Source organism: Scophthalmus maximus, chromosome 17, assembly GCF_022379125.1.
Source record: "Scophthalmus maximus strain ysfricsl-2021 chromosome 17, ASM2237912v1, whole genome shotgun sequence".
Taxonomy (NCBI): domain Eukaryota; kingdom Metazoa; phylum Chordata; class Actinopteri; order Pleuronectiformes; family Scophthalmidae; genus Scophthalmus; species Scophthalmus maximus.
This window is the reverse complement of record NC_061531.1, coordinates 14,916,902-15,058,468: the sequence shown is the minus strand read 5'-3', so window position 1 is coordinate 15,058,468 and position 141,567 is coordinate 14,916,902. Positions and strand designations below refer to the sequence as shown.

At 42.7% G+C, this 141,567-nt stretch overlaps 9 protein-coding genes and 1 non-coding gene across 25 annotated transcripts in view; 5 read left to right on the top strand and 5 right to left on the bottom strand.

Annotated features, from left to right (window-relative positions):
- Positions 1-3,155, top strand: part of zfand2a (zinc finger, AN1-type domain 2A) — a 4,878-nt gene extending 1,723 nt beyond the window's left edge. For 2 of the 3 annotated variants that reach the window (XM_035615724.2, XM_035615725.2), the window contains exons 4-10: positions 1-118; positions 204-355; positions 464-592; positions 710-785; positions 885-961; positions 2,043-2,127; positions 2,817-3,155. The exon at positions 1-118 is cut by the window's left edge and continues 14 nt beyond it. In XM_035615724.2, the coding sequence (XP_035471617.1) occupies positions 1-118; positions 204-355; positions 464-592; positions 710-785; positions 885-961; positions 2,043-2,127; positions 2,817-2,855 (676 nt within the window). In that variant the 3' untranslated portion in view covers positions 2,856-3,155. Of the gene's footprint in view, positions 119-203; positions 356-463; positions 593-709; positions 786-884; positions 962-2,042; positions 2,175-2,816 lie in introns of all 3 variants that reach the window. The other variant, XM_035615726.2, reaches the window with a different exon arrangement.
- A 7,316-nt stretch (positions 3,156-10,471) lies between these two features.
- Positions 10,472-22,856, top strand: galr2b (galanin receptor 2b). 2 transcript variants are annotated; one of them, XM_047328389.1, is made up of 3 exons: positions 10,472-10,690; positions 15,479-15,862; positions 19,606-22,856. In XM_047328389.1, the coding sequence occupies exons 2-3, from the start codon at positions 15,489-15,491 to the stop codon at positions 20,366-20,368; spliced, it is 1,137 nt and encodes a 378-aa protein (XP_047184345.1). In that variant the 5' UTR covers positions 10,472-10,690; positions 15,479-15,488; the 3' UTR covers positions 20,369-22,856. The 2 variants fall into 2 exon arrangements, with proteins under 2 accessions (XP_047184345.1, XP_035471604.1); XM_035615711.2 differs by lacking the exon at positions 10,472-10,690 and adding an exon at positions 12,064-12,203.
- Positions 22,857-25,465: 2,609 nt separating this feature from the next.
- axin1 (axin 1) lies at positions 25,466-56,708 on the bottom strand. 6 transcript variants are annotated; one of them, XM_035616014.2, is made up of 16 exons: positions 56,508-56,706; positions 54,966-55,108; positions 53,346-53,482; positions 52,774-52,955; positions 51,827-52,143; positions 49,758-49,943; positions 43,906-44,877; positions 37,892-38,032; positions 36,743-36,839; positions 35,635-35,772; positions 32,263-32,801; positions 32,011-32,175; positions 31,649-31,897; positions 31,367-31,474; positions 29,100-29,249; positions 25,466-28,602 (listed from the first exon to the last, which is right to left on the bottom strand). In XM_035616014.2, exons 7-16 carry the CDS (start codon positions 44,832-44,834, stop codon positions 28,476-28,478), a joined length of 2,643 nt encoding a protein of 880 aa, XP_035471907.1. In that variant the 5' UTR covers positions 44,835-44,877; positions 49,758-49,943; positions 51,827-52,143; positions 52,774-52,955; positions 53,346-53,482; positions 54,966-55,108; positions 56,508-56,706; the 3' UTR covers positions 25,466-28,475. The 6 variants fall into 6 exon arrangements, with proteins under 6 accessions (XP_035471907.1, XP_035471914.1, XP_035471909.1 ...); XM_035616021.2 differs by having other exon boundaries at positions 32,011-32,172; positions 52,774-53,482; positions 56,508-56,708; XM_035616016.2 differs by lacking the exon at positions 51,827-52,143 and having other exon boundaries at positions 52,774-53,482.
- A 95-nt stretch (positions 56,709-56,803) lies between these two features.
- On the top strand, positions 56,804-56,875 carry trnat-cgu. Its single transcript has one exon. It is a non-coding gene; the product is annotated as a tRNA-Thr (tRNA).
- Positions 56,876-61,171: 4,296 nt separating this feature from the next.
- On the bottom strand, positions 61,172-63,662 carry pla2g10 (phospholipase A2 group X). The gene is made up of 4 exons (XM_035614375.2): positions 63,465-63,662; positions 62,590-62,758; positions 61,852-61,958; positions 61,172-61,344 (listed from the first exon to the last, which is right to left on the bottom strand). Exons 1-4 carry the CDS (start codon positions 63,613-63,615, stop codon positions 61,196-61,198), a joined length of 576 nt encoding a protein of 191 aa, XP_035470268.1. The 5' UTR covers positions 63,616-63,662; the 3' UTR covers positions 61,172-61,195.
- Positions 63,663-65,912: 2,250 nt separating this feature from the next.
- On the top strand, positions 65,913-79,220 carry zc3h7a (zinc finger CCCH-type containing 7A). Of its 6 annotated transcripts, XM_035614367.2 has the most exons (25): positions 66,002-66,043; positions 66,159-66,214; positions 66,972-67,012; positions 68,152-68,255; positions 70,881-70,920; positions 71,114-71,317; positions 72,974-73,132; positions 73,409-73,489; positions 73,675-73,728; positions 73,823-73,862; positions 73,959-74,302; positions 74,418-74,670; positions 74,790-74,818; positions 74,908-75,052; positions 75,155-75,313; positions 75,559-75,764; positions 76,357-76,457; positions 76,646-76,827; positions 76,952-77,025; positions 77,359-77,492; positions 77,578-77,683; positions 77,789-77,897; positions 78,011-78,144; positions 78,280-78,443; positions 78,537-79,220. In XM_035614367.2, the coding sequence occupies exons 4-25, from the start codon at positions 68,188-68,190 to the stop codon at positions 78,724-78,726; spliced, it is 2,976 nt and encodes a 991-aa protein (XP_035470260.1). In that variant the 5' UTR covers positions 66,002-66,043; positions 66,159-66,214; positions 66,972-67,012; positions 68,152-68,187; the 3' UTR covers positions 78,727-79,220. The 6 variants fall into 6 exon arrangements, with proteins under 6 accessions (XP_035470261.1, XP_035470259.1, XP_035470260.1 ...); XM_035614366.2 differs by lacking the exon at positions 66,159-66,214 and having other exon boundaries at positions 65,932-66,043; XM_035614368.2 differs by lacking the exons at positions 66,159-66,214; positions 66,972-67,012 and having other exon boundaries at positions 65,913-66,043.
- A 512-nt stretch (positions 79,221-79,732) lies between these two features.
- Positions 79,733-81,121, bottom strand: rmi2 (RecQ mediated genome instability 2). Its single transcript, XM_035614376.2, has 2 exons — positions 80,716-81,121; positions 79,733-80,264 (listed from the first exon to the last, which is right to left on the bottom strand). Exons 1-2 carry the CDS (start codon positions 81,011-81,013, stop codon positions 80,110-80,112), a joined length of 453 nt encoding a protein of 150 aa, XP_035470269.2. The 5' UTR covers positions 81,014-81,121; the 3' UTR covers positions 79,733-80,109.
- A 789-nt stretch (positions 81,122-81,910) lies between these two features.
- Positions 81,911-87,484, bottom strand: ubfd1 (ubiquitin family domain containing 1). 2 transcript variants are annotated; one of them, XM_035614373.2, is made up of 7 exons: positions 87,018-87,484; positions 84,892-85,176; positions 84,613-84,821; positions 84,468-84,533; positions 84,221-84,326; positions 84,034-84,116; positions 81,911-82,342 (listed from the first exon to the last, which is right to left on the bottom strand). In XM_035614373.2, the coding sequence occupies exons 1-7, from the start codon at positions 87,031-87,033 to the stop codon at positions 82,232-82,234; spliced, it is 876 nt and encodes a 291-aa protein (XP_035470266.2). In that variant the 5' UTR covers positions 87,034-87,484; the 3' UTR covers positions 81,911-82,231. The 2 variants fall into 2 exon arrangements, with proteins under 2 accessions (XP_035470266.2, XP_047184045.1); XM_047328089.1 differs by having other exon boundaries at positions 87,225-87,484.
- Positions 87,485-88,766: 1,282 nt separating this feature from the next.
- LOC118288358 (UNC93-like protein MFSD11) lies at positions 88,767-100,294 on the top strand. The gene is made up of 13 exons (XM_035614370.2): positions 88,767-89,447; positions 90,098-90,153; positions 90,269-90,376; positions 90,460-90,539; positions 91,940-92,036; positions 94,391-94,449; positions 94,611-94,755; positions 95,751-95,800; positions 97,227-97,292; positions 97,374-97,499; positions 97,585-97,759; positions 97,865-98,000; positions 99,537-100,294. The coding sequence occupies exons 1-13, from the start codon at positions 89,358-89,360 to the stop codon at positions 99,687-99,689; spliced, it is 1,341 nt and encodes a 446-aa protein (XP_035470263.1). The 5' UTR covers positions 88,767-89,357; the 3' UTR covers positions 99,690-100,294.
- A 1,874-nt stretch (positions 100,295-102,168) lies between these two features.
- Positions 102,169-108,504, bottom strand: kdm8 (lysine (K)-specific demethylase 8). 2 transcript variants are annotated; one of them, XM_035614372.2, is made up of 8 exons: positions 108,277-108,504; positions 106,244-106,728; positions 104,721-104,893; positions 103,737-103,869; positions 103,592-103,642; positions 102,670-102,819; positions 102,459-102,551; positions 102,169-102,372 (listed from the first exon to the last, which is right to left on the bottom strand). In XM_035614372.2, the coding sequence occupies exons 2-8, from the start codon at positions 106,721-106,723 to the stop codon at positions 102,208-102,210; spliced, it is 1,245 nt and encodes a 414-aa protein (XP_035470265.2). In that variant the 5' UTR covers positions 106,724-106,728; positions 108,277-108,504; the 3' UTR covers positions 102,169-102,207. The 2 variants fall into 2 exon arrangements, with proteins under 2 accessions (XP_035470265.2, XP_035470264.2); XM_035614371.2 differs by having other exon boundaries at positions 108,304-108,504.
- Positions 108,505-141,567: the final 33,063 nt, after the last annotated feature.

Here is a 141,567-nt window from a genome sequence, read left to right as displayed (position 1 = left end):
AGTTTGTCCTTTGTGCAACATCCCCATTCCCATCAAGAGAGGGGAGATGCCTGACATTAAAGTTGGCGAACACATTGATCGCGACTGCAAATCGGACCCTGCTCAAAGAAAGAGAAAAGTACGTATCTGATACATAGAAATTAAATTACAAATTGTAAATTCGAACGTGAAATAAATGACTTTCCATCTCCCTTTTGTTTTAGATTTTCACAAACAAATGTTCTAAAGGAGGCTGTAAGCAGAAGGAAATGATGCGCGTGACCTGTGACCAGTGCCGTTTAAATTACTGTCTTAAACACCGGCACCCGTTAGACCATGATTGTACGACCGATGGGAAACCTCTGTCCAAAACCGGGTGGGTACAGTGACACTTACACCATCAGATAATTCTGTATTTTCACTTGGAAATATCCTAGTAAGTAATGGTTGACTTATTACCGTTGTCTTTATATGTTTATCTTAGACATGCTGCTATGCTGAGGGCCCAAAGTTCTTCCTCCACCTCGGCCCCCAGCTCTAGTTCGTCCTCTTCAGGGAACTCCAGGCCTGTTTCCAACGGTGTGAGAGCAAACAACAGAGGCCACAGCAGTGGGTAAGCACGTCTATTCAGTCGATTCAAAATGTGAGATAGAAATAATTATTCTATTGACTTTTTTAAATAGATACCTAAAATGGTAATCATTCTGTCCTACTGGCCTCGATCTTTTAGGACTGCCCCGCGTATCCCTACCTCTGTGTCAGCTCAGAGTGTAATACCAGCTGCAGCTTCACTTCAGGCCGGCTTGGTACGCACGTGATTTACATGACGTCACCTGATTTAAAAAATGCCCCCAGTGTGAGTGAAAGGTAAACATGAGTGTGCTGTTCTGCTGCTGTGATTGCAGACGGAGGAGCAAGCTTTACAAAGGGCTCTGGAGATGTCTCTGGCTGAGTCGAGGCCGGCGGTTCAGCCGACCCTCAGGTGAGTTAACCTGCAACGCCAGAAATGCAGAAGAAAAAGTTCTGAAAAGATTGGATTTTAAACTAATGAAGCAACAATTAGTTAACCCACCAATTAATCAGCCATATTTGTTTCTTGTTTGCTGTACAACATGTCAGAGATATTATGAAATATTAATAATATTTATTGAATCCCAATGTGACATCAAATATTGTTTTGTCCAACCAAAATCCGACACCCAAAGAGGTTCAGTTTACTATCACACAATCAAAATCTAACGAATGAAAAGTAGTAATATAGATCAGCCATTGTAGCTTAAAAAAAGACTTCAATGGTTAAATTATGAGCAAAATCGCTGATGAACATTCTGTCAATCGACTTAACGATCAATTTGTTGTCAGATGTGTTGAATAGTCTCAACATGTGAGCAGACGTTTGTAACACAACCAGGAGTTTGGACTGTAATGTCACTTTAACCAAATCTTTCATGGGTCTGAACTCTGAAAGTTCCTTGAAGCTGTTTCAGTCCAGCCATAGATGGCTTCATTCGCAGCGAATTGTTTTAATATCTATGTGCATAATGGTTAATATCATTTGTCTTGGAAAAAATGCATTAGATGGCAGATTGCCTCCAGCAGGCGTCATTTCAGAATGGGCCGATCTGATTGTACGATCTAACAAAGGGAGGAAATGGCTCCACTGTTTGATTCTGGTTGGCAGCACCTTAAATAACTAGAAATTTTAATGGAAAGGCAAATTTTCATTATATTCACATGAGAGTTGCATAAGTCGCATGAAAATGCAATAAGGACATTTTTGAGTGCTCCTTCTACTTGTTTTAAGTGTTACTCATGAACAGGTTTTTGTGAATAAGTAGTGAGAAATAATAAAATGATGATATATATGTTATATCTATCAATGAGTTTTCAATCCCAAGTAATTCAAAGGCAGTTAAATATTTATAGTTTGACCACTATTCTAATCCAGATGTACTGACAGAATCCTCAGATTAAATTTGCAGTTTAAATTATCAGGTTTTAACTTTTATTTTAGTCAGTATCTTGAGTCTTGAGGTTTCTTCTTTTCCCTTTTCGTCCTCCAGCCCCCAGGAGCAGGAGGACCTCGCTCTGGCTCAGGCTCTCGCTGCCAGCGAGGAAGAGTTCCGACGGCAGCAGCAGAGACAACAGGTACCCGGAGCGCTTAGCAGTCAGTAGCATGCTAACAGGAAATCCATGTAGGTACACTGTTGTCATAGCAACCCTACTGTGGAGGACCGAAACTGCCAAATGTAAAAGTGGATTAATAAATGAATAATCAACTCAATATGTGATATTACATGAATTAAAAAAATTAGTAGGCAGTAATTAACTCAACACAATGTATTTATTTATTGATTTCCTTATATATTTGTCTTTGCATTAATTACCATTTATCAGCTACTATGTTATCTTAATATTTTACTAATTTTAGAATATATTTATGTTTATAAATAAATATGATTGAAAAATAATGAATGTAAAAAAAATGTTAATTTAATCATTAATACATTTAAAAGGAAATCTACATTTGAAAATTTGTAAAAAACAATTGAAAACTAAATAAATAGGGGAATTAGCATACAAGTAGATACATTCAGAAGCAAATTTAAACAGAAATATCAACATAAGTTGCATTTTATAAAGCAATGCCAACATTTTTCATATTTGTTTTTTCTTTTTTCATTTTGGTAGTTTTGGTCTTCCATACATATTCTCTCTTTAAAGATTCTTATTTGGCAGAAGACAAACAGCTCGTTTGCCTTTTAATACATTTTGTTTTCTGAAGTATGTGGAGTGAAATGAGTCTTTGGTTCTAACTTTTTTTTCCTTTTTTCTAGGGCAGAGAGTCGAAACAGTCCAACTGCAGCCTTTCTTAGTCATGGGCCTTTTAAACCACCATTTCAACTTCCAGCCGTGCTAATAACCTTCTAGAAACTGCACATCTGGGATATGAATATTCAGGATCAATGATTGTTACATGAAGAAATACTTTTGGAAGCTGCTCAGATGTTTACCGCCGCCTTCTTCTTCTTCTTCTACAACACAAGCACATATACCTTCCCAGCAGGATCGGTTCTTTTTACCAATGATTTGCTCTGTACGTATTTTATACGCTGATCATGATGAAATCCCATTATATTACCATATATAAATATTGAATAAATTATTTCAAATGATTTTCGCCTGAGTTTTTAATTCCTCCATTGATTCAGATTTGATGACACTATCAGGCCAACGGAGTTGAGAGGTGGAATAATCAAATGGTGGATTCAGACTTTCGGAAGGAGGGCTGGGTTTAGAAACTGCTTCTACTGTTAAGAAACTGCTCAGGTTTCAGACTTTTTTTGGGGGGGGGAGACTTTGGATATCTTTATTAAGCAAACTAAAGTTTATGTGGCTGACTCCTGTACAACAGAGTGAGAATGTTTAACAACGTCCTGTTATTCCCACTGTCGAGGATTTACTCTGTTTATTTACAGTTTCACTTCTTAATCAGGCAAATTTCATCACAGTGAAGGTCAGAGGACTGAGAAGTCATAAACAAAACAAGTAAATGATCAACAGTGTGCAGGTTTTTTTTTATTTTATTTCTAATGGTCTTTGATCTCACACACTTAATTATGTGGAAGAAATATTCACATAATTTAAACTGAGGAGTTATTCCGGAATGACTCTGGGTTAAGATGTCCCAGCCTTGAGTGGATTATTGTATATTTCACATAAGATAAAACTGTTAGAGGGAGCAAAATGTAGTTTCTAAATGTAATATTTATGTATTATTTACAAATGATGCAGACAAAGGCGTCAGGGCGAAAAAAAATTGAGGGATGTCACTCGATTATACTAGCGGTTTGAAAATGTCGCCGTAAAGAAAATAATTATTAATATTTGAAAGTTAAAAGTTGAAAGCTCAAGTTTGTACAGCAGAGGGCAGTGTGGCTTCGTAGATCATATGTAATCCATCATTGCAGGATGCATGTTTACTCCACAGCTGTTTGTTAGGAAAGACCTTTGCTCTTTTGGTTACAGAGATAATTTTTCTTTCCAACATTCAATAATTCATTTCTTTATTTTGCTTTTGCTCCCATCGACATGCTGGGAGCAGACACCAGGCTGTTCTTAACGTGATGCAGCAGTGGAAAGGCCGTGTTGGAAAAGAGCGACTCTTGTGACATTAGCCGACCAAAGACATTTACATAACAATATTTAATGAGCAGAGCTGAAGGGGGCAGAGCAGCTGCTGGACAAGACCTCTTCAACCCGTCACAAAAAAACAACTAGTTGCGTTCATCAGACGACCTTAATGTGGCCGCCTTTGTCCTTTCACACACTATCAGAATATATCACTGCAGGTGTTGTCTTGAAATTCATATCCCACCTTGGATCTTGAAGCTTAATGCTACAGATATTTTAACCTGTACATGCCTAACAATCTGGCAAATGTAACAGATTGTTATTATAATTGACCAAAAGCCATTTACAGTATGTCACGCGGAACTTTTACATTATACCCAAAACTAATAGCATGTTTTTTAAAGCAGCCCACTTCTCGCCTCGGTTGGTGCAAAAGCTCATCTGTGTGGGCGAGGATGAGCTGCGGCCTCTGACCCGTTGGAGACGGGCGCTCCTCGCCTCCGAAGGGTTCCAGCCCTGGTCGTGACGATGCTTGTCGGGGCATAAGCTTGTCGCACCTGATCCCTGCTGTGACACATCGGCGTCCGCTCCGCTCAGTGTCTCGTCCGTCTCGGTGAAGGATGGGGGCACAGCAGCTCCTTCTGCGTCGCTTGAATTTGTGCCAGGGCGCTTGAGGGCTTTCTGACTAACTGCTGCTTTGTGAGCTGAGGAGAAATGAATGTTTTCTGCATAAACCGCATTGTGTGGAGAGAACATGAGCTCCGAGGCGTGGCCGTGAATCATTGAAAGCCTTCACACGTGCCAACACAACGTGACCCTGAACACCGACCGCGTTCGGTCGGCAGAGCTGCGACTCCTTCCCAGCATCTGTCAGTCCGTCTTCTCAGCTCAGCGTTTGTAATTTCAGTGAAGTGAGCTGGATTTTACTGGCCACATTAAAAACACACCGAGCGCTGCATCGACACAGCTATGTAGAGTGTGAAATATGACATCGTTCTCCACGTTTCTGTAGGAACTGCAAGGCCTATTGATCAACAGGTGTGACTGTTAAAGGGGGGGGGGGGGGGGGGGCGTAGTAGCAGAGGAGTTACGACTCCGGGGCCTGAGGAGGGGGAAAAACACAGCTCGAGCACGGCATCCATTTCCCTCTGTGTGACAAGTGTCACTTCGCCGCACAGCTGGGGAGCGGAGCACAATGTGCTCTCAGCGTGCCGGCGCTAATGGAAACGTTGTGAGAAGCAGACTTCACGGTGGCAGAATCCCTCCTGCTCAACATGTCTCACTGAGAGTTCTCACATCCACAGCTGTGTTTGGGAAACAGGTTCACCAATGCGTAGGGGCTAATTTGATCCCGCTGGATCATGGAGATTCTACTGGAGCTGACTCGGCACTTGGCACAGTTCACCATTCGTTGTCTTCCCCCTGGACACCGGCTGCAGAACGGGAGAGAGATCTCATTTGGTATCATTTTGCAAACAGGAAAGACAACGAAAGCTTAGCTGTGTTATCTGCAGCAAGAAGGAAAAAAGTAGGCATTTATATTGTAACGATAATAAACAATTACTTTATTTATACAGGCCTTATAAAGTGCTTTACATATACTACAAATAAAGCGACAAAAGGAAAGGGTGAACACATGACCCCCTCGGCAGAGGTATCAATCATCATATTATACTTTCTACTGTAGTGTTTTCTCCAACCTACACGTCTTTCAAATACGATACTGAACTTCTTATTTCTATCACCCGCACAGTTTTACTGCTCTCGAAGGGGAAAGTCATTGTTCCTGACCACGTGATTCTCGTAGCACGCGTCTTTCCGCTGATAGAAACACAAAAACATTATTTCTACACAACAATGCGGAGCCGCGTTGCTCATGTGGCGCTTTTGATAAATGATGAATTGAGATTTTGCTTTTTCAAACGAACAGCTCAGGCTGTGATGTGGTAGACTGGAACATTTCCGAATGTGTTAACATCCAGCATTACAAATCAAGTGTTAGTTGCTCTGTTCCTCGTTCTCTCTTTGTTTGAAGTGGTGATTCCGCGGGTGGAGGACGGCCTTCCTCTTTTCCTGAAGATCAATTGTCAGTCAGCCGTTTGCTGAAGGATTCTGTGTGGAGCTGAGTGGTTCTTCTTTTAATATCAGTTCTGCAGACTGGGGTCGACACACACTCATTCTTACTTGTATTGACGGAAGGCTTCAACATGATCTCTTTTTTTAATAAAGGCCTTTTGAAAAGGGACTTCCAAATCCATACAGTCGTGGCTTTAGGTGCAATGTCATCAGACCAGGTCCGGATCGGCAACAAGTGGACTTGAATGTGAGGCCGGATGCTCGAACAAAGAGCGCGAAGAAAAATGGCAATAACCTATAATCCCGGTGGCCCCGCGTTGGCCCCGAGAGCTGGTCGATAGTGTTTTCGTTTCTCCTGCTTTCACAGCTCAGTCCGACCCCCCGCGGAGCGAGCACAATGTGGCCTGATTCTATCTGACACCTTTGGACTCACTTCTCACGATGGGGAACCGGTGAAATTCTGACAAGTATCAAATCAACGTCAGCTGCACAGAAGGCTCTTTGAAGGAGGCTCTACTCAGCCCCTGCGCGCTGACAAACGACCCCACAGGATTGCGCAGCCCACGTGCAACAGACTCACTACCACCGTCTGCACCGGTTTCTATGACGACCATATGTGGCCGGGACCCGGACTGACCCACGGCGGCGATTTGCAATTTAATTCCGTGTCATTTTTCAATATGCAATCAAAGCTCATTTCACTGCCGCCGCGAGTCTGATGAGACAAAATCACTGTTTTGCTGCAGGTGTCATTTCTGATTGGACGGTCCACTCGCGGTGCCGGAGCCTTTCGCAAAGCTGAAGCTGTGATTTTTGCACTTGAGACATGAAATAATCCTGTTTGGTTGAACGTCTCTCAGCGATTAGAGACGCCATGTTGACGTAAACATGTACTGAAAACCTTCCTTTCTCAGATAAAAGGGCTCATTTAATTAAAGTTGTATAATGGCAGTTCTGTGTTGCTTTGAGCTAACAATGCTAACAAGGCTAACAGCCCGTCGGAACGTGGCGATGCATCTGCTAATGACGTTATTCGTCGAATTAAGATTTCTGAACTGATGGCGAGGAGAAAGTTTGAAAAGAGAAGATCCGCTCACCCGTTAGAAGGATTTTTTTATTTGACTTCCAGTGACATTAATCGTTCATTTCGTCTTTTCTGTTCGCCTTCATTTTTAAAAATCATTCTTAAGCACTTTGAGTTTTTTGCAAAATTTGGAAAAATGTGGAAAAAAATGATATTTGCTCTCAATCCCAAATTTAGCTTTAGTCACCGTGCCAATCTTGTGACTTGTTTCCTGATCCTAATTGTGAGTCATGTTAACAAATGCTCCCAGTCACAGCACCTGCACGTTCACATCCGGTTGTAGCTTCTCTCTGGAGCTTGTGCATTAGACGAAAAGATTTGTTATGAATATTAATGCTGTGTTATGACCCACTGATACCCGTGTAGTTCTAGTCAGTCTCTGATTTCTTTCGTTCTCACGTGCATTTGACCCTCTTTCTGCGAGCTCTCATATTTCCTCTCGTCTGCATTCACATATAAGGGCTTCATACTCAGCTTCTTATACCAGCATACTTGACTTTCTATACTCACCATCCACCACATGTCAGGATCCTGAAATGTGCTGCGCCAATTAGCACCTCTTTTTCATTTGAGCGTCACCTCCGTCCTTTAGAACAAGTCATGATGCAATTTAAAGCCTTGAAAGCTCCCACCCACACAGTCGTGACTTTTAATCTTTTTGTTTCCGCGCGGGAAACTCACCGGGTGGGTTGCATCTTCAGAATTAATGACGTCACGAATCGAGCGGCGGGACTTTGTGCTGGGATTTCATTGTGCTCCGCAGAAAGAGACGCGCGGGGGAGATTCAGATCCAACGTTCGATTCTGATTCAATTACCGATTCGGAGTGGAGGTGGTGGTGGTGAACATTAGGCCAACTACTCGGGGTCTGCGCTGGCATTGTTGTGGATTAATTTGCTGTCGATATGCCTCTTCCCGGAGGTAAAGACCCGGAGCAGATGTGGCTGACACACTCCCCCGTATACTGAGCGAGCACACTAATTGCTTGGCCCGCTGCATGGGCATTACAATAACTGTCTCTCTGTCTGAGCTGCAGGGCGACTGATTCACCGGAAGATGCACAGTGTTGTCGCCGTGCAGCGCAGCGTTGCCGCGTGTAGCCGAGCCGGTAGCAACTATACGAGGATATTCACTCAACCCCCTGGAGACCAAAAGTACGCCGGCGTGATCTAATGTCAAGGTCGAAATTGAATTGTCTGGTACATAAAGGCGATGTTGTGCTGAAAAAAAGAAAAAAAAAAGATACCAAACATTGGCAAGGTTTTTTTTTTCAATGTGTTACATAAAGGCAAACATCGAAAGCATCCAAAAAATGGCCCCTGGAATCCCAGGACTTGTGAGAGTCAAGTACAATTTGGAAGTCCTTGTTTTGACCTTATCTATTCTACTCTATTGCATGTTGTACTTCATCCTTCATTTGATAGCTAACGTTTCAAGTTGCATTTAAGAATTATGACAAAGCCTATAAAATAACCTGCACAGGGATGTGGATGTGCAGTGGACAAGCTGTCAGTCAGGCCCCCGCTCATCCAAATATGGTGACTTCTGGTTTCAAAAAGTTGAGTTGCATTCTGGGTAATGTAGGCGCCCGGTTTTGACAAGAAAGAAAAATGAATGTACTGGGATAAAGACATGCAGGTAGGTTTCGTATACAGGTTTTGTAAAGAAGCTATATAAAAAAAAAGTATTTGTACTTTTTAATGAAAGATCTGTGTTCCTCTTGCAGCCTGAGCCAAATCGATGCATCAGCTGAGTGGCACTTTCCATCGAGACTGTGCAGAATAGGTAGCAGCTAATGTAAATGTTCTGGGGATCGGGAGCCGAGGTGAGCGTTGAGTTTAACATTCCACACTTGAGTTCGTTCTAAGGGCCTTTCACTGACGGGGGCCCAAAAGAAATTACGTGAACATTAGGTAAATTGTTTGTTTTCAATATCCAGGTTTCCATCTGGCCTTTTCAGTTCCATTTCCATTCTTTCCCTGACAGCTCCTTATTTTGTAGTTTGTGTAATCAACTGCTGATTTTATTATTTTGTTTGTTACGGCTTAAAAATAATTTATTCTAATCGAGGTTAAACTCTGAAGCATGACCTTTAGCACATTTCTGATATCAGTCTGGCGTCACAATAATGAATTCCTCTGTGTGCAGAATGCTGCATGCATGCAGGCACAGTGTTATGTTCCCAGGGTTGAAGTTACCTGTGGTCTCGGGGCACAACGTCTAATTAATGTATGTTCCGATGTATTTGAGTTGAGAACAAACCATCTTTTTTTTCTTTCTTTCCCAGAGACGCTGCATCTTGAACTTAATGAGTGCATCAGTATTTTTCTCACTCTTTTATTACGGGGGCAATTTGACTGCAGCTGTTATTTGCACCTCAATCTGTTTTCATCAGCTGAGAGACATTGTCGCCGCAAAATATTCTGCCATTTCTGATACAGTGTCTCCGCAGGCGGTAAATCCATAACAGTCGCGTTGAATAAAACATATGTGAAACAGAAGAATCTCAAATCCACTTAATCTCAAAGAGGATGTTAAGTGGAGAAGAACAACTGCTTTATTTCAATAAGAGAGTTCAATTGGTCAGTTTTGTTTTAACTATTCTTTCTGGCAAACAGGTTTAAATTAGCAGAATACATATTTTTTCACTACAATCCGCCTCAAGCTGCTTTTTAATAATTCACTGATTCACCGCATTTCTACGCAGACGGCTGTGTGAAATAAGAGGAAATCCTATGTTCAGGCTGGAAATCAATTCTGTGATTTTGCCACCGCCTCAAAGTGATCCATCCGTGGTTGCCGTGGCAACGACCACACGAAACAACACCCAGAGGTATTCCTGAATGTTAATTTGCCGGCGTGCGCGGCGGCTACAATCCATCAATGACCAAAATGGGCCGCTTTTTCCGGCCTTTGTTTTCCTCACTCTCCTTTTCTTAAATAAGGTCGGAGCTGTTGCATGAGGAACCGGTGACGAGATGGATTTTGTTTTTCTATCTCAGCTGGAAGGAACCCAGTCACTTGTTGGTTTGTTTGAGCAATAACATTTTATTCCAGATGTCCCACAAACAACTATATGTGAGACAAAATATATATTTGGAAGGGTGATGATGAACGACAAGTCACGGAGATGTAAAGAAATGGAAGAAAAAAAACATGTTTTTCTTTTCCACAGGTGGTGGTGACACGATGTTCCGTCCTGCGGTTCCCTCCGTGTCATGTCGGTTCCGTTGATGGATGAAAGCTGACAGCCAACATGTCAGAGCTTGTGTTTGGAGACTGTGCGAGACTGAAGGTGGCGGCGGAGACTGTATCTGCCTGTTATCGCATTCTGGATTCTGGGTCCTGAGCCAGAGTCATCTTCTCACAGCGGCGCGTGCGGAGAAAAGACTCATCTCAGTTTAAAGAATGAAAACCGGTGGGTAAATAAATGAGATGAAACTCTGTCCTTCAGCCAACTGCTGGTGGTTAGCACCAAGTTATTAGGGTCCACGCCAGCATGTGGCTGCTGTCCCCCGCTAATAAGGGATCCGTGTGCACAGGAGAGGCACATAGATCCTTCATTAGAGCCACCACCATGTGATTGTTGTGTACACACTTGGCAGTTTGATGGATGGGCAGGGGCGACTGGAGCATCACCGACTGGGCTCAAACGAGCAGGAGAAGACACGAGGATCAGATCTCACTGCAAAACGTGTCAGCGGTCAGATAAAAACAATACAAAAACACACACTGAATACAGCCAGTGTTTCAGTCACGTGTATAACAGATCTACGCAATTTGCCATTCAAGGACATTTTTATTCCTCAGATGGTTCGGAGAATCAAAGCTTTGAAAGAGTGACAATGGCACGGCCTGCGTATTCTCTGAGGCATTCTTGCCCCGTGCTTTACTCTTGACCACTTGACCCCTCACTGATTCTCTCTGACCTTTCAATTTACCGCCGACGTGACGGCATTCAGATTCTATGGTTTTAACAATCTTACAAAATTATAACACATGAACACGAGCTCTGCGAGTAAATCGATGTTAGTCGGCGCTTTTTTAATATCAAACACACCTTGGAAAATTCAATTTGATGAATCAGTTTGATTGAATATGAACGGGCACTTGTCTTTTAGAATAGTTACATGCATCAACACAAAAAAATAAAAGAAGTGATGAGCAACAGTTAATTGCTCTATAAATCTGCCTCAAATATCAAGCTGGCAAAGTGAACGTGTTTGGAAATATAAATGAATCGTGTGAATCATAAACTGAGATACGTTGTTTGACTCTAAGCAAGTGTGTGATTGGGTTGGCACCCAGAGGAAGTTTATTAACAGATATCCATCATTTCTTTAATTTTGAAAACCTGACGCTGACCTAACATCGCCTAGCAACCGAAGCTCTATCAGTATGTACACAGACAATATTACAATATTGTTTTCCCTGAATCGGTTGGATTCGTCCTTACAGACGTTGTAGTCTCGCTGGCTTTACTGAACAGGCCAAATTAAAGATGAATGCAAAACGCACAGGTCGTCACCTCGTCTGATTCGGGTGCACGTGCAGACTCTTCCTGAGGGACGATCAACGATGCATAAAGGTTATTTGTCAAGTGGACCCCCCTGATTATCAGGGATTGTGAATGGCCGCCATACCTTCACTCACGGCAACGCTTCTCTGCGGTGTGAAAATCAAAGTGAATGTGGAGGAGGAGTAGGAGGAGGAGGAGGAGGAGGAGGAGTCCTCAATGGGGGGAAAGAGAGGGGTGGGGAGGCAGGGAGAGATACCAGCAACACGGGCAGATAGCGAATGCTCTGGAAAGAACAGAGGCTCCAGTGTAAAGAGTATGTGCGTCTTAACGGAGCAGGTTTCGCTCGGAGTGTCGTTCCCGGTCCGAGCAGAGCGCTGAGGCTTTTGGATGCTGTCCAGCCATCACCACTCCGGTAGGTTTATCACAGTGCAATCTGCCTGAGCCGCATGCTGACTGATCCTCCATCCCCTGCAGACTAGAGAATAGCTGAAAGGATGTGTTGAACTTGAATTTTTTGCAATTCAAATGTAACATTGCACAGTCACCATTTTATTTTTGTTTGTGTGTGTGTGTGTGTGTGTGTGTCTTTTTTTAGTGATTTACATGCAGGAATGTTGTTGCTGCTCGGGCCGATGTCTGAAGTTTTGGCCGTTCGTCTCCTCCCTTACACGAGCCAGACAAAGAGCTGGAAATAAAAATACCGCGCGTCTCGTTATAGCTGCAGAGACAGATGAAAAGAAAAGATGGTGATGATGTGCAGTGTTTTGTTTGTCAGTTTTAATGCTGGAGCCGCTCCTGTCAGAATGAAGATGTTTTCCCCACCGACTCTGGCTACATCCCCATCAGCCTCCTGCTCCTCCTCCTCCTCTCTCCTCTTTCATCATTAAATCATTTTTGTTTCCACAAAAAGAAAACCATCTTAATTATAACCTCACATCTGTCACACAGTTCAGCCAAAGTGTGATAATGACACAGCCTGTCAGGTTCCCACACACACTCTATCACCAGCACCGGCTGGAGTCTCAGCCTTGATGTCTCGCTGCACGCAGAGATGTCATATCATTCCAGCTTTTCTTCTTTGGTTTGGCTTAAAAAGGGGGGGAGAATGCAGCGACACGGCGAGAGATGCTGCTGAAGTCAGGCACGGGGAACAAAGCAGTGAGGGAAAAATTCCTCTGCAGCAGCAGCCGGCTGATGCTGATGCTGATGCTGATGCTGATGCTGATGCTGATGCTGATGCTGATGCTGTAACTGTGCCTCTTTATGAGACTAGTGAGAATAAAGTCCGTCTCCTATGATCTCTGCACTTGTGGAGTGTCTTTCATTCGCCATCGACTGTGATAAGCACATCCTCTTCATATTTTGCCCTCAGTCACGATTCTGATAATGAAGATAGACTGGCAGCGGAGTTGAGGATGTTGAAAGTTTAATAACGCTTAATAATTCATTCTGAGCTGGATTATTTGAAGGGGTTTGAGGAACGGAGTCCTGGGGATGACCTTAGGTGATATGCGTCGTCTATGTTCACAGCGTTTTCGTACCCCTGCGATTTTGCTTTTCCTCGTCTTCAAACATCTCTGTGATTGATTGATTTACTGTTTTCTGGGCAGACACATGCCAGAGTGAAATCTAATCTCCCCACATCTACAAGTGGCTTCGTTGCAGCCCGGAGCCTCGCACTGCTGCAGAAATCATCTCAGCTCCATGAATTATCCAAGCGATCACGTTTGTACTGTCACAGATATGAGGCTATGAGATATGAGATTAATTGCTTTTATGTAAGTGAGGTCCCTTAATTTAGGGGAGCATCATTAACAGCCTTGATTCACGCTTCGTCTCAGACGCTGCTCTCTTGCCTTTGGGTGATATCATGAAAAACAAAAACAAAAAAAACAAATATATATATATATATATATATATATATATATATATATATATCTTCTTTTTTTAAGTCTCAGAATACCTTGGGCTTGACCTGGCGTGGCAATATCTGATATGTGGATTGTGTCCTTGAAAGTAGCAACGACAACACGAAAGCAGCGTTGGAGATAGAGACAGTTGGACCCTGTATTGGGTGGTAACTTTTCTCCTCAGTCCGGGTTTTGTTTCTACGACAAAGTGCCGTGGCCGAATGCAGTCTGCTGTTTGAATTTGATATAACATGGATCTGTTTTTATTTCCTCTTCTTTGATTCAAGAGATTTTTCATTAGCGAGACATCGGTTGTGAGGGAATGAAAGTGATTCTTCGAGGCCCACAGGGCAGACAATTGAGGATTTCTTCATGTTTCATGTGCGTTCAGAAATCAGCGCGAGGAGCTGATTAAAACGCACTTGAGCCAAATACGCTGCATCCTCTTCCTGCTGCTCCTCATTGTCTCTGGTACTCCAGGGCCACTGGAGTGGCAGCTTACCTGTGAGCTGACCTCTCGCGACAACCTCGGGAAATGGCTTGTTCGAGCTCCAGAACAGCATTTCGAAGGACGGAGCAATCGGCAAACCAACCGACGCACGGAAATCTCGGCAAGGAAAAACATCCAGACGCACGATGTGAACGTCGTCCGACACATTGATCCGTGATAGAACTTTAATGGAACAGATGGGGACATCACATGTGTGCGTCTCTTCACTGTGACCCATCAGCGTCGCCATTGAGAGCCGACATGGGCAACTGGTCAGACATCCCTCGGCCGGAATAGACGACGACTTATGGTTTGTTTCTCGGCTGAACGCAGGGGTCCTTCAGCACAGCATGGACCTCTGCTCTTCTTCTTCCTCTGTGAATTTCAACGAGATGACGGCTCTCGGGCGGCTCTTGGTGTGAGACGTGTAATCTCTTTGATTCGAGAGGAGAGAGGCTGGATTCAGCTGCTGTAAAGTGGCTCGAGGGGCCACCCTGCATGAAAACGTTCAGGTTTATATTCAAAGGCAAACAAGTTGCAGTATTGCAATAAAAGCTTCACTTCAAATGTGACACTCTTCTAGATCATGTAGAGCGCATTTCCTCCACCAAGGCCCAACAACTGGCCCCTTGCATTGAATCAAATGCACCAAATCTAACACACACCCATTGATACCAGTCTCCTTAATATATGCCAAATTTTTTATCCCACATCGAGATCCATGAATTAGACTCCGGGAAATAGGTGGAAATGTTTAATTTAAGGGGTTCTTTCTTGGCCCATGTTCGATCCATTCTACCAAGATTGGTGGAAATCCACTCAGTAGTTTTCTTTTGCGTAATCCTGCCGACGATCAAACCAACAGATGAAACGAAAACAAACGCACAGGGGTTGAAAACATAACCTCCTTGATAGAGGTGATGAAGCATTATCATAGCGCGTATTACCGTGACATTTCCATTTAAAGTGATATTTGAGCCTATTTCGATCGACTGCATTGCAACTTCACCCTTTAATTAAAACTGAGGTGAAAAGGTCACCAGCCAATTAAAAAACGCATGTGTGGTGTGACTCGACTGGGGATTAGTTGGACAGAGAAATCTCTGTCAACTTCTCTAGCATCATTTGTAAAATGGCACTGATCAACTTTGGTTGAGCGCCTTTTGTCATCATGTCGATACTGACCACCAAGCAGTGTCTTCGAGGGACGCGGACAACACTGGACTGGGAAATAGTGATTTTAAGATTTCACTTGACACACTTGTCTCCTCTCCTCGCTCATTTCAGACTTGCAAAAATGTCTGATTTGGAGGACTTCAGCAGACCAGGGGGGCAGGCGAACGTGTCCGACAGCTACCAGCTCAACCCGGCCAGCGTGATCGTGTCGGTGGTCTTCTCCCTCATCTTCCTGCTGGGCACCGTGGGCAACAGCCTGGTGCTCGCCGTGCTGCTGCGGAGCGGCCAGGTGGGCTACAACACGACCAACCTCTTCATACTCAACCTGAGCGTGGCCGACTTCTTCTTCATCATCTTCTGCGTTCCCTTCCAAGCCACCATCTACTCCCTGGAGGGATGGGTGTTCGGCTCCTTCATGTGCAAGGTGGTGCACTTCTTCATCAACCTCACCATGTACGCCAGCAGCTTCACACTCGCCGCCGTCTCTGTGGACAGGTTTGTGACACCACACGGCTCGCCAGATACCAACAATAGACATTCTGTGGTAATTAAATCGCTTCCACCCTGCAGGAATTATAAACAATCGTACACCACATATACAGTTTCAACATTACCCTGAAATAGTTATCGTAAATGAATGAGAGAACAGTGGAGATAAAGGCCAGTGTTGTTAGAGCTGCTTTTCATAATTAGGATCACATTTCCCATAAAGCCCCTGGGAGCTGCCTGTTGCACATTATTATTAATACTAGGGCTGCAAGTAATTATCATTTCCATTAGTTCAGATTTTAATGTGACGTCTTCATATGTTTTATTCAACATTTTTTCAACAGTCTTAACATCACATATATAATGTATATAGCAAATATTCACATTTTAAGGAGGTGGAACCAGAGTATGTTTGGGATTTTTGCTCATTGAGTGACTTTAATGATGATGATGATTATTATTCTGATTAATTATAATGGGGGGTGTCGCAGTGGTTAGTTCAATCGGCTCACAGCAAGAAGGTTCGAGGTTGAAATCTGACGGCAGGTCTTTCTGTGTAGAGTTTGTTTGTTCTCCTTGCTCCTCTGGTTCCTCTGGTTTCCATCTTCCTCCCACATGCAGGTTATAGGTTAATTGGACGGATATCCTAGAAACCATAGACCAGAGCGTAGATCCTAATCCCCGTGGGATATTTTAGATCAAGAAAAGGATGGATTACATATATGGCATATACATATATCTTGATAGAACCATTGGTTCATGAGATATATAAGATGATATATTTTGGGGGGGTATTTGGAACTGGTCATTGAACTTGACCTTTGACTTTGGTGACCCCAAATATATGTATGTGCAGACAATATCCACATTAATTTGTATATCAAATTTCAAACAGATCCGTCTGCCCCTTCACTAGTTGAAGTCTAATATTGTAGATATCGACTCGCATATCCTTAGTATACATTTTGTAAAGTGAGTATCCTCAGTATCCTCGTACTTTATCACAGATTCATGGTTTGGTGCATTTACAATTATTTTTCTAATCTGAAGATTTAAAAAACACCAGCAGAACAGCCAGACCCCAGAGGTGCACGTTAATAGAATTAGTCAAAATGCCTGTAAGACCTCGCCGGAGATGCTGCATCTTTAATTGAATATCTTATGAGAGAATCGTGTCTTATTCCTGGCTGAAAATTAGCTCCATCGCAGAGGGAGCACCGAAGCCGTCATCATATTTGTTGGGCAACACGATCAGCTCGGTCAATATGGACAGAGTCGGTGCATCCGCCCTCCGCAGGTGACCCCGTCTACCCACACTGGCTGTGTTCACACTTAATAGGATTCAATACATTTTTTTTTTTTACTTGCCAACCAGACGTTTCCTCCTCAGGCAGGAAAAGAGCAAGGAAATATGAGTCAAGGGTTTATTACATACAGCAAAAAAACAACTAACTACCACAAAAAAAGAGGCTCTTATACTTTGGAGTTCAGCTTAAAAGAACGGTGTCACACACACACACACACACACACACACACACACACACACACACACACCTTGGGGACATTACATTTATCTTCCACTAACTGTAACTGCTACTTGCCTATCCATACCCCACACCAGCCCTGATCTTAACCTACCCCTAACACACACACACACACACACACACACACACACACACACACACATACAAACATTGTTATAGGTCACCCTCGGGACTTAAATGTTCCTACCTCTTAGTGATTTTATCAGTGCGAGATCTACATCTCAACAAACATCTTCCCAGCCTGCTTTTGTGCAGTCTGATTTATTTAGAACCCCAACAAAAAACTTAAAACAAGATGTAAAGCATCTCGTCAGACACTAACAGATTGTCCATTAGCTCATATTTTCAGTCCAGCCAACATTCAGAGTTGTGTCTGTTCACTTGTAGTTCCCCAAAGCCGCTGAGCCTTCATGTGCGACAAAGAAGGTTCAAAGCATCTCTTACTTTTTCTTTTTTTCTTTCCTTTTCCTTTCATATTGAACATAAGTGTCTTTGGCCCCTCTTCAGTGAGGTTTCATAGACCAGAGAGTCTGTTTTCTCTTTTTTTACCCCGGTAGAGCTGGATGGAAGTGGAGAATGCAGGACAGGTGGAGGACATGGATTTGCAGATTTGTAACACCTCAAATACTCCCCGTCTGAGAGTATTAGCCCCGTGAAGCAGCATGTGCAAAAAGGGAAACACAGCTGTACATTTGTGAAAGCTGAACAAACCAGGTGTTTACAAGTGAAGCAGACAGATTGGTGCCATGAAAAAAACCCATCACTGATGACAGTGCGTGGCGTACGCTGGGATTTGCACCTTTATTGCCTCCCTGCTCAGCAACATCAAGAGCAATGCATACGACACAGAAAAGCTCTGTGCTACTGTCGTGGTTTTGCCTAGCAAAGCATGAAAGACCTAGCCCCCTCTGTGTATATTGCAGTCAGTTTGACATATTTCCCCAGGGTGGTTTTTATTCAATAAAAGACACAAACCGCTCCACTGTGAATGATTATGATTCAACACAGAACCCGCGGCGCGGAGTGGTGGCGCTTGTGAGTGCGGAGGTGGCAGTGTCCTTGTGTACTGTATTCCCTTTCATACAATCACACCATTGATGACATTACCAAAAAATCTATTTCTTCTCACTCATGCAGTGCTCACTATACGCCATATCCAATGTGCAAGGTGAAGATTCGAGTCCGGAAAATAATAACGTTTTTTTAATCTGTAAATCACAAACGAAATGTGTGTTGATTTGTGATGGGGAATTATACTGGATTTTTCACTTTGAACATTTTTTTAGTGAAGGCGATAACGATTAACAGGCAGGATATCGGTTTACATGTAGGAGGAAAAACCTGTTGGGTTAGGAAATGTATAGTGAGTTTAGTTATATGGTACTTTCACAGTTACAAAGTGCTTCACAATGAGCAAGATAACAAAACAATGAAATGAAGAGTTTATATTTGAAATAATTCAGATAAAATAAACACATAAGTCAGATAAAACCAGAAAAAGGCCTTCAAGCTAGATAACAAATCAATAAAATGAACAGTAAAATAATTTAAAAAGTTCAAATGAAATAAACAAACAACTCAGATCAAATCAGGTAAGGGTTTTGAGTTTTAAGATAAGATAAGATAAGCTATACCTTTATTCGTCCCACAATGAGGAAATTTGGGCATTACAGCAGGAGGGTGGACAGAAGAATATGTAAAGAAATTTACAAAAAAGGGTTATTATGTACAAAATATAACAAAAAATAACATTACATAAAAAACAATGGCATATAAATACTATATACAGAGCAGTAGCAATAGTTGCACATGGAGACGAAATATAAATACTTCACAGTTAGTTATTGCAGGGAATTGAAAGACAACACTGAAAAGTAACAGTTCACTCAAAACCCAAGATGAACTAAACTGAAATAATCAACAAAGATGTGCTCCCTTAAAAAACGATTCTGAAGCTTAAATCGGCACCTGCCCAGATTGAACAACATACCAGGCTAGGATATAATAAACTGTTTTACATTATAGGCTCTGTCATTATATTTACAATAAAATTCTAACGTAGATTTTAGATTAAACATTTTTTGCTTTAATGTTGGAATTAGTCGAATACTTACTCCCTTTTACCCTAATGTAGTTGCTGCACCACACTGGCTCCGCATGTCTGATAATTACCACAACTCATGTGTGGGTTTTTTTCATTTATAGGTATTTGGCCATTCGCTACCCACTCCGCTCCCGGGAGCTACGAACCCCTTGCAATGCAGTGGTTGCCATGGTGATCATCTGGGGTCTCTCCCTGGTCTTCGCGGGCCCGTACCTCAGCTACTACGACTTGATCGACTACGCCAACAGCACCGTGTGCATCCCCGGCTGGGAGGAGCAGAACCGCAAGGTGCTGGACACGTGCACCTTCCTGGTCGGCTACGTCATCCCCGTGCTCATCGTGAGCCTCTCGTACACGCGCACCATCAAGTACCTGTGGACGGCCGTCGACCCGCTGGACGGCATGTCGGAGTCCAAGAGGGCCAAGCGCAAGGTCACCAAGATGATCATCATCGTCACCGTGCTCTTCTGCATCTGCTGGCTGCCGTACCACGTGGTGATCCTGTGCTACCTGTACGGAGACTTCCCGTTCAACCAGACCACGTACGCCTTCCGGCTGCTCTCCCACTGCATGGCCTACGCCAACTCCTGCGTCAACCCCATCGTTTACGCGCTGGTGTCCAAGCACTTTCGCAAGGGCTTCAAGAAGGTGTTCAGCTGCATCCTCAGCAAAAACGGGAGGAACAAGGTGCACGTGGTCCACGTGGCCAACACGGTGCCGGGGTTCGAGGCCGGCTCCACGGAGGTGTCGCAGATACACGATGAGAACGCGCGGCAGAACGAATGTGAGATGTTGAACAGGCCGATCGCGGAGCCGAGAGAGGCCACGGTGACGCTGAATTTGCCCTTTCAGCGGCAGACTTGACGAGTGATCCGGCATCGCTCGCAGATCAACCTTTTGTAAAAAGACATTGCAGCCAATATTTTAACAGAAAATGTGTGAACATGTGATCACAATAATCATGTGTTCAGTGGCAAACAGGGGAATAGATAATTGAATGAGAAATGCATATTTTTCTTTAGTTTAATAGAAAGGGACAGATCAGAAGGAAAGTAAAAAAAAATTCTTAGTATTTCCCGTTTCAACCATTTGCCTTAACCACAGCATGCACTTCTTCAGCATCTGAGAATCGACATTTCTCCAGCACTTTTTCAGAGCAGCACAAAATGGCGTTATGGAGCATTCACACGACGAGATTACATACATACAAGTATAAGTCACGATTCGACGCGAATAACACTTGTTTCCAGTTTATACTGTTTATTTGAACTCGGATTATTTATTCAAGTGACACCATGCAGCGGAAACCAACCAGCGTTGAGATCCTCCAGACGTCACTGACGTCTCTGATTTTAGTGATTTGCGAGCTGCAACTCACCTCATCACTGAAGTTGTCGGTAATCAGTTATATGGACAAAAAACAACAAACGTAAAACATTTCGATACGTTTCAGTACATTATTTGTGTACTTCTGAGGGACGAGAAGAGTCACGTGTTTCCGGGTTAGAGACATGGAGATGTGTTTCCGGTCTCACTGTGGAGCTCCAGAGCTCTGCAGCCAGATCCGCATGAAAAAATTGCTTCCCTTTTCATGTGAACGCAACATGACACTGTTTGTATTTGTCCCAAATATGTTCAGAGGTTTGCACCTGTGCAGGGAAAATCCATACCATCCAATCCATCATCCATACAAGTAGCACCAGTAGCTGTTTGTGTGACATCAGACAGGGTTTCGATGCAGGTTGTACAGCTCATGTGCGTTAAGTTCGGAGGAATGACGGTAATATTTTTGGGCATACTTGGAACCTGCTCGTTGATATGGTTGTTTTTCTTTCCTTTCCAAGTGGAACAGGATGTTCTTCTTAGGTCTGTTTATCTTGCATCTTGCATGCAGGTGCTGCTCTGCCTTGTTACACGTTCGTTTGAATTATGAATGTTTTAACTCAAATCAGTTATATTTCAAATTTATTCCAGCATTTTACAATGTCAAAAGTTAGGGTTAATACATTCCGGTGTGGTAAGTTTGAGAATCAGGTGTCAAGTTATGAATGTAGTTAAATAAAAGAGAAAAGTTTATTTATTTGATAAATGATAAGTTATTGATAGAAGAAGGCATTTTCTTGCTTGACTTGTATTTTGCAACAACTATATTCATGGCATGTTTCTCTTTCTGGTGTAAAATATTATATATTTAAATGAATATGTTTATCAATGAGTGCACTCCTGCATTTAAGATTTGTGTATTTTTAAAAAGTGTGTATTTTGAGTATTTACATTTTTTTAAAAGCTGTCCTATGATTGTGATCATGATCCTTGACACTGTCTGGGGTTTCTCTCTCTCCCCAGATGAAGGCAAATTATCAGTATCTCTCCGATTCGCTGTACGCTTGTGTTCTACCTCAGAGATATGACAAGAAAAAATGTTTTCCTCTCAGTTCTGTCCTGTTCTGATTGTATAAGACGCAATTTTCAGAGCAGAACATTCTCCATCCGACGCGTTTATTGCGCCCTTTGCATCTACGGTATATACAGTACTTAAAGTGTCTATGTTAGTTCTGTTTCATCATGTACATTTTCCACCTGTAACAGCCTGTAGATTTGCACATATATATATACATATTTAAATATATATTCATAAAATAATTATTTAAAACACAATGTAACACACATTTTCTGCTGTGAGGTTCTAGTGGTGATTTATTCAATTCATAAATTCATGAATAAAAACTCACTGAGGTCCACTGGAGAGCCATTCACTTCTATTGAAACTAATATATACGTTTTATTTATGCTATCTATCTATCTATCTATCTATCTATTTATCTATCTATCTATCTACTGTTGTATAGTATATACTGTACATATATGTGTATTTTGGGTTTCACTGTATATTTATGTATATTGCAGCCTTATGTTATTGCTGTTTTCTGCTGCAAGCGTATGAGATGATACATAAGGAGCATGTGCAGCACAACAGAGCAGATTGCCAAGAGTTTCCTTCACAGTTGTACATCGAGTAATGTCAGGCAGAAAAATTACAAGCTTGATTTTATCATACAACCACAAAATAACGATTTCAAACTTCTGGGGAACATTAGTTTAAAAAAAGTAGACAATACAGTTAAAACCAGGCATGAAGCATGCTAATATGGACTATATATTTAACGTCCCAAAAGGTGGTAAAAAAAATTATATCAAAGCTTTTTCATTTTTTCATTTTTTGTGTGTTTTTAATACACAAAAAGATATGTATTTTCACTGAATCGCCAAAATTGCTTGATACTTTTTGTAAAACTAAACAAAGTTTAATTCCGGATCAACATTGTGTAAACGTTGTACAAGATTATATTTGATAATAGAATAAAAATTGTGACCTGTTTGGCCTTCCATAGACAAAAGTGTGGCTTACATTCAAACAAGCGCTGATCCTTCTTCACCAACATCATCTCTATTATCATAGTTCAGATAAATGTGCTGCTGCTGCTGAGCGACCAAAGCTTTTACTGAAACACACATATAATTATCTAAATGTGCGTCTACATCCGGTTTGAGTGTGTGTTTTTCCTTTTAATGTGATGAAGCTCTGGAAATTGGGCCCCTCGGTAATTGTGGAAATCTGAACTTACGTCACTGGCGACCTTGACGGGGTACGTGTCGGTGCGTTGCTATGGCAACCACACTGCGGTTAATCTGAGAGATAGTTTGAGGGCGTGAGAACAAAACAGTGTTTGAAACTGGATTATAAAATCAATTTAACTTCTACTTATTCTTTATGTTCTGCAATGACATAGACACTGTACAGACACAAACGTGACGTGAAGAGGACAGGAGACCAATGGGGGGAGTTGGAAGACTTGACTCGTGACTCATCGAGCCCATTGGGGCTGGTTTTGGAAAACAAATTTAGCAGGAGGAGGGGAAATGGGAATTTTGAGTTTTGTTATATTAGGCTGATTTTTAAAAGAAAACATTACGAGACGGCAATCCTTTGTCAATGAAAATGGATTGTATTTTGCAGTGGTGACGATTTGATGAAAGACTGAGGCAATCTAAGGAGAGGACAATGGGAGAGACCTTGGAGGAAGCAATTGAAAGACCTCGATGCTGTTACAGCTGTTGATTGAAGCCACCAGTTTCTAAAGTAGCAGCCAGTAGTGGAGATGGAATTGATAGAGGCTTCACATTTCTTTACCTTTAAGCTTTTGATAGAAGAAATCTTCCGTTCGATCCCAGCTTCCACCAGTACACATGCTGTTGTGTCCTCGGGCAAGACACTTAACCCTAACTTGCCTCTGACGGCTCTTCCGACAATGTATGAATGGGTGAATGTGACTTTCCTGTAAAGCACTTTGAGTGGTCTATATGACTAGAAAAGCCCTATATAAATACAGTCCATTCACACGATGCTGCTACAGTAAGCAGTTTATTAAGCAGCATATCATGAAAGATATTGAAATCTAGGATCAAATTATCATGGGCAAAATTGTTTTTTTCTGTGTTTGACTCACCAAGTGTGGTTAAGGTGGTAAATGAGAGTTACCGCCTTTACCACACTCGGTGAGAATTATTATATCTGACATTTTCTGTGTTTGCCTCACCTTCTTTTCATCACACAACGCAGACTTAGTTAGCGCATAAATAATTCAACATGGTCCCTTATTTTGGATTGGCACGTTTACATGTTTGTGTGTTAGATTTACCTCAAATGCCCATCGTCCTCATCATCGTCGCCATCTTATCTTTTATTCTGGTGTAATGGTTTGTCCGGACACTAACCGTATGGGATGACACTTGACTACATTTCCGTGGAGAACACTGGATCGACCTCTCGCTCGCTCTTTGCTATTGAACCATTATTTCCATCGAAGACTCACACGTTTCCCCTTTTATCCAAGCTGTTGCCTCATGGGTCGAGGTTACAACACCCTGTGGCCCCCCATGGCTCAAAGGAAGCAGTGAGATCTCATCAACAGCAACACAAAGACAACAACAGGCAGCAGGACGGAGTCTCACCTTGTCTGAGAGAGGTATAGAGCTGCTGCACAAGACACTGTCTAATTAATGATTATTCATTTGATTTATCGTCGTTGGAATGAACACTGTGTTCATTTCACACAAAGGGGGCGTTCTGATTTTATAATTGGAGTTGAGTGATCAGTCTTTAGTCTGATACGATATGAGAGTTCGACTGGTGCCAGAGGGAGCACAACTATAGGACAACAACATGACAATAAGCCTTGTTTGCTCCTATTCTAAGTGTTGATTAGCTTGTATGAGTCAAGTTTAAATCAGTCTCTGCAGGAAACTGTCTGCTCATTATTTATTCCAAATCAATATGTAAACAGCCAGAGGAAGGCAGAGCAGCGGGAGGATTTGTTTTTCTTTGTATCCAGATGATTCAGATCTGCATTCACGTTGGGTAAAGACACGGATCATCATGTCCAGGTAACCAGCGCATTTTAAAATTGAAATATATAGTGTAGTGGTTATTTATTTGGCCATCTAATAACCACTATGGTGACTGAGCCAAATGTGACTCAACACTTCAAAAGTAATCCAAGGTCCACTGAGAGACGTCCCAAAAAATAAGTGCAATCTACTATAAATCATAAATAAAAACAACGCTCATAGGGCCAAAAAAAAGTCAGATCGAATGTGATGATTCTAGCGATAAACTAAGGATTCACAAAAAAATAAAGCAGGAACAGAGTCTGCAGGCTTGAGGATGTGAGGTTCAAAGACTGGGACTTCCTGAAGAGGCCACATCCCCAATCGGCCTCCCAGGCTCTTATCTCCATCCTGCCCAGCTAGGAGCCAATAGACGGGATGATTTTGGCTCCAAAAATCTGATTTTATCAGACAAAACGATGTCCTTGGGCGAGCTGGCGATGCACAACACCACCGCCACAGGTCACTTAACCCGCGTTTGCCTGCACTAAATGAAGACACGGAACCCGAGCGCTGGTTTATTGCATGTATTTATTGTCCAGGTACCTTTAATCGGTGACCACGCCAGTTTAGTGACCAGAAAAAAGGTCCCAGGTCGATGGATGTGCTGACTGGGCTGCTGGATGATTACATACACACATATTTACATAAGAAACAAAAAAAAAGTGTGGATAGTGACAATCATCAAACAACTTTGCAAAAAAATACACACAAAGAAAGAAAAGTCTAAACAAAAAATAATATAACGCTAGTCCCTGGCATTTATATCCCCACATCTGTCAAATTGTAGACATCATTAGCTTATTGATAAAGGCACTCTGATGTTTATATACATGTCATTGATCTTAAATAAGGGAGGTTCGCTTTCGGGGGCTTTCACAGTAAGAATCACTAACAGATTTGACACTTTATGTTTTCGAAGAAATTAACTATTAAGATAAGAAAAAGTATTCCACTTCGTCAAATGCACTAATATATATATATATATATTAATCTGATTTAAGTTAGGAAATTCAGATGCAGCATCTCAAACAAACAAACAAACAAACAAACAAACTTTAAGAATAAAGATTTTCCCCCACACTGGGTTTCTATGCAACAACAAGTAGAATGCAGCAGTCTGGATTGAAGGCTCTCTCTCATCTTTCATTCCACTCTCATTCCTCTCTGTGGATTCCAGCACAATGATGAGGTGCAGAGGGGAAAAAAAGAAAAGAAAAACGACAGCCTTGAATCTCAATGTCACGTAGCTTCCCCCAGCAACTCGGTGCCTTTGCCTTCAGTTTCGTTTCTATTCCAGTGTTTTCATTTTCTTTTTTTTCAGGAATGTAATAATAACTACAAGATCCAAGTGTCCTGCGAGTACGTTTCATCCGAACGTTGGTATCAAGATGCATCAAAAATGTGAGATCATATAAAATGTTTAATAATAATTAATTGTAACAAGGATAGCAAATCATAAGTGCTTCACACAAAATGAAGTTTTGTGTGAAGGGGTAATTCAAAACTGGTCCTACCATCTTGCTTTTTCTCTCTCTCTCTCTCTTTGGTGTAACGTGATCTACCAGAAGGTCATTTGCACTAAACAATTCGTCCTGGTCAGGCACAAGATGGAGCCGTGATGAACTGGAGAACGCTACAGATTAGATTAAATCAGTTCTCGGCGCAGCCCTTTTGTAAACTGACCTGTCGACTAGGCCGTAAAGGTTTGTCGTGGTCTAAGTCTTGGGGATAGGAGGAGAAGAAATCGGTGTGTATGGATGTCGAAGCTGGGAAAAAAATAAAACTAGATATGACTCAAAATGGAAAGTTTTAAATGGTGAAGAATACTTCACAAATTTCCTGGATCCAGATCTGGTCCCTTCCCGAAATGAAATCACGTGTTACCATGGCCAACCTATCACTTTCAAGCAAATCCATCCATAAATAATTGGCAAACAAAACAAACCAATCACAAAAACCTCCCTGGCGGACACAACCGAGGCTGCTCGATGACGACCTCTGTTGGTGAGAGTGAGGGAAAGCGCCGTGTCGCCAAAATGTTTCACCACCGGCCAACACATGAATCTTGACGCAAAAATTAATGAATGGATGGATAAGAATTATTAATAAATAATAAAGAAAAAAAATCTGTTCCATTGCGTATTCCAAGAAACATTAAAGATAACATCATCATTGTGGATTTGGACAATGTTCCTGTTTGTAAATGAATACAACTCATGCACATGATTAAAGAGAATCTAGGTGGGTTTACAGATTTACTGTAGCTCCTAACTTTTTTTGTCCAAAACACATCTCGGAGCTTTGGTGTCACGGGTAACATCACTAAGAGACTTTCTATTCTCAATTTAGGAATTTTCCCACCTTTGCTCATGCACATCACTTCAAGTTCTTCGTCTTTCACACGCACACAAGGCATGTTTCAAATCACCCGCACATTTTCAAAGACTAGTAGAAGTCGGAGGCTGGCCAAACAATTACCACAAAAAAAAAGTAAGAGCGCATTAACAATTAGAAAACTAATTTTAAAAATTCTTTTGTATTGGAAGGATTGTATTAACTTTTCACTTACAATCAGCATAATATGTGATTTGCCTGAACTTTTGCATTCAACTTTCAAATGTTTATCAATGAACAATAAGAATCTCAAATGTAGATTTTTCGATTAGGGCAACAAAATTACAAACTTGCATAGATATTATAGATATACCTTGCGCTTTCCAATCATATAATTTTTAAAAAGTATAATTGCATCTGCGCGTATTATTTGAAGGCAATTTTCTTTCAAACTTCAGCTTCAGCTGGGTCGAGTTAAAAACTTCCTTTAAGTGCAGTGTACATTAAGTACCAGAAAAATAAAAACAACTTGTACGATATTTTAATTTTTCTGGTCACTCAGTGTTTAGTGCTTCAGAAAATCACGTTGCAGCCAAAACGGAGACATAAGTCAGTGGTTTATAAATACAATGAAAGTGCAGCCTGACTGAATGCCACAAATAATAACTATATAAAGCACTATGAAGTCCAGAGGACCTTTCCGATGAATGAGAAACAAGCAAACAAGCAAACAAGCAAACAAACAAACCAGCCCTATACAGGATTTTGATAGTCTTCGACACACTCCTGCATCAATAGGCTTGAAAATGAGCTCTTTTTTTTTAAATACTTAAATAGATATAAAATTTTGTTATCATTTAACACAAACTGTACACATCTGGTACCAGTACATGTAAAAAAATTACGTGTGATTACTTAAGAAAGGACGCCGTATCTCCCTCCGATACATAATATCAAAAATATGTTGAGCTTCAGTAGCACTTTTGTTCTTCATTCATCTATTTTACTTTACAAAGTCTGCATCAGCACCCAAAGAAGTGAATGGGTTTTTCTCTAGTCCGACGTCACCGCCCCTTCATCTCTTCTACTGTACCAATTTCTTTCCTGCTCCTCCGGAAAACACTTCCTCTTCACCATCCAGTCGCTCCTCGGCCGTATCGCGCACGCCGGCCCCCGTTCCACTTCCTCAATCGATTTTTTCGACTTTCCCGATTATCTTCTCCTCGAAGACGGGCAAGACGGCGTCATCTTCACGAACCTCTTCGAACACCACGCCGCAGTCAAACTCGTCGCTCACCTTCTTGAAGTAATACCTGCAAAAGGGCGAAGAGAGTAAAGTTCTTCAAGTTTTAAGCCGTGAGTTAAATGTAACAACATCAGAAACAGGTCCGTGACGTTATCAAGTTTAAAGAATGGACATTCACTTGTAGCCCCCTTACAATGCAATTAGGTATATTTAGTCAGTAGATCATGCAATAATTCATAATGTCTCTTTAACTTATTAATAAAAAAAATGTCCACCTCATAGTTTTATGCCTCCACTAACAAGTCAAGTTGCACTTTAAAGCACAGACTGTAAATACAGATGGATGAAACCAAAATATCTCAGATAGAGTTGTCGCCATCTTGTGGCGCTGACACAACCAACGCTTGGTCCTCACAAGTCAATCGCCTGTTTACCCTATTTTATAATAACAAATTAAAACCAATCTTATTAGATAATCCATAAAATCAAGATCATTTCTCGGTGTGAGAACAGCTGAAACTGAAATATATATACATGTCCGTAGAAATCAAATGGAAATCTCACCTGTAAGTTCCTTTCTTTGTCAGCAGTTCTTTGAACTGGCCCAGAGTGACGACCCTCCCCTTGACAGACGTCCTGTACGGGATCTGCTCCTCGCAGAAGTAATACGCCACAACTGTGTTTTCACACGGCTGCTTTTTAGTGGCTTTATGTCTGCAGATGAAGAAAAAAAACAAAAAACGAAACGCAAAACAATTAAGAAAACCTGAAACGTTCCCATTAGGACAGTTTCCTGTTAATACTAATATTCATTAGTTTGCTAAGACTGAAGGTAAATTACAATTACATGACCATATTCCTAAGTAACTGTGTTAACTGGGGGAAAATGACAGTGATGTAAGGTTTTAAAATCACACTGATGATGATTTGCCAAAAAAAAAGAAAAAAGGATGAAATAAATAAATACATCAAGTACAATAATGGAAAGAACAGAAAGGTAGAGTGAGGCTTAACAGGGCCAGTCAGAGTTTGTGGACTTGTAAATCGGTATTGATTCTGTTTCTAGTGAGAGCAATTAATTTTTTTTCCTGACAGATGTTTTCATAACCTCTTTCAATCTTCAAAAATCGATTGATCAGAGGTTTTCAAACTGACTCACGGGGGCAAATTACAGCCCTTTAAAAGCTTCTCTCAGTGCCTACCTGCTGCAATTTGTGTGATAACTCACTCACACACACGACGAGGCACACGTTCTTTTGATTCAGGGTGACTTGCGCTCCCCGAGGACGTCATTATCTCCGTCCGTCACGGGTAAACATCCACAAATCTGCTTTTTAAAACCCCTCATGACTGCGGGACCTTGCTTGTGAATCATCGTGTTTCGCGCAGTATCAAAAATGAATCAAGTGATAGCTGCTTGTGCGTCAACGGGTAGATTGCAAACAGGAATTGCTAAAAGCTAATTAGGAGGTTTTTTTTAAATGTTTTTTTAATGTTTTTTCTCCCCCGAAGGGCTGTTTGGACTCGATAAAGTGCGTCTATCTACCCATCTGTTGTATTTCTTATCATTTTCCTTATTGTTACTGAAAATAAAATCAAGAGTGTTGCTTTGCCCTTTTTCTATCGTACACTCTTTTGTTGTCTTTTTAGTGACGGAACAAACATGTTCTCTCACAACCGACATCCTTCGTCTTTTCCAGATGCCGACCACTCAGCTGTCCCTCAGGGATCTCACACTGTGGACACTGGAGGCGTTGAAAGCTTCAGTCGGTCCTCGTGATCCACGAGTAACATCGGCCGCCGAACCACTGAACCTCGGTCTTCACGTGTCTGACCGGAGGCTTTAACCCACTGGCGCTGCCTCGTAACCTGCCTCTCATCTGCCTCTCACTCGGTTTCCCCCCCGCCGCCCTCCCATCTCCCAAGTTTCCTTCTGAGACGGCAGCCGAGCATCAAAGGCCAAAAAACACGTTTCTGACTAAACATCCCCAAAAATATACCCCGGCTAGTCTGCCTCTGCCTGAACACAGGAAACATACACTTCTACTTCCTCTGTGATCCTCGGTCTGCCCTTCATGGGGGAAAAACAAGAAAAAGATCTGATATTCTTTTTTGAAATCATCAGGTCTGAGTGTAGTTATTTATTCTGTGACGCTCCGGTCAACAGTTTAACGACTGTTAAAGCTCACTCAGGTTTTATTAAACATCAACTGTCAATTCTTCATTTTGTAAAATCAATATTTTTCTATGCGCAATCCGGTTTACTTTGGGTATTATTTTTATTTTTATATTTCCTTATGCTGATATCGCTTGTTTTCTTATTTATTACTTTTTCCTGTCAGAGTCATTGTCATCTTTTAAGTCCCTTCCTCAAAACTCTTATTCTCCCGGGAAGCCTTTCCTGTTTTTATTTAAGCTGTGGGTTTAATTATTTAAAATTTTCAACTGTTCTTTTTATTGTGTACTGCGTTTTTAAAAGTGCTATATACATTAAGTTTCTTCTTCTTCTCATTCATCGCATATTATTCTTTCTCTGGCCATCTCATTGTACATTATCGCTTGCTCAATACTCTGCACTTGATTTAACGTGATAACATGACAAGATACCAAACTGAGGGACAGGACACAGCACATTATTTAGGGACAGGAAATTGCCCATCATTGCCCACTTATTTCTAAATGTCTCTTTAACTGATTCTACAAGTACAGACAGTCCTGGGTAAACTCAACTACCAGCGATAAGAATGGAAAGTTAGGTGGGTTTGCCGTGACCTATGGGGAATTTGGAGATGGTGGGAAAAGTTCCTGGCAGTAAGACGCGGTGGACATACTCGGGCTCGGAGAGCTCGCTGTCAGAAACGGCCGGCACCACGCTGAGCGGAGGGAACAGTGCGGTCCGGACTGCGGTGCGACCCCTCTGGATCACCTCCATCACATACCTGAGGGACCGAACAACCCCAGCAGTTAGACACAGACTGGCCCGGAGGAGCACACAAGATGACTAATCAGCTTCTACCCTCGTGGTTCAAGTTAAACAGATTCCACTGAAAAACACTGCATCGACTAACTGGACACGTAACTGCGGTGATGAGACATCATGTCCGCCTTCTTACCGTTGCTTGGGCTGTAAAGTTCCAGACTTAATCTTCTCCTCTTCAAGCCGCCGGCAAACCTCCTCCAGCTGGATGAGGGGGCTGGGAGCCGGGTTGGGGGGCATGGTGGGATCCTGGACGAAAGGGTGCGAGGGCTGCACGCTGTTCCTCAGCTGGGAGCTGACGCACGGGTACACCGGGCCCGATCTGTCCACCGAGCTGAGACGGGAGCCCTCGTGGCCCGTGGTCCTCTTGGACCCAGTGGTGCTACTAAAACGTAGAGTTGGTGTATTTGAGATGGAAAGAAAACAACAAAACGTCTACAAGGGAAAACAACGCAGCTGGGAATTCTTGCACTCATAAGGTTAATCGTCATCACTGACCCGTACGGGCTTCTCTTATGTTGAACCATTTCCTTCTGTCCCTCCATCAGCCACAAAAGGATCTTCTGGTTTTTCTCCAGCTCTTCTCCAGGCCCCAGCATGTCATGAGGCCGCACGTCCTCACCTTTCTTGTACACTCTTTTACACTGTGTGCCAGCTTTGCTACTGTGCAAAAGAAAGAAAATAACTGGTAAGGAGCAAAGACAAAAAAATGTTTTTTTTAGAAAATGAATGCCATAACAGTAAACTAACCCTGTATGCTCCATGGGGTTGGATCCCATGCCGTCTGCGTAGGTGCGAGACCTCGACCCGTAATGACTCGTCTCCGCGCCCCAGGGGAGGCCGCCATGCGCACGCACGGCTGCCTCGGCCTCCACCTGCTCTTTGGGCTTCCCGGTGCCTGCGTGGTGGACGTGATGTGCGTGTTTGTGGTGGTACAGGTGGCTGGGGTCTCCCTTCAGGCCATGCCTGGATGGGTGTTTGCCTTGCGCCGATGACAGAGGCATCCCGAGTCCCGTCCCTTTTCCCCCTGGGAAACCGTCGGGCGAGCGCGCCTTGGGCGAGTGGCGCCCCGCCCCGGGCGACTGGCAGCCGGGAGTCTTCATGACCCGCTGCACGTGGTCGTCCAGGATGCTCTCGGGGTTCTCCTCGTGGGCGTCTCTCAGGAAAGCACCGCTGTAGGAGGCGTCAGCGTAGCGGGAGTTGTAGTGCTGCGGATGAGCACCAGGGGGGAACCTGTGAGCAGCTAATGATGTGGCTGTGGACGTGATGACATCATCGCCATCCTCTTCCTTTTGTAGAGGAACAATAAAGATAAAAAGAAAAAAGAAAAACAATCATTTAGAGGACAAATGTTAAATCTGAAATAAAAACCTGGAAGAACAAAAAACAAATTGATGGGAAATAGGTGATTAATATCTCAGACATATGCGCAAACAACATGTAAATAAAACGAAACCATAAAAAATGTACCGTTTGTCCATGCATTTTATAATCTATTTCCTAACACATTGGACAAGACAGATATATTTCTTTTTCATAAGGCTGCACCTTGTACATGTTTCAACCTGCAGATGGCAGATTTCCACCACCAGTTAATACGAGTCCTCTCATTTGTACTGCAGAGGTTTAAAGACACATTGAAAATACGTCAGCTCCGGTTCGATTCGAGGTCTTATGCATGAAAAAACGGCACATCTGTGTTGTTGTGATGACGACAACCGACTCAGCCTCAGCTCTGACAGAATGTGCTCAGGGGAAATCATGGGGCGCGGTGCAGCAGGCACAAAGACAAGGTTTGGATAAGCCGGCACTGTAGCTGGTGGAGGAAAAATAATGAAATGAAAATAATGATGAAATAAAACAGCAAGCGGATGGAGGAGATCGGTCGTTCAAATCTGGTCGAGGTTTTCTCACCTCACACCACAGTTACTGTCACAAAACGGAATTTGACGCGTGACCAAAAAGAGCCGCATTCTCTATGACGACGTGAACCATTACAAAGGTTTTGAATGCAGCTGGAGCAGCGGGCGCCATACGGCCGAACTTCTATCCGTGTAAAGTTAGAAACACTTTGGCAGAGGGACGAGGACGGAGCGAGGGAGGAGGGGGAACAAAGAGATATAGTGGAAAGACAACAGTGAGTAGGGGCTTCACTTTTATTCCTTAGCCAGCCCATTCCCACACTTTTCATGTCAGTCATGTTAATAATGAAATAAAGCCTCGTTTGAGAAGGGGCCAGAACAACCCGGTCTGTTACTGCCCTGTGCTCACCATCTATTTGCTGTAACCGTATCAAAGAGAGCACAAAGGGATTCCTCAGACTGCTCCCATAAAAATCTCAACTTCCCTCTGCCCGCAGCTTTTCTTAAACTCAACAATATTTTTTTTTTAAAAACGCCTCTGCAGCCAAATAAATGTTGGCATGTTTTTAATAACTGATGTGTCTCTGCTGCCGACTGAGATATCGGTGTTCGCTGAGCCCACCAGAAGTTACTCAGGGACCCACGACCTCTTCATCTGAGCACTGGCTTCCTTCTCTTCCCATCTGAAGATGAAAATCTTTGACAAGCAGCAGCAGATACTGTATTTGACGCTCTGCACGAGATCATTTATACAATAACACGCCTCTCATTGTGTGGAGTATTAGTGCTAAATGTTCACGGGGCTGTTATCTTGTTAAAACCAAATTTAAAACCAAATAATTCAGACGGGCGATGAACATCCTGCTCACATGGTCTTTCGGTCACTGATTTACTTGTGTGCCTGGCATGCTGCTGCTCTTGTATGTGAATCATCCAGTGCGTAGCTGGACGACAGGGCCCATTGTTCCAAAAAAATTACATTAGCCGAGGCCATAATTTCGTTCTTCTTCCAGCAGACACAGCTGGGACTTAATTAAATCCTCGTGATCTTATTTTTCCGCAGCAATAAAATGATCGCCTCAAATGTCCAACCAGATTGTCGAAATCTGATTTTATGCAGCAGATATTCTTCATGCCATCATTTTTAATACCTCAGATATTATGGTGATTGAGAAGCGGAGCCCCGTCCACGTTCTCTTCCAGACGCACAGTGTCTCTCCAGACAAAGTCGCTCTCATTTCATGCTGGCCTCCAGGTTTAATAAAGCACAGAACCTCGGAACGGTGTGACGGCACCGTCTCTCCTTTCGGGGCCAAAACCACCATAAATCGTCCGCCTTGAGACTTAATACTTGGCTTTGTGCACTGAGGGAGGTTTCATTTGTGCTCGCAGCGAACCATTTCATCGCCATTCAAGTGACATCAAACGGGCGGCACACTGTTCCAAGCTTACAAGTGGGCGAGTGTGCAGGTGTGCCATCTGACAGATCGACAAAGCCAGATCGCTGACAGGCCAAGGACAGAATGATTCATATTGCGTTTTTATTCCCCGTTCAAATGAATGGCCTCATTAATTTCATTAAGGCCAGACGGATTTAAGTCTCCTTTGTTACGGAAAACTTAAAGCTCAGCGGCCGCGCGCACATCCCGCATTCTGGCTTAGAAATTGGGCTTTGATGGAACCTGCTGATACTCCTCCAACAACCAGGCTGCTTTTCGACCATCTATGGCCATAATTCCCCCATTAAAAGAAAAATGACTTATTATTAATGTTAAAAAAGAGTCCTCTGATATTAACATGTGAGATCTTTGTAACAGCCCCAGTCAGGTCTGAGAAAGCAAAACATCCTTCCTAGTTCAATATTTTCTGAATTGCATTGACAACGTATTCAATAATATATAATATTTGTATCTAAAATAAAAAATGCAAAACTACTTTATACTTAAATGTCCTTTTCCATACTTCAACCGACTAATAAAATATCCAGCTGGTGTCTCCAACGTTAACATGATGGCATGGAGAATATTCAAATCTCACTTGACTTGGCAAAAACACGCATGTTCCTTCTCGTTCCCTGAACTTCAGATTAACTTAGAGCCGTTTTCAGACATGAACTCTGGAAAAATGGCGACAAAATTGGGTCGGTACATTTTCAGGACTTTGCCGTTCACATTATACGAACGCGGCACAATGAGATGTCCAGTAGCCCCGGTTGTGCTTTAGACATGAGACACTGGTGTAGGAAACCAAATAAACTTACCAATCGAACTCTCTTCAGTCGCTCCTCTAGTTTCTCCTGAGCCTCTCTCTCCCTTAGCACGCCCTCCAGTCTGCTGATGAGGTCCGCGGCAAACCTTTCCGGCTCCACGTGGATGTCCTTTGGAATCCGGTTTGTGAGCTGGGGCAAGAAATATCATAATGTAAGTGGAAGTGTTTGTCCACCCCCTGCATTCATGTCAACACCACTTTCACATCCTGTCATTCCTGGACATTCTGAGTGACGTCCTGTTAAAAACAAATGGCATTGCCATAACATAACTAGATCCATTTGTTTGAAGGGCCTGCAGCAAATATAATTCAAGCTAGATTTGCCGCCCAGCCTTTCTGTGTCATTTTACATTTTAATTTTGGAACAAACTGGGAAGGACAACAAATGACGCATGATTTGAAACGACACACACAATCTCGCTACTGAGGACATGAGTGACATTTATTATTTCCTCTCCTGCTACAATGACTTTCTGTACTGCAACTGTGACGACTCAGAACTGATGAGAACAGATGAGAACGCCTCATCTGGAACCAGTTTATTATTTAAATAAGGGGGGGGGGGGCTGAAAAACAAACTGGCATAAAAGGAAGGACCTGAAAGCCCCGCCTATCAATCCTCGTATTGCCAGTGAAGTCGAGTCATGATTAATTTGTTGGGGCAGGGAAACTTGAAAGTTATGCTTTGGGGATTTGCGCGCTCTACTATACAGCCAATCCATGCATCCTAATAGGACGCTACGTGTGGAGTTTTAATTTGGACTCTTTACTCCGCGGCCTAATTAGGGCAGGGGGTTTTCCTACCAGGAGACAGCCTCAGTTGCACAAGGGAGGCATCGGGGCTGTCACAGGGGGAGGATTCATGTCTGCTAGGCTTCAGCACATGCAGCTTAGAGGAGCATCAAGCTGCACTTAGACAGCCCTCTCTTTCACCATCAGCTATTCTTACACTCCATCACGGGCCCCGCGACACAGCACAGAGCTTAAATATGCACATCTGCACTGGTGGAAGCGGAGAGAACGGGGGCAGAGACAGTTAAAGAGAGAGAGAGAGAGAGAGAGGGGTGAGGAGGAAGGGTAACAGCCCATGAATAACTCACTGGAATAAGAGGTAGTGGCACTCGCCCGTTTGCTTTGGCACTTTCGTGCATCTCCCGGCGATGCTGTTTGCGGTGTCTGTAGGGCGGAACCCCATCTCTAGAATGAACCACAAAAAGACATTATCACAAAAACCTCCTCGTGAAATAAAACAACACAGGCCGCTTTTGAAGCTGAACGCTTTTCCGCTGCATTTTAAAAACGAACACCTGGGTAAGTCTGGATCAATGAGTGCAGCGGGACAGGTATTCTCACGGGCTTGTTGTGGTCTTGCAGATTACAGTGACACGTGAACACGTCCACCAGACCATAATTCCCTGCGGTATTGGCCACGCTGGGTTTTTACACTCCTCCTGCGCTGGAAGCTCTGGACAAATTAGCTGATAACAGCCTCTGATCCGTTTCAGCTTCAAACACAATTTTTTTTTTGTCCAGTGGTGCGAGCTTTGAAGTTTCTTGCGCTCCGTTCCCCAGTGCCATCTCTGCACCTAGAAAACAATTTTTTTCTCTCTTTTTCAAAATCTTCTTTCACCAGCTCATGCCTGGTTTCACGCCCAGCAACTGAAAAACAAGTCCTGCTTCAAGTGAGACCAAACGGTTAAAAAAAAGAAAGAAAAAAAAAGGGTTGTCTTTGGCAACAACATTGTCCGTGACAAAAATCAACAACAACAACACAAGCACAACATTTGCTTTGTTCACTGCAAATTAACAAATGCAAGTATGAAGAATCACTTTTGAAAAATCTGTCATTGTCCCATGTTTGCACAAGAGGTCAGTAGGTCAGGATCTCCACTTAAATGCAGTCCGTCAGACGTGGTACAATGTCTGCTCAGAGAGAGCTCCAAGGATTCCTATTTAGCATTGGAGATCAATTTTAACAGGCTTCTATGGCTAATGAGCAGATGGGACTTTTTTATAGTTGCTGCTCCTGTTGTAAAGTTCGAGCACTGGAGAAAGAAGTTCAATACTGAAGCCAATTCAACATTTTGATTCCTTTCTCCTAGCACTGCAAACGCACAGGACATGCCTTCCGTTGAAATCGCAACAGCCTCTGCCTTCTACTGAGATGATGAAACTGCTCCAGCCTGTATCACAACTTTAAAAAACAAAACAAACGTGATTGCGTGCAGAGATATGAGAAGACTACGTACACACTGCTGTCGGTGAGGGAAACGGTGTCGGCGTCGCTGGACATGCTCTGCTGCTCACTGTCGTTGGCGCTGGTGGCAGGAGCCAGAGCGTAGCCGGCGTTGACGTAGTACGGGTTGACGGGCTCCCGACACGGTGCGGGCCTGGACAAGATGAAGAACAACAGGCAATGGTGAGGGGCAACACCGATTTACAGAAATAGACCACGACGTGATTAGACACGCAGTGTCTCTGTGTTTCATGATTCAATAAAAGAGCAATGACTGATGTTCCACATTGGGTCAGACCGCATGAAATACACAAAACAGAGCTACTAACAATTACTTTCAGTATCAATTCATTTCTGATCAATCTTACTGTTAAACATGAGAAAAAATGCCCTTAATAATTTACCACATCCCAACGTGACGAATATATTCTATTGCCTCTTTAACTATGACAGAGAAAAACATAGAATCTTCACGTTTAAGAGCTGGAGCTTGCACGTTTGCCATTCGAGCACAAGAAATCAATGTTGTTAGATGATCAAAATGGTTGCCGAATGATTTAATCTCTACTTTAAAGTCATGAAACTACACTGCTGCACTCCTGCGCAATGTGCCAACGTCTATTGTGTCGAGATTTCATATTATACTCTTGGTTTATTTCTTTGCGTGCGTTTCGTCTTTCGCACGGCGCTTTGAATTTGCCTGACGGCAACGCAAACCCACCGTGGAGGTGAGGGGAACGTGACGCAGAACGGGGTCAGGACTCCGAAACAGACAGGAACAAATATAGGAGCTCGTGCTTCCGTCACATGGGACATAGTTTGGGTCTGAAAGGTCGGACACAAACCTGAAAAACATACTTTGCAAATGATATAGCAGGGCCGACACCAACAATAGACTGAAACGCTATGAACATCTCTTACCACCTACGCAAAAATCATGTCAAACAGCTAAAGAGAGAGCTCCATTCAAACCACACACTCAGAAGACACTTTTGCCTGCAGCACATCAAATGGTAAAAGATGAAGATGGAAGGAGACAATAACTGCTGCTCAGTGGCCCCAGTTTACACAGTTGAGAAGAATAAACGAGTAATGACACTTAACATTATCGAGATATGAAATGAACCTCTGTCAGGATACGAGATTGTGGTCATGGGCATAGTTCAGGGCATGTCATGGAAATCAGTATTTTGTGGGCAGTGGTAAGAATCCGGCTGTTCGGTACACGGACGGATTTGAACATCGTGAATTCAAATTCCAATGAATATGAAATAGCAATGAATATGAAATAGCCATTTAGGTTGTCAGTCACTTTCACTTTGCACATTTCCACACCTCCATTTTCCTGCACCTGCCACGACCCACGATGCATTTTGGCAAACAACAGCCTTGTAAACACGACAACAATTTGAAACCAGGTGGATTATTATAACCAGCCTCATCCCGCTGCACAGCCTTTCACAGAGCATCTACGGAATCATGGGGAAGCTTCGCACCATTTATATTCTCAGTCATTGACTTTGCTGGACACATTTCTTACAGGGCTTTGCACACATGAATTATAGATGTTAGGCATCATCTCTTCTTTTTTTATTATTATTCAAATTGGAATTCCCTGAAGCATTTATCCCAGGCCTTCTCCCTGATCGAAATGCAGCAGCAGGGTTCAACGTGAAACCTTTGTCACCAGAGGATTTTCATTAGCATCTACAGTGGAAAACACTGAATAATTACAGTGGAGGAAGAGTTGGGACAAATAAAATAAAAAAAAGTCTGCGGAGAATTACCTTTTACCGCAGCAATACCGTGTTGCGACACATCACAGTGTCCCAACAGTTGAGGAGAACACGGATATCTCATAATTACAAATGAAAGACAGCGCTGGAGTTTCCGCCAGATCATCTCGTTCAACATAGTTTTTCTCTTTTACTTATCTCTTTGTTGCCTAGTAGTACACTCAAAAAAACCATTAACACGCTGGTTACATTTTGTCAACACCAACAGATTAAAAGAATGAAGTGCAAAAAAATCCAGCTTGCACTAAATCAATACAGCATGAGTAAATTAGAACCTGGGTGCAGATGAGCAAGTAATCAATAAGAGCAACTGAAGAGGATAACAAGCCACACAGGACTTTTCTGCCAAACAGTTTCTCAGGACCTCAAGGTGTTTGAAGGAGACATATTATTCTCACATTTCAGGCTCATGATTTTTTAATTTAGGTTATTAAATGAGAAGGTTTACAAGATCCTTTGTTCAGAAAACACATCGCTTTCCCCAGACGGTCCACTCCTGCAGTACCTGGCTTTGTCGGGGGGCGTGTCAGACTATCTATGTCACGTGACATCGCCATGGTGCGGAAGCGTCGGCCGGACTACTGACGACATGTTTCAGGGGCGTCAGGAGCAGTGTTTTCTGTCGGGCAGAGGAGCTGCAGACTTTGGGCTTTGTAACTTTGCAGGCCTCTTACGTACACAACAAACCTACGAAATACACTGAAAAAAAGCGTCATATGTCTCCTTTAAGATACAGCTGGGTTTGTCAAAGAATACATCTAGTTTCTAAAAGCATAGCAGGCCATGATGTCCTGCCATTTCATCACGACTTCCAGTCTGACAATACCTCATTGAATCTCCCTGTAGACGATCTGTCTGTCCTTCATGTGGAATGCTAAATACATGCAGAGGCCATCAAAACTTATTAAAAAAAGAAATCGTAGGTCTGACTCCAAACTCAACATTATCATTGACCATTTCTGTTTGACAAGACGCTTCAACATGGAAAAAGTGAGCAGAAAGCAACTTTCATCAAATTTGTGACGTTCTGCATTGGAAGTAGAAATCTTCCTCAAAGGAGGAACAAAACCGAGCCGTTCGCATTTTTTAAAATATCCCTAAACATTAATAAGTATATAGGTCATTGTCTTTCAAGTCATTTGAGGTTGTTTTTTTTTAAAGCTGATCTGAAAGACTGTTTAATGTCCTCAGTCTCCCGTCTCTGTCGACATCACACACACAACTAACGTCCAATTTTCTTTCATTAAAATGGAGAGGAATTTCAGCGAAATGCTTCATTGTTGTGATGTGAAAATAAACTCACATAAATGTGATAGTAGCCTCGTCTATTTTTCCCATTTTCTCTCGTATTTTAGTGGAGTCTTCAAGCGAACATCAAACTCCAACAAAACTGCCTTTGGTTATGTTTAAGAAAATGACAATTTCTTCTTTTTTTTTCTGTGAATATGAACCAGAAAAGCTGCACGCAAACCCTGCACAATACAAGATCAGCCATAGAAAGGCAGAAAGGGCAGCAGGCATCTGCAGCTGTCAAAACGGATTCTCGTTCTCTTATGAGGATTGCATTTCTCCACGGCCTGTGCAGCACTTTCTTCAGTGTGTGAGAGAGCAGGATTTATCTGGAAGCCAGAGTGTGTCTGGTGTGACTTCCCATCTGTCCTCTGGTGCCGCAGCAGCAGAGGTCAAAGATGTGGTACACAATCTTTCTGCTGTGGACCAACATTGTTTCTAAAATACCTTCATTCACACTTAAATTCTCCTCGCTGGGCCTTTTTCACCTCTGAAAGACGCCACCTGACGTGTTGTTATTACTGGATGTTTTCAACTGTAGGTGACCTTGATCATAAATAAGGCTACAAATATTTCAACTCCAGCGAGTGAAGTCCGTTTTATCTGCGACGCTCGGTGCGAGTGACGAACGTCTCCTCGCGCCTTTGCATTGACTTTGTATTAAAAGAAAAATTGCGTCACGTTTGATGTGAACGCGCCATGAAGATATATCCACACTACCATGCTTTAGTTTTTAAAGTGTGTCACTGTTGCCACACTTCCCAAGCACCCTAACTCCGGGGCTGCGTTGTAGTGTGCACGTCAGAATCCGGAGACTTTTGGAAGCGATGGCGAAGTCACACATTCTCCTCACTGGTCACGACTAGACTAACAGCAGTGAATGCAAAACATTGTAAACACTGACTGTCTGGTGACGGTTCCACTCGGTCCATGCTCTTACTCATTCACCATTGCTGTTCCTCGTTAGTAGTATTTTCTGTAACAAAGCAACTGACTGCAGTAGTAGACAATGCTTCCTGTTTATACTGGCACGCTTGAATGGTCACGTGATACGCGTTTTCGGGCGTGTTAGTATGGACTGAGGTTACTATGGATACGGAGCTATGATGCTTGTGCTGACAGAGATTGTTCATTATACTAATGTGGCTGTAGGAGGCATAAATCGGTAGTGGTAACTTAATTTGCGGTTGTGGGCAGTTGCAATTCCCTAATGCCACTTTTCATTAAACATGATTACAATTTCTTTAACTGGAGGAACACAAGTATGCAGAGTGAACTAGCATGCACAAGTCTCCTTTGCCCTCATGAAAACTCCCCATTTGCGAGGCGAAAACGGTCCACAACCTTCCACTGCATTACAAAAGGTTGCTCAATCAAAAATCAAATGGTGTCACAACAACATTTGAAATGAACACAACAACCTGCCTCGCTCACACAAGAGTGCTAAAGAATGTTGACAATAGCTCTGTTGTACACAGGCGTCGGGGTCACCGTGACCCAGCGGGAGCAGCACCCGGACCCTGACAATAGAGCAGTTAAAGGTAATTCAACCATCGCCACTTTCAGTATTTGCGTCTGTGCTTTTCCAGCTGTGGTATGTCCACATAACGAGACACTTTGTTCGTCTTTGCATCTCTTTATGTTTCTATCGTTTGTGTATGTTTTGGTCACATAATATATATATGTATATAAACATATTTAGGTCCCAATGATGCATTTAAATCTATTGCAGCTGCATGATTATATGTCGCTGGACGGATGAATCAAAGGAACTGAGTAAATGTAAATTCAACATTGTGGAATAGGCCAATGGTAGATACATAATAAACGTCAGGCTTTAAACTGAATTAGAAAAAATGAGAAAGGAGAAGGGCATGTTTAGACCAATCAACATATCACTACATTCATTTGCCATGTCAAAGTTCGCTAAGATGTAAACTATGCATTAGGTTCAAACAGACTAACTAGATCTGCAAGGATCACATACAGCCACAGAAAGCAGGAGGAGAAGAAACCTCAATATACCGTCGAGGATAACTGGCACTGGATCAAACCAACAACTGCAAATTGAATTTAAGGTACAAGTTACAACCCTTTAGTTATTCATTTACAGGTGCGTTAAAATGAAGATGAGACGTTAATGTTTCTCAGCATCAATCGGCGGTAAGGCTGAGATGCCTCGGACTGATTGCTGCTGTTGCACAAACACACAGCCAACACTGCAGTTACAGAGTAATCAAACTTTCTAAACTGTCTAGCTTCAATTTATTTGAAAATACCCAACAACCATTGCACAAAATATTGCTTCTGAAGCAAGAGAGCATAAACTGTTTCCACCTTTAAAGAGCGTACTGTATTTTTTATTTTAAACAGAGCGACTTGAAGTTCACATGGTGCAGATGGGCATAGTAATGAAAATGTGTCACATGGATTAAAAACACAGAATCATAGAAAAAGCTGTCAAATCAAATCAAATCATTATCCGGTGTAGTCACAATATAAAAAAGAGCTGGTTATTTCGTTACAGAAAAAGAAAATGTTTTTTTCACATAAATCCAGAATTAATTTTAACTAGGGCAAATATTACAGTGACTTCCAGAAAGCTCCTCTTCAAACAGAATAGTTCTGAGCTCTTTCACTACAAATAGGAATCCAAGGGGAAAAATATTTCCCAGAGTACCTGCACAAGAACAAACAAAGAAGACTTCTTTAACCTTCCAACAGCAAGTTAACTTAGACTCACTCCTCGCACCATCTCTTCCTTTCATCTCAGCCGCTGTCTCTCGTGCTACTCTCTGACTCCCATTTCTTTTCAAACTCGAGGCAGTGTTCGGGGGTGGTGTGGGGTTTCGGGGTTTATCTCTAATTCAGCACTTTGCAGAGAAAGAAGCTGTGCAGTCAGAAGTGAAGCAAAGCTTTCTAGATGGCTGGGAGGATTTACCTGTGCTCGTGACTGTCCTGGAATCTTGCACTGTTGGCCACTCGCTGCGGTGCCGTCTCCAGTAGCAGCTTCTGGGTGAGCCGGTTGCTCGGCGTGGGGTCGCACGGCGGTGGCTCCTCCGACTCGTGGTCACATCTCCATTCCTCGTCCTCGTTTAAGGTCGGCAAATAACCCGACAGTCCTTTGCCGTTCCCGGAAACAGAGCTCTGGTCGCTGTACAGCTTAGGGCTCTCTCCTCCTGTCCGTGTATATTCCAAATAAATGTCAGACTTGAGGAATAGTGGGTAGGTGTTGTCCTCCATGATGGTCTGTATCTCAGTCTGAGCCTGGTCAAACATCGCAGGGTCAATGTGAAGCTTCATCACGCAGTCTTTGATGAAGGACTTGGTCGCCGGTTTGATCTGTCTGGAAACAATCCCATTGTTGTCCAAGATGAACTTCTTATAGATAGCTTTTGCCAGTTTAACCTTCTTCTCCTCGTTACCCTCGTTGGCTTCCAGTTTGCGGAAGCCGCTGCATGCAAACCAGAAGTCCAGCATGTCCGCACACTCCTCCTGCTTGAGGAACATCCTGAACAGATGGATGCCATCCTGGTCATCCAGGAGGGAGTGGAGAGACTCGGCCCACTTTAAGTAAGGCGGCGTCGGAGAGGCACTGCCCTCCGGCTCGTAACCCAGGTCCAAGTCGGGTCGCCTGGGCGTAGCCACAGACGCCTCGCATTTGAGGCTCTCGTTCTTTGAGGAGAAGCCAAGGTTGCTGCATTGGCGTCCGTCACTGCACACCAGCTCACCTTCCTCCCCGGGGACTGGAGGCCTCGGAGCATCCTCAGTGAAGCTGCCTCCCAGGTCTGCCAGGTAACCCCTTTTGTCGCTTGCGCTCATAGTCCCGGCATCCATAAACCACGTCCCCGTAGAGCCCACGCTGCACATCTATTAGATCCAGACCTCTACATACGTCACGGCAAAACAGCTCCTGCAAAAGAGGAAAAATGTATCATGAGAGGCAGACTATTACTAGTCTTGAAAAGGGAGCTACAATTATAAGATTAATACTCATTCTCAGAAGAATGGCAAGAAATATCCATGCAGCAATTTACTGATACCAAGTAAATTCGGTAAGTAATTCAAATTAAAATCTTGTGCTGCAAAAAGTTGAATGATTATGTGCCATTTAACCCCGGTTAGAAGAGGGAATGGGGGATGTACGGCATTCTGCACAGTTTGCATTTTCACCAGATTTCCATGAAATAACCAATTCCCCACTCAACATTAAAATGAATGCAAATTCTGCAGAAAATCTAGAGGATTTGAAAATGCGAGACAAGCTTGTGTAAAGCTCTAAAAGCTGGTTCTGACACGTTCCATTAGACTGGTAATGTCAGATGTTTACACTCCCAACAACAGGAAAATCTTATTTCCTTCTCATAATAACACAACAAACCATACTACAAGAATAAACTGGGGGGGGGGGGAAATGTCCATGCACTTGTGTGGTCTGTGGCAACTGCAATCTGCAAACCTGAGCAGAAATTAGAAACTGAAGTCATAAGACTTTAAACGTGGTTCGACAGTCAAGAGGCGTCTTTCTACTGGGCAGTAGGGGGAATGTGGCGCAGCGGTAATGTAGCACAGTGATATCCCACTGATTTATATGCATAAGCATATCATTACTTTACACAGCTACTCCAGTTACTTCCAGATTAGTGGTTAGCGTATCACCCCCAGTTATGTATTCACTTCAAGGCGTACCAACTCAATAATGAAGCAGGTTTAGCGTATCTATTTTTTAACCATTATGATCAGCACACTAAGTGCTACATTATTGATCCTTGTCATAATATTCTAGGTTTATTTTACTACCCCTGCCCATAGGGAAAAGTCAGCTACAGAATAGTCCAGGTACAGATTTTAAGGACTGAATATCTAGTTCAAGGACACGCACATTGTCCCGGGAGCAGTTTTGCGCAGATGGGACAGAGTAGTGCCTGTATTTACAGCTCTATGGACTTTACATAGGCTACTGCATGTATGTAAACCACAGGTATACGACACTACTGTGTGTATGTAAACTACAGGTATACGACACTACTGTGTGTATTGTAAGTTTCCCAATGGAGTGGGAACCCATTTCCTAATATATTTACTGAAATACGGATATTTTCCTGAAAGTTTTCGGAAAATCTCCCACTGCGTTCGTCATATGTAAAAAGACAAACGCAGACAAATGTGAAAAATGTCAATTCCCGGGACATAATCCAGAGTTCCATGTCTGAAAACAGCTCATATATGATAGACGGGAAGTAAGAAAAAAACATGCGTCTTGACCAGTAATGGCGCTAAACAGTCGATTAAAAGAAATCTAAATGAACCCCCAGACTTTACATCTCTGTGCACAGTTGACACTGATGGTTTCGGGGGATTCAAAATGAAATCTAGAAAAAGGAGGCGGACAGCTGGCTTTACTTTATCTGAGCTTTCACTGGAAATATTTCTTCTTCTTTTTCTTTTTTTTTTAATGGTTGCCATCACATTCCCTTTAGGGCACACCCACTCTGTCTAGTCCAACACACACTCACACACACACAAGAAACGAAGACAGCACACACCAAAAATTGCCCCCCCCCATCAGTTATTTCCTGCACAATCCATACGCGTGAGCAGCACGTGCACAGTGAATTCATGAGAGAGAGAGAAATGATAATAACGTTCACACGAGCACGTTCTCTCGTGCAAAAACAACGGTTGCGTTCAAATGCTCAGGGATTCAATCAGGTGAGGGGGGGAAATTGCACCGTTGCCACCTGTACCTGTGACGCGCGATGATGACGACGACGACGACGATGATGATGATGATGAAGAGCCGGGAGATGTTCGGTTAGTCAACATTTAGATGAACGGTTCTGCGCTCACAGGTGTGCGAGTGAGAGGTTCAGGAGGCGATGTCACATCAGTATTATTATTTATTTATTTATTTATTATTATTATTATTATTATTTGCTGAAACTGAAAATCAGCTTGTTCCCGTTTCGGAAGTGGACCTCTCATCACACTCATGTCTTGGCCTCTCCAGAACGATCCGAACGGAACCTAACCCTGCACGGATGGGGGAGGGGAGGCAGAAACAAACTCCGTGCACACACACACACACACACAGATAAACGGTGGGGGGGGGCGGGCCTTTCTGCAGGCGACCGACAAGTGCACAACTTTGTCACACGCACTCTTCACCCATGTGACGCACGCGCCGCTAAACGACACGACGAGCTAACAGGACGACCGCGAACATGCCCCCCCCCCGACCCCCGCCCCCTACCGTCAGAGGACACGGAGGGAACCCCGCATCCATGTCCGAACCACACACTCAATGTGAGCCATCGCTTTGCTGCTTCTGTCCAACCGACTAACCGCAATCTAGCAGTGTCTCCGAGCTGCGAGCAGCGGGAGGAGGAGGAAGAGGAGGAGGAGGAGGAGAGGAAATATATATAAGAAATTAAAAAAAAAAGTGACATGTACTTCACCGGTGAGAATCTTCTTGCCGCGTTCGAGGGCATCGGACGTTTGGATTCCAGGCGCGTCGCCGCCGACAGTGTCACAGTTGCGAAGTGCAGAGGACTTGTTTAAAAACGACAAAGGCAACAGTCCGCTGTCCTCCTCCTCCTCCTCCAGCAGCAGCAGCACCTCTCCACGGCTCGGCGTCTCCCTCCCTCCCTCCCTCCCTCAGTCTGAGCCAGACGACGCACAGCGCCTCGTCCGTTCACTACGCATCACTACCGGTTTGTCTAGTTCAGGTACATGTGGTACACTGAAGATCCCCTCGTCTCTCTCTCTCTCTCTCTCTGGCCGATAATATCAGCGATATTAGCCTGTCACAGACATATATATATATATAGATATCTATATAGATATCTATATAGATATTATATCGGGCGATGTATTGGTATCGGGTATCTTTTACTCCCTAATATCGATATCAGCCCTAAGAAAATCCTTATCGGTCGACCTCAGTCTTTTTTTTTTTTTTTAAATATAGCACATTGGCTGACCCCCTTTTTTAAAATTGAATTATCTCATTCAAACCAATACACCACTACCGGGGCAAGATATTAGAAACCGACTGATATGGGTTGTTGAAGGCCGATGCTGATACCGCTAGTTGGGAGTGAAACAGATCCAATACTTTGCCAGTATATACATTGGCGAAGTATTGGACATTTTTGATTTAGATGCTTGTGCTCCCGCATATTAGGTTATTGGTCGTGTCAAAATGTACAGCTCACTTGAACTCCCGGTATTCAGTACTAACGTTTTCCATTCACTTGGTGGATCTGCAGGGCAAAACATTTTGTATCAATAATGTGGGTCACCAAGTTGCAACAATGCTAAATCCTGCATTTCACATAGTGCAACTCGAAATATCTTAATACTTTTCCCACCAATGTGTGGGATGAAGAACCCCATATTTTGAGTCCTCGCCCTGAAGCAGAGAAAGTACAAATTTGACTGTTGCAAAGTGTGACAGTGTTAATGGAGCAGGTCAGACAACAATGTGCTTTAGAGGCAGAAAGTCGGCATGATTTCATTTTCAACCGAAGACCGCAGCAGATGACTCCACTGATTAGTGAATATGAGCAGGCAGCGCTTTGATGTGTTGAATCAGCATGGCACAAGTTTTACTCTTCCTGTCAGATGGTGCATTCAGGAGGCCTTATTTTACCATCAGGAAGTCTAACTAGAACAGCTGAAAAAAAAACAACCTGTAAATAAAAGTAGGGAAACTCCACAATGCCTGAGTTTATGAGTTATGTTTGTGTTTTTTACCTCAACACATTTTACTTCATCACCTATAAAATTAGAAAAACATCAAATCTTTATTTTGACAGTTCTTGCCAAGAATAAGTGGGCTTTGCTTTAGTTTACCTTTATACATTGAAACAACTAGTACTGATTCATTGAAGCAAGACATTTAATGCAGCAATGTCTCGGTTCAACTGAGCGTTTTACTACATTTTACCAGCACCATTACACCCACTTCATTGTGTCATTACTTTATGAATTTAACAGTACAAAGACCAAGGCGGAGACCAAACGCAGCAATAGCGCCAGTTGTCAGTTTCTGTGCTTTCATCAGAGGCAATCACCCAGCAGTCACGCGGTTTTACTGAGTATAAGATGAAAGGCCAGTGGAACATCATAAAAGCATAAATGCATTTGATCATATAATTACACCCACACCATTTGAGACCACAAGAATGAACAGGGATATACGTTGCACACCCTGTCTCACCACATCACCTGAAACGCCTGCTCAAATCCGAAAAACCTGTTAAAGTGTGAACAGTACACGACGCTTACAATATTCATGCCAGCGACATGAAAGATGAAAAAGACCCAGCACACTCCAGCTCCCTCGGGGTGAAATTGGTTTTCGGGCAGCAACAGTTTAAACACTCAAATACGCCGCTTTCTTTTCATAGCATGGATTATTTTATCCATCCATCTAATGTACTTATGGTATTGTTTAATAACGTTGTTCTTTCCAGTAATATTTAAACCAGACCAACATGTCTCATTGTCATCCATGAATTCCTCATGACTCTGATTTCCTTACAGCTCTTTACAACAAGATTCTGTGGTTGCAGCTTCACCGGTGTGAATATTCCTCAATCTTTCACGATAGCAGATAGAATATCTACAAAACAAAGGCAATGAAGACATCACCTTGCGATGTTTTATGATGGATACATAGCCTAATCAATCTTATCCACATTTCGATCAAACACAGAAGCCATAGAGAAGCTTAAACTGTGCAATAGTCTTCGGCAAAACAACAGTTTGTGCGCTTTAATAAGTTACCTTGAGTCTGATTGTCTTCCTCACGCATCCTCCAGCAGTACGTCCATTCCTTGAGGATTCCATTGCGCAGTTATTAAACACAGCGGTCCGCAGTAATGGTAAAATCCCTGTCATCTCCATGGAATGGAAATGCCTGGCCAAAGCAGAGTGTCGCCATAATAGTTTGTCTTTGCCATCCATTTGTTCCTAAAAAAAGAAGGAATATATGTTAAGACTTTTTTTTGTTACTTTTTGGGCATTATGGCATTCTTTTTTTAAATTAAAACCATGGAGGGAATGATATTCATATATGTCCCTGATCTTATCTAACCAGATAAATTGTGGATTACACCACAAATCTTTGAGAATCTATTTGACTTTTTCCATCATAGAAACAGCTGAGTACATAGACCTAAGTACAAATCAGTCTGCATGTATAATAATTTAAATATAACACTGTAAACACTGTAGAAATATAGTGACAGCTGTAATCAAGTAATGATCATTTTCAACTCATAAAAGGTGACTTTTTAACATTTTGGACCATTTTGTTAGGCCCTTCTTTAATCTAGTGTCACAACAGGCATTCAGTAACCAGGAGGTTGGTAAACTGAATCTCATGAACAGCTGCAAATGTCTGAGTGTGGAAAGCAAAATCGAAAAATATTGCCCCTTCCACAGCGACTAGAAAACAAGAAGCCCTGAAGCAACAGGCCCAGCGGAGCTGCTCAGCAGACAGACCAACAATGAGAGACGTTTCCTTGTTTAGCTCTGCGGCGTAAGAGTATGAACCAGAAGTGGATTTATTTATGAAATCGTCCAAGCGCATATGCAAAAAGCTGCTTCCTGTCACAAGACAGTTAAAGAAATAAAGCTGTAAAAAGCTTTCACCAAGAGATTTGACATTTTATTGTTAATGCTAACTTCTGTTCTGTTTTTTTGAAAGTCACAATAATCACAGCACCTAAAGAGGAATGAACTCAAATGTGTGAATGGTTTCAAAGCCACATTATAAAAATGCTGATTCTCAAGTTTTTAAATATTTTCCAAATTGTCCAGTGTCCCACTGCAGTTAAGTGTTACCATGGAACAACGTCATGTTTCCCAGCTCAGTCCTTTCAGTCGTCTATTGTTCCACCTGTCAGTGTGGATTTAGATTTCCTTGTAGGCCTCGGCTGAAATAGGCTTATCTCTGCTGAAGACTCTCTGATGAACAAAAGCCCATTAAGACTTAAAAAAAAGAAAAGAAAAAAAAGAATGCTCCCATTCGGAGACCACACAATAGATTTTTCTATTTTTCAAATTGGCTGTCTCCAAAAGAATTCAACGAAAGTTAAGAAGAACAAAAGCCACAACAAACAAGACATCAGATATTAAAAGTGGGGCTTATGGATCAAATCGAGGCGCTAAAAGCCGTCGAAATGATTAGCCATGTTATTGAGATAAGAGGTTGTTGGTTTTTTTTTTAAATAAATGTGTGACAGGAATATTAAAGCTATTCAATGTGTGTTTTAACTGCTAAAAAATGAGTCATATCAAAAGACTGTTGGAGAATGTGTTCTGGAGTCCCGCTGATGTCCTTTGTCCTGGCTGAATATATCATGACTAACAAGCCTTGGACTGGATTAGGCACAGAGGATTGAGCAATTTGCAGATTTGAGTTTATTTTGCTCGATATCCGAGCTCCCGCAGCACCATATTCACGCAAGAAGGAAAAGAAAAAATCTTATTAAGGGCCCATATTTCCTACGGTGAGATAGTACCAAAGACATACATGCGCAACCATGTACCAAATGGCGAAAGTACATTGTCAGACATCTGCCGGCTCGAAGAAATTCAAATGAATTTAAGCGCTCAGTCTATCCGGGGGGTCTCCGGCTGTCTGGTCATGGGATGAACATTCACTGGTCAAATCAAATGATGTGCTTTGGTTTTGACGAGAGGGAGGACACAACAAAACCAGTACGCCACTGACACGAGAGACGATTAGAGCCATAATAGAGCGGTAAACAACACAATGGAAAGTTACCGGTAACCGTCGTTTTTCTCGCCCGCGGAGATTTTCAAAGCAGACATACCTGCTGATTTACCTCACTGTGTGCTTCTTGGTTTTGTTGTGCCGAGTCGCAGACTGCTCCCACCGCTCGTCTACGGATCGGGCATAGTCCTTCGCAGTCTGCAGTCGAGACCGCCGCCATCTTTAATCACAACAGAGTCCATCTGTCGATGGCTCTTCCCTTTCTGCCCTCTCTTCCTCTGTTCCAGTCTCTCTGTTCCAGTCCTCTCTGTTTGTTGTGGGGGGCTTTTATTCTCCATCCAACATCAAACCACAATATCGACGGGCTCATGGGCCGCCCAGCAGGGGGGCAGCTTGAACATGCTGCCTTGGCTGTTGTCCTGTTCCAAGCTGGAGATTAACCGAGCGCATTTATTTTTTCTCAGAATGATATGGATAGCCCGCAAGAAAAATAAAATAATAATAATTTAATCAGCTCTCAGGCCTTTGATTTCAACAATGCTGGCCTCAAAGCTCCTCAACCATTGTCCCTGAACGCAACTATTCCTCAGATGTTCTGATTGATGGGATTTGGAGCTCTTTTGATTGAGGCCACATCTGTATGAATACTTTGTAAATTAATTTACGAAAGATTTTGATCATTTAAACTAAATTACTGTTTTGACTTTTTTTTCCTGTAATTCCCAGCAGTCCTAGCATATGTATTGTTTGAAAAAAATCTTCCTTTCAAGCAAAGCTCAGCTGGATTTTGTCTGATCTCAACGAATTAAACTAAATTTGACCCGAGCAGTCCCGGACTACATTTACAGTATAAGCATATGCAGACTGTCTGTCTGCTTTCATCCAACTAATGCGTTTCATTTAAAGTGACACATCCCCTTTGTTCCTCCTGGTCCCCTGTCGGCATTCAAAGCCCGAATGCGAAGGCGTATCTTGTTTACTGTCACAGTTTTGTTCCGCCAAACTCTTTCAATGAACAACAAGACGGCTTGCAATTTTCAAAATGGTAGATGCTCTCACCTTCCTCTCCTGCTGTGTGGCTCGTCGGATCTTGTTTCTGTTGTCCGCCATGACTGGGCGCAGTCCCCTGCCTGCCACTCTGCAATACTTTTTCACACTCGTGAACCTGTTTCGCATTCTTACAAGTCTGTTGCTGAAAGATGAGCATCTTTACTTTATATTGCAGCTCCAGCCGCGCGACCCTATTGGAGGAAACTGGGAGCAGATGATTGTCTGCACAATCGTATCGTAGCTATGGTAACATACCCAACAGGCATGAGTGATGAGCACCTAATTGCCCCCATACACATTAAGCAACAGGGGGAAAAAATGGAAACATAAATTAAGCTGCTATGTGCCGAATCTTATTAGACTCTAAGATATTCGGCCCCAAACGCTTTTAAATCAACTGCATCAAAAAATTATATTTTATTTCAAATTTGCACCCATCTATTGTTGAGAAGTTGTGAAAACAGCCCAGTGAATGAGGCGACGGATGCAAAGAACGGAGGAGAAAGATGGATAAAAAGAGATTTTGGAGAAAGGGGGAGAGATGATATTGCTTTTGTTGTGTGGCTTCATCAGCTGCTTACCTCTCAACTGGATTTCACACTTGCATGTCTTGTTGTGGGGCAGGGTCAGATCCAGCACACCCTTCTCACAATGACACAATTGGCTCCTGACACTGCACCAGCGCAGACTGGCGGTGTTGGCTGCCACTCGCAATTGCCTGGATTGTGATGCATTCAAATGCATTTTATTTAAACGTCAAAATTTCTATTCCAAGTTGCAAAAGACTGGCAGGAATGAGATACTAAGACAGCAAAGAGATTATCTCTTTAAAATTTCTTAGCACTTCAAGGGTATGACACTTTTTTGCATAAGGATTTCTTTTTAGTTAATAGAAAATCCAGAATTTAGTTAAGCTTTTAGAACCGTGAACATAACATAAGCTAAAGCTAACATGGCCACTTACCAGCATCTCCAACACACTGTTTAATGAATATGAAAACTGGAGTGTGAAATTAATGATTCACCATTTCCCTGAGGATTATATTCAAGAATTTTCCTAGTAAACCAGCGGACACTCGAGAAAGCTTCTGGTCCCCAAAGCTAAATTAGCCTGGGTGCTGAAATTCAAATTCAAATTGTGATATCTCTACTTACGACGTGCCACGAGAAGTCGTGAAACAACTAAGACAATGCTGCAATTTTAATTAAGGTAGAGATTTCTATGGATCTCTTGGGCCGAATATAATAAATTAATTTCAGTTGGACTATGGCTGTTGAGGGACCAAGATATTCAGGTGGGCTATAGTTTGCATGGCTTACTTCACATTACAGCTGCCTTTTTTTAAATTAAATTTGAATCTGCTTTAATAAAGATGTCTACTCTGTTCTGTTATTAATACTGACATTTTCAATTAGATACTCCCATTTAATAATCTGAAACACAGATAATTACATCTAGATTATTAGAAAACACTACACTGGAGCTGTCATAGAGAATTCTGACTATTTTGAGACAATTAATAATCATTTTAATATATAGCTAGCATGTCGTCTAAGCTAAGATGTTAACAGAAGTATAAGGCAGCCAGTAGAAGGCCACTAGATTAGTGCGGTGCCTCAGAATTCAGACAAACCAAATATATTTTTGAAAAACCCAAACGTGTTTCTGTTCAAGTAAAAAATAAATATTCTTACAGATTTGGGGAGAGGCAGCTATTCCTGCAAAAGCACAGCAAAGAGACACGATGATCCAAAACTATGAATAATTCAATAGATCCCTGCAATAATACCTCTTATTCTCTCAGGGAGTGAGCAGCTCGGCGTTCCCCACCTGAGCAAAAAACACTCCACATCCATGTGATCTCAGACTGGAACACATTGTATCTCTCGGGTTATGATGTTGCAGGAAGCAGATGATTTTTAAAACGACAACAACAAGAGCTGCTGAAAATAATTAATTGTAAAATAAACTATAAGCGTCTCTATAGGTCCTCTAAGGTCTGTTGGATTTACTTAAGATGCTTCTCCTGTTTTATCACTGATAGTTACTAAGACATTAGAAGAGTTATATTCTGCTCTGGGCGTAATCCTAAATATCAGAGTGAAAATGAATATTCATTCCCCAGAAGGTTCACATGATGATGATGATGATGGTGAGGAGGAGGAACACGGTGATTCACATGCAAATCAATATGTTTTACCTTGAGTATTATACCGATTGTCTTCCCTCGAACAGTAACGTCCATTTATTGATCTATTAAACACATTGGTCTGCAGTAGTGGTAACATCTCTGTCAGTTCCAGTATGCTGCCAATATCAATTGTCTTTGCCATCCATTTGTCCCTGCAAAGGAAGACATATTTGTTGAATTTGATTTGAATACAGCAGGAAAAGGTAAATACAGTATATATGCAATTATGTGGAATTAATTTCAATGCAGCTATAAATACAGCTCATCAGTCACAGTCACACTAATGCCTGACTGATAAGGATTTTTGGGGCCGATACTGATATAAGGGAGTAAAACATTTCCCATACATGATGCAGCATTTATACCTTAATCTTTTTCTTTTTTGTTCATCGTATTAACATCACCCCACTTATTACTTTAAGTTGCGTCTTGCTTTGGTCAAGTAAAGTAAGATACCGGAGCAAAATATCAGCAAATGTCAAGGAGCTCTAAATGAAATCTTCCTCTTGCGCTTCAGTCAAGAGCATCTCCTCCTTTGGTCCATGTGCTGACAGTGAGCTCTAAGCAGGTCAAGGTGAATATCCCCACATCTGAGTTTCACTGCAAACTCATTCCCAATGGAAATGAGTCTTGTTCATTTTTCAAACAGCCTCTGGGTTATCTGATCAAAAAAAGAAGAAGAAAAAAGACAGAAGAAAGCCAGAAAAAACGAAGCCCCTCAGGCAGTCATTCATCTTTGATGTTCTGAAGAGAAAGACAGTGAAAAGCTGCAGCCGGGCGTCATGCATATTGTATCGCTGAGAGAGGCATCGCAGGCGGCCCACATGCTTCCCAGAGTTATGAGCCATGCGAGTTCAATCTCGGTCTGTTCGGTTGTGATTTGAGTCACAAAATATGACTTGACTAAACTTAGACAAAAAAAAGGTTATAGTGTTTTGGTGACCACCCCTGACGTTGTTAGGGCCAAGATTTCCTCTTCACCAAACTTGACAAAGTATTTGTTGGTTTGTATCTAACGTCATACATCGATGAGGCATTTAAAAACACAATATCTTTGGAAAAACCAGACCTTTATGAGCCTTGTGGACAGGAGGGTAGATTGATGTGAGCTAACTTTCCCACCGTGGGTTCTCGTCCGAATGTAAACTTTGCTCATTTTCCTCTTTGTCTGAAATGAAAGTTTCCAGACAGCTTGTGGGGCTTTTTCCAAATGACCCAATGGCCCTTTAACCCTTTACCAACCATAACCAGGGGCAGGCTAAATAACAGAAACACAAACGGCATCCTCCAAAACCAAAGTGGACCTCTGTGAAACTGTTTACCACAAACAACTAGACATTAGAACCGTGAGTCGTCTGATTCATTGCCAGCTGATCGTGTCCATCCCACTCATCGCGAAATCAGATCCCCGCCATTTTTTTTTTCTTTGCTTGTGTTCAAATCAGACATTTGAACATTGGACATGATGGACTTCACGATGCAAAATCAATATTTCTATCAGACGTTAAGAGTGGGGGGCGACAGTGAGGAGCAGTGGTTGTTGGCTCTCACCTTCCTCTTTGTGATTCTTTTCGTCCTCCGCTCGCAGAAACCGGCGTCATTGTTCTCACGTGGTAGATAACAGCTCCCCCTTGTGGCCAAAGTACAACGACGCATTGATTCAGGTCGTTAAAACTCCGACGCTCCTACGGTTCGTGTGCGCGGGTGGAGGGAGGAAGTTGAGTCACGGCGCTGATCGTGCGAGACAACCGTTTAGACTCTGGCATTGTGTCATTGGCAACTAAAAATTGGGCAGACGGCTTCATCCTCGTCATTTAATCGTGTATCACGACGTGTGCAACGGCGCAGGCGCGGTGGCCAAGTGGTAAGGCGTCGGTCTCGTAAACCGAAGATCGCGGGTTCGAACCCCGTCCGTGCCTTTTACTCAGTGACAAAAGAGACAGTAAGAATCTCTCACTGTGTGTAACGTGTAACGGAATCTTTGCGCCTACAGTGTAATTTCCACATACAGTGGTGATTTTCACTCTGGTGCGACAAGATGGTGATGTTTTACAGAGAGTGTTATGTTGATGAAAAGTCATCAAATCACCTACATTATCATCATGTACAGTGTTATTATTATTTACACAAATAGCTTTGGTACTTTTAGATAGATAGATAGAAAGTTACGTTATTTATCCCAAGCTGGGAAATTCCGGTGTAACAGCAGCGCGTTTCACACAGCACACAAAATATATACAATATATACACAAACAAATGTAAAAGTACACGAATTGCAAAAATATAGAGAATAATAAATATAAAGAATTTACGTGAATATTAATAGTGGAAATGGTGCAGTAGTATCATTTATATCATTATTGCATTTGTGGACGAGAGAAGCAGGAACCACATCATGTAAAATATGTTATGTTTATGTGGGTTAACCATTAAATGGATAAAAAGTGTGTTTTTAGATTGTGTTTTCACAGTCCAACATTTGAATATGAACGTATCAGTATTTCCAGGTGTACAGTAGAGATTGTTTAAGGTTTTTCACATCACACCGTGATTATGCTTGGCCGACACTGATCAAGCAGACTAGTACAGTTTCCTTGGCAACACTCTCTGCCGCAGCATCAATGATTCCTATCTGGTTCATTCAGCCAGCGTATCATTATATTCGGTTTGTAAACTGACGCATGGTGATTGGAAGCAAAGAAACTGGATAGATACTGCTACAGTGGTTTGCAAAAAAAAACCTTAGTCAGTAACATTGCCAGCAAATGAATGCACACTTTAAAAATATACATTATACACCGACACAAGCACAATCTCACTTTGGTGAAAATGAGCGTGTCACATAACGTCACGTAACAAGAGCAGGAAAAGTAATTATCAGACGCCTTCAACATAGTTTTCGACTGTCGCACCAGGTATTCAAATTCCAGTTAAAGCAAAGGAGTAAGTGTCTGCATTCCTTGTGTTTTAAAAAATATATTTAATTAATAATCTTAATTTTTCACACCTTTTCCTCGCATAGGTAGGGGCCATGTGTTACAGGCTTGGAGAGAAATATGTCATATTTTCGAAAAATGCAATCAGAATAAAAAGCCTAAAACTCCTTCCTATTTTTGATCCAAGACAATGTGGAAATTCTGCAGGCCTGGAGCGAATCAACCTGAACACTGTTTAACCACATTCCCCATATTTGATTGATTGATTGATTGATAGATTACATTTATTTGCCTATTTAAAACACACATGCCACACACTGTACCGCAGTCATTTTACAAACCTGTCTCCGAGCACCTTGGGGCAACTTCTGGCTGCTGCCTTTTCTTGAGCAAATTCATAAAATACTGTAAACGCAGCCCCCTGGTGGAATCCTCAGGTAACGACAGATGATGCGCGCACACTGCCTCACGCAGCTTTGTACAGTATATCAGTGTTGACCACTGGCCTAAAGACTGAAAATTGTAACTGTAACTTAATACCCTTAAATGTCTCCTCTGCCACCTGAGAAGAGTCAACAAAGAAAAGCATTAAGAGGACAAAGTACAATAGGAGGACGCAGAATGCAGAATATTGGCGGCGGGTCCAGGTCCACGTCTGCCGTGGGCTGCACACACATTCATTTCCTTCTTTGGGTGGGCGGCAGTATTCTGAACTCTCAGACGATATTTACACAAAAAGATTCAAGAGATTGTAACCCCCCCCCCGTCTTACATCACGTGTTGTACTTGAGATTTGTTTCTTGTCATTTACAAATGACATAGTCTATAATAATAAAAAGAGAATGAAGATTACACCATCTGGCTCCCGGCTGAGGAGCCGAACAGTTGATCGAGGAACACAATTAGCGTGGAACAGGTTCCGTCAGCTCGAACAGCAGGGATTGAAGAAATGAGCTCATTCACCATGACACAAGGGAAACAAGCACCTCCTCAAAACACAGGACTCCTTCAGGAGGTCATACTGAGAAGTACCACCAGGGTTTTACATGGCAAAGTCTCAGGGGGTAAAATAAGAAACCCACCTGCTTCATCACTGAGAAACTGAAATCTTTATAATAATAAAAAAATATATAGGGACATTATATCATGTTACTAGGTCTATTTGTTACTCCAAATAGCCTACATCCACGGACATATTATGGAACAACAGGCCCCCACCATTCCTGGATAGGATCAAGATACAGCGTCTTTCACAAACGTCCGGGTCAGCTGGTGGCAGGCAGACAGAGGGGGCACATTCTGTTGAAGGTGCAGACAGGTTCTCGAGGTAACGTCCAAAGACTCACGCAGGCCCGCATACTGTAGGACGAAGGCAATTGGGGACAAGCGATATCATTGATCGAGTCAAGAGCTGGACTTCCTTGAAGCACCACTTCAAGGCCGCATGGCAGAGAGTGTGACCACACTGAGGGAAAAGCCTCCTCGACCTTTACAGGCAGCAGGGAAAAGAAAAGGAGCAGGATCCAGGCCGCTTTCATGGAGGGTTCAGGTGATGATTCAATTGACACGGATGATGGTATAGTGCAGCCGTGACGCAACGTTTCAGTCGTTTTCATGAACAAGCTGCAGCACTGACTCATTCCGTCCTACTGTTCTTCTCATGACTTGTATAACACAGGAATCTTCACATCGGATAACATTTGCGTTGGGGTTTGGGACTTTGAATCACTTTTTTTTTTCTTCCATCCGGTGGATGGAGCGTATGACTTCCACAACTCCAGAGCTCATGCCCAGTGAAAGGTCGGACACAATCGGGCAAGTGTTTGTGGGCCATGACCCAGATACTCATTTCCGGTCCTGGGCCTTCGGACGGCCGCGCCGCAGCATCAACTCCCATTTCAGTCGGCAGCTCACCAGCTTGGCGCGCTCGCTCAACAAAGACACTGTGTTTCCTGCGTGAAGCCTGTGGACGGCGGCTCTTGGGAGTGTAAAAGCTCGCTGGAGCAATGGCACATGGGAGGGTTTTTGTTTACTGTGATTACAGACATGAGGGCGATGGTGTTTACCGGCTGTCCGGGGGGGAAACCGAGGTTTTGACTCGACGGGGTTCCCCCCAAGCCAAACCCCCCAATCAACTGTGGCCGACCAAAATACAGCGATTTACTGCATGTCGGGCTTTTTAAACCCGCACTCATAAACAGTCGACTGGTTTTTTGGAACTTTTATAAATAAAATCAGTTTCCTTTTCCTTTTTTTTTTTTTACGAGAGTAAATGATGTTTACCTCAGCAGCGATAGTCTTTTTTTAGGCGCAAACTCTAATTGTTTCAGTCTGCACCCGCAAATGTTTGGGTCCTGTTGAGATTGTGAATATGGCGCCACCCGCAGGCCATATCTAGACAGCACATGGGTTATATTAACCCACAGGGTGATGCCCTGCTGGTTTGATGACACTCTTTTTTTTTTTTCTTTCTGTGGAGGCTTCCCCACTGTTTGGAGTTGTGAATTTCACACGCGTGGCTCGTTCTAGTGCAGCGAAAACAAACAGCCAATGGGACCGTGCACAAGAGAGGTTTCCTCACAGCCTCACACCCCGGTGAAAAGTATACGAGGTCACTTAAAATAGCTATCCACTGACTATAACCTATTCTGTAGACTCCATGGGGAAAGTCGTTTCAAGCACAACAATCTGTAACCATGGGATGATGCTGGCAAAAACCTTAAAAGTTAGAAAAAAAAAATTCTAAATATGGTCTGAATGAGTCAGCTAAGTAAACATTTGCTATAGACCAACTAAATGAAAAAAAACAACCTACATTATTTTAGGGCAAAAAGACAGACTTTATAAGGAAAAGTTCAAATAAAAACTCAATTCTTCCAGTCAATTTGCCTTATTTTTTTCCAAAACCCTTTTGTTTTTATAACTCCAGTGAATTAATTGCATTCAGAAACATCGCAAGAGCACCGGGAGCCGACTCCAGAGCTATGAGGCGGACACTCGCCTGCAGAGGGTTTCACTGAATGAGAGTCGACCGTTGTGAGCAGCCGGTTATGTGAGCTCTCCCTCGCCGATTAACATCTGACCCTCGGCACAGGAATGCTCGAGTTGCCGTTTTTTTTCATTGCGACGAATCTGCTGCAGCTGTATATAATCCTCATTCATGCCTCTCCAGACAATCATGGGGCATCGACATTTAAAAAACAACAACCCACAACATAGTGTCTCCGACTGATTTCCCCTCAGTAACCGTGACATCTTGTACTGTACAAAAGGCACACGGGACGTGCAGATGCGTTTATTGTGTCAGTAAATGTTACACATCGGTTGTTTGTACCCACACATGAAGTCGGGCCATAGGGCGTACTTTCGGATGAAAGGTGCTCTCCTCAAACACCTGGCAGCGTTTCTGTCACACTTGCACAGCAGCTTTTCACATTTGTCCTTCAAATCGTCTGCAACGGAGAACATACAGTAAAAAAAAAATTATGTTTTATTAGTCACACAAGAGAATTTCCATTAAATATGAAATTTCTTTCTGTGGTTTTCCCATGAATGTTCAAAAAGTTCTGAAGTTTGTAAAAGCTTGGCTGTTGGAGGCACAAACAACTCTTGCCATATTCCTCGTTTGCATCCTAACCATTGAATGAGAGGCATCTGTCTCCTGAGTTGAAAATCACAGGGAGCTCAGAGTAGTTGAATTGTATTGAAAATATTTAATATTTATATTACTTTCGTGTATAAACCTCGGGAAGGTTGCTGCCATCTTGTTGTAAATGTCCTGTCTTCCCCCCACACAGACTGATCTGTGTCTGACTTTCGGGTTTAAACATGTCAGTTTGTTTTATACTGGCAAGCATCTTTGTTTTTGTGAGCAGATTACATAGCAGCCTTTTTCTTTTCTTTTCTTTTTTTTTATACCATTATTGTAAAATGGTGCATAAACATCAGAAATGCTTTACCGCATTCGGCTGTCTTGTCCTCACAAGTCCACTGATACTGGTCGGTTTTGGTTTGGCAGCCCAGACGTTCTGCGTCTCCATAGCAGCAATCGTGCCGGTGGCAACACCTGTACGGACGGAAAAAATACAGAGCAAACAACACAATTGAGATGATTTTTGATAGGTTGCAGCAGTCAAAAGTCAGTCTAGACCAGACTCGAGGAAGCAGTAGGTGGGAATAGTCACTGCGCTGTGGTTTGAATCGCACCACTGCTATTTTAAAGGCAGGGCCGGATCACCACATGGGTTTCCTCAACAGATAGTTAGCAGCCAACTGGTTTGCGAGGGGTTCAAGGCCTTGCGTTGAAGAAGGAAAAAAGACAGAGACGGCAATTAGGATTTGGGTGTGGGATTCCTGGGGCCTATTTTGAAGCAAACGTTGGACAACATGTCCTCCTTCCATCCCATCGCACGGCATTTTGCGGTTCGGTCGACTCGTTACCAAACGGAAACTGTGTGTACCCACCAGGACGTAGGGGGGCGGAGAAGAGCCGAGGGGGCCCCCGCCCCAGGAGCGAAGGGGCTGAACACTGAATTACATCTTTTGCACCACATAATGTATAGGCGGGCCACATGTATAGTGTCGACTTGTTTACATTGCTGGCACACACGCTATCATCAGGTGTCGCCCACGCGGCGTTGTATTTTTCTTTCGGCTCAGGTTCGAGAGGAGTGCGTGATTCCAAGCTGCCGCCTCACCAGTCTGCCTGGTCCCGGGGCCAGCCTTGACCACCCAGGCCACAGTAGCATCCGTACATCATGTACGCCAAGGCCGATCTCCCCGTGCTGCACTTGATGACGCCTGCCAGCTCCAGCAGGCCTCTCTTCGCCCGCTGGGACCTGCGGGCCGCCACAGAGGCCACGGCCACTACAAGGAGCAATAAACGACAAAAGAGGAAGAACAAACTCATCTGTCTCTGTGGAAACAAGTCTGACGGTTATTTCTTTTCTTGTCACTGCTGCTTTTGTTTTCAGACTTTTACTACATAGACAATAACAGGAACCTCTGCAGAGTCACAGACACAATCTTAACAATTAAGCATTTAAGTCTCAGAAAAACTGTGTTTTTTGGGTTTTTTTGCAGCAGTATTGGCTCACAAAGATATTCCTGTTTTTGTCCCATGTCCTGCATTTATGACGCCCCACATTGAATTGGCCATATGAATCCCAGACATCTACAAAGGTACATGCATGCCTCGCTCACCTGTGAAATCCACATGGGCCCTTTAATAGTGAATAAGACTCAGAAGATTGACTTTACACTTTCTTACATATTGCTCCTCACAAGCATCAGACAGTTCCATCTCAACTATCTGCAGACTTGAAAAGCTGGCGACGTATATTGCTTGTAAAGGGAGCAACATCAATTTCATGCATATGTATCTTATTGACTTGCTGCCTTCGCATAACTCTGACCGAATCACTGTGCATATAAACACAGGTAGCTTCTCCCCCCCCCCCCAGGCTGTTGCCTTCGCTGACTCCCTCCTGTGTTCTCAAATTCATTTTTCAAAGCCCTCTGCATTTCATCACCACCAGTCACAGCTCCTCTTCAAAGTAAACGAGAAACTCACCAGACAGGAGGAGAAGTAGCCGGTAGAAGGCAGACATGGCATGCGACAGGCAGCTCGACTCCACAAGCAAGTGTTGTTCACTTCCACTCTGTGAGCAGGGCATTGAGTGGGCAGCTTTTTTTAGATGCTGTTTAAATAATCTCCTGAGCATCACTATTGGCCAGACGGCTAATCCAGTGTTTGCAAAACTGTACGCCCCCTAGAGGAGACAGCCTGGAGTTAATTTTCTTTTTGCGTGTGTTTTGAAATATATATATATATATATATATATATTTTTTTTTTTACTCTCCAGGAGAGTCAAGACATGTAAGGGCTTCACAAATTAATGATGAACCCATTCAAGACCTGTTACAACAATGTATTAAGGAGTCAATCTGGATGGTGATTTAAGTTCAAGATTAATAGTTAACAAATACAACTAGAATCATTTTTGAAACACCCAAATATCTTATATTCATACGTTATACATTGGGTACAGAATATATATGAAAAATCAATTGGTCAAATTTTTATCAAACTTTGTTTGAGTATAAAAAGAGCTGAATGTATGAAAGTGGGTACAGACAACTCAAATAAACGTCATCACAGGACTAATTGTTGCTCACAGAGCACACTGCCAGGTACTTTAAACAACACAATATCCAGTATAGTTTCAGCGCCCTCAAAACAAATGCAGACAGACTTGCTAATGATAGTAATAATCACACTTTAATAACATCGTTTTTCCTCCGTAATCGTGAAGAGATCGACCCAGGCCTCTCACCCATCTCCTCCTCTTGTAAATAAACGTGTCAGTGCGGTAAACAGAACAGACCTCGTCCCCGTAAAGCAAAACACTCATGGACATGCTGCAGCCATCGTTATTGTCAGTGTGATTTACTGAGCAGCACTTCGAGTGTCTAAGTTTAACAGCCGAGGTTGTGTATTTGACAAATTGCAGACCCGATTCCGGAGATGGCATGAATCGTGTCATATCTTTGCCTTCCATCTTTTTATTATGGTTTCTGAGAGTATATTTTCTGGCCCTGTCACGCCGGACTCCGTTGTCATCCATAATGTGGTAATGTCGGGGCAGCTAAATCATAAAAGACACATGGTTTGGGTTTGATAACAGGGGATATATTCACAGGCTTATTTTTTTTTTTTTCTCTCTGTGATTCAGTTCCTCAGAGATACTTCTGCACAATGTGAGATAAGCGCCTCCTCCTGGCTGTTATTATAGCTGCCAGGGTGCCTGTACTGCATGAGGAGACACATCCCTATGTATCTGATTATACTCAGCTTGGCCAATCCACTGCCACAAAACATCCAGCCAAGATCCTATCAAGCTGAACCCACCCGGACTGAACATGTTAATGTCAAATCGGAGCAGGAATGAGCTGCAAATGTGCAATGAACTGAGCAGAGGGTTAAAAACCCAGAGATTAGTTCTAGTCTTCACCAACTTTAGACTCGCTCGAGGACGGTGTGATTAAGAATGCACACAGACGAATGATCCACAAAAGACACTTTCACATTGAATGAGGAAAAACAAAAAGGGAAGAGATTCAGAGGACTGTGAACGTGTACCAAACAGTACTACACCCTCAATTGAATTTAATTTAAGAATAAACCAAATGTGCTTGAGGTCAAGAAAAAAAAATACACCGACATCCAGCCAATGTTAAGAGCCACAGATGTGCAACGGACTGAGCAGAGAGAAACCTCCCAGGGAAGGAGGCTGAGGATGGTGCGTGATTAAGACTGCGCAAAGAAAAGAAGGATCCAAAAAGACACATTCACATTGAATGAGAAAAAACAAAAGGCGGGAGAGATTCAGAGGACTGCAACTGTATCAAACAGTGTTACATCCTAAATTCATAGTCAATTGTCATAATTAGTGTTGATGAGCAGCTTTGAGTATGTGACGTTTGTGGCCTCCCAGAAACCCATAAGGTGTGTGAGGTTCAGCCTTAAGGAACCCTGTTTGGTAAGATTTTTGTAAAATCTTACCTTATCTTTGGTAAAATTAAAATCTTACCAAACAGGTAAGCTGCTGGTGGGTAATTTCCGTGAGGAGGCAGAAATATGCCACACACACACACACACACACACACACCTCCCTTCAATTTAAAAAAACCTATACGTTAGAGATACAGAATTCTACCTGACAACAGCAGTGAACGCACTTCTGATTGGTTCTTTCTTTTTTCTTTTTCCTTTTCTTTTAAACCAAAGGAAGCCCAGCCCTATCGGTTTCCAGCCTCCTTTGATAAATGAAATATATATATCCGTTCCTTTGATGGCCGTTTTGATCTCGCACAGTGACGTCAGCCCCGACGGGAGTCGACCCGACACTCGGCAGTCACCTGCAACAAAATCGCACATTTATATTTATTCAGTAAAATACACAGAGAGTCTCAAACTGAGTTTGGTGTTTTATTGTCGTCGCATATTACTTCTTTTCTTCCTCTTTTCCCCTCAAATTTCCGTGGAGGCGCTGCCAACCTGACCTCCCCACAGGAGCCGCGACGGCACTAAAAAAAACACAGAAGAAGAAGAAGAAGAAGAAGAAGAAAACGGTTCCAAGTTCAGACCAGGTGAGAATCTGAGCTGCTTTATGTGTTGATGAATTCAAATGAGGGACATAAGGATGAAATCCACTGCCAAGATTCGCAATTAGGCTTAACAGTCTAAATCGTATTACCTCTTAAGTGCTTTTCAGGTTTGGAGGAATGGAAACAATGTGTATGACACCGACTCACACAAAGGTGAGACTAAAGGTGAAGTCCACTGTTCAAAGTTGCCTTCGTTGTGAATGAATAGAATAGCAAATTAATGTCCTCATTAATTAATTCCTAGAATATGAAGGGCTAAATATATTTTCTAAATAATGGCAATTGGCTTGTCGCATTCATTTTTATTTTATCTTGAGCTTCTGACAAAAAAAATGAAAAGGATGAAAGAAACTCAGGTTCAGGTTACTTTATTAATACCCTAGGTAGATTTGTTTTGCTTGATGTGGCAACTCACTGTTGTTTTCCTGCAGCAAGCCCTGTAACCTAACTTTGTTTTGTTTGCAAGTACAGCGAGACGCAATAGGAAAGAAATTTGATCTGCACATAGCAAACAGATGGGAATTAGCTGGAGGGTGCTGGAGGCAAATTAAACTACAACAATGCAACAACAAAATTTGCTAACAAACGTCTATCCATTTACTTTCTTTCGAATTGAATTTGTTCAAGTGTGTAAGTGTGTGTGTGTGTGTGTGTGTGTGTGTTTCATCGTATCTCTTACCTTTATCGGTGTATTTCCAAATGCAAAAAGTTGTATCGTCGTTTTGTGTGCGAGGTGTTGTCGTGTCTCTCCCCTGCCGGCGGGGGGCAGCAGTGCAAGTGTGGTCGATGTTCGCTCCAGCCGCCCACCACCGAAGAAGAAGAAAGCAAACGGCGGCCTTCAGCGATACAGCCATCTAGCTAAGTTATTTTAGCTAAAACGAAAGTAACAAACATTTACACTCCTTTTCAGAGAACCGGCGTAAGGTTCGCTTGGAATAAGGATCCATCCATGTGAGTACGACCGACAGCCGCTGCTTTGCTCGTTTCTGTGACACTTGCCGGGTCTCAAACGGGAGCTCAACATGCCCAGGTCGCTATTGTTTGCGCTGGGGAAGTAGTTTTAACTTGGTCGTGTCTTTTTCTTTTGTCGGCTTCGGGGCCACTTCTCGTGACCTGTCCGGCTCGCGTCGCGTAGCTGATCGAGTCCCCGTGTTTCGGCTGTGTGTGTGTGTGTGTGTGTGTGTGTGTGTGTGTGTGTGTGTGTCGGCGGTGGACAAACAGTTTGCTAAGCTTTCGCTAGCAGGTGATGCTTCCTCCGCGGTGCCTGGCCGTTGGCAACACACGTGCGCTAAAGTGGTGTGCATCCGTTATCGGACGACGCCCGCGTTGCACAGCCGCAACGCAAACGCCACAATTTCCACAGCCCAGTCCGTCGCCCTCGGAACAAACCGCGACTGGTCGCCTTGCGGTGCACAAAACAGCGTTCATAGGGGAGCGTTTAGTGTGCGGCTTTGCTGAGCTGAGCGGGGACGTCCGCGCATCCGCCTACAGCCAACGTGAAGTTGCCGCACTCTTTTCCTGCTCCACGAGTTGAGTATACATGTTGCTACATCATCATCGTCGTCGTCTGATTAGCAGCATGTTTCACATCACTTAAAAGTAAACAAGAGAAGCTCCACGGCGATGAAACGGGGGTTGGAACGGTTTTTAATTTGGCGGGTGTTGGCGCGCTGTGATTTCACCCTCTTCACTTCACAACGCGACAGAACAGCTGACTGGAACAGCGTGCGCTCCAATATCCCCCCCAGAGGTCGGACAGCTTCGCTTGTTCAGTTCGAAGTCTGCCGGTAAGGCTGAAGGCTGCTTTGTTGACATCACTAGCAGAAGTTAACTTCCGGATCGGCACCGTCGACGCTCACACTGTACGCGGAAGCGATCGACGTTGAGGGGTGACTCCTGGAGACCTGAGCCTCTGACTGTTGCCACAGAGCTGCCAGTTAACCAGTTGGACAACCTGCTGATGGAGCCGATCCGTAGGCAACGGGTGTGTTTGCCTTGTCACTGTCGGGGATCGTTTGCCTGTCGCCGGTTTCCGGTCAGTGCAGTAACAGTAATGATGAGAATGATGAGAATGTATGTCATGATTCCAGGTGCTGACTGAGGAGCGGACATCACCACACGCAAACATGTCTGGAGCGTGTCAGGACAGACGCAGTCGCTGGCAGGAGATCCAGAAGGGCCTGCAGTTCATCCAGTAAGTGTCCTGGTTTTATCACAGACCAGACTCGTGTACCACCGGGGTCACGGAGCGGTCCATTGGTTTCTCTAGAAGAAAGTGACAGGTGATGATTGACAACACTAACCAAGACCCTTGTAATCGCCTACACGTAAAATATTCCGTCTGCAAAACACTTTTATTCAAATTTAGATGGTTTGAAAACCACTTTGAGTCTTTTAGAAATACTTTCAAAACAGTGGTAAGATTGGTTCTTTATAAACAACATTGCAGTTTGATTAAATTGATGGCTATCTACCCGAGTCCAGGGCTGTGGTAACTTCTATGACTACTACTAGAGTGGCACAAGCTGGGGTTCGGTTAAGGTCACTGCTTGGTTGTATGCTGGGATGCTGTGTCAGAGGATCCCAGAATACCCAGATTTCACTAAAACAACATTTCATCTCCTAGTAGTGACACTTGTGTAAAGTTTAATGACGTTGGACCTAAAACATCAGCTGGGATTTCTTAAAATGAAGAGTTTCTTAAAATGAAGAGTTTAATCCACCACAAGTAAATGAAAAAGGCTTGGTCATCCTCTGTAGTTCTCACAGTGCCGGAAGAATCTGTCATCTATTGCATCACGTATTGCTTGCTCAGATCAGCTGGGTGTCAGCGAGTAAGCTGATTACTGGCTTTGTTGTGTTTTTAATGTGGGTTATTTTGTGTTCGTGCATCTCTGGTGGACTCGCATTATGCATCCACTCATTGTTTTTAGAGTTGTGCCAGGCAGTGCAGTGTTGCATTTCATCGAATCTGACACTGCCCTTGTATGTAAAACAAAAGGGATACTTAAAATACTACAGTGCACATCATCGCTGTGCAGTCAACTTGAAGCTTCACAGATGTTGTGACGTGTAAAGTTTTTAGAGGAATATACAAACCGTAACGCCAATTTTAATGAGCAATGCTAATTTTGTTAATACTTAAATATTGAGGGGTAATAACTGAGTACTGAAATGTGTGGGGAAGAAGCTTCAAGACAAGTAAAAACATCAACTGGCTTTAGACAGAATATTCTGCCATTGGAGACATTTCACATGTGATGAGTTTATGTACAGTCCTGCATGTTGCCGAGTGTTATCTCTCAGCCCAGGGGCGGGTTGCCCAGTAATCAGAAAGAAGACTGAACTTCAATGTTACTTTGCCGCTGACATCCGTGCAGGCAGTGTGCGAGTGAGATACAAGCGTGATAGACAAAGTCTGTGAATATTTTGGTACACAAGTTGCAGGGTTGCTGACGTTATACACATTAAAACAAATAAACGTAACTTTATAATCAGGCTCAAAAACTCGTCAAATGTTACACTTTTGCCACAAATGTCCATCCCACAAAGTGCCTGACTTTACTTTTAAGCCAATACAGATGCTTTGATTAACGTCCATACGTCCATAAAAATATTTATATGCCTGTCCCTCCTGTTCCAGTTCTTCGCTCTTAGTTATCATGCAAATATTGAAAAGGGGTGTCGTGTTTCTCTAAACATAAATACAACATATTTTGATTACAGCGTCTGTTTGTTTTTATACCACATTCCAACTTCACACCAAAGTCGGAACAAAAACGGACTTTCAATTCAAAACAACTTTACTGTGACTGTAAAAATATTTTCTATCATCACATTTAATGGCACATTAAATCAAATCCTCAAATTTTTTGCAAATGCACCAAGTGAGCAATAACTGTCTCAGCTAGTACTCTTGACAATGACCGTGGTTTGTGTCGGCATCCAGGTGTGAATATTTTTTTAGTTTGTCCAACACTGATCGATATTAATTTTTAAAAATTTGGCGACAGAATTTAAGAATTGGAACTGTGACGGAAGTCATCAGTATGTGTCAGTGAATTTACCTGGCTTTCATTTACATTTAGTACAACTTGACACAACAATCATGAATATTCAAGTTTTTCTTACTTGAAATGGAAAATACAATGTGGCAAGTTGACATATCGTTGTTGAGTTGAATCTGGTTTGTAGAGGGATTGGCTGTTTACAGAATATTGCTTTTGCTGACTTGTTTGCATTCTGCTGCCAGTGCAGTCTGCACCTGCACATACAGCAACCACCAATCAAACCCCCACAAACACACAGGATATTAAACTGGCTTACTTTCATTTCCTGGACACTTACTCTCACCGTAATCATATTTACTACTTGCCTCATCCAAACCCGACTTAACCCTAACCTTAAACAAACCTTAAATATGTCTTCACTTTAAAATGTAATGATTTACGATATGGGGTATTTTTGTCCTGTTGTGCTGTCCATATGTCGCAAGTTCATATCTGTTTTTATGAGCCCAAAACAAAACACCTTGTATAAACCAAAAGCATTATATTTAGTGTAGTAACTGGTAAATCTTAACAATTTACCCAAACCAAAACAGTGAATGCCAGTGACATTGTGAATAAAATGTTGCTGTGGCAACTAAAACAATTCAATTTTTTAAAAATAATTATGTAGAATAAGATGCTGCATTTAGAATGACTAAGCGTATTTACAATTGCACTTTGTACTGAATTGAACTCTTCTTTCTCAGATTTGTAGTTTTTGTATAGCTGGAGCTTTGAAAAGTTGTAACTCAAACCTTGTTTGCTTTCAGATCAACTCTTCCATTTCCTGGAAGTCAAGAGCAGTATGAGGTAACCTATGTAAATTTTAACCTTTCATTCGGCTTCACTACTTGTAATGTACACTGAGTTACATTTGTTTAGGGTCGCTGACTGGGCGACATGACACTGGAGCTTGTGGGTTTCTGTTTTCAGAATAAGGTGACAGGTCAGCGGCACTTTGAACATTGACTATCTTTTCTTTCTGTTCTTTTCTCATTTCCAGGTGTTCATCAAGGACCTGGTGTGGAATCTTTTCGGTGAAGGAAATGACGTGTTCAAAGAGGGGGAGTGGACCAAATCCATCGAGATGTACACAGAGGCCTTGAGCATAGCGGAGTACGCCGACTCTGAAGAAATCTGTGTCCCAAATAGTTTACTGGAAAAGCTGTATGCGAATCGGGCGGCAGCGTACCTGAATGTTGTTCCGGTAAGTAGGTGGTTACCTTCAGACACAAAACACTTTAAACTCTCACTCCCTATGTTCTTACAGTTTACACACATAAGCTGAATAACAAAAAAATTAAATGGAACAAGGAAAGCAGTTTTGCCTCTTGTAGAATAATCATGTTCATGTGAATTGTGAATCAGTAGAATTTGCCCGTTGTGGACGCTTTTCGCCACATCACGTTTGAGAGAGCAGTTTGGTCACTTCTACTGCATAAAACAAATCACAAAAACACAAACAAAATGTTGTGTATGATATGGGGTCTCCAATGTAAATGCAGTTTCAATAGCAGTTCGGTTTTGCCAAATTTTTCTGTCCTCAATTTCTTAAACATTTCCAAGGATTCAGATTTTATTGCTTAAATACTGTGAATGTCCAAAAATGACAGTAAATAACCAAAATGATACCAAACTGACAAGAGGCATTTGTGGTAATTTGAGACAGAATTTGAGTCGTCAATCATATGGCCCCACTATCTGGATTTCCTGCTCTCCACTGTGCTGTTTAGTGTATAAAAAATGATTTGCTCACTGGAAGTGCCGGTGCTTGTAGGAATAAATCAGCGGTTTGCTTTTCCTATAAAATATTTAAGACGATAATTCCTCTAGGATTTTTATCCTAGCAGCGGGGGCAGACCCGTCCACCACCCTCCCCCAATGAAAAAAAAGTATTTAGGTTTAAGTATTATGAGTATAACCTTTGCGTTCGGACTGAATATAATCTACTTTAAAAACTCTGAAATAAACTGACGCTTCACTGCAAAACAAAATGTATTTACATCTATTTATACACAGTATCTCTTTGACCCACTGCTTATAGACGGGCAAAACATTTGCCTTGGTGGCAAGGCTAGCAGCCTTGTTGAGAGCTTTTAATTTTTCTGTAACTCCACATTCAAATTAATTGGAGAATATTTAAACCACCTTCACCTTATTGATGAATGTGAACAATGGATGGAGAGAGAACCTGCAAACTCCTCTCTATCGGCCTGCATTGGGGGTGGGGAGGAAGAAAATACAAGTGGGTGTTGTGTGCGTAAGCAGCTGCTGCAGAAATGTGTGTATAGTCGGAACACAGCAAGATTAGGACTAAACTTGACCATGATCTGCTCCTTTTTTTTTTTTCAGCATACACTGTTAAGCACTGCTTTTATCGAATTGCCAGAATAGTGAATTAGGCTCAGTGGAACGCTGCAGCGTTCAAGTTATCTCGTAAAATAAGACAAGTTATTCCTCCCAGCTGATGTGTTTCGAACTACGCTCACGACATATTAAGTTGTGAGCTGTAAATTACCATGTCAACTGGGATCCTGGTTTGCAGCTGCATGTACCCATCGCACACATTGTCACCAAGCGGACAGGGCGACCTGTAGAGCAGCACGGAGCACCCACTCTGCAGCAACTTCTGGGGACCAAAATGTCCCCTGAAGTTCACTGCACACTGACCAAAAAAACGTAAATTATGCTTGGACCTGTCGGCTGAGAGGGCCTCTGTTGTCAGGGAGGTGTCGGGCCACACCCACTCCAGACTCAATCCGCCAAACGCTGAACATTTTGATCAAAGAGCAGTGTCTTTGTCCAGTCTGCCCTACAGCACCACATACAGCTTTCCACAACTCTGCAATGTCTTTTTTCTCAGGGACTGTATGACCAAGCACTAGAAGACTGTGAAAAGGCTCTCCATCTTAACGAGGGCAACTACAGAGCACTGTTCAGGAAAGCAAAATCCTTGAAGGAGCTAGGGAGGCATCAGGAGGCCTATGAGACTGTTGCCAAATGCTCTCTCGCTGTGCCCCAGGTAAGGTGCATCTTCGGTGTGTTTTTTAATGTTAGCTTATCCAAATGTTAGCTGGAAATCCTCTCCCTTTTTAAAAATTAAAGCAAACTGAAATGTCAGCCAGGCCTCCTGCACCTCCACCTAGTGGAGTGATGGTGTTCAATTTTGGTCCATCTTTTTATTCGAAAATATGTTTAAAAAAATTAGGAGTATAGCGTGTTTACACAAAGATTAAAGGTAATGATTGTCCAGAGTGTCTCTGGATAATTTTTCTTTTAATATTTATTTTCTCCCCAGGATCCCAGTGTCACACAGCTGACTCAGGACCTTGCCAAAATTTTGGGATTGAAAATCCGTAAAGCTTATGTGAGGAGCAAGGTATGTGTGTCGCAAACACTTGACAAACTGATAAGCATATAAATTGAGACGGAAGTGGAAATCCTAATTGGAACAGGTTGCACTTTATACTTCATGTCATAACAATTTTGGATTTGTGCAGCTTCATGTCTTTCAAAAATTCATAGTTTAATCAAATTGATTTGGGTGTTTTCACTCTTGAACAGCCTGCCTTGAATGTTTTGCAAGGATCAAATTACCAAGATGCATCGTGTGACAAGGTGAGCAACATCACTTTCTATTTCAAAGCCTTAAATATGTACCTGCACTCTCTAGAGACATGTACTGATCAATGAATGTCCTTTTTATTTTAAGTTTTCCCATGGCTCATCTTCCGTTGAAGATATAGAAGTTGGTAAGTTAAAAAAATTAGCACAGCCTTGATTTTTTTTGTGTGTGTCAAAGCCGGGCAGGACAACAGTTGCTCATCTTCCCCGCCTTGTGTTTTCAGAAGTGCCTCAGTTGACCCAGGAAGGCAGCGTTTTGGCTCCGGTCCTGTCTCCCATCCAAGCTCCAGTGGCAGTGCACCCACCCCTGAATGAAGCAGTGGTGGATGATTTCCCCCCCAACAACAGTATCTCATCCGTGACCCCATCCGAACCCCCGGGCTTCGAGTCCATTTCCCTCCCCGTGTCCGTGCCCACGACGGCTGGTCTCACCGCACTCACATTTGTTAACGGGTGCAGAGCCGCTAAAACTTGTCAGATACTTGAAGCCAGTCAAGATTTTGACGCAGACATTATCGGGGACGACCTAGACGATCTCCTGGACCAAGCTGGCCCCGAGTCAGGCATGGTAGGAGAACAGATACCACCTCAGGGTCTCTTGGATGAATACACCACAAGTGTCGATATCCAAAAAGAATTGTGATTTAATGATTTTTCTCCTTTTTCTTCATTTCTTTATTTAGGTTATACCCACAGTGATGGGGCCTCTTCCTCTGCCTACCAGTATTGCCTCGGGCAGTTCCATGTCAAATCCATTCCTAATGCCATCTCACATCAACCCGTTCCTCCACGGTGGGTCCCAGCAGTGCACCGTGACTTTGCCCCCGCTGTATCACAAATCGGGGTCAAGTGCGTATTTTGGTATGGACACTTTTGATGCCATGCCCCCACAGCTGGACTCGCTGGATACTCTCACCATAACAGACTTTAAAGCAGGTATCGCACCTATTTCCTTTCCTCTTTAATCTTGTAGTTTTACTTCGGTATTGATAATACCATCAGTATCCAATCGAATAGGTAAACTAATGATCGGCTGATATTCTTTTCCCTCTCAGATTATGGTCCTAGTCCGTTCATGCCACAGGTAATTCCATATGTTATTAATTGCAGTTCGTTTTATGTCCAGGTATTGTTACATGATAATATGTTGTCTTTTTATTATATCAAATACAGCTAGACATTAAGGAAACCCCAATGGGGATGGCTGTAGGTATGCCTGAGGTGAAGGGTCTTCCTGCTCCTGTGGATTTAGCAAAGAACCCCTTAGCTGAAACACATGAATTCAAACAAGCCTGCTCGGTCTGCTACGTCAAAACTGGTAAGGATTTTTTTTTTGTTGTTTTTGTTGTTCAGGCAGTGGAATTAGTGTTTGGCGTATAAAGTTTTTATTGTTTTTTTCTCCCCATTTTCATATCCACAGGGCCCGGCGTGTTGGATTACACACTTCACACCGAAGAGCATAAATGCAAAAAGGACGCTTTACTCGGCAGAATCAAACATTCAACAGACAAAATGTGGAAGCTCATTCGGCCCAGACCAACGAAAACCCTATACGTTGGACCGTATTACATTTGCAAAGGTAACATTTACAAATGTGTTTAAAAAACAATGTCCCTCTGAATCGGATCTTAATTTTCAAGGGGGAAAAAGAGCATTGAATTTTATAAATGCCTTTTTTAAATGATAGTTTTCAGGAACCCAGGTGTGTTTACTTGTTTACCTTCCCTGCTGCTATGTTTAATGTCTTGGCCTGTATTTGTGCCTGGGAATTTTTACACTTGACTGTTGCTGCGCTCACGCCTGGACTAAAACGTGTCGTTTCAGAAGTGGCAGTTGGAAAAGAGTGCATGTACCCTGGTCACTGCACGTTTGCGTACTGCCAGGAAGAGATTGACGTTTGGACTCTAGAGCGAAAAGGGTTCATCTCCAGAGAGCTGCTGTTCGATCCTTTCGGACACAACTCCAACCTCAGGTTGACCGTCCCCAAAATCTTACAGGAGCATCACGGGATATTCATGTTTCTCTGTGGAGTGAGTGTCTCGTTTATTAATCAAACTTGCTTTGATAAAATTATAGGGGTATAGTGATATCGGAACTCGGACATAAATAAGGCACGTTAGTGGTATTTTTCATATCCGTGTCAGAAGAAAAAAAAATTGTCTTATTCTAAATGTATGTTTCCCCAAAAAGATTTTTCTAACAAGAAACTTATCTTCCACTGTCAAGACAACAGATGACTGCTCCGTTTGAGAATCGTAAACTTTTAGCATTTACACAACAAAATCTGAAAACTTTGGAAATAATTGCCCTTATTGGAGTTCTTTTTTTTCCGTGTCTGTAATCATTTCTTTTTCTGGTTCTTGTTAGTAGCTGCAGATTTGGAACAGTTGTTATGGACTTTTAAGTGGATACAACAGTAGAGGAATATAATAATACATAAACATTGCCTCATATTAAAAAGCAAAACCATCTCCTGTGATTGAACCTCTGTAGTTATAATAATACATAAACATTGCCTCATATTAAAAAGCAAAACCATCTCCTGTGATTGAACCTCTGTAGTGACTCTACCCTTTTCTTAATTTCCATAATAACTTGGATTAAATTTAATGTGATCTGCAGGTGTGCTTCGACCACAAGCCCAGAATAATCAGCAAAACCAACAAAGACGACCCTTCGCTTTGCTCCCATCCAGTGACGAAGCACATCTTTGAGGATCATAAGTAAGTCATTCGACATTATATAACTCTAAAACAACCATGTTTACCCAAAATAGTATCTATGAGCGGCCGACTTGACTTCAGTGTTCAAATAAAATACTGAAAGCAAACACAACCTTGTGGGAATAAGATAAGGAAATAAAGAGCAGGCTAAGATTTGGAGCATTATAGCCCTGGTTTTTGTATTTTAGGTGCCTGGTCCACATTTTGAAGGAGAACACAGTCCGTTATTCCAAAATCCGACCCCTGAGTTCCCACTGCCAGCTAGATCTCTGTCGCCACGAAGTCCGCTACGGCTGCGTGCGAGAGGATGACTGCTTCTACGCCCACAGCCTCATCGAGCTGAAGGTCTGGATGATGCAGCACGAGCTCGGTAAGAGTTACATGTCTTCGAAAACCTTTTCTTTCTCAAACCAGAAGGAATCACTTTTTATAGTATTTGTCACTATGAATATGCAAATTCATTTAAAAAAAAAAAATCTTTTACTTTGCATCAGGTATCACCCATGAAAATATTGTCAAAGAGGCGAAGAAGTTTTGGAATGCAACAGCTTCATTGCAGGGAGTCCAGGTAATCCACCAGGGGTCTGTTGTTTTAATAAATCTCACTGACTTTGACACCAATTATGATCATTTTTTTACCCTCACGATTTACCAAAAGTGAGTGTAAATTGTTACGCATTAAAGAGTATTTAGTTTTTGATTTTTTGATGTGATGCTCCTTGGATTAAACCTTGAGATTCTGCAAGGTGTCGTCAGTGTGACACTTTTTTTTAGCCTAAATGACGAAAGCTTTTCTGGAGCTTGACAGGGCGACATGTTGACCCTTTAGTAGTATCGCTGTCACTGTGGGAACCTCGTGTCGTACTACAAGGATTTCAACCTGTCCCTTTTTAAATCTCAGCAGCTTTCCACACAGAGGAGGTTCGGTCCTCCAAATCTGAAGATGATGTTCGTCTGTGGCCAGTGCTGGAGAAACGGCCAACTAAGCGAAGCCGACAAAAACAAGAAGTATTGCTCAGCCAAGGCAAGACACACGTGAGTGTTACAGGTCTCATTGGTACGTATTGAATAATTAACTGCATTCCAGTGCGTCATCGCTATGTCACTCTTTATGTTTCAGATGGGCTAAAGACAGGCGGGTGGTGCTCGTAAGTTCCCACGAAAGGAAAAAGTGGACGACCGTACGAGCGCTTCCGACCAAAAAGCCGATCCCGTCTCAATTTGAGGTGAGACAATGTGTTTTTCTACTAACAAGTTACTCATTTGTTCTGTGTGTCTGAAAACAAATCCCAGCACGAATGACCAAATATTGTTTTCCTTTTTTTTTTCAGATTTGCATGCACGTGACGGCTGGAAAGAAATGTCAGTACATTGGGAACTGCACGTTTGCTCACAGTGTAGAAGAGAGAGACCTTTGGACGTATATGAAGGAAAACAACAGTGAGTTGAGTCGGGCTCTCTAATTTGTACAATTTAATTCATATGTGATGTACCACTCATTAACACACACACACACACACACACCCCCCCCCCCCCCCCCCCCCCCCGTTTAGTTCCAGATATGGATCAGCTTTATGAGCAGTGGCTGCTGTCTCAGAAGCCTGGCTGGGGCGACGAGACCTGCGGTAACTCTGTCAGGGAGAACGGCAAACAGATCCACATGCCAACAGACTACGCCGAGGAAGTGGTGAGTTTAAAAGCACAGCAGGTGGGGGGTGGCCATGTGACCGTTCTCACCACTGCGCAAATAGACACGACATATTTGACTTTGTAAAAAAAAAAACATGGTAATTAGTCATTTGCGTAAATGTTTTTTTCACAGGCTGGCAATCACTGTTGGCTCTGTGGTAAAAACTGCAACAGCGAGAAACAGTGGCAGCAGCACATCACGTCAGAAAAGCACAAAGACCGGGTCTTCAACTCCGAGGACGACCAGAACTGCTGGCAGTATCGATTTCCCACGGGCACTTTCAAAGTTTGTGAGAGGTGAGATGATCTTGTCGGAGAATAGTGTACCGTTTTATCCCTGATTTTTCGTTGTTTTTTGATGGATGACATTGGTTTGGTGTTTTTTGACAGGTTCCTCAAAGGCACGTGCACAGAGGACGAATGCTGTAAACTGGCCCACGGGGAGCAGGAGCTGAAAGAGTGGATGGAGCGCAGGGAATTCCTTTTGATGAAACTTGCCAAAGCCAGAAAAGACCATCTTATAGCGCCAAATGATAATGACTTTGGGAAATACAGTTTTCTGCTTAAAGACATAAAATAATAATGACGACAATAACCATGCTCACGTGATAACTATACAGTATTCAAAACAGTCTTGAGTCAGGTGATCCTTACAGGGCCCCTGGGGTGCACAGGAGACAACCTGACTGCAGCATGATTTTATTGCGGGTGTTCGGGGCTGGCCTTCTGATTGGTGGCTGGTTTACTCTGATCAGAACTACACCAGTGTTACATTTAAAAGCAAATACTGAGTGTACGACACTTTGCTATGCACCTTTCAATAGAATCTCTGAAAATGGTGATGAAGAGCATGTGTAAACCTTGATCAGAGACGTGTTCGATACCTAAACAGTTGACCTAGACCTTTTTTTCGTTGATGACCTTTCCTTTTAAAGTTTTTAAGTATGGGATACTTAAATTGAGAATTCAGTTGATATTCTTTTATTTTAATCCATCAACATAGGTCATTTTCCATTTATCCAATAGTGTTACCAGTGTATTGGGCACCACACCAAATAAAACTTTTTTTTAAAACCCGTGTTTAAACTGCTGTCTTATTGATTACACATTAAGTAAAACTCTACATTGAAGGTATGTTAATAGTATCAAAATTACAAATGACTGGTATTTTTTCAAATATTGTATATGATTATTACTGATGTATTAATTAAGCAACTTTTGACTTGAGTTGTTGGAAGTGAAGCTGTTTAACTATTTTACAGGGCATTAATTATAACAGGTGTCAAATGATTGTTGTAGAGCAAACGAATAAAAACTAAATTCCCCTTAAATGTGGTAAAAAGTTCCAAGTACCACAAAACAAATACTCTTGAAATGAAATATTACCTTTTTTTTTTTACTATATTTAATACTACTGTAATTCATTATATTCCACCACTGACTAGTATGTCACAGGCAGAAATTAATATATTTTTTTATTTTTTACAGAATCCATCAAGAAGAAGCTTAATGTTATAGCCCTGAAAACCACTAACAATCCTAATTCATCTATCCTAAAATGGTACAAATAAATATTTACATCAGTCTTTAAAGTAATTGGAAAATTTTTAATATCTGCTGTAAGTGAACACCAAATCCTCGCAAAGGCGATGGTATCATCGTAAGCCATAACTGATGCTCCCATAATTGCAAGTCATTTTCTTTCCAAAGCATCAGAAGATCAGACACACCTTTTGCTGGAAAACCTGTTTCAACCACATGTTCGCATTTATCCTTTTTAAAAAAGGTCCTCAACTCTTATTTCACCATCAAAATATTGCCATAGAAGTCTGACTCCCCAGCCAAAGTCTGAAATCCGTTCTTCAGTACACTGGGGTACGTTTATATTTGTCAACAATTACCTATATGTACAATACCACACCCAACTGGAGACACGTGACCAGAGCAGGTCGTCCTGTGGGTCTCAGGCCAGCAGCAGCTGCTGCAGCTCCTCCACCTCCAGCTTCCACATCCGCCTGTGGAGCTCGGCGCGCTCCGAGAGGTCGGCCATCTTCACCGCACGGATGACTGGCTCTGGGGGGCCGGCCTGGATCACCCCCATCACCATCACATACTTGCCTGTAACAACAACAACAACAACACAGGGTTGAAGCAGAATCTTCGTTGTATCGTCCACACATGAAATATAACTGGAGCCCAACCGATGTGGATTTTTGGGGGCCGATATCGATATTTGGGAGTACAAGATTCCTGATACATTGGTCGATGTATATATATATTTTTTTTTAATCTGTCAATGATTCCTAAGTTTATCTTAAATGATAAAAAATTGAGAATACATATATGAACCAAATACATAGAACTTATAACAAATATTTATTTGACATTAAATGTAAACAAATGCCCATTTAAAGGCTTAAATCAGTTGACCAATAATATCGGTCGTGCTCTTAAAATATCGGCCGATACCGATGTGTCTGTGAAAGGATAATATCGGTCAACCGATATATCGGTCGGGCTCTAAATAAAACATGTCAAATATGATTTATTCCAACATCAGTGAACTTACCCTGGGACAAACATGGCTTCCCCCTGGGGATGTTGTTGACGCCCTGGACCGTAAACGTGCCCGTCTCGTCCATGAGCAGCACCGTGTTCCGGTCCGGCTGCGCCTCCAGCACGGTCCCCTGCATCCACACCAGCGACACCGGAAGAGAGCCACCCCTGGCCGGCCTGACGACCCAGACGTCGCCGCTGACAGCCGCCTCCCCCTGGCTCTCCGCCGTCCGCAGCTGACAGGACAGCACTTTAACGGGAGGAGCACGTTTTTTTTCTCCTCCGGCCGCTTTCTCCGGGTTATACATCATCACCGGACCACCGCCGTGTTTAAATTTATTATTATTATTATTATTATAACACGCCTGGAGACGTTCGCATTTCCCGCGTCCCGCTCAGGCGAAGAAGGTTCAACCGGAAAAGGCGGAACTATCTTTAGTAGCAGCAGGGTATCAGTTCCGTCCTATCACCTTTCAAAATAAAAGCATCGCATCAAGTTCTGACAAACAAGAACTCAGTACTCCACAACTGAAATGATTAGTTGACTAATTCATTAGTCTTTAGATAATTAATCAGCTTTCATTTTTTGATAACTGATTAATTGTAAACTAAAAGTTTTTTTAAGAAAGAAGCTTTAAATTCATTGGAATCAGATCCTAAATATCAATAGTTTGCTAGTTTCCTGTGAAAGTAATTGTTATAATCTAATTTTTATAAAAAGTTTTTGAAGATAATCAACTTCTAAATTAAAATTAATTAATTTGAATGTTAATTTTAGGCTTCAGGGAATAATAATGTATTTCCCCCCCGCATTATGTCATGACATCAGTTAATAAAAAACAACAGTTAGATGTACTAGTAGTAAATTGGAGCGTTAAAGTTCTTCAATGATGGAATAACACAATCGTGGTCAATATTTCTGTATGTTTTTTACTTGGCACACAAAAAATAAAACCAATTTGATAAAGAAAAACTGAAAGTTGAGTCAATCTCTACAAGATTGGACTTGATAGGACGTCAAAGATATTATAGTTTTTTAAAGGCCCATACTACTAAAAAAAGAGGCAATTAATCAAAAACTGTAGACCCAAATGAAATTAAACTGCATTGTTGTGATGTGCAGATCTTCGGTTCCACACAAAATAGATGTTTTTGTTTTGGGCGGATTCAACACTGAAAAAGACAGAACAAACAACAGTGTCCCGTGATTTTGTTTTATTAAATAAGTTTTATTTCTTTAAGAATAACTGAAGAAAAGTGTTAGCAATTTCTGTACAACTGTTTCACCTCGGATTTGCTTGCAAACCTTTGAATGATCAACAGGGCTGAGAAATGTTATGCCGCCACATAGTGCACTTTTAAACCTAAAAAGAATATGATTAGTCCACAGGCATCCGTCCGTTTCCTTCAGATATATTCCGAGAAGTTCCTTAAGCTTCACTATTGACTCCAGTTTCATTTGTCATGGGCTCTTCCTCCTCCTCCTCCTTCTCAATCCCAGTTCATCATTGTCAAAAAAAAGAGGCACATTAGAAATACTGCCATTTTCCAAGGACTGTGTCTTTGATTGCATCAACAAACTGTGTTGGCACCCAGTAGACCCAGTATTGAGAAGCTTCTGTCGGACCCAACTGAAAAGCCTTAAGAAAGTGGAGAGGAAAATAGGTAAGCACAGACATAAACAGTAAGTTTTAAAAGCAAATCATAAAACGGGACGTCTGATAGTTAGTAAGTACTCTGCACAATACATGTAGACTGCCTCTCGTGAGACCTTCCAATGAAAAAGATGAAAATTCCTCTGCGTTATATTACAGCCCATTTAACATCCCAACAGCCATTCAGCGAAGCAACGTCTGACTTTCACGTTCATTCATGCTCCGGTTCACTCAGGGTGGATTACTGATACCATTGACTGGAAATAAAAAGCTTCCCGCCCCAATGACATTTTAAATCATCCTTATCTCCTCCTCATACATTTTCACCTCCTCGGCCCACGCGGGAACAGGCTTTGAGGGAGTAGCCGACATTATGTTTCTATTTTTTTTAGCCATAACTTAAAAACAGAGATCAGTTTCCTTGTGTTTAAGATGTTCTGCATCAGGATATACCATCTCTGCATGACAGGTGTAAAACTAGGGCTGCAACTTACGATTATTTTCACTATCGATTAATCTGTTGATTGTTTGATTAGTTGTTTGGTCCATAAAATGTCACAAATGGTGAAAAATGTCAAATCGTGTTTTCCAAATCCTGAGATGGTGTTTTGTTTTTGTCCACAGACCAAATATATTTATTTTACTGTCATAGAAGAGCGAAGAAACCTGAAAATATTCAATTAAATATACATTTAAGAAACTGAAATCCAAGAATGTTTCCCCCTAAAAACTACTTAAACCAATTCATTGATTATCAAAAGAGTTGGCGATTAATTTCGTAGTCGATTACCAATCAATGAATTGAGTAACTGTTGCAGCTCTATGTAAAACCACAAGTTGATAGTTGTAGCTCTGTAAATCTAACTTCCATGTGCAGTCAGTAAGGGTGGGGGAAGTAAACATCAACAAGGGAGCAGGAACATGAGGGAATTGTACTTTTACAATCACTTAGGTGCTTAATCTTTTTTTTTCTATGCTTAAATGCATTTAAATTCACACCATTTTACTGATGTCAATTTATAGTAGAATGCCAGTTACCATATCACTTCCCTCTTCAATATGTAATTTTCTGGTTTTGTTTATTTCACATAAATGTAAAAATACTTACAATACCAATTTGAGGTATAAGATGCTCTTGCAAAAATCACCAAGTTTAAAAAGGCATCAGATATTCAGGTGATGAAAACTATCAAACGGAGCCTTCTCCTGAACTTCATAATCTTTATATAATCGCTGTTATGACGTACCAATTTGTCTTCCCTTGAAAAACAAGTCTCGATCTTCTTGACACGACCACATTAACAGAAGCTACTTCCTCCAAATTGGAGGCCCACTGTATCGCGGTGACGTTGAATGAACACAAGTGCCTTCAGACATAAAGGTTAATCTGGAGAAGGCGCTGACATTTACCGCTCCACTGCAGAGCACATAACGGCAAATGATGACCCTGCCACTCTGATGTTCAGCAATGCGGTGGTGACTTCAGTGCAACGGCTCAACCTGCACTGTTTACTTACACAAAAGACTATTTATTGATCGACTAAATACATTTGGCATATTGTAATGAGTTTGAAAATGATGATACGTGGCATAATCAATGTGCACAACTATGAGCATTTGGCCAAATAAAATAAAACAGATAAATCTGTCATGCAGGTAGCGGCGACGACAGTTACCATCATGTGATAGTCCTCGTGGCCTTCGATGGGTTCAGACACTACGTTTTTAATGGAGCCCATTGGGACTTTCTCCGTTCGCTCTGTCGAGAGAAATACACGAAAAAAAGAAAGGAACATGTTTTTTATAACATCAGTCTCTGTGTTGAACGGAATCTAACAATAAAGGAGACGGCCGTGATCTCACCCTTTGTTCCAAGCCACAGCTGATCCTGCTCCAGTTTGAACGTGAGTCTAACTTTTCCCCCGGACTTGTTAAACATCCCGGATAAAGGCACTGTTGGTAATCGTTCCTGTTTGGTGGCGGGGGGCCAAAGCAGTTACTCACTGTGTCCGGTTACGTATTTAGCATACAGTATATATCCGTGATAACGGCGTTGACCTGCTGTCAATACAAGACAAACAAACAACAAACTCCCTTCATCGTCACTCACCTTTGTTCCTTTAATAGCTGGCAATATGTCATCTGGTTTACCTTTGTCCAAGACTTTCCTATGTTGCTGAAATAGAAAAGTGCAGATTTAAAAATCTCCTCCACAAGTATTTCCCTCTGCTCCGCAGAAATGTCATTAATCGTACCTTTTGCCTGCATAAAGGCTCCTTCTTGTCTTCCTCAGCTTTGACTTCCTGCTGAATGGTCTCTTTGGGCGTATTCACAGCTAATACGTCATTTATTGTCGACCCCACCACCATTATTTTCGCGCCGTTCGTAATCTTTATTTCACGTAGCGTCTTGTCCTCTGGCAGCAATCCCTTGTACATCACCTTCTGCATCGACGGGGGTAGACCTGAAACGATGAAGGTCATTAAGTCTTTGTGTTTCTGCTCTGGTAACATTGAGTCACCGTGTGCTCTTACCAGTGAGTGAATGGATCTTCTCTTTGAGTGTGGCTCCGGTGCTGTCGACAGGAATTTTCAGATCATATTTATTTTTGTTCCAGATAATCTTCAAGTCCACCCTCTCCCGGTCGTCGTCGTCGTCGTCGTCGTCGTCCCCGTTGCTAATACTAGAGTCCTGAGTTGTGGCTTCTGCTGCTCCATCTGAGTGAGACGTAGATTCTGTGTCGCCCTTTTCAGCGTCCTCACCCAGTGGCTCAGCTTCTTTTGGCTTTTCCTCGGTCTCCATTATGATATCTTCACTTCCTGACAAAGCATGAAAAACACAAACAAACAACAGATTTATGATGCATGTCATGAAAGTCTATGTAAGTAGTTGCTAAGTGTAAAAAATTGATTTCCCACAGATGCAATATCCATGTGTGTTACGTTTCAGTTTAGTTTTGTGTGAAGTACAATTTAAATTGAATTCTGATGTTGCTAATTACACAAACAAGTATGCAAGGCGATCAATCCGCCTGAAACAACATGGAGCAAAACAATACAACACGATAAAGCAATTTAAAAGATAAACGACGGAGGCTAAAGCTACTGTACAAATGATTACACCTCTTAAAACCATTGGACAAAAAAAAAAAACAGGCTATTCCTACAATACTGGAAGCCAACATGCTATTTTGATCATAAAGTATATATATATAATATATATATTAGGGTTTTTACTTCAAAAAGCTGCTACTCGCTGCAAATTGAAATGTGGTTTTCCCATTATGTTTTAGAAGATGTCACTAATGCCAGCAGGAAATAAAGGGTTATGAAATTAAACAATAACCTTTAGATCAAATGAGCACATGATAAATGCATGTATTGATTGAGTTTGCACATTGTTTAGGCAATCACAATTAAATTGATCACAGGTATAAAAAATAAAAAAGTGTGGCAGGACCTGGCTGGGTTACCAAATCTACAAAAGGAAAAAAAGTTCTTATTTCATATAAAGTAAAAAAAAAAAAAATGTTTAGAGCATCAATTAAGAATCAAGAATCAGTTTGTTTACAATTCTATTTTTGATCAATAAGAAAATATATATTTGTTAAATATACCTTTCCACATACTATTACACAATGAGCAGCTTTAGTATAGAAACATAAATACAGTAAAAAAAAGTCTGAAGTCTGATGTGGTTTTGCGTTCCTGCCCTCCCTCACCCCCCCATCTCTCTCTCCTTCTCTCTCCCTCCCTCTCTCTCTCTCTCTCTCCCTCTCTCTCCCTCTCTCTCTCTCTCACCCCCTTCTCTCTCTCTCTCTCTCCCTCCCTCTCTCTCTCTCTCTCTCTATCCCTCACCCCCCTCTCTCTCTCTCTCTCTCTCTCACCCCCTTCTCTCTCTCTCTCTCTCTCTCCCTCCCTCTCTCTCTCTCTCTATCCCTCACCCCCCTCTCTCTCTCTCTCTCCCTCTCACCCCCTTCTCTCTCTCTCTCTCTCTCCCTCACCCCCTCTCTCTCTCTCTCTCTCCCTCACCCCCCCTCTCTCTCCCCCTCACCCCATCTCTCTCTCTCTCTCTCTCTCGTGGTCTTTCTAGTTCTTTCCATCGCTCTTCTTTATATAATCTAAGGAGACACTTTTACTACCGAGTCAGGCAAGAATGAACGTTGACCGACAACGATGAATTCGCAATTCACAGGCTTTAAAAACAGAAGAAGAAGAAGCACGACCTGGCCCTTGTGGTTACAGAACTAGAGACGGTGACACACACACACACACACACACACAGTGTACTAACACAGTGTGTGTGTGTGTGTGTGTGTGTTAGTACCTCGTCGTTAACCATTCATAACTTCCGAGTTAACACGTCAAGTTGAGACCGATTCAAAAGCTAATTCCGGTGGAAAGATCCACGCTGGTCTGGAGACGTCCACACGTCCAGTTCGGGCTTGGGACTGATGTTAGCAGTCGCCAAGTCGTTAGCTAGCTCACAGCCCCGGTGACACATTGGGAGAACAACGTTTCAACGTCAATTCACATGTTCACCGTTACGACAGCGGCGTGTGTATTAAAACACGCCATGTTTCGTCAGAGTCGCGTGGGCTCGACGTGCGGACGTGGAAGGAAGGAAAACCCCCGGCCGCGGTGTGTGTCTCGGTACCCACCATCCTGCGTCGCCATGATGATTGTGTACAATCTGCGCTAGGTTGCGTCGAAGAGATTACACCGGGAGCGGGATGAGGCGACGTCGGGAGGCGAAACGTCCACGAGTCTACTGGTTCGTGTTCGACGAGGCGAGCGAAGTGATACGCGAAGAGAAGGAACCCGGGGGGGTGTTTGCAGCTGACACCGGGCACAAGGCTGTTACTTACCGCCGCGACGTTAAAACATTTTGTTGCGGTTTCAGTTCGAGCCGGCGGAACGGAAAGGCACATAGATAGAAACCGCGCATGCGCCGCACGGAAAAAATAAAAAGCAAAATAAAAAAAAAAGTTGTTTATGATTAAAAAAGCCAGTTGGATTTGTGACAAACACAATACTGCGTGAACACAGTGTAGTCGGACGGGATTGTAGGGAAGAAGAAGAATCCAGCGAAAGTAGGACCGATGTAACGTGGCCCACAGATGGGAATTCTAAGCGAACCCGGAAGTGAGTGGAATGGAATCCTCTCGCGTCGCCGCGCTCCTTTGTTGTTGTGGCAGCACACAGAGAGGTGGCACGTAACTCAGCGGCTATTGGACACGTTTTTCTTCTTCTCTTACATTATTTGACGTTTTGGGTTTGAAAAATGGCGCATTGTCGCCAACTATTGGATTTTATGAGATGAATCCAACTATCTCGCTGATTGAACTCTTTACAAACCCCCGTGACTGACATGGCAGAGATCCGTTTCAGTACCGCGCAGACAGGCCCTCTATCATATGCTGTATATCTCTGATTCATCTTTAAGAGTGGGCCTCTGTTTATTGGCATTGCAATAATAATAATTCACTCTAAAATACCTCAAGCTGAAGACTAAGATGAACATGCTTTTCCTACTTTATCTTCCCCGATTATACTGTGACCCTTATTGTTTTCTGATTAACTAATCACGTGGAAATATATATATATATGCATATATGTAATGATAGTTCTTTGAATGGGTTCTTTGAGATTAGCCACACTCTAATTAATATTAACTGAGAATAAAGACAAAGAAATGGCAGCATTGCACTTTCAGTTTCTGTGTTATTTGATAACAAATTCTAATTATACCATAATAATATAATTTCCAATTATACCATTTGACCTTTGTGTGATATTCTGTCCATTTCAGTATCTTATTTTGTGTAAATCACTTTATGCCTGATGCTGCTCTGTCTTACTGTATTTATATGAGGTTTTGTTCATTTTGAAGCACTCTCTGATGCAACACCATTATAGGAACAAAGTTTTTTGTCTGTCATCAAACCCCAGTGATGGAACAAGTATTTAGATCAGTTACATAAGAAAAAATAATAATAACACTGTAAAAATATCCTGCTTTTGTACTGCAGTTTTACTGCTGCATTTAGTTCAGGTGGACAAGCAATCAGTTTTGATTCATCTGCTCGCTTTGATAAATTAGTTGATTGTTTGACTTCAACATTTTTTTTTTATTATAATCACCCAGTGAGTGACTCTTCAATGATGCTTTATGTCCCACAATGGTCAAACCTTGAAAAGAAAACATAAAAAAATAAACTAAAAGGTACAAAACCCTCATGTTTCAGCTTTGTTGAATGAAAAAATATTTTTTTATATAGTTTTTTTTGATCAACTAATTTAAAACCTGCTTTGATTTTTAACAAATAGTCATGTTTTGTAAGCATCATAGGCCTACAGTTTGTATGCAAATGTCCTAATACCTAAACTAAATGGAAGAAAAATCTTCTCTGGAATGTGGTGACGTATCAAGCATAATGGAGTCCAACAAGAAGCCCTCAGATTTGTACAGTGCTCGAGCAAAGACACTCGGTGACACTGGACAATAACACTACAAGGAGAATATTCCCCTTGGGTTTTCCTCGGGGAGGCAGCAAAGCTTAATGAGTGCAAATTACGCATGGGGAAGAAGAAGAAGAAGAAGAAGAAGTATGGGAATAAAAGCTGGAGTGGAAGAAAGAAAAAAAGGAAAGAAAACGGAAGTCCGCAAAACTTTGTTTCTAATAGAAGTCACAAGTTGTGGTTGGTATGAGAGAAGGGAAGTGCCCCCGTCTACAGCCTCGTCTGCGCCGCGCGCCGCGCCTCCGTCCGTCGCCGTTTGCGCGCTCCACCGTCACCAAACCAATGCGCCTGGCGCGTCCGCGTCCAAATGGATTTACCGGAGTCGTTCAGGAGTCCGCACGTGAGTCTCTCCTGAGATCGGCACCCCAGTGCGACGAACGACGACAGCACTGAGCAGCGGCAATACATCTACACCCAGCGGGGTTCCCTTCTTTTCTTTTTGTTCCTTTTTCTTAATTTAACGAGGACAAGGAATCCCCATGGCAGACACACGGACGTTCAACGTCGTGATCCTGGGTGTGGGATTCTTGTTCATCTTCACCGCGTTCACCACTTGTGGCAACGTTGAAGTAAGTTCAAGAGCAAACAAGCAAACAAACAGACACGAGCACAACTTTATCACTGACTTCTAACTCCCCGGTTGCTTCCTCAATAAAATAAATATTATTTTCATAAAACAAGTTAGACTCTGAACTGTCTGAGGAGAGATTTGATTGTTTTAGTGGATGACTCAGATTTCTTCCTTCCCTAAGCTCTATGAAGCTCTAAGAAGCTCTATTCACAACTGTATTATACACACACACACACACACAATTGTATCCCTTATGGAATTAATGCCTAACAATCACTGCATTTCTATTTTTGTGTATTTTTATAGCCCCCTTTTTTTATCCCAGAGATTCATTGTGATTAACTATTCTATTTATGATTAATGCCTTAAACTAATGTTGTTGTTTTTTATAGCTTGACATTTCTTTTGGGATACAGTTATTCAAAAGAATAAATGTAATTCCGCATGAATCCAACAACATGATGCGTGTTTGGGCAGTAGGAAGCTGGTGGGGCAAGAGCCGCGTGGGTCATGCACATCCCGTGCTTCCAATTTTCTTCAATGGCCTGTGATATTATCAGGCCAGATGGATGACATGGGGACATGACTGTGGGCCGTGTGTTGTCCGCTCTGACCCTGTGCTTTACACTCAAATCTTTCACTTCTTAGCAAACTGTGGTGAAAAGCCTGGGCAACGACACTTTCGCCGGTAGTGGGTACCACAGGTAGGTCGGACTGGGTCCCACACTCAGATCAGCATATTGATTCGACATCTTGCTGTTTCATTCAAAGTGAAGCTGCACTAATATTTCCCCTCTTTGTCTTTGCCTCCTTTTACAGTCTCGGAATCATCTATGGCGTCTTTTCGTTCGCAAATCTACTCGCACCAACCGTCGTTACGGTGCTCGGACCGAAGATGTCGATGTTTTTAAGTGGCCTGCTCTACAGGTAGACGTTGTCATGGTTATTACATGGACGGAGGCGAAAGCTGAAACATACTGATGACTGTTCCTGGTGTTCTGTGTGTGCAGTGGGTACATCGCTGTGTTCATCGTCCCTTCCACGTGGTCCTTTTACTTCACCTCTGTCCTCATCGGCGTAGGAGCAGCTAGTAAGTGTCTCTTTAATGCATTGTGCTGCAACGTCTCTCAGAGATGAAATTTTTTTTTTATTTGTAGTGACAGTCCCAAGTGACATGTTGAGATACATGTATGTGTCTGTCCTCAAAGGCAGGACAAGAGTCCTTGTTTTATTATTCCCATCTTTTGTATTTGTAGTAGCTAAATTTACTCCAACTGTAATCAGGATATCTGTAATTTCATCTTGCTTGTTTATTTACTTACAGGACAGAGGCAACTAATGATTATTTCAAATCAAAAAGATCATATTTGACAAAGAAAAGCATTGAAACCTCACGTCCAAAAAGCTGAAAACAGGATATGTTTGGAAACAATAAGTCAATTATCAGAATAGTGGTGGATTAATTTTCCTCCCTGATTCAAATTCTGCAGGTTGGTTCATTACATTTCATCACCTTCGCCAAGGAGGTTGTGTTTTTCTCATATTTGATGATTTGGTGTTGGTTGGTTTATTTGTTAGTTTGTCACAAGGATTGTGCAAAAACTACTGAGTGGATTTCCACAAAACTTGGTGGAAGGATCAGTGAAAGAACGGTCCCTTCGAAGTTTGAATTCAATCAAGCTGTGCCAAATCTCACACACTCATACAGTAGATTGTCCCCTATTAAATATGCCAGATTTTTAAAATTCAAGATACATGTATTATTCCCTAGGAGATTGGGGGAAATGACATGAAACGCCCTATCTGGGTTCCTTCTTGGCCCATGTCCCATCCTCTCACCACGTTTTGTTGGATTCTGTTAAGTAGTTTTTTTGAAACTACTCACAAACAACACACAAACAAACTCAGAAAAACAAAGGGACAAGGCTGAAATCATAAGCTCCTTGGCAGAGCATATATAAACGTTGGTATGCATGTCAACATTTACCCGATACAGTGTATTGAAAATAGGTCTAGACGTGAGGCACATGAATTCCCCATGTTTGTTTTTTGCCGCCTATGCAAGCTGAATTTGTGTTCAAATCCAAATAATGTTTAATAATGCATGCAGGGATTATCGTGGCGGGGACGTGATGATGCGTATGAACACTACGTCCCAAATTAGACCTCAAATAGGTTCGGAGCTGTGTCTGTAAATAGTGCTGCAGCACCTTGAGCTCGCTCAAAGATGTTGATGAAAATAAACAGAAAGCAGCTCTCTCAGAGTTGACTGGGAAAAGAGAAGAAGAAGGCGAGAAATGATTTGCGGGTTGCTTTTTAATGCAGCCTGAAATTGCTGCAGTGTGATGAATATTCACCCTGCGCCGGGGCCCACTGTGGTTGGACGCATTACTTACCAACACGGAGAGATCATTTTTCACTCCGTGTGGGCAATTAACTGACGGGGGAAGATTCTTTCTCCCTGAAAGTGACTGCTCACTTTTCCCGCAGTGCTGTGGACGGCCCAAGGACACTTCCTGGTGGAAAACTCCGAGGCCTCCACTATCAACAGGAACACGGGGATGTTCTGGGCTCTCTTACAGTGCAGGTACGCTGCCCGCCGACTCGAAGGTCAAGACTCCGGTCGTTCAGCACATCCGGTGGTAATACTGTAGATGCTGCTCCTGTACTAACTCCATACAAGCTTCATTTGAACCTCATTGCATTTGCTTAGTACTTGGATTACACAGTAAGTGACTCTGGAGTTATCTAACGGCAACCTTTGAAATATTTGATTCTTCTTGTTTGAGAATCTAAAGATCTTAATTTAGCTGCATTATATAATTCCTTCCAATTTCTACATTCAGCTCATAAAACAATTAAACCCCATGTTTTTTTTGTTGCCCTTTTTGTTTGATTCACTTTGATCAAAGCTATAACTAGACTGCAGCAGACAAAATCTTATAATGTTTTTATTTCTAGCCTCGCAGGATATTACTGTGTGCTTTATTTCAAAACATACCTAATTAATCATGTCTTGTCATATCTGTCTGCAAGTCATTAAAGTTTCTCTGCAAAATATATATATATATATATATTAGAAAAAACCAGGCAAGTCCCTTGAAGCAGAGCGCTCTGCGGGTGAGAGTTTGGGCCTTTTCATCCCTCTTTTATTTGCCCCGCTGCTCTTGCACAGGAGCTTGGACATCTAATTTGTATTTGCTAAAATATGCAAATTGAATTAGTATAATAATTACTTTGGCTGTCACCTGCGCCAAAGCTCACAACGGGGCAATGCTAATCTGAGTCTGCAGTGGTGATCCCTGCCACGGTAAACTTATAAATCAATTCTTCACAGCCTGCAGAAACACAGACGCGCGCGCGCGCACACACACACACACACACACACACACACACACACACACACACACACACACACACACACACACATACAAACACACACAGACTGCAGTCGGTTTTATCTTTTATGAATAACCCCTGTTATCACTCACTAAGAATAATTGCAAGAAATTTTTAAATTTTTATACACATAAAACTTGCTGTCCACAACAAATTGCTCTGAGAGAGTTGTAATTAAATGATGTGGTGTTTAACTGAAATTAAAAAAATCTCAGAAATCAGCTCTCTGATTATGACAAACTCTTGCGGGAAGATTTATCTCTTCCCTGTTGGTCTCCGTGGTGACTGCTTCATTTGGGGGCGGCAAAACGTATTTTTTTAGTGGGAGTCGATAAGAGTTTTAACCAGCTCATAATACTTAATAAGTGTCAGCGTGATGGATGAGAGGACGGTGGATTGTGTTCTTATCAGGTGAAAACCATGTGTCTCCAAAATGTCACCTTTCTTTAGGCACCAAGATTGGCGGCCTCGTGTTCGCTCAAAAACACGACCCATTAATTGATTTTCAGAGTTCATTCTCGATCTTGGAAAAAACACAACAGTCAACAAAACAATCTCAACTTTAGGTCCATTTAGTAGCCGTGTTCTTCCGTAAACCTGCAGTTGCCAATTTTTTGGGGGCCATTTGGGGGCAGCAGAAAACAGTTCTGAACGAAATATTGATGTGCCATGACCTTATAAGTGTCCATTCTTAGAGAGCAGTCGCTTATTTGCACACCCAGCAGTTACAGAGCAACATAATCATTCATTTCAAGTCCTTTCTGGCAACTTTGGCGAAGGCAACTTCATTATTTACTGTTTTAACGCCTCCGTGCTGGTGGCACAGAGGCGTTTTTGGTTTGTCCGTCCCATTCTCGTGAACAAGATATCTCAGGAACGGCTTGAGGGAATTTCTTCCATCTTGGCACAAGCATACACTTGGACTCAAGGAAGAACCAATTATCCTGTTACTTCACTAAACATGTTTTTGGCCAAAGCTCAAGAGATCTTATGCCATACTCATGTAAAAACAACATCTCAAACTGTGTTATGAAGACAGAACTGTAAAGCTGCAGGACAGACGGCCAAACAATAAGCTGAAACTTGTTATAAAGGTCCATAAAATTGAGTGGACATGAACATCTGTAATAAATCAATCAAACTTTATTTATATAGCACCTTTCGGACAAAATTGCAATACAAGGTGCTAAACACACAAAAAAAACAGGGCAATATAAAATGGGATATGATAAATGCATAGGTAGTACATAGGTAGCCTGCATAGCTGACATAAAAGTAATGTGGATACACACGTACAGGAAAATATATTAAATATAATAAAAAGTGAGCAAAATTCTGTCTTTTGATGAAGATCCTGAAAAATGATTTTGAAGCACAAAAACAGCTACTTCAATGAGGCAAAGAAAAAGGGTGTCATGAAGAAGTACATTTCTTAAAAAATTCCCAACAATGGAAACACTACATGGAATGTGAAATGCCTTTTTAATTATTGTCACATTCATCATTCCCACATTTGACTTGTCACTGTTGTCTCGTTCACAGCATGTTGTTTGGCAATCTCTACATTTACTTCGACTGGAATGGAAGGACAGAGATATCAGGTAGGGTGAGCTTTCGAGTAAGTACCGTCATGATGATGGAAATATGAAGAGCAGTGCGGAGCATGAGTGATTGGCTATTTTGAATATGTCCCTGCCTAACGTTGTGAATAAATCTCGTGCACTTGAGTTGAAGTGGTTTATTTTCATTTTGCCTGTCCCAGACGGCAGCAGGAAAAACATCTTCCTGTCCCTGTTGGTCACCTCCATACTCGGCACGCTCACCTTCCTGGTGTTGAGGAGGAGCCATCACGAAGAGGAGATGCTCTCCGAAGAGGAAGGACGGACGCTGCTCTCGACCCGCACAATGTAAATCCTTCGGATAATTGCACCTTGCTCGCTGTGATCCCGCAAAAGCACTCCGAATATTTAACAATGTCTGAAGCACCGCTGAAAGGACACAGCGGCTACGAACGTAAAAGGGACGAGAGAAAAAAAAAGGGATATGGTAAAATATATCACACTAAAGAGGCAAAAATAATGTATTAATTTACCTACCATCTAGTTGATCATGTTAAACTATAAACAACGAGGAAATTGATGTATATTTTATTTTGACTAACCTACATTGGATCTTACAAGGGGGTTTTCAAGATGACTCACCGCCGCAGTCGGCAGGAACGCGTGTCCTTCACGAAAAAAATGACACCGACCATTTTCTCCAGATCATTGCAATTTTGACGAGCTTAATCATAGTCCTTTTCAAATAGGGCGCAATCACGCTGATTTTTCTCGACCGCCGAGAGACGGAGACATTCTCTTTGGAGAGTGACAGTGGTTAAACACCACGGCCACTTCAGACACGGCCCTCCACAGTATTTCTGACGCATTTAAATTTCCATGACTTGAATCTGGAAACAAGCCATAAAGATGTAATACTGGCTATAGAAATTTGGCAACAAAGACCACTGATAGTCGTGAGTAGTATGTGTTGGACAGGAAATCGACTTGAGAGACACTGTGAGACTGAAGAAATATTGTTTGCATGCCTAATTTCAAACAGCACATACTCACTTTCTGTCTCTCTTATGGTAACAGGCTGGTTTTTTTTGACACTTTTGAGAATCAGCGAGATGCAGGCATTTGCCTTCCGTCTTCCGAGCGCGATTCTTCGCAGCGTAGCAAGGAATCCTTTTGGGAGCAATTGTTATCTGTTGTGCGCTCTCTTGGTATATTTTTTGAGGAGGTCTTGTCGTGTCTCTGCTGCTAAAGTTTCTCACATTTGTAAATAACTTCACCTGGTCTACACTCCAGAGGACGTTGTATCGTTGTTTGTGTGCGCTGATTATTTCTCTGTTGTTCAGGTATAAGCACCGGGCGAGCAGTGCCATGCAAGACGCCAGGTCAGAATTCAGTAAGTGTTGCTGTTTTGTTAAAATGATACGTAAGGGATTTGCTCATTCACACTTTGCACGAGTATGCATTTACTGTATTCATTATGTATCCATATTCATATACACTGTGAGGAACACTACAGTGTGTCCCGGAGCCCTGCTACATACACATTTTAAGCAGGTTTTCAGTATACAGCGAGGTGACACTGGAAATATTAAGTATCCACCAACCAGACATTGTGCATACTAAATAAGATTGATTTTTTTTTTGATTGTGCTGTTGCTGTACAATATTCTTACACAATGCAATGCACAAAGGAAATTGAGGGTCATGTTAGCAACTGCAAGCTCCAGAGTTGTACAAAACTGAAGCCAAAATATAAAACTAAATTGATCAGAAACATGAACACTTACATCAGCATGATGAAAACAATTTTAAATGGCACAAACCATCTTTGGTAAAAAAAAAAAAATGATGTTACTTTTTTAGTTTGGCCCATGCTCCCATCTGCTAACATGGGAGGGGGCGGGGTTTATGACTTATACTGCAGCCAGCCACCAGGGGGCGACCAAGAAGATTTGGCTTCACTTTTGGGGAGCTGTCATGTCATCCAACTTGTACAGTGGCACTACAGTCATGAGAAGGGTTATGGGTTAATGCATTAGGATGGGGGCCACGAATGTCTGTTTTAAAATTTCACGGCAAACCATCCAGTAGTTGTTGAGATATTAATAGTGGCGACGCCGCCAGTCTGCTCAAAATTGGGTGTCTTGCAGTGTAAATGTTTACCAGATTCATATTTTTCACAGCTGATATTAAACCTGCATGAAAGACCTCAGAGGTGTTAATGGTTTTTCTTTCTTGGGTACTTGACGTACTGCAGGTAACCTCTAGTTCTCCGTTTCACCGCCGTCGGGTCTGAAATAACGCAGGCACCGGCAGTTTTTTTGTTTCTCTTGAAGTGAAAATTGCTTTCATGTTGATAAGCATTTTACGACAGAGTACACAGACGCTGCCTCGTGTGAGAGTTTATTTCAGATTATATCTGCGTTCGTCCACCGGAAACGTTTCCGCTCTCGCACCTGCTGTCAGTGCAGCGGACGCGCGTGCTTGGTTTATGTCACGAAAGGGCATCCCGGCATATGTCAACAATCCTGGTGGGATTTCTTCTTTTTAGAATCTGAATTTCCCTGACTGCCGGGAATAAACGATCTCTCTTGGCTGTTTTTTTCCATCTAAATGTGGCTTTTTGGCTGATTGAGGCAGAATATTTTCTTTAGTCATACTGTGCCTGCATTGAACTTTAAATTGTCAGAGTACAATGGAGCCGTAACATCTGCATTCTTATCTGAGCTCAATACAGAGGCCGAGAAAGAGAAGGATGTAAGTCCTTGAACATAGTCTTTAGCAACTCAAATGAGTCTTTTGTGTCTCCTCCCGTTTAGAAACTACCCTGAAACTTCTGAAGACCAAAACTATACTGCTCCTGAGTCCCTGCATGGCGTACAGCGGTGAGTGCAAACGGAGGATGCATTTCCTGTAGAAAGCATTTTGGCCCGCAGCTACCACATGGCCTCCTCTCTGTCCTCCAGGCCTGGAGCTCTCTTTCTACAGCGGGGTGTACGGGACATGTATCGGCGCAACGGCGCAGTTTGGAGAAGCTGCCAAAGGCTTGATTGGGATCTCTGGGATCGTGGTAGGCATCGGAGAAATTGTGGGTACGTGTGCGCCCCCCCGTTGAGTTGATGTGCAGTCACTGAACGTCACTGGGCTCATGTGAAGTCTTTGTGCTTTTCTCATTAGGCGGAGGCTTTTTTGGACTGTTGTGCAAGAACAACCGCTTCCGACGGACCTCTGTGGTGTTTCTGGCGATGGTCGTCCACTTTGTTGCTTTCTATTTGATCTTCCTCAACATCCCAGACGACGCTCCTGTTGTCTTTCAGACCAACACCCAAAAGACCCCGTATCTAACTCCAAGGTAGTCAATTTATCTGATGATTTAACTGTAAAAATGTATGAACACGGGGAAGGCCTTTCTCAATTCTGTTTTGTTTTAATAAGAACCATATTTTCTCTCTCTCAGCGTCTCCATTGCCCTGCTGTGCAGCTTCTTGCTCGGACTTGGGGACAGTTGTTTCAACACACAGCTCTACAGCGTATTAGGCTGTGTTTATGCTGAGCACAGCACGCCCGCGTTTGCCATCTTCAAATTCATCCAGGTAATCCCGAGTTTCCAATTCTCAGACATTGTTAGCAGCGCCGAGCAAAGCTGGGTTAAAATGTCGTCTTGCCAAGTGTGAAATAAATTCACCTGGAGCTCCATTAAAAACGGAAAAGAATAAGACCCAGGTACGCCTCTTAATCTCTCCCCCTTTTTCTCTGCAGCCAAAATTGGCCTCCGACCAGAAATAAAGCCTAAAAATTTCAGTTTTATGAATTTCAAAAACAAATACTTGTTAGATAATAAGCATATTGCTACATGGATCTAATTAACAGAATATTTAACCTATTTATGAATCATAGTTCCTGCAAAAAAAATTACAGTTCAAATATAACATTTGTGCAATCTACAATAAACTATCCAACTTGCAAGCTCAAGGTAATTAGCCCTAATGTTACAGTACAATATCATACAGTATGACTTATTCTAACATAACCCTCCTTTTGTTTGTTTGAATAATGTTATAAAAAAAGTTATAGTTTGGTCCATGTTCCATCTGCCTACATGGAGGGGATGGGGTTTATACTGCACCCAGCCACAGGGGGGCGATCCAGAGCATTTGGCTTCACTTTTGTCATCCATCTTTATATGCAGTCTATGGGAATGACCAATGACCATATTTACAAAAGTAATGCTATCGCAAGTTACTTAAGTATGGACTTACAGTAACTGTGTCATCCCGACTTCTGAATCAAACAATTTATAATCCCAAAATGGTATTTATCTAAATTAACGCAACGCCTCAAAATAATAGTTAGCCGGCTGTCTCTGAGTAGTAAGCTAGCTCGCCTGACATGCTGCACCATTTGCAGAACAGAGCGGATAAACACAGTTTAAAGGGGCGGTATGCGATTTTAAAGCATTACACGTTTTGTAAGAATCTGCGAATATTTCCTAACCTTGTGCGCCCCCCCCAAAAAAATCTGTTTTTCGGCATAGCCCTGGCTCTGTAAATCGAAAACCCCAAAAAATGGTGCGGACCGCACCACACGACAATGCCAGTGCAGTTTGTGAACATCCCTCGTTGAAGCCCTTAAGGGACGTGCTGGCAGGTGGCGCTGCAAAGCCGCGGCTTTGGCCTAGTGATTAGTGCGTCGGACTCCCATACGCGGTTTCACGGCCCGGCCGGAGCAGCAACATCACAACACCATCAAAGAGAGCAAGAAGCTCTCTCCCAAATCGCTTACTGCCCCTTTAATCCGTTCACAATGTTGTTGTTGTTAGTTTTTTTTTTTTTCTTCAGGCCATTTCAAAGTCACCACTTTAAAAAAAGTACTGCTCTTACTAAAACCCCATGAACAAAGCTTGACAGACCCGTCACTGCCTTGTTACGCTCGATAGACCGCAATTGGACAATTGCTATTCACGAAAGGGTGTTTTTAGTGAATGGTCAGCTGACAGTAAATGCACCACTGGGATCTGTTAGTTTGAAGTGTGAGTGCTACTTCCGGCGGTTTGCGGGCCATATCACTTGTCCAGTTGCCTTTTGTGAGAGCAACTCTCGTCTGAAGTCAAATCTCTTATCCCCCGACAGTCTGTTTTTGCAGCAGTGGCGTTCTTCTACAGCGGCTACGTGCTATTGATGTGGCAGCTGCTGCTGATGATCATCCTGGGCTTCACTGGAACACTGTGCTTCTTCGTGGTGGAGCGGATGCAGAACTTCTCTGTCGATTTGCAGGAATATTAGAAAGACGCCGTTGTTGACATCGACACCGATTGTTCTGTCGGACAGAAAAACAATCTTGCATCTTTTATTTCATGAGGGGTTATTTTAAAATCTCCCTTTACACCTTAATGCACTGAAGGTCACACACATTTGGACAATATTTACCCTTTATGCCAGCTGCCTTAAAAAAAAAAAATTCTAATAGTATTGCATGGTTATTGTTTTTTATCTTGCACATTTTCTCTTTTAATTTCTCGACACTACATTGTGTGATTGCGCGTCATTTACACTATTTTTTTCTGCTGCACTTGGTCTGTAGGGTTGTAAAAATAACAACTCGCTCAGTATCTCCTACTTAATCTGCATTGCTTCCAGCTCAGGTTTGTTGTCCGTGTTGAATATATTTTATGCGTCTGTTTATAGTTTATCAGAATGATTGACAGTTTGATAAAAATAATGCAATATTGTTCCTGTCATTCTTTCAGATGTTTTTTTATTTTTACTTATTAATGCCTGACAATCACTGTTCTTAACGTTTTTTGTAAATTTTGCATATTAATGTCAGTGTGTTTTCTTTTCTCTCCACGGTTTTGTGGATCTTTGATGAATAAAATGTTTTGCATTTTCCATTGTCAGTAATTCAATTGAACATAGCGGGCAAAATTGTTCAGCACTCCAGGTGGTATTCAGGTAAAACAAGGACACGCAGTCAAAAACACACTGACATAACAGGTCCCATCTGGGGGAATATTACCTGGTCATGTATTCACTTGCTTATGATGTGTACATCTGAAAAATTAACTGGAAATTGGGAGAATCAGCCGCTGATCTTGGGTTAGGGTTAACCCAGAATTGAGGAAGATTCTGTTTTATTCTGCACAGTGTACATCCAGCACTCGCTTTATTGTATCACGAGACGAGATGTAGTAAATTTGCTGGATTTAATCCTTAGTTTCCAAACTCCACGAGGCCATTAATCAAAAGAGGCGCAGGAGGCGAGGGTCTAGGACGGAAGAGAAAGGGTTACAGGCCTAAATGTCCCCCCATTACTTCACTGGTAATTAACTATTGATTACATTATAATGAGCGTAAGCAGTTCTGTGTGATCTTAAGTCAATCGTGCCACGTACTCGACGACAACAGTGCAACCATAGGCTAAGTGAAGTATCCAGCGTTGACTCCATGACCTTGTAAGAAAAGTAACACGGTTTGGATGAGTCTATTACCTTCACACTGGCATGTGTAATGCAGCAGCCGTTTGCTGATCCCTGTAGTCTGTGCATCGACAACTGTAATGTTATCAGCACTAGTGTAACTCTGCTGCAACATGTTGTTCTTATCTTACTTTTTATTCTTTGATAAAAATAAAAAAAATTCTCTGGCATTTTTTTCTTTTTAATGTGATATGGTTTGACATCAAAAATTGTGATTCTGGTCCTGCGGGGCAGCGTTCTGTGCCGTACACTTTCCTCCAAATTGGATGAATTTATTTCAACCACAATCTCGTGTTTCAACCCGTTAATTTTGTTCTTCAAGCTCAAAATGTTACTTAATCAGAAAAAAACCAAAACACATTTAGTAGCCCCCCTTTCTTGTGCTGCTCTTTTATTAAAAACATTCTCACTGAGCTCTTCAGCTCCTACTTGGAGATGTTCTCTTTCACAGCCTTGATTTCCCAAAATGGTCCTTTCAGCAGACTGCGAATTTGGTTGAGAAAGCTGATCAAAAGCGAACACCAGTGCTGATAATTGTATCCCCACATACTTCATGGATGTGATTAGCAGGCTGAATTGAAAAGGAACCGACAGGATTCTTGAATGGGCCTCGTCAAAGCGCCGAAATGGGAAATTAAAAATTAATGTGCCGCTGTCTTAGAAGTCAGGTCGTTGTACTTTTTGCCGTTCGACAAGCATCGTAATGTCAGGGTACTTAACCAATGACACCACTTTGATTTAAAAGTCTGTCTGTGCCCAGGGGATTAATTCATTTAATTTATTAATTTCCACCTGCGATCCGCTTGAACGCTAGACAGTCGGCGTAACCAGAGAGCGGTGTTTATTGCCGCCATTTTTTTTGTACCTGTAGCTCGCTCCGTTATTAAATTTGAGGACTTGCCTCATTTCCATGAGTTATGGAAATCACACATCTGAGAATATTTGTAGGAATAAGGTTGAGAAAACAATTAAATAAACCAATTTGCAAAGAGAAACATATCCTATCAAATTAGACGACAACCCTCCGTAAATTATCCGCACGATGAAATGAGCACAAACAGTTTTAACTGCTCATTTGTTGTTTTTTTTCTCCTCAGGCTGTTGCTGCAGTCATCAGCAACACCATTAGACTAATCATCCTGCAGAGTGTGTTCATTGTTCATGGATCAAAGGTTTGTGTGGCCGCCGGTTGTCCTCACATTTGTTAGAATTAGCCTCGCTTCAAGTCAAGACCTCCAGACTGATTTCCATCCACAGTAGCAGGAAACAAGCCGAAACCCAAATTCTACTATCAAAATAACCTCTTTTTTTTATTATGGATGAATTCATGACCACCAGAAGCTGACAGAGAAGCTGAGCTCCAAGGATCGGACATAATGCCAGTGTCGGACGGGGATGAAGAGCACGTCGCCGGGCCGCAACACACATTCGAGATATGGTGCCGCGGCGAAATCCGGGAACCGCTCCGTGTCTGGATTCTCTGCCTCCACCTGCACGGAAGGAGTCAGAAAATTGGAAGTGCTGCATAATATTTGCAAGCTCAACGTGCTCTATCTCTGTGGACTGTCAATCCCACCTGACTGGTGTTGTGAAGCAGCTGTGATTGATGAGGGTACAGCTTGTCTGTGTCCTCTGGGGAATACAGGCGAATGTATTTGCTCCCGACAACCTAATGTATATACAGAAGAGATCTCACGAAGGGAACAAACCACGGTCACGTAACTGATCTCCTGACATTTACTGGATTCGTTATGCGGCGCCGTCTCTGCCGCCGCCGTCGTCGTCACCTGAGCCAAGAAGTTCTGTTGAGGGTCGTGGTGAAGAGGAGACACTGTACCTCCGGGCCCAAACCACGCGTTCACAGTGATATCGTCTTCGTCTTCCTCACCCAGACAGCAATAATCAGGGAGGCGGATGTCTTCCTTCAGCTCCGGTATCTAAGGCAACATTACAACAACAACAAAAAAAATCTCAATTCCATCTGGGGCTCTGACTAAGTATCATCTTGTTGTTTCTTACCTGAACATTTGCAGACATTTCCCAGGAAATAATGTATTGTTTTTTTGGTACTCAGCATTTCCTCGTGGTATTTTAAGTTTTATGACTCTGAGGGTGGCGCTGTTGGTCAGTGGGTCTGTCACATGCTTTGGTCCAGAATGAAATATCTCCACAACTATTGGATGGATTGTATTGAAATTGTGGTACACACATTCATATATGCCCAACAGGATATATTGCAATAAATGAATGAATTGTAATAACTGGTTATTATCTTAATTTTAATATAGTGCTTTCACCGGGGCCAGAATTTGTCATATCCTTTGCTTCGTAGTATAAAACAAATGAAATATTATTCCTACGAAAAGATGATGATTGTAACAGAATAATCTACAGGAGAGAAAAAGCTGATTCCTGAAAGATGAAGATATGAAATAATAAATGTGTGATGCCTCCTCATTTAGCCTCATTATAAACTCAAACAGCCCCAAAAACAAAAGTTTATCTTGACACGGTGCCCTTTTTGTAAAGTTCAATCCAGACATTGTATTGACTTGCGGGTGAAATTAGCACTTGAAAGTCAACATGTGTTCAAAATAGCCGGAGAGAATTTCTTCAGCTGAAAATATCAGCTGACTAATCTATTAGTGACCTGAAAAAATTAATTCATAATTTCTCTGTTAATTTAAAAGGGAAAATATTGAACCGTACCTGATCAAAGAGCTGGTGCTGCGCCAGGTAACCCAAACCCGTCACTCCATCCTGGACACAGATAAATAAGACCAGTTAGAAATCACAAGGCAGCATTTTCACCTAGGTGCTTTGCTAACGTGACTCGACGCGATCGCTCACTCACCTCGTTCAGAATATATCGATCGATGAATTCGTCGACCGTGAGCAGCGTCTGGGACCACTCCTCATCCGTGTACCTGGACCCCACCTCGACGGGAACGGTCCGACAACCGGCCACGGACCTCAGGTATTCTATGCTTTGCGGGGAGGAGAAAAATGAGTGTCAGAGCGTCGGGAGGGGCAGCAAAGTGATGAGGGAGGCAGTTGTATCAGACATTAGCGTCATGATTAAGAGATGTAGCGACAAGTGGGAGAAGAAACAGAACTCAGCTCGTGGTGTGTACACAATACGTCTCTGTGCTGGGGATCAAACAGAAGCGTTTCAAGAGACTATGGGGGCCCCGGGCAAAAGGGACCTGGGGGGCCCTACATCAAACCAACCTCCCCATCATTCCACTCTTTTAACAACTATTTTATCTTTTATTATCAAATAAATGATAGTTAAGTAGTAAAGGCACATCATACACTCATATTTAGAAATTCAAGTCTTCAACCAAACCTCTAAAATTATTTTTTAGCATGGGGCTAGTAGCATGGGGCCTCATTAGGGGGATTCTGACTATGCAATCGTTGCAGTCGCGTGTGCATGGCCGATCATAGAATTTGAGGGGGCACTCAAAAATTGTCGCTCCTGTGGACTTAAGAAATCAGTCGTTCTCAGAGGGCCCTCCAAAGCAATTGGCTGCCCCTGCAGCAGCAGCACCCCTGCATGCAGGAGTTCCTTCAGTACCAGAGCTCAAGCAGCTTTTTCCTCTCAGATGGATTAAGAAAATCTTAATCCATCTGAGTAAATCAATCTGATTACAAGACTAGACTTGAGTGGAGGACAACTGGTGTGTATTACTGCTAATAGCGTGAATGCGTAGGATGTAGACAGAATCTATAATCGAAATCTAATGGTGACTTTGTTATCTAACCTGGACAAAAATATAAATGATGTATTTTTTGTTGTTGTTGATACAAAGTGATACCATGCAAATAATCAAACCTCCAGCGGTGTCCGTTGAGTGCGGGCCAGTGGTCGATGATCCCTTCCAAAATCACCGGTTTGAGGGGCAGCAGGTGGTTTGTGTTGAAGCTCTCCAGTGACGGACACTTGACCCTGGGAACCGCCAACTCTCCTCTGATCACAGGAGCACGTGGGCACTCGATCTTCAACCTCTGTCAGAGACGACAAGTGACGGTCAATTCTTTACTTACAAAATGGAAGAGGAGTAAAAAATAACAAGCAAAACAAATGACTCTTAACGATCAAATTTCTTTTAAATTGAGCTGAAATGATTCGTCTATTGGACTGACTGGTTGATCAATTGATTAATTCATCTCCTCAGTCAATTTCACGCAATAATTTTGCAAGTTCCAGGTTCTCAAATACGAGGATGTTCTTAATACTTTTTGCATCATGCTAATAAATTCAACACACTTCTTTTTGACATTTATTTTTCTTTAAATTATGAAGCAATTCAATTAATTAATCAAAAAAACAAGAGTTGCTGCACTACGCTAATTGGACATCGATTCTTATATGAATATATATGAATATGGTAAAGTTGCTTTTTTAAGGTTGTTTTTGAGGCAATCTGGAAAATCCTGCCTGCAATGCCCGACACTCTCTTTTCTTAATTTTGATGCCATCTGAACAAAGTGATCTGACCTCCGAGTGTTTGCACACTTCATCCTCAGGGACGTGTGACGGAGAGAAGCAAGATGAAGAGCATCAGGGGAAATACAACTGTGCGACTTCTATAAAGGCTCATTTTAAAATGTCCTTAGCGGTCACCCTTAGTTTTGTTCAGACTTTGAGTCGTCGAGAGTGGAAAAAAAAGAACACGTTTTTTGTGGCTTTCAAAAGTGATACGGCTGAGCGAGAACAACTTCGATATTAGCTGACCGTCAACCACGTGCTCGCCTAAATCAGGAAACAGGAATGCAAGAGATCCTTTTTATGACAATTTATACAAGCACTGTTCTGCAACTTTTATTTTTCTAGCTTGAGTACATATAAATGTGCTGTCGTGATTGATGTCAAGCCTGAGGAACTGTAGGAAACTTCTTTTTTTTGTTAAAGGTTGCACAACAGCGGGCGGCTGTGGCTCAGGACGTAGAGCCGTTTTGAGCCGTTCGATCCCACCTCTCGCCAGTACACATGCCGTTGTGTCCTTGGGCAAGACACTTAACCCTAACTTGCCTCTGACGGCTCTTCCGACAGTGCATGAATGAGTATGAATGTGACAGGAAAATGCGTGGTAAATAGCAGCGCTGTATGAATGTGTGTGAATGGGTGAATGTGACTTTCCTGTAAAGCGCTTTGAGTGGTCTATATGACTAGAAAAGCGCCATATAAATACAGTCCATTTACCATTTACAACACTAAAATGCTGCTGAAGCGTCACATTACTTGCATCACTTCAACTGCTTTCAATACCCTTGGAGTTAACGTACGACCTCTGATAAACCCAAGTGACACACTCCCTCATAGAATAAAGCGTTCTGAATTATAAGACCACTAACCTTGACCTCAACTTGTTCAGTTTTGTCATCTTCTTCTTTAGATGATTTCCTGACCTCACCCTGCAGAATCCCAACAATAACCTGAAGTATATTGTCCATGATGGCTGCGCCCATGAGCAAACCCATGTCACACGTCCTGACGGCCTGCGGGACATTGTCTGCTGATGGACCCTCGCGGCACAGAGCGGCCACTTTGAACAGGCAACCGTACGCATACAAGCGCCTCCACTCTTTGTCCACGTGGCGCCACGTTCCCGTGTTGAGCTTCTCCCACGAAAAGTCCAAAATGATCTGAGCGTCGATCGCGCGGCTGCTGCTGCTCGCGGCGTCGCCGTAGAGCTGCCGCCTGGAGCGCTTCAACACGTCCACCAGGCTGGACTCGACCGTGTCACTGAACTGCAGGGGAAACTGCTCCTCGCCAGGAGGCAGGACGGCGGAGATTTTGGACCACAGCGTCGCCATTGATGAGCAGGTCTTCATCGAAGCTGTGGGACAGACGAGTGGCGGTGAGTGAGGACAGCACTAGATATGATAAAGCATTTCCCATTTTAAGATAAGTTCCGTGTGCACTGACTTTTATTTCACAATTTTATCAAAGGCAAAGGTTGTAAATGTATCACTTGTTCTGTGCTCAGCGGTTCAAGGGTCCACCAAAGTCACAATTTGCCAACAAAGAATTTTCCGCCACACACATAAACACCAGACAGTTGCCTTTTATTACGTCCACAGAGGAGGTTATGTAATTGGTTCAATTTGTTTGTTTGTTAGTAGGATTTAAAAAAAATTAGGGACGGATAGGTTTTGGGATTTTTTTGGAGGGATCCAGATTATATCGCCTACTTAATTAATTGCCAACTACTTTGATAATCGTTTTTTCGGTTCAAGTCGATTTATGAAAAGAAAAGTCAAGTTCTCTGATATCAGCTTCTCCAATGTGAATATGTTCTGGTTTCTTTGCTCCTCTGTGACAGCAATCTAAATATCTTTGGTGTGTGGACATAACAAAACATCATTTTGGGGTTTGGGGAAACGCGAACAACATTTTTCAGCATTTTATGACATTTCATGGACCGAACAACTAATCGATTAATCAACGTCTTCACTGACAAAAAAGTTAAAACTGCCCACCATCATTACACACACACACACAGGAGGACACAGGATGCTTTCCCCGTCACTGGCGGCCTCTTTGCTGCAGTGAATAAGACACATACGACCTCATTTCCAAAACTGGAAACACACAAAACCAGAACTGTGAGGGCGACGCGTATCACAATGACCGACGACACTTTGTCACATGATGACTGTCTACCCCCAAACTTCTGCCTCCACGCGTGACACCGTCCATGTCCGGGTGCCTCTGTGTGTAGCTGCATGTTGCCAAAGCAACAGACTGATTACAGTACATGAACACGGCCTGGTGTGAAATCTGAAGTCAGAAATGAATGGTTGCATTCAAGTGCCTCACATGCCCGAGGTCAAAGCTACGACCCCGAGGCGAAGCTCATCACAGCAGCTGCCGAGACACGCGAACAACCTTTGACTTCATTTCTGCAAAAGAGTCATTCAGGATTTGTGGGGGAATAAAGGTTGCAGTGTGACATGTTGTGAAGGAAGTCATTAAGGAGGAAAGGAGCCATAATAAACATCATGTAATCCACTCTATGATAGAGTGTTTTATTCATGTTTTTATTGTTTTTTTGTCAGGTGTCCTTGGGTGTCTTGAAAGGCGCCAACAAATAAAATGTATTATTATTATTATTATTATAAGATGTTTAAAATACCTAATTCAGGTTAAATCTAAATTTAAATATTAAAAACATGAATCTGTGACTTGCTAAATGTTGCACAACAGATTTAGTTTTGATACCTGATACTTTATCGTTAATAAATTTGGTGTCAAATTTGAGGTAGTATACAGTATATATATACATAAAACACACAACCACAGCTCTAATGTATCAGAAATCATGTGATTCTATTTAAATATGATATAAAACACAAGGACACGTGTAGAGGCGTGTTACACAAACCTGTAAATAAAGGACGCGGACACTTACACGTGCAGGAAGTCCAGGAGGAAACCGATACATATTCAAAGCACTGAGAGCTGAAAATGTAAAACTATAACTGCTCCATGACCCTGTTATGTTGATATTTACATCGTTATGAGTCCAATATAATCTGACAAATCATTAGGAGACGTGACCGGTGACGGAGCTCCTGCCGCTCGGACAAACACGTCGCTGCCGGTGTCGCGACAAAAACACACCGACTGGAAACTAAGGCAACGGAAAATTGTTGGTTCCATTTCGCGTTCAGGGACCAAAAAAATAAGGAAAAAAAAGAGCTTTCCTAAAAAAAAGGTATGGGAATACATAGATGTAATACAGTTCAAATAATTGTGATTATCATATTAAGTTCATTTATGTAGAAAAAACAACATACAATGTATGACATTTTATGAAGGTATTGGACTGCATATGAGCACACCCACATACAACCCCCCCCCACACACACACACAAACTGCACAAACACCTGTTAGTCATGGGTTGCCAGTTTCCCACACAGATACACTCTCCCACACTCTGCTCCCACACAGTCACATCTGTCCACAACCTCTCCAGCCCCGAAGCTGCACAAAAAAAATCTGTTCCTCCCTCAAATGATGACCCCCCCTCCCCGATTATCGACCAATTGCTGTAAAGCTCAGCCGGCTAAAATAAAACACAGCACAGCTTAATTAACATACACAGGGAGACAACTTATAAATCTGTCTGGACAGGTGAGTGCGGTCATTATGTGGCATCTGTCTTCATAATAAATGATGGCGCAATTTTTATACAAACATTTGTTTCCCCCGTCTTTCCATTGCTCCTGCTGCTCAGATTTGTGTGTGTGTGTAAATACAGATATTGCTAGAAGCCTGATTGATATGTATCTGCTCATGCAAGGGCTAAAACAATAATTGGGTTTGTCTTTTTGATGTCACACAGTGAGTTTTTTCGTATTCACTCGCTTTTGCTGGGGTAGGATGGTGGGGGGCCGAACAAACATGATAGGACTCCTTCAACAGGGAAAGTCTCGAATCTATAATCACATGGCACTATTATCAAATGTCAAACACCTTATGAAATTCAAATAATCTCAGTGCAAACTGCGGAGCTTGCTCCTGTATGAAAAGCAGATGGAAACAAGAGAGACAGCATGCCTTTGCAGGAATCGCAGGGGGATTCAAAAATGTTTCATGCATTTCTGTTCATTCTCACTGTGTAAACAGTGGAATTCTCATGGCTCCATCTATTCCTCACGTATTTGCACGGATGTGAGAAACTACTGTGATGCCAAAACCACAGTGTGTGTGTTTTTTTCCCCGTTAAAGCTTTTGCTATTGCTTTTGGAATATAGGGACTCGAAGAAATCTGTGGATTACGAATTTAGATGTAAAAGAATAAAGGGAGGTGTAGTGCAGACAAATACATGGAGCTGTCCTCATGCCGGTCGAACACATCGTGTTTACTATTGCATGGGATGCTGAGGGAGGAATCCTCACACCAAGATGCGAATGCTGCGCCTTGTGCACCTCAGCTTGTGCGAGCAGTGGGGGTGGTCCCGGTAGAAGAGGCCTATGTATTATTCAGATGTGTCTAGTTGTGAGACAGTGTGGGGCTACACTGAAGGTCAAAGGCCCAGCAATGTAATTCCTCCCTGTGCTGTCACCGCTGACTTCATGCGCGGGACGTCCGCCCCAAATCTTCATCGGCCGGAGGTCAGTGACCTCTCCCTTGTTTACCTGGAGGAGGCAGAGGGCGATCGCTCTGCCTGTTCCTCCCCGGACCTTGTTAGCTGGCGTCACTCAGGAAAATATCCAAGGATTTTATTTCGAAATGGCTTGTGAGATTTAATTTATTCTTCTAATTTTTAATTTTTACTTGAGAAAAATGCAAATAAGATGCATTCATCCAGCTGACAGAATAACAGCGCATAAGATGTGGATCCAGAGCTTTCAGTAATGTCACATGATCCTTCTCAGCATACGCAGCCGCCATGAAATGCTGAAGATCATGTGATATGTCTGAAAGCTCCTGGACGACCCTCGTCAATTTGAATTCGCTCTCTGACAAACTGTTCGAATCTGCACTTTCGGAAATGAGTGGAATGATTGACGTGTGCTCGGTTGGTTCCCGATCAAAACTGAATTGACTGAACTGCGTTTCATGGATATTCTCCAAGTGGATTTTTCGTAAATTAATTTGGATGCCTCTACAAATAGGAGCCTCTCTTGACACGTTGTTCGGGATCTCAACTGAGCCCGAGTTTGTGCGGTAAACACTTAATTTGCTTTGTATTATCATAATTCCCTTTGAACCTGGGCTTGTCTCAGCAGTGGTGTGACACAAAAACTCAGCAGCAGCGGCAGCAGCAGCTGCTCAGGGTTTGCCAGCAGCCAAACAGGGCAGCAGGGCAGCATGGACCGTGACTGTCAGCAGCGCAGTCTCAGGGGCCTGCGAGGGGCTGAACCACCGGGACACCGCAGGAGGGATGTAATCACCACCATTACGCTCCAGGTGCTGCAGAAATAAAAGAAGGAAACAAGCCCCCGGTGGTGTTGCCATGGATCAGAATCCAATTAAACACTGTTTAGCTCGACACAAACTGCCAGTCGTAGACTGATGACTCATGAAATTAATGCATTGTCGTGGCACAAAGAAACTGTTGCAAGAGAGAGAGAGAGAGAGAGAGAGAGAGAGTGCAGCATGACCGGAGGTCGGGCCCTCTTACACCTGCTGCAGCTTCATCCCTGTGTCTTTTGTCGTCAGAGAGACGACACAATATTGCCTCTGCAATTCCAAACTCGCCTTGAAGGTCACCGGTGCACATTTGCGAGCAACACAAACAAAAATCTGTTACATTTACCCCCGAGATCATTTATGCACATGTAAAAGCTGGTGGAGGTCAAAGGTCGCCACCTGCCTTGGAAACACGGTAATGGATATTTGGAAATTCAGGTAAGAAACGAGAGGTGTAAAGTTAAATGTCGGGTGAAATCATCAGGAGATCTGCAACAAGCTGCCTTCACAGCCCCGGGGGGAGGTTTCCACGGACAATTATCTGCAGGGCGCCTGCACCCGGCCCCTCAGCTCCAGCGTGACTGAGGGCCGGCGTCGCAGCGGCACGCGCTCCCTCACAGATGTTGCTGGTAAGTCAGAGGGCACAGCCGTCCGCTGCTGGGTCACTGCGAGGAGGACGACGTGGGGCTCGCCGGCCTGGCGCGAGTCCACAGAGCGGTGTGTGCTCAGTTCCAGTGGCTTAATGTGGGACGCCAGAGTGCCGGCAGTCCGTCAGAACCATTTTGGATCAAATTAATGCAACCAGGTGTGCCCCTGCAGTCGGGGGCTCAGGTGACACCTGCTTCTTCCCTTTAATTAGAGCCCAAACAGCTGTTTCAGGGTATAGACGGAGGGGGGGAGGGGGCCCGGGTTAGTCGGCCGCCCCACTCACCGCTTGACACCGGTCACATCTGATTATCGCTGCAAAGCTTTGGGGTAATGCTGATACATGAATCAATATCCGGACAGCGGGGAAATGTACGGTTTCATCCTTCAGTGACAATAATTAATAAATGATGAAATTGAATGTGGTCCCCCCCCCCCCGCTCGAGTGACTCTCCCTCAGTGCATTCATGAGAGGAGTGCGGTACTTCTGGCCAAAAAAGACTCACTTCTGACAAATATGACTCACTCGCAAAAGCAAGACGAAGATAAAAGTGGAGGCAGTCTTCACCTCGTTATTCTAGCACTGTGCAGAATCTTTGCGGGGGGGGGGGCTGCTCTAGCTCTTAGGGTAGTTTAGGTAGCTTTGATCTCTCTTGGATGCAGTAATAAGCACAGTGCAGATGAGGAGAGAGAGGGTATCCATCTTGCAATGTAATTTCCCTTTGGTTCTCTAACAAGGCTAGAAAGAGGTGGGTGGTCAGCTCCAGGGGCTCCGTGGGAAAATCCGTATCTCCCGTCAAGGTGTAAGCGTAGAGTTCATACATACATCTGAACAAAGTGATATTACTCCAAACGTAAGGAGAGCCTGCGGCTTGGGGAGCCGGTGAATCAGTGCAACCACACACACACGCACACACACACACGCACACACACACACACACACACACACACACACACACACACACACACACACACACACTAACACACACACACACACGCACACACACACACACACGCACGCACACACACACACACACGCACACACACACACACAGATCACAATATCTGTGCGGTCTCTGCAGAACATGGCTGACATGCTGGAGTACAGGAAAAATATAAGGTAATAATAACAGTGGTTTGATGATTGATCTCTCTTCATACATATGCAAATATACATTATATTCATTTCTAATAATATGCTAACAGTATTCTGTCATCCAGGGATTTGAATTTACCTGAGGAATTATCTCTCGGTGCTCGTTCTTTCCTTTAACAAATGCAAAACCTGAAGGGCTCGTTCTCTTCGCCCCCGTCCTGGAACTTTTGCAAAGGTCAGTCGGACAGCAGAAGTTCATTTACCAGCAGAGAGCAGTGTTGTGGCAGCAAAGTCTTCCCCCCCTCATCACGGCTTAAAAATTTATTATGCAAAGAGGAAACAGTAGATAGGCAGGTGCGTGCTCTTTTGTTGACAGTGTTTTTGACTCCAAAGGCTTTTTTCATCAGGTCACATTCATGAACGTCATCCCCCGGTGAAACACAGAGGGGCTGTGAAACAGAGATTGAGGAAACATTGAGGAAACAAATGATTAGTTATGCACAGCACAAGAAACAAACTCTTTTCAATGCGCAGAGAAATCTTTCTTTTTCTTTTCTGATAAATATAGAGGTCAACACAAAATCTAATCTCAAATTTTCTAATGATGAGTTGAATGAATCAAATCCTGCTCCTCGTTTTTCTTGTCACCACATTTGTTGAATTTTAAATCGGGTGATCCCAAAAAAAGATGACAAAACTGATCTTTACAGGTACAAGACGACATCCTTCATCCCGTCTATTCTTAACAGAAGACCGGGATGACATCCAGTGTCGCAAAAAGAAAGAACGCAGAGACGAGAACCATCAAACAGCGTGCAGACCCGAGTCAAGAATGTCTTTTGGGGGTAAATGAACAAATAAAAGCAGTGGGTGTCTGACCTTGGCGCACGTTACCAGCAGCTTCAAACTGGGTCAGCAGTCAGCCCTCTACTTGTAATAAAGGAAAAAAGGGACCTGTATTTGTGTTGCAGGCTGAATGCATTCGGCTGCGTGTCGGTATGCAGGAGAATAAATGTGTGCACTTGTTCCGCGGTGGAGGGAGGAAGATGGTTAATTTTCGTGGCACCTGTGACCTGCCACTGTCTCCGTCTCAAAACAACTGCCTGGGTGAATAAGGACGGGAGAGAGGACGATGGACTGTGGCAGATTCGGGGGGGGGGGGGGGCGACGACTCTTGTTTGTTTGTTTTTGTTTTTTCGTCTCGGGCGGACATATGCAGAGCGCTGTCAAGGGGCCATCACATGGTATCGATTCAAGAAAACCTGAGGAGATAATTGATGATTTCCGACCGGCACTCCTCTGCACAACGAGCTTCCCTTTCACCGGGCTCTCTCCTCAGTTGTGCATGTGTGACACATGGAATGGATGGAAATTTCAGTTTTGCTTCTAATCATCATCATCATCATCATGGTCATCGTCAGTCCAAAGCATTTACAAATGCATAAAAGATACACCACTTCCCTTGCAGGAAGTCCGCATCATTTTCGTTCCTTTTTTCCAAAAGAGGTCAAGGGAAGCCAGGACGCAAGCGAAGCAGGATGGATATGTTCGGTCCTTCAACCGCCTGTCTCTCCGATGAACAGACACAGGGACACATCCCTGAACATGCCCGGGGGTCCATATCACACTCTGCTGTCAGACCTTCACCCGGGTTCTGTGTTCACATTCTGACTCTTTGACCCCTCGGAGTAAATCTCCAATGTGTCCGGGCGAGTTGAATCTCCACGGCTTGCGCTCGGAGAAAAGGTGCACGGGTCCCATTGTTTTACTGTCTCATTCAAGGACAGTTCAACGAGGAACAGAAACGCTGGTGTTGCCAGCTCTCCTGCAGTAATTTTTTTTTTTTTCACCCACCACAGCAGACTTGCACAGACTCACCATTACACATTTCTTTTCTCTCTTTTGCTCCCCATCAAAAACAAACTGTGATATATTCCCAAGTCCTGCAACCTTAAAACACACACACACACACACACTCTCACACACACACACACACACACACACACACACACACACACACACACACACACACACACACACACACACACACACACACACACACACACACACACACACACACAAAAACAAAAACAAAAAACAAAACAAAACAAAGATGGTAACCTTGGAAACTGCAAGTCCTGTTTGAAAAAGGCTGGAGCACTGGTCCTTCAAAATTTCAGATTATTCAACCAGCCACAACTTTGATGTATCATTGAAAAGAAAATGACAAAACCCCGAACACCGTTAATCAAATTTTTACGGCAAAGTATAATCCTCCACGTTCTTTTCATATAAAGTATGCTCTTTAAAAGAATCTGTGGAAAGCTGAATTGATAAAAGGTCCAGGACGAGAGGCCGCTCTCCTCCACGAGCATCGTATATTTACTTTGAAATCAAAGTCCTTTGGCGTCCTCCGTCCAGTTGAAAGAAGATTTGCTGTGCAGAAGATTTGCCCTGCAACTTAAAGTTTTGCTTTTGACATTTGACAATTGAAATGTAAGGGGGTTAATATATTTACACCCCCCCGCCCCCAATAAAAACCAGCATTCCCTTTCTTCTTTTTCTTCACCGGCAGAATGACTTTCATCAGCATGATTCACAGCCCACCTTCATTTGCGGCAAAGCAAAGAGGATTTGACTGTTGCTGGGGTAATCAATAATGTACTTTGTGGACTTAATCCATGAAAACAGTTCAAATGTGAGTGGGAAGACCCTTTGATTCTTTGTCTGGCCACAGCAAACACTTCCAGTTGCCACATATTTTGGAAACACCGAGATGAATCCTCTGCTCGTAGGATGTGAGAGGTTTGGCAGTTCACCGACTCCAGGCGAACTTGGGAAGCCTCGCCAGTTTGTGTTCATTCGCTCGGATGGACTGCGGAGTCTCGAACTCAAGTCCGTCCCCGATGCGGCCCTCTAATCTCGATGCAAAAGCTAAACAGTATGGTGGTGTTGGAAACAATTCAAGTTGCTCACTCATAGTACGTTTCTTTACAATGGTGACTCTTCCACCCAAACAGGGAAGTAGAAGACGAAACAGATCCACTACATGTTGCAACAATCTAAGGTAATTTTGTAATTATTCAGATATGATATATTAGTATTCGTGGTCACAATCATCATCATCATCATCATCATCATCATCATCATCCCAGTCACATGGTAAATTAAGTGTAACTGTAAAAAAAAAAACATGGATGTGACACACAAAATACCTCAATTAAAACACAAAATCCACAAAAACAACAACAACTATCAAACTAAATAAATATTTGCACACACAAAGTGAAGGGGTCTGAAAACTTTGCGTAGCCACTGGATATCCCAAAATAAAATAAAATAAAATAACACACGCAGATTCTTCTTCTAATTTTGGCACCAAGCACAAAGTCCCTGTTATGAGTTACCACGATGCAAAAAAAATAAAATAAAAATCATATCTTCACTCCCTTGAGATTGGTCTCACAAAATTAAATGTAGAGACCCTGCAACCCTCCTGGATTTGAGTTGGAAGTGATAAGCTCAGTCCTGGGATAAAATGAAAACAGTCCAAGCTGTAAAAAAAAAAAGAAGAATAACAACAACAATGAAAAAAACAAACATACCAGGATTCATCTTAACATAGCCAGATTTGATTTTATTGTCCTAATTGAAAAAAATAAATTATACATATATATACAACATTAACACAACATAAATATTTCACAATTAACGCAAAGATGAACGCGTTAATGTTGACAGCACTATAATAAATAAACTAAAACTATATATATATAATAAACTCAAATATATATGTATATATATATATATGTAATGATGATGGCAAAGAAGAATAAGCTCCTGTATATTACACTGTATAGTTTTGATCTGTTAACGGGATTTGTTGACAGTCATTTATTTTTTTTATTCTTTAACCTATTTTTAATAAACGTCGACTGATATACCCTCAATTTCTCTCCACGTGTCCCCTGTTCCTCATCCGTCTGCCCGACACCATAATGTAATGCACCACGGTGACGTTTCTTCTCCACAGTCCAGCACCGTCCCGTCCGCACCACTTCCACACCCCGCATGAATATTTCAGCAGAGAGAAGTAAAACTTCAGGTTCAGTATTTAAACCACCACAACACGCTGAGCCACCTCCGTCCACAGATCTGATCGGAGGTATTTCTGCCTCCGCTTCAATTTATAAGCTTTGCATCGTTGCCACACATTTCATTTTTTTGAAGCACACAGGGGCATGATTACCCCTCTACCTGTGTGATGGAGACATTCCCTCTGTGTCTCGGGGTCCCTTCATGCTTTCATTACAACACAACCATACATCTTCCCCGTATCTTGATGGCGTTTGGGGAGTGCTGCAGCCATCCAGGGACGTATACAGACATACAGCACTGCATCATTTGTGGCAACCCATCAACACCGGCTTCACCTCTTTAATGCTGATTTAGAGGAAGAAGCGAGTGGCGGGGCTGAGGTGCCGATGATACAGTCCCCTTCACACGGGCTGCGCTGAACAAAAGAGACCGCGGAGACCACCTGTCCTCCAAGAGACACATGAATCATCGCTGACAAGGCTCCTCCCCCCCGGCGGTGTTGCCGTCGTGAATTATCCACGTCCGTAAAGGCCTTGATCAATTAGTCAATCTCTCAAATGCGGCCCCCCAATTAACAAGGTGATTCCCCATGCTGCTGGCTCCCAACATGTTGTGCATCACTTGACACTGCCAATTAAAGCCAGCGCGCTGCCACGGCACTCAGGGTTGATACGGGTAAGCATACTGAGGGATTCATCTATAACCACTCTGCCTGCGAAGCTGAAATTGGGGGGGGGGGGGGGGGGGGGGGGGCAGCAGGCATCGCTCTGAGATTGATGTGCTCGGGGATGCTGTAAGAGAATTGATTTTGTTATAAATTCAGAGAGAAGGTGCCAATCACTTGCGTTGGTAGCCAAAAACACCCAGTCCGAACAGAATTCTAGCAGGGGGAAAAAAGTCGGGCTAAAAGGAGATGTCTGCAGGTTCAAACAGAATACAGATTGGCAGAGGGACGTGTGTTCCCCCCCTCCCCAGGGCTCCAGAGCAACATGCCACTAGCCTAAGACCACTCCAATAGACCGTTGCATGTGTCGTGGGGACATGGTGCATGAGGCTTGCTGTAATTTTAAGAATCTGTTCCCTTGGCACGGCGCCGCTGAGTCTGTTGCATGTTTGAAGTCATAACCCCGGTAAGACGTCCCCCATTTCCCACCCCTGGTGTTCCGCGCCGCTGCTTGTTTGAGGAACTCCGACCTCTGCCTGAGCTTCAGTGCAACCCAAACGCCCTTTGACACGCTCGCTCCTGAATTTGCCGGCCGCTGCCATCTAGCGTGAGCGCTTCGTTCGCCGCCCCCCCCCCCCCCCCCCCCCAGTTTCTCTGGGTGTGTGAATTAGAAAGATAATGTCGAGAAAAATCAATCTCTGAGCAGTGACTTTGGATTGCTATCGATCATGAATGCATTACCGGCAAATCTTGTAAGCTAAAAATGGGATAGCTCAACATTTTAGGGGAGGTACCTACTCATTCGCTTCCTTCCAGACACCCACCATGAGAATATTGATGACACTCTTGCGATTGCTCAGTAGCTTAGCTTAGCATAAAGACTGGAAACAGGTGGGCACAGCTAGCTTGGCAAAGGTACACAAAAACCCACCTACCGGCACCACTGCAGCTCAGTAATTAATCTGTAATGCATAATGAAGTGTAAAGATGAGAGTTCAAGGTATTTGTAGACAGTAGAATTTTCTACACTTTCATAGAGCTGTTTCCCTCTATTTCCCAATGTTTGTGCTAAGCTAAGCTAACCGGCTCCGGTCTCCAGATACATATTTGCCATCCACACATGAGAGTGGAATCAATCTATCTCATCTAATGATCGGCAAAAAGAGCATACGGCCAAATTAAGTGTACGCTAATACTTTAATCCAACCTAAAACGAAAGAGAAATGAATACAAAATCCATGCACCGACGATTGTTAAATCACTCTGAGAAGCGTTAACACAGTTCTTCTCAAGAATTCATTTTATTTCACTGTTGTGAATCAATTTCCATCAAATCAACCCGAGTGCTGTTACTATGTCTACAGATCAGTCTCCTATTCACTGGCCGTGAAAGAGCTCGGTAATTTTGCCTCTCGATGACGCCATGAAAATCTCAGTGAAAGTCAACCGAATAACAAACGGTATATATTACTATATTTCCCGGCTCCGGCCTCGTCTGCATGTCGCAGGTGTCATTTGTTTGGCCTCACTTCGCCCAGCGCAGCGGCGACACCGTTGGGGGAGGATGTGGAGGAGAAAGTGTCCAGCGGGTCCCAGGTGATCTCTAGGAGAAGTGCCAGCCCATGTACTAGAAACGACTGTGTTCCCTCCCGGAGCAGGACGCGCGCGGCGGCCACGCAAATCCTCGCCTTAATATGGAAGTTGATAGACCCCCATCAAAGCTGCTGGGCCAGATGCATTACATTTCCTGGCTCATTGAAATCGCACTTCCCCTTCATTCTTTTTCGAATTAGACATGCTTTGTCGGAGGAGTCCCTTCCTCCGAGGAGAGATGAGGGCGCTGGATTTTTCTGCGAGAACAATCCCGCCTGCAACCGAGGTACATCTGCCTTCATCTTAAGTGGCTGCGAGATTCTCTGAGAAGACGCGGATGTAATTTTGAGGTAATGGCCACGGCGCTGGCACCTCGTTCTGCTCCCTTCCATAAACAAGCAAGAAGAATCTCATCCAGAGATACTTGTCTTCATGCGTCCGACGCGCAATCGCGCTGATCCATGGGGCGCTCGAACAAATCTATTTCCATTTTTTCTAATCGCTTCGCTATTAAACCATCAATTCATAGTTAGTTGATTTGCCTTTTTGCTGTCGAGAATAGAAACACCACCTCCTCCTACTCTGCTACATCCAGAGCAGTTGACATCCTTTAGGCTCCATGTGATCTTTTTTTTTTATACATGTATCCACAACATGGCGGGAATTGTACCCGACAGCCGGCATCATTTCAGGACTCCTGTGGGTCCTGATAAAGGCAAGTAATGGCTTTTTAAAAATTTTGAATCAAAACAGAATATTATAGGCCTGATGGGTAAGTAATCAAATGTCATAATCACACTGTTGCTTTGAGCTAGATGTATAATTTTGCCTTGAGGTGTTTTAGAAACTACATCGGGGCACCTGCAGCAATGACCTGTACGTCTTCCATCTCTCCGGTCACCAGCCCCCAATGCACAAATGTCACATCACATCATCATGTGCATCACGATTTCTGCCAATTAAATCGTTTTGGGTGCGACAGCCGTTTGATCATATAATCAAAAGGCACTTTTTAAAAATGAGGGAAACGGAATCAGAGTAAAGTGCAGCGACGAGAAGCAACAAGCTCGAGTTTTCACACAGGAGATATTCTTTCCTTGTCTCCGCCACACACTTGGAATTTAATGTGTCTGGAGCTGTAATTTGTTGAATCACTGACACTTATAAATTAAATTTAACTGTGCCGCAGAAACATAAGCAGGTCAAACGATGTTTAAAAATCTCCTCCATGCACCCACAGGGCTGTTAAGTTGTGTTAATATACACCGAGCGGCAAGAAATACGCCATAAGTAATACGCAATTTAAAAAAACCCAATCATGTTATATAAACACATGACTCTGTTGAGATGAAAAAACACAGCGTGGAAAATACTTTTTTATATTTATATAAAGTAATTTCTACATTCTACAGAGGCATATTGCTGCCACACCATAAAAAAGAAAAACGGATCTGTATCCTCGTATCCTGTTTTATAATATGAAATGTTTTACTGTCTTAACAAGATGTTTTCATGTTGTAACAAGACATTTTTATGTTACTACAACATACAGACTTTATAATCAAAGACCTTCGCTTGTTGTAAGTACGCACACGCTCATTTCTCATTGCTGTCACCATGAGGACTGTCACCACCTTCGTCCTCCCACTACTCACCACGCATTTTAAAATCCATCCAAGGGAATTAGCTCTCGTGTGTTGGACTGGCCCGTCGGGAGGAATGCTCAAGACCACCCAACGAAGGTTAACTCCACTTTCCGAAGGGGAAACAAAAAAGTTTGACTGGGCCAGGAAGTGCTGTGAGTCTCGAAAAAACCCCATTGAGACCCAATTTATGTGAGATTGGGCAGCGCAACTTTACTTCACAAGGCCTCTCCTCTGGGAACCCGGGTTTCCTCCCGCAGTCCAAAGACGCCTCGGACTCGGCCCCGTGTGAGTGTGAAAGAGGGTTCGCCCGTGACAGACTACTCACCTGTCTGCCTCTTGTTCAGTGTGTGCAGCAGGTACAGGCGATGGATGGACGGATGGATGCATTGGGGGGACGACACTGGAGGGATTGAAATCAGCCATATAGAAGATGGCCAGGCACAATGAATGAATGAATAATCTGAGTGTTGGAAAGCAAACAGATTGATTTGTGTTAAAATGACAAGGGAAAAAAAGTGTCTGTACTCACCAATTCACAGGTTTGGTTCAACTCACAAACCTTAACGCGCTTCACAGTTTTGAATACATTTCAGTGTTGTTGTTTTTTTCCCAGTCAGTTTGCACATGGAGATTTGTCAGGCTGCATACATACATGCACCAACACCCCGTTTTGTTTTGTGATTTTAACCGTGAGTCAACACTTGCAGCTCCAAACATTATTCAAAATATGATCCTGTCAGTTTGCTTCTACAGTGGTTTACATCGCTTTGAGCAGATTTAGAACATTTTACCCAGTTCATCAACGATGACGATGCATATCATGCATTGTGCAATACGAAATATTGTCAAAATGCCATAGTCTGTAAAAAGATTAATTATATTGTATATCTATATGATCTTTCAAATGAACTAATATTTCTACTTTCAGAATTCTTGGCGATGCCATAACAGAATTCTACTCATTTGCACTGATGATTTTGCCTGTTTTTGAGTGGGTCAGTCTGACCTGTATGATAATAGATGTAATTATTTTGTTTAGTATAATAGGAGATTTTAATTCCCCCCATTTATTGGTTATTGTCAGCCCTTGTAATTTCCTCTTCTGTGTGTGTGTGTGTGTTCATGTGTGTGTATGTACATGAGAGATGAGACTGTATTGCGGTTGGAAAAGAGTGCAGGGACTTTTTTTTCTACATGTTCATTGAAAAGAAGTTTAGATCCTTTCCACTGGAAGAAGAATTTGCCCGGTTACACTCCTCTGTAAACCGACTTTACCAGATTTACTGACCGTGTGCTCCCATATATTTCAGTCGTAAAGCTGAGAATTTGTGTGCAACAATATGAACAGTCATAAAGGGAGATAAAACAGTCGTTATTTGAAGCTAAAATAGAGGAGACTGGCCTTTGCGGAATACACGGAAGGTTTAGAGACACTGAAAATAGATTTATACCTTCAAATATCGTCCTGTACATAAATGTATCTTAAAGGATGAATCACTGAGCTGGTAGCAGAGGCCTACCCCGAGCACAGGATCAGTCCGGCTCAGGAGCTCTCTTTCAGATTCCTGAGGTGTAAAGCTATTCTAATAGTCACCGTAACTACACCTGCATACTAAAGAGACTCCTGTATTCATCCAGATGACTGTGCAGAGGAATCCAAAAGTGTAACTCACGAAGCTCAATTTTGCAGTGAGTGATAAAAAGCTAAATGCGCCACCGGAAAAACAAAAACGTGATTCATCTCTAATCCGTTTAACTGGGCCAGACAGGACCAAGGTGTTAGCAGAGAGCATGATCATTGAGCACCGATAATGAATAAGTGCTGACTCACAAACCTCATCCCCTTCAGAATAAAATCAAAATACAAACTTGGTTAATTTGAATTTTGCTGGTGATTTTAAACAGTGGGGGTCACACGTTCAACTCAAATCCCTTTGTCTGTCGAACGAATAGAGAAAAGCTCAAGACTGATGAGAAAAACACTTGAATTTAGCAACAGTTATTGATTTGATTGAACAATATCTTGCCTCCTTATTCTTCTTTTCTATTGGATGTAATCTAATCTTTGCAGAGCCGTGTTGTCGGTGAAGCTCTTTCATGTCTTTGGTATGATCATTAATCATTCTCTACTATATATGACATGTTATTATTATTTTGTTGACTTATAAAGTGTTATAATTATACATTAGTTGCTAATAAACGTCTGTTGCGGCCAAATATGCAATGAAACCAAGGAATTATGACAAAGTCCCCTGTAAGTGGTAGCTGCCATCATTGCGAGCCTTCTTTATTTGTATTTAGTTACATTTCTATGTAGTTTGTTTATTGCGGTGTGAAAAAAAGCATTATTAAGTTTATAGAGAAGTTCATTGAAAGCTTCATGATCTCTTAGAATCAGCAGGTTATATATTGTTGTGGTATTGCATAACAGTGAGTATCAAAATGTGTGGGATCAGGAATTACCGGGCAACAAACCTTTACTGTCACCAAACTCTAATTTAAACACTTCTCGCATGTTTATCAGCTTATATTACTAATGCAATGTGTTCCCTTTGTTGCGCTAAGTGGATTTGCTGGTGCACTTATGTTAATGAATGTTTGTTTTGTGACTGAAGATTTCTGCCATGATCCAATGTGAAATCATTTAATTAACTGTCAACAGCCTTAAAATAAATCATAGTTTTATTGAAAAAGTAAGATAAAAAAAAAAAAAAGGCAACATAATGTCATAAATTTCAGAACCGAGGGTGCCATATGTACTTTCATCTTTGAAAACAACACAGTTTAGACTATTATTTACAGGTCACGAAGCCCGAACATCAAGCATGAATAACAACAACCAACACCATCTGGGCAACTCCAAAGTTTCAAATTAGCCAGTAATGAACATCAGTGTTATGAAGAGGGTCACTGAGCAAATCCAGCTCACACAGAGCGGCTCCTTCGTTCGATGCACCCTTCAAGAAAACGGCCAATGAACCAGCGAGGGAGTATCCGTCGATGAAACCGCATCCATAATGAACGGCGTGGCTCTGTGGGTCCGTGCCCTGATCCTAAACTGCTGTGACAAGAAATCCAGACGAGTGTTTAAAAGCTCCGCTCACAACACAACGGGCTGCCTGGACCAAAAACACAATCTGACAAGGACATTTGAGACTCACCTTATGTTAGGAATTATTTTTTTTCACCATCGGTTGTTTTTCTAATTGATATGATCAACATCCTATGACGTCTATGACAGTCGGGACACTGAGTTTCATCCCTAGGAATCTTCTGGAAGCTTATTGTTTTTCTCTCTTTGACTATACTTAGATTTTTTTAACTTATATCATTTAAGAAGCCTATTGAATTTGATGGTTCTCTGTCATCTGTAGTCGTTGCACATCCCTTTCAGTTTGGATGTCTGTTGGCAGCTCATACATTCTTTATTCCAATAGCCCGTAATCTGTTCCTGACTGGAGAAACAAATAGCAGCTATTTATTGGTGTTGTTTCCTTTTAGAATAGGTCTATTTAAAGTTTTTATAACATGTTATTGATTTACTGCACTGAATAAACAATGCAACTGTTAATAATGTGCGGTTTATTATCGCTCAGAATGGGTTTTTTAAATGTGAAACGTGAATGTAAAACATTTTTTCCCAAATGAGAACCCCCTTCTTTGGATGTCCCCCCCCCCAATTAAAAATGCCTAAACCACTCCCTAATTATTAAAAGGCTATAGGCCATAACTATCAAGGCCAAGTGATGGCATTTTTCTGTCTCATGCACTTTTTGCACACTGTCCCAGGCCGGCCGTGATGGGGTATTGATCCGCGTTTCGAGACGCTGCATCGAAGATGAGGCACCGAACGCCAGAATCTCTGTTTGTGAATACTGAGCGGCTTATTTGGAACATAATTTATCCAACTGTATTATCACAGTGGCGCTCCTTGAGCTCGATTGGTATCATAACTCTCTGACAGAAGCCTCTTGTGCAGCAGCAGATGTGTGAAAATAGTCTCCATGTCGTGAGAGAAGAGCGAGAACAAGAACAAACCGGAATGTCTCTAATATGTCGCGTTTGCTTTTCTCTCCTCTCGCTGAGTGCTCTGCAACAACTCCAAACAATGCATTATTTATGTGTGTGTGATTCGCTCTCTTTCTCCCTCTCCCTGGATGAAGCAAGAGGACTTTATGTGCAAACGCTTCAGGGCTGTGCCTTGTCTTCTAACACTTCTTCCTCACGCGTGCTAATGGTGGAAAAGTAATTAAAAGTGCAGCTGTAGGTTTAGAAGCATCATCACAAAATGCTTTAAAAATATCAAGCAAAATTAAATATTTGTCTGCTATACAAGAGACAAACACAAGGCGTCTTTGAGGGGGGAAAAAACAACACATTACAGAGATTGTTGCCTCAAAAAGCTGGTCATTATCTCGCGGACGATAAGTGTTTTCCCCGATTTCATCCATCACCCGGTCCATCCTTTGACTGCCACCTGAAGGACGCGGCATCCATTGGGATTATTAGATTGGCGTTTAGACCCACATTTGTCGGCAGCGAGAAAGTCCAGGCCTTCAAGCAAAGTCAGTCAATACCTGGATTTGTCAGCAAAACCCCGCAGTCTACTCCTGAGGGCTCTCGGGGGAGGAATCGAAGCACGACGACGAGAACGAGACAAAGCTGCATTCTGTGTCAGTGCAGTGGTTACTGGGAGATAAGGCCTCTGATGCACCAGCGTTGCACCAGCGTTGAGTTCTGGTTCGGTTGAACCAGAAAACAACAACCGGCAACTGGTCCGAGCGGAGGTGCCGGCAGCAGTGCAAGAGTCACACACCAACAAGATGGGTGGGCAAGGTGCACGGACCGGATGGGAGCGGGGCGGGAACTCTTGTGTTGCGGTCGGCTCATTTTGTCTTCCTGCGCCTTCTGCAACTTCGTCTTGCGAGGTGACTGGGATGCCCTCTGTGTCTGAAAGGAGAGGGACTGTGAGACATCTTAAGCTCTAAGTGCCGGGAGGAGAGAGTCATGGCCGGTGTGACAGCCAGGTGCTGAAGGCGCGATACTCCAGCCGGCATGGCTCCACTTTCATCAGAGCAGGAGAGAGGCCACAGCCGAGAGGGTCAACTGAGCAGTTTAAGTCGAAGTCTAGCAGTATTTTTTCAGCTTAAATTCCCATCACTGTGGCCACGCTTAGCCCAAACAATGGGCTGCTGTCTAAAAATATCCGCACAGGTACTTAAAGGCGAGCAGACTTTTGTCCCAGGAGAACCGGCCAGAGGAGACCCAAGTGATGAGGAGATGACAGAGTATCAGGGCTTGACGGCACAGCTAGGAGTGATGTACACGGTGTGCGCTCATCAAGGAAGGTCACGCAGATGTCGATGCCGCGAACCCCGCCGTCTGCTGGCAGGCCTGGATTAACTGCACACGCACAGAGGGCAACTCTCCGCGGGCAGGGGGACCACCAAGAGGGAGGTGGGTACACGGGGCAGGAGTCCAGAGATGTCTGCGGCAGGATCATTTGTGGAGGTCTCCCGGGGTGTCGCAGATGTGCACATGTGCTGCAGCAGCGGTTAGGGTTTTATATATTGTATATATTTATATATATATATATATATATATATATATATATATATATATATATATATATATACTGCACATAAGTGGAGGAGTTACGTGCAGTTATCTGCACTAAAACACAGTTTACCTAATGTAATGTATATGATAATAAATAAACATTTTTAGGGGTAAAATATTGAAATTGCACAATAACTCAAGATAAAGAGACGTGAGTTTTGACTTTATTTTCACAAACGCATGATTTTGAGTGCAAAATGTGATATTAGGGATCTAAAACTACCCAATAGTATTTAAAATAGTTAAAATTAGCGCCACCTCAAAGAAGTGTAATCAAAATGTGCACATGTAATAATATTATAATATAAAATAGTATAATACTCATCATCACCATTCAAATTCCCATTCATAAATGGGAATATATTCCTGGTCTGAAGAATCATTTTATATTGTAAATAAAAGAAACACCATTCCCCCCCCCCCCCCCAAACCAAATAAAGCTCATAGGAAGCAGGCCATAAGTTCTGATACGATGCGTGAGCAGACACGACTGCACATTCGGCAGCAAATGTGGTGCGAACCGGAGAGTCGGTCTCCAGAGCTCCACCGTTTCATGCTGCCAAAGTTACTGGCACCTGGAGCTCTGCGGCCCCACTGATGAATACGTGTTAGTATTTCACTTTTTCCTTGAGAGGACGGACCGTGGCGAGTGACAGAGGCCGACTGTTTGACATCACGCAGGTCAGGTTCTCTTACCTTGGGTCGAAAAGAAAAAAACGCGAGTGAAAACTTCTGCGAAGCGACCACACTCCAGGTATTCAGTCTGTGTACGATTGTTTTGCTCTCGTTCTCGTCTCCGCACTTTGACTGCGGAATGAGACGCCGTCTGCGATGGTGAGAGTTCACGTTGTCAGCTTTGAGCGCTGGAGGGGATTTTCAGCCGTATCAAATGAACTGTGAAAGAGCCACAGACCCCTTTTGTACCCCTGCCAGAAGTATTGGGGCAGATTACGGGTTGATTCGTGTCTTCACTATCTGTCGCCCTTCCTTATCGATTGCTGTTGCAAAACTGTTGTGTCGCGAGAACGGCGAATTGCAGCGACATTAGACGAAGAGCAACGCTTTTATAGCGCAGGGACATCGCAGCGAAAACTGTATAGAAAATCTAGCAAGCTGTAACCATGAGAGGATACAAGTTGGTAAAGGTCAGGAGGGGATACTGTGTTTTCGTCGTCGCAGGACGGACCTGAAGACGCTCGGAGCTGTGACATCAACCGTACGTAAGTTTCGGCTGTGCCCTGACTATTCACACAAGAATCAGTGCGGAAAAGCCGGAGCTGTCTGTCTTGTCTGTTTCATTTGACTAATTCAGTCTGAGTCACTTTAAACCGGGCGGACGGCATTTTAAGTGAGGACGGAGGCTGAGGTGGATGACAAAGGGGATTTCAGCGGAAGCGCAAAAAACAAAACAAGCAGTTCACTAATCCGTTGCCACGGCAGGACGTCATCAGACGCCCAGTGATCGTTGGAGTGTGTGAGTCGAATGTGATGTGGTCGTATGCTGAACAAAACCGAGAAGGGCTTTTCAAAATTTGTATGTGTATTAGTGTTTGAGAATTACACAGATTGGCCGAATCAAATTTTAAACACATATATCATATTCCATAAATGCGTGCATTTCCGGACATTATAACCGACGACTGACACCCCCCCCCCCGACACACACACACACACACGCACACACACACACACAAAGTCGGCAAGCCGTGAAGTTTCTTTCAGCTCAGTGAACTCAGTAGCCATAAATAAAGAGCATCCAAGGAGCAATCACACCCAGCATCTTGTACATAGGCTTCTATACATTTATATATACACGCTACAGTATGTCCTGCAGGAGTTTCATAACGACACTACAATTTGGAGCACTACATAAAAGGTCTCAATCATAGTGTTTTGTGTTGTTGCTTCATTGCAGAGCCGCACACACACACACACACACACACACACACACTGGCCGTCAGTAGCACCGGGATAAATCCAGCCTGCATCAGTGGCACATTAAAACATCAATTAAGTTTTTATTGTCCATGCACGCCAGTCATAAAGTCAGCAGATATCCCTTTGTGCGTGTTGAAGTGACAAGCACAGATTAAGAAATATTAAATTGAACATATTAAAAGTAAATAGAAATTGGATTCGTTTTCACTCGCCATTGTCATTACTTCTCTATGAATAAAGCGAGACGTGGGCCGACAGTGACATAACAAATCACCGATGCTTATTCCCGCCAGTTGATCCAATCCAGCACCAACCATGAAGTTTGTTATCAGATCAATGTCAATTTTAGCCCAGATTTGTTTGCTGGAGCACGTGGGTTTTCAAAGACTGGCGACTGTGCCCAGTCGCCCCCCCCCCCCCCCCCCCCCCCCCCCCCGCCTCATATAGATCTTGGAAAAAAAGAGCCCCCTCATGTCAACCTAGTTTACTCGCCTAGTTTCAACAATTGAGGAAAGATGCGGTAAAAATGTCAAACAGCGTAATGTTGCCGTTTGATATTTCTTCAAACAACACGGCATGTATCAGGCTCTGACTCTGAGAAAGGTGGAAAAACAGACAAATCCCCCAAAACTACAGTTTTTTGTTGTTTTTTTCATCTCTGAACTATCTCTTTGTGTTAGCCTCCCCTGAAACTCTTTGCAGCCCCCCTGGAGACGCGCTCGTCCCACTTTGAAAAACCTCTGTGTTAGAGGAAAATAAAACACATCTGAAACAGAACATATGTGACGTGTGGAGACACTGATGTCCAACTGCTGTTTATCAGTCTCTAATCACATATCTGTGATTAAACGTATTCATTTAAAATGAAGATCTAAAGTCACTGTCAAGGAGGTGATTTTTGGGGGGGGGGGGGGGGCTGCGTTGTCACAGTCATCAGCGTCTACAGGTCCCGGTGCAACGGCGCTTAATTTATTTATTCTCTGAGACGCACTGACAGTGCAAACTTAGAGTCATCCAAAAAAAAAAAAAACACTGTGAAGGCCTCTGAATTAATAAAGGGATATGAGCTTTTACCGGAGTTGTTAGAAGAGAAGGCTGTGTTTATTTTAGCTGCCATCTCAGCCGGCTCACTGCTGCTCTGACAGAACAAGCGGAGTCCGTGCGGTCCCACTGCGGCTCCAGTGCATTTTACAGTACATATGTTCCTGCACTGGGCTTGTTTGTTTTTATGAGACATACAGTATGTGTTTTATACCATTGTCGCTGTCAGAAAAAAAAACAGGTTGTGAGTGAAACAGTGAATTATGGAACAGTTTGGAGATACAGAGGCTGTGATAGGAAAATATATATATGTTTTTATTTTCATTTTATTGTTTTTTTTCTGCCCATATCCACATCCTTCATGATGTTTGTGTATAGTGGACAACTTATCTTGAGTTGAATAAAGGTACATCTATGATGGACTATAGGGGCTGCACTGAAGAAGAAACAAGGTTGAGGTTGTAATATTATGAGAAATAAATTTGTAATTTATTGAGGAAAAAAAAAAATCACAATATTTTGCGAATAAAGTCGTAATTTCATGTGAAAAAGTCGAAACATTCCCCATAAAAAACCCAGCCATTTCCCTCCTCGACAAAAGAGAAGGAAAAGAGTCCGTCGGGTTCGTCTTCGGAACAGACACAGTTTCTTACTATATTTTCAAGTCTAAAGATAATGTGGTATTCATGAGAAAAGAGATGACTGTATTTATGAAACTTATGCTCATGTATAACTAAAGAAGATGCTCAACATTCATCATGTCAACGCAGGCAACAGATATTCCCTCTAAAAATGACACATAAAATTACAACTCACAACTTTTTTTTTTTACAGCTCATACATTATTATTATGATCACAATCCCATTCGAGACACTGACAGACCTTTGAAGTCGTCGAGGAGGCTCACGGCTCGGCTCATGGGCAACTCCGTGGGTCAGACCAGCGGACGCCCTGCCCACCCTGACGGGGAGCTGCAAAGAATCATTTTTGATGTCCGGGGGAAGAATAATGCAAACTTAATTGCCATGAGCTAATAACTCCGGGCAATCGAGCTAAACCCAGCTCAGTGTCTCCGTCTAATTGTGAGGACGGCTAAAACCTTTTCTCTCTCGTTTCAGGGTGACGCTCAGCAGAGGTGCCGGCTCATCAGCTCGAGCTGGTTTGAATCGGAGGGGGGGGGGCCTTCGATGGTGGCGAGGCTCTATTTCCTCTTCCAGTGTGAATAATTACATTGAAAGATGAGCAGAACAAAGATAAAGTGTGTGTGGCTAATCCGATCGTTTCCAGCAGAGTGTAGAAATGGCGGTTCGCAGGCGACGCTCGAACAAATGCGTGGTGCAGAAAGAGCAGGCCGTTTGAAAGGGAGGCGGCTCGCGCACATCCGAAAGCCTGCTGCTCTTTCTGTCACGATGACGTTAACCTTGACTGAAATAATGGTGGATGTGCGTGTGTTTGGAGCAAATCAATTGTGAACCAACTACCGGAGCACTACTTTCTGGTTGACTACCAAGGAGAGACGTCTGCCGGATGCAGTCGGAAGGGCCAGGGCTATTTACTGGACTCTGTTGTTGATTAGAAGAATCACAGCCCCTTTGCTCTGCTTTTCAAAGAGACCACCGGACGGGAATTAAAGTCATTTCTAGACCCTTCGGGCAAAAATCTTACACAAGGTTCAGAAATGTGTCCATTCTTTTTGCTAAGAAAATGGTAAAATTGAATAATTTATCAAGAAACACTCCATTGTTCATGTTTGTGTCTAACGCTGGCCCATGTTAAACCCTCATTACTGCCTCGGCTAACTGCGCTGGGAGGATATTCCATGACGCAGAACTGTGCTTAACCTATATTTTGCAGTGCTCAAGTAAAATGAAGCGATTAGGAAATCATCATCATCTATTATTATTGTATTATGAAAAGCTCAAGAATTTGGCAGCTTGACGTATCAGCCCTGATGAACATCGGCGGACGAAATATCAAAGATTACCAGGGAATATCGAAGTTTAATAGAAGCCGATGGCCCATATGTCAGAAGTCACTGCAAACAGATCCGACGTGAGCCTGATCGGAATAATCTGGTCGAACTGTTGTCCACTTTTCTTTCCCGTATCTGAGAGTCTCTGTCGTCTGTCTGTCAGACCATCGCCATGTCATTCAGCTTGTAGTGGGTGACATTCAGCTTGTAGCGATTGTTGTAATATGATCAAAACAATCTAATCTATTATATATATGTCGACTCAGTAATATACTTGTAGCGCTTCAGACAAAAGCGTTGCGCTTTCAAATAGCACCTTTTTTTTTCTCTCCATCTTCCATGAAAACACTTTGAAGATTTGACATTCACACCCATTACCTGGCACCCACGCCTCATCTGAAGCCTGTTTATCTTCCCCCTCCAAATGTAATGACCTCCCCTGTCAAGGGGTGATCAAACTTGTGTCACTGCCTCATAGAGTGTTAAAAGGTGTTGCCTTCCACGCATCAATAGGCCTATAAGACCGAAGCCGCTGTGTCCTGTTGCGGTTGTTAATAATTGCCTCACTGCAGTTCTCTTCACAGTGTTACAATTATAAAAGTATATACATCTTTTTCAACCAACATCAATTTAAATTGAATGAACTACTCTTTAGTATGGTAATTCCTGGAAGGCAATTCACGAGAAAGCAGCCACAGTTTTAATATAAAATAACTTCTAAACAGATCCACCGCTTTTTCAGAAGTAAAAAGTCTAGTCGTGTCTGGTCTAATTGGTGTGTAAATACGCTGAAAATATATAAGAAAAATAAGAAAAAAGAGTTTGACCACCGTTTTTTTTCTTTTTTCTTCGTGGAGCAGTTCCATGGCTGGATTCACAGAAGGAGGAAAATCATGCAGAATTTAAGGGTGTCAAAGACGAGTAACAGCCGCTGTTAGCAGGAAAAGAAGCATGAAATGTGATACGACTGTTCAGCCTGAGGTCACTTTGCCACAAATCAGGTATTCGATGGGATCACATATGAAAGTGTCTGATATAATTATTGAAAATGTCAGATTTATTGGGATTTGTTCTTCTTCCCCGTTTTTTGCTTCCATTGAAATATATGAGGGAAAAAAAAAAAAGGCAATGTCTTCGTTATGGACAAATCAATTGACTGGAATTAATTAGGCCTTCTTACCCCGATGTCCCCAAATCTATTGCAGTAGGAATTATTGCTGTTAGACCAAACACTATATGGGTTTTTACTTAAATTTAAATGAGATGAGTGAAGAATAAATACTTAATGTTAAATTTGAGTCCGGGCTCTGCTCATTATATCTTGGCACTAGCTAAGACTCTGCTCCACATTCATACACTTAAATCAGGTTATATTTGTCCAATTCAACCACTGTCTACCCACCACATGATGCTCAAGTTGTGTAAACGTGCAACATTTTTTCTCCTCTTCGCTTCCTAGTACCTGTTGCCCAAAGCTCCGCCAGTAACACCCCCAGATTATGTGCTAGAGCAGACAAAGGAAAAACAAAAGCATGATTCACTGTGGCGGTCTGGCAGCACTGAGCAGAGTCTGGAGGGCGGGTTGGGACAAACAGCATTTACATTTTCGCAGAATGTACTGTAACACAGTGACTGCATTGACACAGATTCACAGAGCGGGCTTCTGGCGGATACTAAATCGTACACTCCCCGCAATATTTTCCATAGAAATAAATCGCTTGTTCAATAATGTCCCGAAAGAGTGTTTTCAGAATTTATTGTGGTGTATTGACTGAACAAACGGATCCAAACTATAATCTAACAGACGTTATTTAAAAGGGCATCTGTCACTTTGTAACACAGACATTCATATCTCTAATATACAGTATTTGAATTGCATATATGCCCCGATCATTAAAAAAGACCTAAACATAATTTACACGAAATGCAGCTGCATATTACTTTCACACGACTGCGTCAATACCAATTTAGAATAACTAGATTTCCCAGACTGCTGCAAGCCACAACTGTGAGCGTGCAGTAAATCTGCATCTTTATTCATGATCATCAGGTTGATTAATGACATGCTACAGATTCAATTCTTAGTAATTTAAGGTTGCTGGTAATTATCCTCGAACTCCATTTTACACACGCTGCAAAAAAAGGGGGGTAAATTAATCAATAACGAAATAAATCTGAAATTAACAGAATCCTATTAGCAAGGTTCTTCTAATTTACAATTAAGTGAATCCCATTATCAATTCCCCCCATTCACTTCCCTCTATGTCCAGGGCAGAAAACGATTTCACCTCTTTGATGGCGAGCCCTTACACTCAGTGTTATTGCACTCACGAGGACTTGCACAGCGCGGGGAAAAAAATATATAGTTCAGCCATTAATTTGCCATCTCCTGAAAAGGGCATCAGTGATCTGTGAAATCACTTTGTTCGTTTGAGATGGTTGCACTTTCTGTTCATTTACGTCTGATAATGACTTAGATTATGTGAATCTCCCCGTCTGCCTGTCTCTTTTTTGGCATCTGCAATATGTCAAACTGGAACATTCCCGTGCCCTCGCTGTCTGCCTAATTCCACTCCTGACGAAAGCTTAAACTACCTCAGCTTTAAAGTAATCAAAAGAACATATTGGAGAACGGGAGCGGAGACGCTCCCCTCTGTCGAATGAGCCACAGTTTTGTTTGCTGCGATCCATGAAATAATCTGTCAATGGGATAGGAAACGTGGAGCACTCCCATCGATTCTAATTTTTATTGTCAGTGTTCAGTTCTGCTCATGTGGTTTTTATTGCACCATGGGAAGTCTCGGGCGCTGCTCTGCCATCTACTGTTTCTCAAACTTCTGTTCTGTGTGGGAAGCTGTGGCTTCCGGTACAGTTAATACTTTCTTGCAGCAGGAATCTAGTTCAGCAACCGCAACCTTTTTTTGGCAATAACCAACCATTCTCCTCAGATGCTCCCGGGCCTTGGAATTATAATTAGTAAAATGTAATTGCACTTTTACACCGTCAAACCCACTAGTGCTCGGAAAATGACGGCAATATAATGTATGAAATCCTCGGAGATGTAATGCTTTAAGCAATTCAATCAGAATGAATGTTAACAAAGTGTTGGCCGTGTACTTGTGGTTTGACGTCCATATTTCCGCAGCCCACACCTCCCTGAATCAGAGTTAGAAGTCCACAGCACCTTTTCTTTTTTTTTTAAAGCTGCACTGCATCTGTTTTGTTTGGATCAAAAACGATGTGAAGTGTGAAAGGTGTCACAAATAGAGGGGGTTTACTTTTAGCATATTTTACTCATTCAGTTTTTCCCTCCTGAAACAGCTGCCTGGCACACCCCCAACAAAGAGCAAGTAACTTCCTGCATGCTCAAAGCGGCTGACGACATCACAACAGAGTGGACCAGCTGGCCAATCAGAGCAGACTAGGCTTTATCGGAAGGAGGGACTTAAAGAGACAGGAGCTAAAACCAAGCGTTTCAGACAGAGGCTGAGAAGAGGAGCTGCGCAAATGGACAGTCTGAGGAAACTGATGTGTTTACTGAACGTTAGAGCATGTGAGCCTTTTTCAAGCGTTAACCCAAATTAAAATTATGAACTGAATATGAGCACAATATGTCTCCTTTAAATCTTTGTAATGGTCCAGTCCCAAGGCCCTGGATCATTGGTCCACACCAAATCAGAGTAATGCATATACTCAATCAACCTTGAAAACCTTCTCCACCATCGTCCCCGACTGCTACACGATCTCGCTGGATGAGGCCCTGATCCGCCCTGCCGTTACCCTGCAGCCCGGACTCGCTATGGCTCCACCCATCGCTGTCGTGACTTCAGCATAGATCTTGCAGCCACCACACTGAGGGGAAGGGCTGCTGTAAAATGCTATACGAGGCTTATAGGAGGTCTTCCTTGGGCTCGGCCTCTGGGAATAATTCCACACTTCATCATACATTAATTATGATCACACTCTGTTTCCCTGGAGCCACCGTGCCCAACAACCCGGATAAACTCCTGAAAATTCTGGCTGAGTTTGGAGATTTTTCTCTGACAAACCACAGCTACATTCCATGGAACACAGTCGCCAGTAATGTACTGCAAACGAGAGGCGCAGCTCTCTCTGTGCCTTCTCTGTTCAGCGAGTGGCTGAAAGGTGGACAAGCAGTTTGTGACCCAGATGGAGCCTGTGAGCTGTGTGACGGACAAAAGCTGCTTCTGCACATGCTCAGCAACCCCGAACCTTTCTGGATATCGCCCAGAGGAGCTGTAAGTGTGGAGACGTTAAATGGACTCAACCCTGCCAGCGCCCAGGTACAAAATCCATGTGATGTCCAATTGAGCCAACGCGCACATAGATAGAGGGCTGAAACTTGCTGACACTGGGAAGAATGCAAATACAACTCAATGGAATCAGGAATATGCTCTTTGGCATGTTGCAGTTCCACATTCGTTTTCGAGTAATTCCTAGGTTTCGCATATCGACCGCACACGGGTGTTTTCGACCCGGCTCATGGTGGGTGAGGGAAGCTACATAAAATCAGCTTTTGGTGGTTAAAATAAAGTTATTGACTGTGGAGGTTAAAAATAATTAGGTACAAACAAATGAATGATTTAACTGAAGGAGGGGAACAGGGCCGATGGATGCTGTTTGACTAAAACAAATGAATAGAAGTTAAAGAAGACGGATCTCACCAACGTTAAGAACAAAAACTCAGACTGAAAAACTAAAATATCAATAAAACACAAACTCAGACAAAACAGCGGCGCCCTGTTCCCAGTGTGTCTGTAACGTTTTCTCGAGTGTGCTTTACAATTTCTCTGACAATCACACACACAGCGTTATCACTCAAAAGATGAATAATCTCTTCCGTAAAGCTGCACATCACAAAGTGTGCTGGCGAGCCCCGAACGGCGGACTGATGAGTGGCACAGTGTCGAAAAGGTCATCCTGATAGGAGAGCCGGAGCGAAGACGCCCCTTGGAAGCAGTGTTCAATCGCACGTGAGGATCCACACATCGTGCCGTTCTGCAGGGGTTAAACACGGGAGGATTGAGGGGGCGGCGCCCACGGCCGTGACACACAGTCCGGCCATACGCAGAATTTTGACCTTGTATTGTTTACAATCATCGACAGTCTGATTAATCCCACTTTTCCAAGCCCAGGGGAATTTTGTCTCAAATACTGAGTGCAGTGAATCTTCGGCGTACTTCAGAGATAACAACGACGCGAATGAATATTGAACAGACAAGGTCACGTAGCCTTTTAGATAGCACGAAGCACTTTGAATGAATTTTGAATGAATATTAATCAGTAAGGGGTTGTGTAACGTTTCAGATAGCACAAAGCCCTTTTAACACACTTTGCACTCTTTTATTCCGGTGGATGCAAAGGTGATTAGAAAGGTCGTCCGATTTCGAAACCTTGTGCGCGCACGATTGTCCTCATAACTAGCAATTGAACAACTGATTTGAACTGCCTTTCACCAATTTTTATTCTCAGGCACTTTACCCGGTGCTTTAAAGACTAACTTGGTTAGACCAGTTCTCAAATGAAGTAATTGAGATTTCAGTTTCACCCGAGTCATATCAAACCAACCGTTCTACGGTGAGATTGAGGCAGAAGTCACCAGGCAAATACTTTTATTAAAAATAACAATGTCTTCGACAGTTCAGGGACTGCATTAGTTTAAGTGGTGAATGATGTACAGTAAGTACAATGACTCAAATAAGCCTTCAATTTTGGTTCTTTTTGTTTTCGACTGTCGGGGAGTTCTTCGTTTTCCTGCTCGTCCTAAGAGTGAACAGACATAACCTTTGGGGTCCCGCAAGCTTCTATGTTAGGTCCACTCTTGTTTGGAGTCTATATGACAGTATCACAGTTGTGCAGATCACACTCAGCTGTACATTTCTGTATGGACGGATGATTTTAGCCCCATTGATAGGTTAGAGCAACGACATAAATTTCTCAATGTCACACAACTTCATATTGCTGATGACAAAAAAATATACTAGTAGTAATTGTAGTACTGCTTGCCAGCACACATATACACAAATATGCATGTTTATACACATATGTATTTACACATTTACATACATGCACATATTTATCTCCCCTCCCTCTCTCATTCAACCCTCCACGGGACCAAATGATTGACTGACAAAAAAAACAAAATCCCATGGTTTAATTCTAAGATATTGACAATATTGATTTGTCTTGCGGTCAGTAGGCTGCACGATCCATATGTTGGCTCTCTATAGGAAAAGACGCCCGGCCAAGAGAAGATCAGCCGTGCTGTGTTTACAGCTTGTTTGACAACCTCGAGCAGCAAACAAAAAGAAAATCATCCTCCGACCCCGCGGAAAAAGAAAGACGTTTTAATAATAATAAAAGGCCGACAGCATGGGTGAGGTCCACGGGAACCTTTAACCACATTAAGTATTTATTGAAAGATAATGATTTCAGAAGTTGTCGAAGGCCAATACTTAATTACGTTGAGACTGAACTGGTGTAAAAGTGTGGAATATCGGACTGTTTCGTGATTTTGCCACTTTTAGCGAAGGCAGGCATAACCCCTAAGGATCCATTAGCGGGTGTTTACAGCGATAGCAGTATCCCACAATATTATCTCCTTTTAATTAAGTGGAAAAACTTGTATTCCGTCCATCAGCGCCGCAGTTTTAATGTCACCAGTTGTTCCACTTCACTTCAAATCGAGGCGAACGCTTTTCATCTCGTTTCAGCTCGCTCGAAAGAAATAAAACGTCACTTATTTTTGTTTATTCCAGACATCAGTGAACTCCCGAGGGACGGAACATAGCCAAGCCACAAATAGACTGAACTGTCTTCCTTTTTCCAGCATCATATTTAACTTTAAAAAGTTTTTAAACGCGCGCGCGAATTAGCAAAATTTCCGCTCGATTTCATGTTCAAACTGCAAAACACAAAAAGCTCACACCCGTAGCACGATGTTTTTTCCTACTCCGGTCCCTCAGACTGCCACTAAGGTCGATTCTTTCCCCCCTTCTCTTCCTTCACCGCTTCTTCAACAAGAAATATGGCGAGTGACAGAGGAGAGCGGGCGGCCAGTGAAAATAGAGGCCATTAGGGACAGTTTATTTGCTGCTATTGATGAAGGTGCCCTACCACAACTGAACCAACGGCGTATTCATTTTCCACTTCCACCGCCATCAGCAGGACAGCGAGGTCTGATAATTAACAGAGGCTATTTCACAGCTTCATGCGCAGTTACGTGGTTTTATTATTTTTTTTTTCTCACCTTACATTGATAAAGACAATTGCTTCCCCCCCTTCTATTTCTAAGTATGTATTTAGGTTTCAGCTCTATTGTAATGCAAATTTACTTGAACAATAATTAAACCTAACACTTTAGGTCTTGTCCTGTTCATTGTTGTATCGATGCACATGCACTATGAAAGCCACATGTATGTAATATGTCACATACATGAAACTGGAGTAAACAACAAAGGTCAAAATGTCATATTTGCAGTGCCTTATTTTTCCATCCTTCTTAAACTAAATCTTTTGCACAATGATTTTTTTTTTTGTTGAGGTATTAAGTTTCAGCCGTCTCTGAGTTTCATTCAACAGATCCTGAACTGGAACACAACGGATTTAAAAAAAAAAAAAATGGGATGATTATTAAATATTGAGCTGAGACTTATACATGTGTAGGTACATCAGCTTTTACAACCCGCCGTATTTACAGTACCTGTCTTCGATTTTTCATTTTGTTCTTTTATCTTTGGGAAAATTACATTATTGGAAAGGACATTGTAACACAGCAGTCAACGAATCAAACATGGGCACGTTGAAAAAGGACGATGGGAAATTGTTGTTTCATGCGTAGTTGTCCCCAGTCCCTTCCTACAACTGTAATAAAACAAAACAATAATGCGACATCCATTCACCCATCCATTAGCTATACCATTAATAATTTGAGGGCCGTGCAGAAGCTGGAGCCAATCCCAACTGACATTGGGCGGAAGGCTCCAGTCTGTTGTTGGGCTGACATCCAACTTTAACCGAAACATCTTTAAACCCCTGGAATCTATGAAACATTTGTGAAAGTGTCAATGTAAAGTATTCACAAATTGTTTGTGAAAACTTCTATACCACCAATCTATGGTCAAAAATAAAACAGTGGAGATTTTTTTTTTGTTTTATTTCATGTAAATAAGAAAAGAAAAAAAAACCAAATCAGAATGTAGACTTGGACTAAGATTTGCAGCTCGCGATAAAATAATTCCTCCTTTTTCCTCAATGCACTGCTGTTGGCTGAAGCTGAAAGAAAACCCAATTAACCCGAGTTAGAGACAGAGCAACACTTCCAGCAGTTCCCTTCCACAACACTCAGGAGATCCCTCTCCACCATTACAGTGAATGCACTCCGATGCACCACTCTTTTCTAATTGAAACCGCTGGGACTGACTTTTGAGCTTCAGAAAAAGCATATAAATGCTAAGGGAGAGACAAAGAGCTCGAAGGATCAGGGCCCTTTGTGTTTGTGTGTGTGTGTGTGTGTGTGCCACTTCTCTCACTAACAAATATGTTTCCACACTTGACAGGGTGTGAGGGGAAATTGGTGTGAGATCAGACCGAGGCTAATATTAGAACACTTTGTCAGTAAACATTTCTACCCAAAATATTTAGACTTTGCTTCTCTCTCTAGAAAACATAATTCATACACATATGGCTCAATTTTGTCATTTGAAACTAATGTCCCCTTTTGGCACACACACACACACACACACACACACACACACACCCATTCCTGCACACACAGCATCGGGGGATAAAGCACAGGAGCATTTGTCAATTTAAGTGAAACCTGCGATATTGATTTCTTCTAACCATAGTAAATGAAAGGGAATTAATTAAAGAGGATTAATGGATAAATGAGAAGCAGGCAGAAAACATTTCCTGGGGAGCTATTAATGACCTACGGGGCGGACGAGAGCCCCTCGCGCGCTTTGTCACCGCGGCATGCGGCGATCGGCAAACACCTCAGCCCGGAGAGCGGCTCACAGGGTTCGGACCTTCACAGTAGGAGAAAAACCGGGGAGTAGCTTCTATGCATCTTATCCAACATGAAATCATGTCTATGCAAGCATAAATATAATAGACATAATGTTCAGCTGGTAAAGTGACCGGTGGCGCAATGATTACTCAGACTTATTAACAGCAGCGTCTACTGGAAAGTATCCAAAGTAAAAGTCGCCATTCTGCACAAAATTGGTCCCCTATGTCATTTTTGCTTTTAGCTTTTTCATATACATTGAAGTGGAACTAGTCGCACGTACTTTATCCAGGTGGATCCCAACCTGGTTGGTCGTCTCAAGATAAATCAGAGAGGTTGTAAAAATGATAAATGCGGCGAGAAAGAAAAACGACAACAAATTCACAATATATGGGGTACGGGGATATTTTGGTTCACGCAAAGGAAACCAGATGCAACAAGATGCCCCTTTTTTTGAGCAGAGACAACAACTGGGAGTTATCAATGTGACTTAAGCATTGCATTGTGTTTGATGAACATATCATATGATATTTGTTTAAATCATCTTGTAAAATATGAATCTGAAAAATTAAACAAGCTGTCTGCTTTTTTCTTCCTGTTGTTCTTTGTTGCTGTTGTAATGTAATGTAATGTTTAGAAAAAAGAAAAGTAACCAGCGGTCAAATAAAAAGCACAATATCTGCTCCTCAGAAGTAGTGGAGTTGCATGAAATGGAGAAAAAAAAAGCCCCTCAGTACCTCAGTGCAGCACTGCTGTGATGCCATAACATGCAAAAATAAAAATCACGTGTGAATCAAACAGTCCTCATGTGCGTCAAATTAAGTCAGAGAGTTGGTGAAACGTCTGCCCGTAGCTGAGAGCAGCTTAATGGCAGCGCAGAACCGGGGGATGGAAAACTGCAATTATGTTGTACGCCGTGGAGAGACGGACAGTGTTAATGACATGTAATCTCAAGTTCACGGCTCCTCGTCCACGGGCAGGTGCTCGCCGGTCTTCTGACTGTGGCGCTCACTCCGCTGAAATCTTCAACCCACTTCGACCCGGATAAAAGAGGAACGTCTGCCTTGCGGGAACTGCTCCGGTGATTTTCCTCTATGAGATTGCGTTGAAAGACATTGCGAGGACGCAATGCCAGTGTCTCTTAATGCGTTTTCATTTTGTTCCCCTTTGAAAGTGTCAACGAACACCTCAGTAAAGTCAAACTTCCTAATGGACGAGTCGGCCGGATTGTTCGTGTCCTCTGAGGGTTTTCACAGAGGCCAAGACCTTGTTAGTCCTCCGCGGGTCAAACATCCTCTCAGAATTTCTCTCCAGAAGGCGAGAGCCTCTGATTGGCCTTCGTTAGTGTTCACGTCCGGCGTCCGCAGATCAACGTTTATTGCGGCAGCCGCTGTGAAGCAGAACAAGA

Excerpts from the sequence above, each read along its gene's own strand:
- kdm8 (XM_035614372.2), bottom strand. The coding sequence starts at position 106,723 with ATGAAGACCTGCTCATCAATGGCGACGCTGTGGTCCAAAATCTCCGCC. Across the intron at positions 103,643-103,736 it reads ATCGATATATTCTGAACGAG|GATGGAGTGACGGGTTTGGG; the intron begins GTGAGTGAGCGA and ends ATCTGTGTCCAG. Across the intron at positions 102,373-102,458 it reads TGCTTCACAACACCAGTCAG|GTGGAGGCAGAGAATCCAGA; the intron begins GTGGGATTGACA and ends CCTTCCGTGCAG.
- galr2b (XM_035615711.2), top strand. The coding sequence starts at position 12,070 with ATGCTCTGGAAAGAACAGAGGCTCCAGTGTAAAGAGTATGTGCGTCTT. Across the intron at positions 12,204-15,478 it reads GTCCAGCCATCACCACTCCG|ACTTGCAAAAATGTCTGATT; the intron begins GTAGGTTTATCA and ends CGCTCATTTCAG. Across the intron at positions 15,863-19,605 it reads GCCGCCGTCTCTGTGGACAG|GTATTTGGCCATTCGCTACC; the intron begins GTTTGTGACACC and ends TTTCATTTATAG.
- zc3h7a (XM_035614363.2), top strand. The coding sequence starts at position 68,022 with ATGGAGCCGATCCGTAGGCAACGG. Across the intron at positions 68,256-70,880 it reads AAGGGCCTGCAGTTCATCCA|ATCAACTCTTCCATTTCCTG; the intron begins GTAAGTGTCCTG and ends GTTTGCTTTCAG. Across the intron at positions 74,671-74,789 it reads CATAACAGACTTTAAAGCAG|ATTATGGTCCTAGTCCGTTC; the intron begins GTATCGCACCTA and ends TTTCCCTCTCAG.
- LOC118288358 (XM_035614370.2), top strand. The coding sequence starts at position 89,358 with ATGGCAGACACACGGACGTTCAACGTCGTGATCCTGGGTGTGGGATTC. Across the intron at positions 94,450-94,610 it reads TGGAAGGACAGAGATATCAG|ACGGCAGCAGGAAAAACATC; the intron begins GTAGGGTGAGCT and ends TGCCTGTCCCAG. Across the intron at positions 94,756-95,750 it reads CTGCTCTCGACCCGCACAAT|GTATAAGCACCGGGCGAGCA; the intron begins GTAAATCCTTCG and ends TCTGTTGTTCAG.
- ubfd1 (XM_035614373.2), bottom strand. Across the intron at positions 84,822-84,891 it reads GAAGATCCATTCACTCACTG|GTCTACCCCCGTCGATGCAG; the intron begins GTAAGAGCACAC and ends TCATCGTTTCAG. Across the intron at positions 84,534-84,612 it reads AGCCTTTATGCAGGCAAAAG|CAACATAGGAAAGTCTTGGA; the intron begins GTACGATTAATG and ends TTTCTATTTCAG.
- rmi2 (XM_035614376.2), bottom strand. The coding sequence starts at position 81,013 with ATGATGTATAACCCGGAGAAAGCGGCCGGAGGAGAAAAAAAACGTGCT. Across the intron at positions 80,265-80,715 it reads GAAGCCATGTTTGTCCCAGG|GCAAGTATGTGATGGTGATG; the intron begins GTAAGTTCACTG and ends TTGTTGTTACAG.
- pla2g10 (XM_035614375.2), bottom strand. The coding sequence starts at position 63,615 with ATGCTCAGGAGATTATTTAAACAGCATCTAAAAAAAGCTGCCCACTCA. Across the intron at positions 62,759-63,464 it reads GCTACTTCTCCTCCTGTCTG|TGGCCGTGGCCTCTGTGGCG; the intron begins GTGAGTTTCTCG and ends TGCTCCTTGTAG. Across the intron at positions 61,959-62,589 it reads CCCCGGGACCAGGCAGACTG|GTGTTGCCACCGGCACGATT; the intron begins GTGAGGCGGCAG and ends CCGTCCGTACAG.
- axin1 (XM_035616016.2), bottom strand. The coding sequence starts at position 44,834 with ATGTGCAGCGTGGGCTCTACGGGGACGTGGTTTATGGATGCCGGGACT. Across the intron at positions 35,773-36,742 it reads TGCCACTACCTCTTATTCCA|CTCACAAACCGGATTCCAAA; the intron begins GTGAGTTATTCA and ends TTCTTGCCCCAG. Across the intron at positions 32,176-32,262 it reads AACCCCATGGAGCATACAGG|TAGCAAAGCTGGCACACAGT; the intron begins GTTAGTTTACTG and ends TCTTTTGCACAG.